Consider the following 144,179-nt stretch of genomic DNA (forward strand, 5'->3'; position numbering starts at 1 on the left):
CCTTTGCCTAACTTCCTTGTTTTTTTTAATAAACGTTTTATTGAGGTATTTCTTTGGCATGACAACAGCAACAAAATCAACAATATACATAACAAGGAAAATATAAACATAGTGCAAATTCCACCTCCTTCTCCCACAGGACTTGCCATTACTTACCCCCCTAACCTACTCTAACCTAACCACCCCCCCCCACCCCTTTCTGCTGACGATTAGTTCTCTGCGAGGAAGTCGACGAATGGTTGCCATCTCCGGGCGAACCCCAACAGAGATCCTCTGATGGTGAACTTAATTTTCTCCAGGTAGAGGAAGCCAGCCATGTCTGAAAGCCAGGTCTCCGATTTTGGGGGCTTGGAGTCCCTCCATGCCAGCAATATACGCCTCCGGGCTACCAGGGAAGCAGAGGCCAGAACATCCGCCTCTCTCTCCTCCTGGATACCCCAAAAATCACCACCTCCGGACTCATTGCCACCCTCATATTTAATACTGTGGACATGGCGTCAGCAAACCCCTGCCAAAATCCCCTCAGTTTAGGGCATGCCCAGAACATATGGACATGGTTCGCTGGCCCTCCCACACACTTCGCACACCTATCCTCCACCCCAAAGAATCTGCTCATCCGGGCCACTGTCATGTGCGCCCGGTGAACAACCTTAAATTGGATCAGGCTCAGCCTGGCACATGTTGTGGTCGCATTGACCCTTCCTAACGCGTCCGCCCAGAGGCCCTCATCTATCTCTCCCCCCAGCTCCTCCTCCCACTTTCGCTTCAGCTCCTCGGTCTGCGTCTCCTCCGAACCCATCTCTATATATGTCCGAGACGCTCCCCTCCCCTATCCATCCTCTAGAGACCACCCTATCCTGAATCCCCCTTAGCGGCAGCAGTGGGAAGGTTGGTACCTGTCTACGCAGAAAGTCCCGTACCTGTAAATATCGGAATTCATTTCCCCCCGCCAATGCAAACTACTCCTCCAGCGCCCTCAGACTCGGGAAGCTTCCTTCCAAGAACAAGTCCCCCATCCTCTCAATCCCCGCTCTCCGCCAAATTCGCAACCCCCCATCCATCCTCCCCGGGGCAAACCGATGGTTATCGCAGACTGGGGACCACACCAACACCCCCTCTGCCCCCACATGTTTCCTCCATTGCCCCAGACTCTCAGGGCCATAACTACCACTGGACTGGTGGAGTACCGCACCGTCGGGAACGGCAGGGGCGCTGTTACCAACGCCCCCAAACTTGTGCCCTGACAAGAAGCCGCCTCCATGCGCATCCACGCCGGCTCACCCCCCACCAGCCGCCTCCTAACCATGGCTATATTAGCCGCCCAGTAATAATTGCTGAAATTCGGCAGTGCCAGCCCTCCATCCCCCCGACTCCGCTCGAGCATTGCCCTCTTCACCCGCGGGGGCTTGCCCCCCACACAAAGCCCATGATAATCTTATTGATCCGCTCAAAAAAGGACCGCGGGATGAAGATGGAGAGGCATTGGAAGACGAATAAGAACGTTGGGAGGACCATCATTTTTACCGACTGCACTCTACCCGCCAGAGACAACGGGAGCGCATCCCGTCTCCGGAAATCCTCCTTCATCTGGTCCACCAACCGGGCCAAGTTCAATCTATGTAGCCTGTCCCAATCCATCGCCACTTGGATACCCAGGTACCTGAAACTGCCCCCTACCACTCTGAACAGCAATTCCCCCAGTCGCCTCTCCTGACCTCTCGCCTGAACCACAAATAACTCGCTCTTCCCCATATTGACTAACTTCCTTGTTACCTCCTCAAAGAACTCGAACAGATTTGTCAGACACGAGCTCCCTTTGACAAAGCCTTGCTGACTCAGTCCTATTTTAACATGCACTTCCAAGTCCTTTGCGCTCTCATCTTTAATAACTCTAAAATCTTACCAATGACTGAAGTCAGGCTAACCGGCCTATAATTTCCCGTCTTCTGCCTCCCTCCCTTCTTGAACAGCGGTGTTACATTAGCCACTTTCCAGTCCTCTGGGATCCTTCCTGCCTCCAGTGATTCCTGAAAGATCATCACCAATGCCTCCACAATCTCCTCAGCTATCTCTTTTAGGACCCTAGGGTGCAGACCATCCGGTCCAGGTGACTTATCCACCTTCAGACCTTTCAGTTTCCCCAGAACCTTCTCCTTAGTCATGGCCACTGCACTCACCTCTGCCCCCTGATTCTCCTGGAACTCTGGCATCCCCCTGGTGTCTTCCACCGTGAAGACTGATGCAAAATAACTATTCAGTTCGTCTGCCATTTCTTTGTTTCCTGTTATTACTTCTCCAGCCATGTTTTTCAGTGGTCCAATGTCTATTTTTGCCTCTATCTTACCTTTTATATATTGAAAGAAATTCTTCTTATCTTCTTTTATATTACTAGCTAACTTGCACTCATATTTCATCTTCTCTCCCCTTATTGCTTTTTTAGTTGCCCTCTGCTTGCTTTTAAATGATTTCCTAATCCTTGCCATTTTGTATGCTTTTTCTTTTGCTTTTATGCAGTCCTCCTCATCCCTCATCAACCATGGATGCCTTGTCCTGCCCTTAACAGGTTTCCTCCTTCTTGGGATGAATTTCTGCTGTGCCTCTCGAATAACCCCCAAAAACTCCTGCCATTGCTGTTCCACTGTCTTCCCTGCTAGTCTCCTTTTCCAATCAATTCTGGCCAGCTCCTCCCTCATGTCTTTGTAGTTACCCTTATTTAATTGTAATACCTTTACATCTGACTCCAGCTTCTCCCTCTCAAACTGCAGGGTAAATTCTATCATATTGTGGTCACTGTTCCCTAAGGGTTGCTTCACCTTAAGATCCCTAATCAAGTCTACCTCATTACACATCACTAAATCCAGAATTGGCTGTTCCCTAGTGGGCTCGACCACAAGCTGCTCCAAAAAAACATCTCTTTAACATTGCACAAATTCCTTTTCTTGGGATCCACTACCAACCTGATTTTCCCAGTCCACGTGCATATTGAAGTCGCCCAGGATTATTGTAATATTGCCTTTTTTACATGCCTTTTCTATCTCCTGATGTATTTTCTGCCTCACCTCCTGACTACTGCTAGGGGGCCTGTACATAACTCCCATCGGGGTCTTTTTACCTTTGCGATTCCTCAACTCTACCCACAGAGATTCTATGCCTTCTGATTCTATATTGCTTCTTGCTATCGATTTAACTTCATTCCTTACTGACAATGGAACCCCGCCCTCTTTGCCCCTCTGCCTGTCTTTTCGATAGGATACATATCCTTGTATATTTAGATCCCAGCCCTGATCCCCTTGCAGCCACGTCTCTTTGATGCCACAACATCGTACCGGCCAATTTCAATGGGCGCAACAAGCCCTGCTTATCATCTTCCCCCAACTCCCAGGTCCCCTCCCAAAAGGAAAAAGCAGTGAAACGGGAAAAGTAGAATACTGGTCTGAACTATTCCTTTCTCCTGGGCTCCTCTTTCCCTTCTCCGAGTCCTGATAGGTGGTGGCCAGGAATATTAAATATCTACCCTTTCCCTCTCTTGTCTTTCCCATTACAACCCCATCAATGCAAGTCTTTCTGGGCTGCTGTGAATTTGGTAATCACAACTCTGTGGGGAGTTTTGTAAACTCACCAAGTTATTGGGATATTGTAACACCCCCTGCCTGAGCTGTTGGGAGTTTCGCAAGTCGCAACACCATTGGGGATTTGTCAGTACTTCCCAATAAATAAACCTGCAGCATTGTGTTGGGACACTGTACATCTGCAGGATTGTCAGTGTGTGTAACACACCACAAGACCCACAAGACAATGAGAGGGTGCATCTTCCTGTTGCTGCTCTGTGCTGGAGCCTCTTGGGGTGAGTTTGACACCTTCAACGCAGAGTTGTGTTAATGTTCAGGGACTGCAATGTGAAACTAAACCGAGTGTTCAGGGTCAGACATCCCCTGAACTGCTGCTTATTTTCACTGTACCCATTGGAACATGTGTCTGCAAAGCTTTCATCACAGGTCCTCTCACTCAGGATCATTAATTTTGTGCCTCGGGTTTGCTGTCTGTCAACCCTGCTCGCTCACGTGGTTTTTTTGTTTCCTCTCAGTCCTTACCTTATTGGTGCTCTCACTCTCTCTCTCTCCTCCATTCACTGTCTCACACTCTCTCTCTCTCTCACACCCTCTCATTCTGTCTCACTCACTCTCTCGCTCTCTCCTCCACTCACTCTTGCCTCACACATTCTCTTTCACCCCCCACTCACTCTGTGGGCGGGATTCTCCGAGCCCCACGCCGGGCCGGAGAATCGGCGCAACTGCGCCATGCTGCCCCGACGCATGCATGTGGTTCTCCGAGGAGTGGAGAATCGGCGCGGCGCCGGTCGCGGGCCGCTGTCCGTGGCCGTGCCGCCGATTCTCCGACCTTGATTGGCCGAGCGGTCGCCGGTGCCATTCACACCTGCCTGCAGCCGGCAGGAACTCTGCACGCAGGGTTGGGGGACGGCCTATGGGGGGGGGGGGGGGGGGGCGGCGCCTCCTTCACCGGGGGGGCCACCGATCGGCGGGCCAGCCTCTCCAGCCCCGGCCCTGTTTTGTTAAGCGCCCAGCCCCTGAACCCCCGCGCCATGTTGCGTCGGGGCCGGCGTGTTGAGGAAGTCCCCCGCCCATGCGCGGGTTAGTGTGGCGCCACAATCCGTGGGCAGGGGCTTCATTCGGGGATGGGGCACTGTGGGTGGGCGGTCCAGGGCATGCGAGCGGCCGAAGGGGGGGATTATTTTGGGGGTCCTGGTCCGCGGCTGAGTCCGCCATGAAGCACGGCGTGGCTGCTGCAGGCCGCTGCCGTCCGCATGCGTGGCCATGGATCCGGAAATGCTCAGGGCCGTATTGGCAGCTAGAGCTGCGAGCTCTACGCTGCCTCCCTGCTCGCCCCCAGCAAAACGGGGAATCGGTGGCCATTTTGCACCAGGTTTCCTCGCGTTAAACACCACCATTTTCACACCGGAGTGGGGACTTAGCCTCCCAAATGGAGAATCCAGCCCCCTGTGTCTCACACACTCTCTCTCCCCCAACTCATTGTGTCTCACACTCTTTCTCGCTCTCTCCCACTCTGTCTTACACACTCTCACTTTCTTTCCCACTCAACCTGTGTCTCACCACATTCTCTCCCTCCACTCTGTGCCTCACACACTCTCTCTCACTCTATCTCTCGCACTCACCCTGTTCGGGATTCTCTGACCCTATGCCCCAGGGTGAGAATCGTGCCCCGCCCCGCCGGCTTCCTGATTCTCCCCCGCCGAATCTCAGGCGACCGCGGGATTTCCACCGTGCCGGACGGGGGCCGAGTGGCCACCGAGTTCAGCCGAGTCCTGCCGGCGTGGGTTACTCAGGTCCCACACAGCGGGACCTGGAAGGTGTGTCTGCGGGGCCTGTGGTGGAGGGGGGGCGGGGGAGGGGGGGGGGGGGGGTGATGAAAAAATGAAATGAAAATCGCTTATTGTCACGAGTAGGCTTCAAATGAAGTTACTGTGAAAAGCCCCTAGTCGCCACATTCCGGCGCCTGTTTGGGGAGGCTGTTATGGGAATTGAACCGTGCTGCTGGCCTGCCTTGGTCTGCTTTAAAAGCCAGCGATTTAGCCCTGTGCTAAAGCAGTCCCCGGTGGGGGTCCCTGGCCCGTGATCGGGGCCTACCAATTGGCGGGCAGGCTGGGTCCGCGGGGGCCCATGTCCCTCTGAGACAGGCACCTGTCGGGCTCTGCCATATTGCCCAGGGGCCGGCGTGGAGAAGAGAACGCCCGCGCATGCACGGAATCATGCCGGCCATTCCGCGCCGGCTGGAGCTGCGGGGACCACTCCGGCCTCGCCTCCAAGGAAGGGGAGCATTCCCCATTATCGGGGACCAGAGACGCTGGAGTAGTTGGCGCCGCTTTTCACGCCATGTGGGGACATAGCCCCATTATTGGAGAATCCAACCCCACGTGTCTCTCTCACGCTCTCCCACTCATTGGGAGGGATTCTCTCATCCCGCGGGAGAGAGTCCACGCTGTCGTAAATGCCGTCGCGATTTACGATGGCATGAACGGGCCACTCCCAGGACTAATTCTGGCCCCTACAGGGGGCCGGCATGGCACTGGAGCGGTTGACGCCACTCCAGCTGCTGATCCTGGTGCGAACTGGGCGCCGCGTGATCCGCGCATGCGCAGTGGCACTGGCGCCAACGCACGCATGCACAGTGGCACTGGCGCCAACGCACGCATGCACAGTGGCACTGGCGCCAACGCACGCATGCACAGTGGCTTCCTTCAATGTGCCGGCCCCGACGCAACATAGCGCAGGACTACAGGGGCTGGCGCGTAGAAAATGGGTCCCCCAGCCAGAGAGGATGGCCCGACCCTTCCACGCCGTGTTCCTGCCGGCAGAGAGCAGGTGTGGACGGCGCTGCCGGGACTCAGCCTTTCAACGACGGCCGTTCGGCCTGAGAATCGGCGGGGCAGCCGCATAGAGTGGCCCGCGACTGGCCAACCACGCCGGCGCCAAGAATCACGTGCCGGCTTCAGGGTGGCGTGGCCCGGTCGCGGGAATTCTCCGTCCCGGCCCAGGGCTGAGAGACTCCCACCCACTGTGTCTCACACTCTCTCTCTCTCTCCCACTGTGTCTCACACACTCTCTCTCTCTCTCCCACTGTGTCTCACACACTCTCTCTCTCTCTCCCACTGTGTCTCACACACTCTCTCTCTCCCACCCACTGTGTCTCACACACACTCTCTCTCTCCCACCCAGTGTCTCACACACTCTCTCTCTCTCTCTCCCACTGTGTCTCACACACTCTCTCTCTCTCTCCCACTGTGTCTCACACACTCTCTCTCTCCCACCCACTGTGACTCACACACTCTCTCTCTCTCCCACCCAGTGTCTCACACTCGCTCTCTCTCCCACCCACTGTGTCTCACACTCTCTCTCTCTCTCCCACCCACTGTGTCTCACACACTCTCTCTCTCCCACCCACTGTGTCTCACACTCTCTCTCTCTCCCACCCATTGTGTCTCACACACTCTCTCTCTCACACCCACTGTGTCTCACACACTCTCTCTCTCTCCCACCCACTGTGTCTCACACACTCTCTCTCTCTCCCACCCACTGTGTCTCACACTCTCTCTCTCTCTCCCACCCAGGGTCTCACACTCTCTCTCTCTCACACCCACTGTGTCTCACACACTCTCTCTCCCACCCACTGTGTCTCACACTCTCTCTCCCACCCACTGTGTCTCACACACTCTCTCTCTCTCCCACCCACTGTGTCTCACACTCTCTCTCTCTCTCCCACCCACTGTGTCTCACACTCTCTCTCTCCCCCACCCACTGTCTCACACACACTCTCTCTCCCACCCACTGTGTCTCACACTCTCTCGCTCTCTCCCACCCACTGTGTCTCACACACTCTCTCTCCCACCCACTGTGTCTCACACACTCTCTCTCTCCCACCAACTGTGTCTCACACACTCTCTTTCCCACCCACTGTGTCTCACACTCTCTCTCTCCCACCCACTGTGTCTCACACACTCTCTCTCTGCCACCCACTGTGTCTCACACACTCTCTCTCTCTCCCACCCACTGTGTCTCACACACTCTCTCTCTCCCACCCACTGTGTCTCACACTCTCTCTCTCTCCCACCCACGGTGTCTCACACACTCTCTCTCTCCCACCCACTGTGTCTCACACACTCTCTCTCTCCCACCCACTGTGTCTCACACACTCTCTCTCTCTCCCACCCACTGTGTCTCACACACTCTCTCTCTCTCCCACCCACTGTGTCTCACACACTCTCTCTCTCTCCCACCCACTGTGTCTCACACACTCTCTCTCCCACCCACTGTGTCTCATACACTCTCTCTCTCTCCCACCCACTGTGTCTCACACACTCTCTCTCTCTCCCACCCACTGTGTCTCACACACTCTCTCTCCCACCCACTGTGTCTCACACACTCTCTCTCTCCCACCCACTGTGTCTCACACACTCTCTCTCTCCCACCCACTGTGTCTCACACACTCTCTCTCTCCCACCCACTGTGTCTCACACTCTCTCTCTCTCTCCCACCCACTGTGTCTCACACACTCTCTCTCTCACACCCACTGTGTCTCACACACTCTCTCTCCCACCCACTGTGTCTCACACACTCTCTCTCTCTCCCACCCACTGTGTCTCACACTCTCTCTCTCTCCCACCCACTGTGTCTCACACTCTCTCTCCCACCCAGTGTCTCACACTCTCTCTCTCTCCCACCCAGTGTCTCACACTCTCTCTCTCTCTCCCACCCACTGTGTCTCACACTCTCTCTCTCTCACACCCACTGTGTCTCACACACTCTCTCTCTCCCACCCACTGTGTCTCACACTCTCTCTCCCACCCACTGTGTCTCACACACTCTCTCTCTCCCACCCACTGTGTCTCACACTCTCTCTCTCTCTCCCACCCACTGTGTCTCACAATCTCTCTCCCCCACCCACTGTCTCACACACACTCTCTCTCCCACCCACTGTGTCTCACACTCTCTCTCTCTCCCACCCACTGTGTCTCACACACACTCTCTCTCCCACCCACTGTGTCTCACACACTCTCTCTCCCACCCACTGTGTCTCACACTCTCTCGCTCTCTCCCACCCACTGTGTCTCACACACTCTCTCTCCCACCCACTGTGTCTCACACACTCTCTCTCTCTCCCACCAACTGTGTCTCACACACTCTCTTTCCCACCCACTGTGTCTCACACTCTCTCTCTCCCACCCACTGTGTCTCACACACTCTCTCTCTCCCACCCACTGTGTCTCACACACTCTCTCTCTCTCCCACCCACTGTGTCTCACACACTCTCTCTCCCACCCACTGTGTCTCACACACTCTCTCTCTCCCACCCACTGTGTCTCACACACTCTCTCTCTCCCACCCACTGTGTCTCACACACTCTCTCTCTCCCACCCACTGTGTCTCACACTCTCTCTCTCTCTCCCACCCACTGTGTCTCACACACTCTCTCCCCCACCCACTGTGTCTCACACACACTCTCTCTCCCACCCACTGTGTCTCACACACTCTCTCTCTCCCACCCACTGTGTCTCACACTCTCTCTCTCTCTCCCACCCACTGTGTCTCACACACTCTCTCTCTCTCCCACCCACTGTGTCTCACACTCTCTCTCTCTCTCCCACCCAGTGTCTCACACTCTCTCTCTCTCTCCCACCCAGTGTCTCACACTCTCTCTCTCTCTCCCACCCACTGTGTCTCACACTCCCTCTCTCTCACACCCACTGTGTCTCACACACTCTCTCTCTCCCACCCACTGTGTCTCACACTCTCTCTCCCACCCACTGTGTCTCACACACTCTCTCTCTCTCCCACCCACTGTGTCTCACACTCTCTCTCTCTCTCCCACCCACGGTGTCTCACACTCTCTCTCTCCCCCACCCACTGTCTCACACACACTCTCTCTCCCAGCCACTGTGTCTCACACTCTCTCTCTCTCCCACCCACTGTGTCTCACACACACTCTCTCTCCCACCCACTGTGTCTCACACACTCTCTCTCCCACCCACTGTGTCTCACACTCTCTCGCTCTCTCCCACCCACTGTGTCTCACACACTCTCTCTCCCACCCACTGTGTCTCACACACTCTCTCTCTCTCCCACCAACTGTGTCTCACACACTCTCTTTCCCACCCACTGTGTCTCACACTCTCTCTCTCCCAACCACTGTGTCTCACACACTCTCTCTCTCCCACCCACTGTGTCTCACACACACTCTCTCTCTCCCACCCACTGTGTCTCACACACTCTCTCTCTCCCACCCACTGTGTCTCACACACTCTCTCTGTCCCACCCACTGTGTCTCACACACTCTCTCTCTCTCCCACCCACTGTGTCTCACACTCTCTCTCCCACCCACTGTGTCTCACACACTCTCTCTCTCCCACCCACCGTGTCACACACTCTCTCTCTCCCACCCACTGTGTCTCACGCTCTCTCTCTCTCCCACCCACTGTCTCACACACACTGTCTCTCTCCCACCCACTGTGTCTCACACACTCTCTCTCTCCCACCCACTGTGTCTCACACACACTCTCTCTCTCCCACCCACTGTGTCTCACACACACTCTCTCTCTCCCACCCACTGTGTCTCACACACTCTCTCTCTCCCACCCACAGTGTCTCACACACTCTCACTCTCTCCCACCCACTGTCTCACACACTCTCTCTCTCCCACCCACTGTGTCTCACACACTCTCTCCCACCCACCGTGTCACACACTCTCTCTCTCCCACCCACTGTGTCTCACACACTCTCTCTCTCTCCCACCCACCGTGTCACACACTCTCACTCTCTCCCACCCACTGTCTCACACACACTCTCTCTCCCACCCACTGTGTCTCACACACTCTCACTCTCTCCCACCCACTGTGTCTCACACTCTCTCTCTCTCCCACCCACTGTGTCTCACACACTCTCTCTCCCACCCACTGTGTCTCACACTCTCTCTCTCTCCCACCCACTGTGTCTCACACACTCTCTCTCTCTCCCACCCGCTGTGTCTCACACACACTCTCTCTCGCCCACCCACTGTGTCACACACTCTCGCTCTCCCACCCACTGTGTCTCACACACTCTCTCTCTCTCCCACCCACTGTGTCTCACACACTCTCTCTCTTTCCCACCCACTGTGACTCACACACTCTCTCTCTCACCCACTGTGTCTCACACACACTTTCTCTCGCCCACCCACTGTGTCACACACTCTCTCTCTCCCACCCACTGTGTCTTACACACTCTCTCTCTCTCCCACCCACTGTGTCTCACACACTCTCTCTCTCCCACCCACTGTGTCTCACACACACTCTCTCTCACACCCACTGTGTCTCACACACACTCTCTCTCTCACACCCACTCTGTCTCACACACTCTCTCTCTCTCCCACCCACTGTGTCTCACACACTCTCTCTCTCTCCCACCCACTGTGTCTCACACTCTCTCTCTCTCTCCCACCCAGTGTCTCACACTCTCTCTCTCTCTCCCACCCAGTGTCTCACACTCTCTCTCTCTCTCCCACCCACTGTGTCTCACACTCTCTCTCTCTCACACCCACTGTGTCTCACACACTCTCTCTCTCCCACCCACTGTGTCTCACACTCTCTGTCCCACCCACTGTGTCTCACACACTTTCTCTGTCCCACCCACTGTGTCTCACACACTCTCTCTCTCTCCCACCCACTGTGTCTCACACTCTCTCTCCCACCCACTGTGTCTCACACACTCTCTCTCTCCCACCCACCGTGTCACACACTCTCTCTCTCCCACCCACTGTGTCTCACACACACTCTCTCTCCCACCCACTGTGTCTCACACACTCTCTCTCTCCCACCCACTGTGTCTCACACTCTCTCTCTCTCTCCCACCCACTGTGTCTCACACACTCTCTCTCTCTCCCACCCACTGTGTCTCACACTCTCTCTCTCTCTCCCACCCAGTGTCTCACACTCTCTCTCTCTCTCCCACCCAGTGTCTCACACTCTCTCTCTCTCTCCCACCCACTGTGTCTCACACTCCCTCTCTCTCACACCCACTGTGTCTCACACACTCTCTCTCCCACCCACTGTGTCTCACACTCTCTCTCCCACCCACTGTGTCTCACACACTCTCTCTCTCTCCCACCCACTGTGTCTCACACTCTCTCTCTCTCTCCCACCCACGGTGTCTCACACTCTCTCTCTCCCCCACCCACTGTCTCACACACACTCTCTCTCCCAGCCACTGTGTCTCACACTCTCTCTCTCTCCCACCCACTGTGTCTCACACACACTCTCTCTCCCACCCACTGTGTCTCACACACTCTCTCTCCCACCCACTGTGTCTCACACTCTCTCGCTCTCTCCCACCCACTGTGTCTCACACACTCTCTCTCCCACCCACTGTGTCTCACACACTCTCTCTCTCTCCCACCAACTGTGTCTCACACACTCTCTTTCCCACCCACTGTGTCTCACACTCTCTCTCTCCCACCCACTGTGTCTCACACACTCTCTCTCTCCCACCCACTGTGTCTCACACACTCGCTCTCTCTCCCACCCACTGTGTCTCACACACTCTCTCTCTCCCACCCACTGTGTCTCACACACTCTCTCTGTCCCACCCACTGTGTCTCACACACTGTCTCTCTCTCCCACCCACTGTGTCTCACACTCTCTCTCCCACCCACTGTGTCTCACACACTCTCTCTCTCCCACCCACCGTGTCACACACTCTCTCTCTCCCACCCACTGTGTCTCACGCTCTCTCTCTCTCCCACCCACTGTCTCACACACACTCTCTCTCTCCCACCCACTGTGTCTCACACACTCTCTCTCTCCCACCCACTGTGTCTCACACACACTCTCTCTCTCCCACCCACTGTGTCTCACACACACTCTCTCTCTCCCACCCACTGTGTCTCACACACTCTCTCTCTCCCACCCACAGTGTCTCACATACTCTCACTCTCTCCCACCCACTGTCTCACACACTCTCTCTCTCCCACCCACTGTGTCTCACACACTCTCTCCCACCCACCGTGTCACACACTCTCTCTCTCTCCCACCCACTGTGTCTCACACACTCTCTCTCTCTCCCACCCACCGTGTCACACACTCTCACTCTCTCCCACCCACTGTCTCACACACTCTCTCTCTCCCACCCACTGTGTCTCACACACTCTCACTCTCTCCCACCCACTGTGTCTCACACTCTCTCTCTCTCCCACCCACTGTGTCTCACACACTCTCTCTCCCACCCACTGTGTCTCACACTCTCTCTCTCTCCCACCCACTGTGTCTCACACACTCTCTCTCTCTCCCACCCGCTGTGTCTCACACACACTCTCTCTCGCCCACCCACTGTGTCACACACTCTCGCTCTCCCACCCACTGTGTCTCACACACTCTCTCTCTCTCCCACCCACTGTGTCTCACACACTCTCTCTCTCTCCCACCCACTGTGACTCACACACTCTCTCTCTCACCCACTGTGTCTCACACACACTCTCTCTCGCCCACCCACTGTGTCACACACTCTCTCTCTCCCACCCACTGTGTCTTACACACTCTCTCTCTCTCCCACCCACTGTGTCTCACACACTCTCTCTCTCCCACCCACTGTGTCTCACACACACTCTCTCTCACACCCACTGTGTCTCACACACACTCTCTCTCTCACACCCACTCTGTCTCACACACTCTCTCTCTCTCCCACCCACTGTGTCTCACACACTCTCTCTCTCTCCCACCCACTGTGTCTCACACTCTCTCTCTCTCTCCCACCCAGTGTCTCACACTCTCTCTCTCTCTCCCACCCAGTGTCTCACACTCTCTCTCTCTCTCCCACCCACTGTGTCTCACACTCTCTCTCTCTCACACCCACTGTGTCTCACACACTCTCTCTCTCCCACCCACTGTGTCTCACACTCTCTGTCCCACCCACTGTGTCTCACACACTCTCTCTGTCCCACCCACTGTGTCTCACACACTCTCTCTCTCTCCCACCCACTGTGTCTCACACTCTCTCTCCCACCCACTGTGTCTCACACACTCTCTCTCTCCCACCCACCGTGTCACACACTCTCTCTCTCCCACCCACTGTGTCTCACGCTCTCTCTCTCTCCCACCCACTGTCTCACACACACTCTCTCTCTCCCACCCACTGTGTCTCACACACTCTCTCTCTCCCACCCACTGTGTCTCACACACACTCTCTCTCTCCCACCCACTGTGTCTCACACACACTCTCTCTCTCCCACCCACTGTGTCTCACACACTCTCTCTCTCCCACCCACAGTGTCTCACACACTCTCACTCTCTCCCACCCACTGTCTCACACACTCTCTCTCTCCCACCCACTGTGTCTCACACTCTCTCTCCCACCCACCGTGTCACACACTCTCTCTCTCTCCCACCCACTGTGTCTCACACACTCTCTCTCTCTCCCACCCACCGTGTCACACACTCTCACTCTCTCCCACCCACTGTCTCACACACTCTCTCTCTCCCACCCACTGTGTCTCACACACTCTCACTCTCTCCCACCCACTGTGTCTCACACTCTCTCTCTCTCCCACCCACTGGGTCTCACACACTCTCTCTCCCACCCACTGTGTCTCACACTCTCTCTCTCTCCCACCCACTGTGTCTCACACACTCTCTCTCTCTCCCACCCGCTGTGTCTCACACACACTCTCTCTCGCCCACCCACTGTGTCACACACTCTCGCTCTCCCACCCACTGTGTCTCACACACTCTCTCTCTCTCCCACCCACTGTGTCTCACACACTCTCTCTCTCTCCCACCCACTGTGACTCACACACTCTCTCTCTCACCCACTGTGTCTCACACACACTCTCTCTCGCCCACCCACTGTGTCACACACTCTCTCTCTCCCACCCACTGTGTCTTACACACTCTCTCTCTCCCACCCACTGTGTCTCACACACTCTCTCTCTCCCACCCACTGTGTCTCACACACACTCTCTCTCACACCCACTGTGTCTCACACACACTCTCTCTCTCACACCCACTCTCTCTCACACCCACTGTGTCTCACACACACTCTCTCTCTCACACCCACTCTGTCTCACACACTCTCTCTCTCTCCCACCCACTGTGTCTCACACACTCTCTCTCTCTCCCACCCACTGTGTCTCACACTCTCTCTCTCTCTCCCACCCAGTGGCTCACACTCTCTCTGTCTCTCCCACCCAGTGTCTCACACTCTCTCTCTCTCTCCCACCCACTGTGTCTCACACTCTCTCTCTCTCACACCCACTGTGTCTCACACACTCTCTCTCTCCCACCCACTGTGTCTCACACTCTCTGTCCCACCCACTGTGTCTCACACACTCTCTCTCTCTCCCACCCACTGTGTCTCACACTCTCTCTCTCTCTCCCACCCACTGTGTCTCACACTCTCTCTCTCTCCCACCCACTGTCTCACACACACTCTCTCTCCCACCCACTGTGTCTCACACTCTCTCTCTCCCACCCACTCTGTCTCACACACACTCTCTCTCCCACCCACTGTATCTCACACACTCTCTCTCCCACCCACTGTGTCTCACACTCTCTCTCTCTCTCCCACCCACTGTGTCTCACACACTCTCTCTCCCACCCACTGTGTCTCACACACTCTCTCTCTCTCCCACCAACTGTGTCTCACACACTCTCTTTCCCACCCACTGTGTCTCACACTCTCTCTCTCCCACCCACTGTGTCTCACACACTCTCTCTCTCCCACCCACTGTGTCTCACACACTCTCTCTCTCTCCCACCCACTGTGTCTCACACACTCTCTCTCTCCCACCCTCTGTGTCTCACACACTCTCTCTCTCTCCCACCCACTGTGTCTCACACACTCTCTCTCTCCCACCCACTGTGTCTCACACACTCTCTCTCCCAGCCACTGTGTCTCATACACTCTCTCTCTCTCCCACCCACTGTGTCTCACACACTCTCTCTCTCTCCCACCCACTGTGTCTCACGCACTCTCTCTCTCCCACCCACTGTGTCTCACACACTCTCTCTCCCACCCACTGTGTCTCACACACACTCTCTCTCCCACCCACTGTGTCTCACACACTCTCTCTCTCCCACCCACTGTGTCTCACACACTCTCTCTCCCACCCACTGTGTCTCACACACTCTCTCTCTCCCACCCACTGTGTCTCACACACACTGTCTCTCTCCCACCCACTGTGTCTCACACACACTCTCTCTCTCCCACCCACTGTGTCTCACACACTCTCTCTCTCTCCCACCCACTGTGTCTCACATACTCTCTCTCTCTCCCACCCACTGTGTCTCACACACACTCTCTCTCCCACCCACTGTGTCTCACACACTCTCTCTCTCTCCCACCCAGTGTCTCACACACTCTCTCTCTCCCACCCACTGTGTCTCACACACTCTCTCTCTCCCACCCACTGTGTCTCACACACTCTCTCTCTCCCACCCACTGTGTCTCACACACTCTCTCTCTCTCCCACCCACTGTGTCTCACACACACTCTCTCTCTCCCACCCACTCTGTCTCACACACTCTCTCTCTCCCACCCACTGTGTCTCACACACTCTCTCTCTCTCCCACCCACTGTGTCTCACACACTCTCTCTCTCCCACCCACTGTGTCTCACACACTCTCTCTCTCTCCCACCCACTGTGTCTCACACACTCTCTCTCTCTCCCACCCACTGTGTCTCACACACTCTCTCTCTCCCACCCACTGTGTCTCACACACTCTCTCTCTCTCCCACCCACTGTGTCTCACACACTCTCTCTCCCACCCACTGTGTCTCACACTCTCTCTCTCTCCCACCCACTGTTTCACACACTCTCTCTCGCCCACCCACTGTGTCACACACTCTCTCTCTCCCACCCACTGTGTCTCACACACTCTCTCTCTCTCCCACCCACTGTGTCTCACACACTCTCTCTCTCTCCCACCCACTGTGTCTCACACACTCTCACTCTCTCCCACCCACTGTCTCACACACTCTCTCTCTCCCACCCACTGTGTCTCACACACTCTCTCTCCCACCCACCCACTGTGTCTCACACGCTCTCTCTCTCTCCCACCCACTGTGTCTCACACACTCTCTCTCCCACCCACCCACTGTGTCTCACACACTCTCTCTCTCCCACACACTGTGTCTCACACACTCTCTCTCTCTCCCACCCACTGTGTCTCACACACTCTCTCTCTCCCACCCACTGTGTCTCACACACTCTCTCTCTCTCCCACCCACTGTGTCTCACACACTCTCTCTCTCTCCCACCCACTGTGTCTCACACACTCTCTCTCTCCCACCCACTGTGTCTCACACACTCTCTCTCTCTCCCACCCACTGAGTCTCACACACTCTCTCTCTCCCACCCACTGTGTCTCACACACTCTCTCTCTCTCCCACCCACTGTGTCTCACACACTCTCTCTCTCCCACCCACTGTGTCTCACACACTCTCTCTCTCTCCCACCCACTGTGTCTCACACACTCTCTCTCTCTCCCACCCACTGTGTCTCACACACTCTCTCTCCCACCCACTGTGTCTCACACACTCTCTCTCTCTCCCACCCACTGTGTCTCACACACTCTCTCTCTCCCACCCACTGTGTCTCACACACTCTCTCTCTCTCCCACCCACTGTGTCTCACACACTCTCTCTCTCTCCCACCCACTGTGTCTCACACACTCTCTCTCTCCCACCCACTGTGTCTCACACACACTCTCTCTCGCCCACCCACTGTGTCACACACTCTCTCTCTCCCACCCACTGTGTCTCACACACTCTCTCTCTCTCCCACCCACTGTGTCTCACACACTCTCTCTCCCACCCACCCACTGTGTCTCACACACTCTCTCTCTCCCACCCACTGTGTCTCACACACTCTCTCTCTCTCCCACCCACTGTGTCTCACGCTCTCTCTCCCACCCACTGTGTCTCACACACTCTCTCTCTCCCACCCACTGTGTCTCACACACTCTCTCTCTCTCCCACCCACTGTGTCTCACACACTCTCTCTCTCTCCCACCCACTGTGTCTCACACGCTCTCTCTCTCCCACCCACTGTGTCTCACACACTCTCTCTCCCACCCACCCACTGTGTCTCACACACTCTCTCTCTCCCACCCACTGTGTCTCACACACTCTCTCTCTCTCCCACCCACTGTGTCTCACACACTCTCTCTCTCCCACCCACTGTGTCTCACACACTCTCTCTCTCCCACCCACTGTGTCTCACACACTCTCTCTCTCTCCCACCCACTGTGTCTCACACACTCTCTCTCTCTCCCACCCACTGTGTCTCACACACTCTCTCTCTCCCACCCACTGTGTCTCACACACTCTCTCTCTCTCCCACCCACTGTGTCTCACACACTCTCTCTCTCTCCCACCCACTGTGTCTCACACACTGTCTCTCTCTCCCAGCCACTGTCTCACACACTCTCTCTCTCCCACCCACTGTGTCTCACACACTCTCTCTCCCACCCACCGTGTCACACACTCTCTCTCTCCCACCCACTGTGTCTCACACTCTCTCTCTCTCCCACCCACTGTCTCACACACACTCTCTCTCTCCCACCCACTGTGTCTCACACACTCTCTCTCTCTCCCACCCACTGTGTCTCACACACACTCTCTCTCTCCCACCCACTGTGTCTCACACACTCTCTCTCCCACCCACCGTGTCACACACTCTCTCTCTCTCCCACCCACTGTGTCTCACACACTCTCTCTCCCACCCACTGTGTCTCACACACTCTCTCTCTCTCCCACCAACTGTGTCTCACACACTCTCTTTCCCACCCACTGTGTCTCACACTCTCTCTCTCCCACCCACTGTGTCTCACACACTCTCTCTCTCCCACCCACTGTGTCTCACACACTCTCTCTCTCTCCCACCCACTGTGTCTCACACACTCTCACTCTCTCCCACCCACTGTCTCACACACTCTCTCTCTCCCACCCACTGTGTCTCACACACTCTCTCTCCCACCCACCCACTGTGTCTCACACGCTCTCTCTCTCTCCCACCCACTGTGTCTCACACACTCTCTCTCCCACCCACCCACTGTGTCTCACACACTCTCTCTCTCCCACACACTGTGTCTCACACACTCTCTCTCTCTCCCACCCACTGTGTCTCACACACTCTCTCTCTCCCACCCACTGTGTCTCACACACTCTCTCTCTCTCCCACCCACTGTGTCTCACACACTCTCTCTCTCTCCCACCCACTGTGTCTCACACACTCTCTCTCTCCCACCCACTGTGTCTCACACACTCTCTCTCTCTCCCACCCACTGTGTCTCACACACTCTCTCTCTCCCACCCACTGTGTCTCACACACTCTCTCTCTCTCCCACTCTCTCTCTCTCCCACCCACTGTGTCTCACACACTCTCTCTCTCTCCCACCCACTGTGTCTCACACACTCTCTCTCCCACCCACTGTGTCTCACACACTCTCTCTCTCTCCCACCCACTGTGTCTCACACACTCTCTCTCTCCCACCCACTGTGTCTCACACACTCTCTCTCTCTCCCACCCACTGTGTCTCACACACTCTCTCTCTCTCCCACCCACTGTGTCTCACACACTCTCTCTCTCCCACCCACTGTGTCTCACACACACTCTCTCTCGCCCACCCACTGTGTCACACACTCTCTCTCTCCCACCCACTGTGTCTCACACACTCTCTCTCTCTCCCACCCACTGTGTCTCACACACTCTCTCTCCCACCCACCCACTGTGTCTCACACACTCTCTCTCTCCCACCCACTGTGTCTCACACACTCTCTCTCTCTCCCACCCACTGTGTCTCACGCTCTCTCTCCCACCCACTGTGTCTCACACACTCTCTCTCTCCCACCCACTGTGTCTCACACACTCTCTCTCTCTCCCACCCACTGTGTCTCACACACTCTCTCTCTCTCCCACCCACTGTGTCTCACACGCTCTCTCTCTCCCACCCACTGTGTCTCACACACTCTCTCTCCCACCCACCCACTGTGTCTCACACACTCTCTCTCTCCCACCCACTGTGTCTCACACACTCTCTCTCTCTCCCACCCACTGTGTCTCACACACTCTCTCTCTCCCACCCACTGTGTCTCACACACTCTCTCTCTCCCACCCACTGTGTCTCACACACTCTCTCTCTCTCCCACCCACTGTGTCTCACACACTCTCTCTCTCTCCCACCCACTGTGTCTCACACACTCTCTCTCTCCCACCCACTGTGTCTCACACACTCTCTCTCTCTCCCACCCACTGTGTCTCACACACTCTCTCTCTCTCCCACCCACTGTGTCTCACACACTGTCTCTCTCTCCCAGCCACTGTCTCACACACTCTCTCTCTCCCACCCACTGTGTCTCACACACTCTCTCTCCCACCCACCGTGTCACACACTCTCTCTCTCCCACCCACTGTGTCTCACACTCTCTCTCTCTCCCACCCACTGTCTCACACACACTCTCTCTCTCCCACCCACTGTGTCTCACACACTCTCTCTCTCTCCCACCCACTGTGTCTCACACACACTCTCTCTCTCCCACCCACTGTGTCTCACACACTCTCTCTCCCACCCACCGTGTCACACACTCTCTCTCTCTCCCACCCACTGTGTCTCACACACTCTCTCTCCCACCCACTGTGTCTCACACACTCTCTCTCTCTCCCACCAACTGTGACTCACACACTCTCTTTCCCACCCACTGTGTCTCACACTCTCTCTCTCCCACCCACTGTGTCTCACACACTCTCTCTCTCCCACCCACTGTGTCTCACACACTCTCTCTCTCTCCCACCCACTGTGTCTCACACACTCTCTCTATCCCACCCACTGTGTCTCACACTCTCTCTCTCTCCCACCCACTGTGTCTCACACACTCTCTCTCTCCCACCCACTGTGTCTCACACACTCTCTCTCTCCCACCCACTGTGTCTCACACACTCTCTCTCTCTCCCACCCTCTGTGTCTCACACACTCTCTCTCTCTCCCACCCACTGTGTCTCACACACTCTCTCTCTCTCCCACCCACTGTGTCTCACACACTCTCTCTCTCCCAGCCACTGTGTCTCATACACTCTCTCTCTCTACCACCCACTGTGTCTCACACACTCTCTCTCTCTCCCACCCACTGTGTCTCACGCACTCTCTCTCTCCCACCCACTGTGTCTCACACACTCTCTCTCCCACCCACTGTGTCTCACACACACTCTCTCTCCCACCCACTGTGTCTCACACACTCTCTCTCTCCCACCCACTGTGTCTCACACACTCTCTCTCCCACCCACTGTGTCTCACACACTCTCTCTCTCCCACCCACTGTGTCTCACACACACTGTCTCTCTCCCACCCACTGTGTCTCACACACACTCTCTCTCTCCCACCCACTGTGTCTCACACACTCTCTCTCTCTCCCACCCACTGTGTCTCACATACTCTCTCTCTCTCCCACCCACTATGTCTCACACACACTCTCTCTCCCACCCACTGTGTCTCACACACTCTCTCTCTCTCCCACCCAGTGTCTCACACACTCTCTCTCTCCCACCCACTGTGTCTCACACACTCTCTCTCTCTCCCACCCACTGTGTCTCACACACTCTCTCTCTCCCACCCACTGTGTCTCACACACTCTCTCTCTCTCCCACCCACTGTGTCTCACACACACTCTCTCTCTCCCACCCACTGTGTCTCACACACTCTCTCTCTCCCACCCACTGTGTCTCACACACTCTCTCTCTCTCCCACCCACTGTGTCTCACACACTCTCTCTCTCCCACCCACTGTGTCTCACACACTCTCTCTCTCTCCCACCCACTGTGTCTCACACACTCTCTCTCTCTCCCACCCACTGTGTCTCACACACTCTCTCTCTCCCACCCACTGTGTCTCACACACTCTCTCTCTCTCCCACCCACTGTGTCTCACACACTCTCTCTCCCACCCACTGTGTCTCACACTCTCTCTCTCTCCCACCCACTGTTGCACACACTCTCTCTCGCCCACCCACTGTGTCACACACTCTCTCTCTCCCACCCACTGTGTCTCACACACTCTCTCTCTCTCCCACCCACTGTGTCTCACACACTCTCTCTCTCTCCCACCCACTGTGTCTCACACACTCTCACTCTCTCCCACCCACTGTCTCACACACTCTCTCTCTCCCACCCACTGTGTCTCACACACTCTCTCTCCCACCCACCCACTGTGTCTCACACGCTCTCTCTCTCTCCCACCCACTGTGTCTCACACACTCTCTCTCCCACCCACCCACTGTGTCTCACACACTCTCTCTCTCCCACACACTGTGTCTCACACACTCTCTCTCTCTCCCACCCACTGTGTCTCACACACTCTCTCTCTCCCACCCACTGTGTCTCACACACTCTCTCTCTCTCCCACCCACTGTGTCTCACACACTCTCTCTCTCTCCCACCCACTGTGTCTCACACACTCTCTCTCTCCCACCCACTGTGTCTCACACACTCTCTCTCTCTCCCACCCACTGTGTCTCACACACTCTCTCTCTCCCACCCACTGTGTCTCACACACTCTCTCTCTCTCCCACCCACTGTGTCTCACACACTCTCTCTCTCCCACCCACTGTGTCTCACACACTCTCTCTCTCTCCCACCCACTGTGTCTCACACACTCTCTCTCTCTCCCACCCACTGTGTCTCACACACTCTCTCTCCCACCCACTGTGTCTCACACACTCTCTCTCTCTCCCACCCACTGTGTCTCACACACTCTCTCTCTCCCACCCACTGTGTCTCACACACTCTCTCTCTCTCCCACCCACTGTGTCTCACACACTCTCTCTCTCTCCCACCCACTGTGTCTCACACACTCTCTCTCTCCCACCCACTGTGTCTCACACACACTCTCTCTCGCCCACCCGCTGTGTCACACACTCTCTCTCTCCCACCCACTGTGTCTCACACACTCTCTCTCTCTCCCACCCACTGTGTCTCACACACTCTCTCTCCCACCCACCCACTGTGTCTCACACACTCTCTCTCTCCCACCCACTGTGTCTCACACACTCTCTCTCTCTCCCACCCACTGTGTCTCACGCTCTCTCTCCCACCCACTGTGTCTCACACACTCTCTCTCTCCCACCCACTGTGTCTCACACACTCTCTCTCTCTCCCACCCACTGTGTCTCACACACTCTCTCTCTCTCCCACTCACTGTGTCTCACACGCTCTCTCTCTCCCACCCACTGTGTCTCACACACTCTCTCTCCCACCCACCCACTGTGTCTCACACACTCTCTCTCTCCCACCCACTGTGTCTCACACACTCTCTCTCTCTCCCACCCACTGTGTCTCACACACTCTCTCTCTCCCACCCACTGTGTCTCACACACTCTCTCTCTCCCACCCACTGTGTCTCACACACTCTCTCTCTCTCCCACCCACTGTGTCTCACACACTCTCTCTCTCTCCCACCCACTGTGTCTCACACACTCTCTCTCTCCCACCCACTGTGTCTCACACACTCTCTCTCTCTCCCACCCACTGTGTCTCACACACTCTCTCTCTCTCCCACCCACTGTGTCTCACACACTGTCTCTCTCTCCCAGCCACTGTCTCACACACTCTCTCTCTCCCACCCACTGTGTCTCACACACTCTCTCTCCCACCCACCGTGTCACACACTCTCTCTCTCCCACCCAATGTGTCTCACACTCTCTCTCTCTCCCACCCACTGTCTCACAGACACTCTCTCTCTCCCACCCACTGTGTCTCACACACTCTCTCTCTCTCCCACCCACTGTGTCTCACACACACTCTCTCTCTCCCACCCACTGTGTCTCACACACTCTCTCTCCCACCCACCGTGTCACACACTCTCTCTCTCTCCCACCCACTGTGTCTCACACACTCTCTCTCTCCCACCCACCGTGTCACACACTCTCACTCTCTCCCACCCACTGTCTCACACACTCTCTCTCTCCCACCCACTGTGTCTCACACACTCTCACTCTCTCCCACCCACCGTGTCACACACTCTCACTCTCTCCCACCCACTGTCTCACACACTCTCTCTCTCCCACCCACTGTGTCTCACACACTCTCACTCTCTCCCACCCACTGTGTCTCACACTCTCTCTCTCTCCCACCCACTGTGTCTCACACACTCTCTCTCCCACCCACTGTGTCTCACACTCTCTCTCTCTCCCACCCACTGTGTCTCACACACTCTCTCTCTCTCCCACCCGCTGTGTCTCACACACACTCTCTCTCGCCCACCCACTGTGTCACACACTCTCGCTCTCCCACCCACTGTGTCTCACACACTCTCTCTCTCTCCCACCCACTGTGTCTCACACACTCTCTCTCTCTCCCACCCACTGTGACTCACACACTCTCTCTCTCACCCACTGTGTCTCACACACACTCTCTCTCGCCCACCCACTGTGTCACACACTCTCTCTCTCCCACCCACTGTGTCTTACACACTCTCTCTCTCTCCCACCCACTGTGTCTCACACACTCTCTCTCTCCCACCCACTGTGTCTCACACACACTCTCTCTCACACCCACTGTGTCTCACACACACTCTCTCTCTCACACCCACTCTGTCTCACACACTCTCTCTCTCTCCCACCCACTGTGTCTCACACACTCTCTCTCCCACCCACTGTGTCTCACACTCTCTCTCTCTCTCCCACCCAGTGTCTCACACTCTCTCTCTCTCTCCCACCCAGTGTCTCACACTCTCTCTCTCTCTCCCACCCACTGTGTCTCACACTCTCTCTCTCTCACACCCACTGTGTCTCACACACTCTCTCTCTCCCACCCACTGTGTCTCACACTCTCTGTCCCACCCACTGTGTCTCACACACTCTCTCTGTCCCACCCACTGTGTCTCACACACTCTCTCTCTCTCCCACCCACTGTGTCTCACACTCTCTCTCCCACCCACTGTGTCTCACACACTCTCTCTCTCCCACCCACCGTGTCACACACTCTCTCTCTCCCACCCACTGTGTCTCACGCTCTCTCTCTCTCCCACCCACTGTCTCACACACACTCTCTCTCTCCCACCCACTGTGTCTCACACACTCTCTCTCTCCCACCCACTGTGTCTCACACACACTCTCTCTCTCCCACCCACTGTGTCTCACATACACTCTCTCTCTCCCACCCACTGTGTCTCACACACTCTCTCTCTCCCACCCACAGTGTCTCACACACTCTCACTCTCTCCCACCCACTGTCTCACACACTCTCTCTCTCCCACCCACTGTGTCTCACACTCTCTCTCCCACCCACCGTGTCACACACTCTCTCTCTCTCCCACCCACTGTGTCTCACACACTCTCTCTCTCTCCCACCCACCGTGTCACACACTCTCACTCTCTCCCACCCACTGTCTCACACACTCTCTCTCTCCCACCCACTGTGTCTCACACACTCTCACTCTCTCCCACCCACTGTGTCTCACACTCTCTCTCTCTCCCACCCACTGTGTCTCACACACTCTCTCTCCCACCCACTGTGTCTCACACTCTCTCTCTCTCCCACCCACTGTGTCTCACACACTCTCTCTCTCACACCCACTGTGTCTCACACACACTCTCCCTCTCACACCCACTCTGTCTCACACACTCTCTCTCTCTCCCACCCACTGTGTCTCACACACTCTCTCTCTCTCCCACCCACTGTGTCTCACACTCTCTCTCTCTCTCCCACCCAGTGTCTCACACTCTCTCTCTCTCTCCCACCCAGTGTCTCACACACTCTCTCTCTCTCCCACCCACTGTGTCTCACACTCTCTCTCTCTCACACCCACTGTGTCTCACACACTCTCTCTCTCCCACCCACTGTGTCTCACACTCTCTGTCCCACCCACTGTGTCTCACACACTCTCTCTCTCTCCCACCCACTGTGTCTCACACTCTCTCTCTCTCTCCCACGCACTGTGTCTCACACTCTCTCTCTCTCCCACCCACTGTCTCACACACACTCTCTCTCCCACCCACTGTGTCTCACACTCTCTCTCTCTCCCACCCACTGTGTCTCACACACACTCTCTCTCCCACCCACTGTGTCTCACACACTCTCTCTCCCACCCACTGTGTCTCACACTCTCTCTCTCTCTCCCACCCACTGTGTCTCACACACTCTCTCTCCCACCCACTGTGTCTCACACACTCTCTCTCTCTCCCACCAACTGTGTCTCACACACTCTCTTTCCCACCCACTGTGTCTCACACTCTCTCTCTCCCACCCACTGTGTCTCACACACTCTCTCTCTCCCACCCACTGTGTCTCACACACTCTCTCTCTCTCCCACCCACTGTGTCTCACACACTCTCTCTCTCCCACCCACTGTGTCTCACACTCTCTCTCTCTCCCACCCACTGTGTCTCACACACTCTCTCTCTCCCACCCACTGTGTCTCCCACACTCTCTCTCTCCCACCCACTGTGTCTCACACACTCTCTCTCTCTCCCACCCTCTGTGTCTCACACACTCTCTCTCTCTCCCACCCACTGTGTCTCACACACTCTCTCTCTCTCCCACCCACTGTGTCTCACACACTCTCTCTCTCCCACCCACTGTGTCTCATACACTCTCTCTCCCACCCACTGTGTCTCACACACTCTCTCTCTCCCACCCACTGTGTCTCACGCACTCTCTCTCTCCCACCCACTGTGTCTCACACACTCTCTCTCCCACCCACTGTGTCTCACACACACTCTCTCTCCCACCCACTGTGTCTCACACACTCTCTCTCTCCCACCCACTGTGTCTCACACACTCTCTCTCCCACCCACTGTGTCTCACACACTCTCTCTCTCCCACCCACTGTGTCTCACACACACTGTCTCTCTCCCACCCACTGTGTCTCACACACACTCTCTCTCTCCCACCCACTGTGTCTCAAACACTCTCTCTCTCCCACCCACTGTGTCTCACATACTCTCTCTCTCTCCCACCCACTGTGTCTCACACACACTCTCTCTCCCACCCACTGTGTCTCACACACTCTCTCTCTCTCCCACCCAGTGTCTCACACACTCTCTCTCTCCCACCCACTGTGTCTCACACACTCTCTCTCTCTCCCACCCACTGTGTCTCACACACTCTCTCTCTCCCACCCACTGTGTCTCACACACTCTCTCTCTCTCCCACCCACTGTGTCTCACACACACTCTCTCTCTCCCACCCACTGTGTCTCACACACTCTCTCTCTCCCACCCACTGTGTCTCACACACTCTCTCTCTCTCCCACCCACTGTGTCTCACACACTCTCTCTCTCCCACCCACTGTGTCTCACACACTCTCTCTCTCTCCCACCCACTGTGTCTCACACACTCTCTCTCTCTCCCACCCACTGTGTCTCACACACTCTCTCTCTCCCACCCACTGTGTCTCACACACTCTCTCTCTCTCCCACCCACTGTGTCTCACACACTCTCTCTCCCACCCACTGTGTCTCACACTCTCTCTCTCTCCCACCCACTGTTTCACACACTCTCTCTCGCCCACCCACTGTGTCACACACTCTCTCTCTCCCACCCACTGTGTCTCACACACTCTCTCTCTCTCCCACCCACTGTGTCTCACACACTCTCTCTCTCTCTCCCACCCACTGTGTCTCACACACTCTCACTCTCTCCCACCCACTGTCTCACACACTCTCTCTCTCCCACCCACTGTGTCTCACACACTCTCTCTCCCACCCACCCACTGTGTCTCACACGCTCTCTCTCTCTCCCACCCACTGTGTCTCACACACTCTCTCTCCCACCCACCCACTGTGTCTCACACACTCTCTCTCTCCCACACACTGTGTCTCACACACTCTCTCTCTCTCCCACCCACTGTCTCACACACTCTCTCTCTCCCACCCACTGTGTCTCACACACTCTCTCTCTCTCCCACCCACTGTGTCTCACACACTCTCTCTCTCTCCCACCCACTGTGTCTCACACACTCTCTCTCTCCCACCCACTGTGTCTCACACACTCTCTCTCTCTCCCACCCACTGTGTCTCACACACTCTCTCTCTCCCACCCACTGTGTCTCACACACTCTCTCTCTCTCCCACCCACTGTGTCTCACACACTCTCTCTCTCCCACCCACTGTGTCTCACACACTCTCTCTCTCTCCCACCCACTGTGTCTCACACACTCTCTCTCTCTCCCACCCACTGTGTCTCACACACTCTCTCTCCCACCCACTGTGTCTCACACACTCTCTCTCTCTCCCACCCACTGTGTCTCACCCACTCTCTCTCTCCCACCCACTGTGTCTCACACACTCTCTCTCTCTCCCACCCACTGTGTCTCACACACTCTCTCTCTCTCCCACGCACTGTGTCTCACACTCTCTCTCTCTCCCACCCACTGTCTCACACACACTCTCTCTCCCACCCACTGTGTCTCACACTCTCTCTCTCTCCCACCCACTGTGTCTCACACACACTCTCTCTCCCACCCACTGTGTCTCACACACTCTCTCTCCCACCCACTGTGTCTCACACTCTCTCTCTCTCTCCCACCCACTGTGTCTCACACACTCTCTCTCCCACCCACTGTGTCTCACACACTCTCTCTCTCTCCCACCAACTGTGTCTCACACACTCTCTTTCCCACCCACTGTGTCTCACACTCTCTCTCTCCCACCCACTGTGTCTCACACACTCTCTCTCTCCCACCCACTGTGTCTCACACACTCTCTCTCTCTCCCACCCACTGTGTCTCACACACTCTCTCTCTCCCACCCACTGTGTCTCACACTCTCTCTCTCTCCCACCCACTGTGTCTCACACACTCTCTCTCTCCCACCCACTGTGTCTCCCACACTCTCTCTCTCCCACCCACTGTGTCTCACACACTCTCTCTCTCTCCCACCCTCTGTGTCTCACACACTCTCTCTCTCTCCCACCCACTGTGTCTCACACACTCTCTCTCTCTCCCACCCACTGTGTCTCACACACTCTCTCTCTCCCACCCACTGTGTCTCATACACTCTCTCTCCCACCCACTGTGTCTCACACACTCTCTCTCTCCCACCCACTGTGTCTCACGCACTCTCTCTCTCCCACCCACTGTGTCTCACACACTCTCTCTCCCACCCACTGTGTCTCACACACACTCTCTCTCCCACCCACTGTGTCTCACACACTCTCTCTCTCCCACCCACTGTGTCTCACACACTCTCTCTCCCACCCACTGTGTCTCACACACTCTCTCTCTCCCACCCACTGTGTCTCACACACACTGTCTCTCTCCCACCCACTGTGTCTCACACACACTCTCTCTCTCCCACCCACTGTGTCTCAAACACTCTCTCTCTCCCACCCACTGTGTCTCACATACTCTCTCTCTCTCCCACCCACTGTGTCTCACACACACTCTCTCTCCCACCCACTGTGTCTCACACACTCTCTCTCTCTCCCACCCAGTGTCTCACACACTCTCTCTCTCCCACCCACTGTGTCTCACACACTCTCTCTCTCTCCCACCCACTGTGTCTCACACACTCTCTCTCTCCCACCCACTGTGTCTCACACACTCTCTCTCTCTCCCACCCACTGTGTCTCACACACACTCTCTCTCTCCCACCCACTGTGTCTCACACACTCTCTCTCTCCCACCCACTGTGTCTCACACACTCTCTCTCTCTCCCACCCACTGTGTCTCACACACTCTCTCTCTCCCACCCACTGTGTCTCACACACTCTCTCTCTCTCCCACCCACTGTGTCTCACACACTCTCTCTCTCTCCCACCCACTGTGTCTCACACACTCTCTCTCTCCCACCCACTGTGTCTCACACACTCTCTCTCTCTCCCACCCACTGTGTCTCACACACTCTCTCTCCCACCCACTGTGTCTCACACTCTCTCTCTCTCCCACCCACTGTTTCACACACTCTCTCTCGCCCACCCACTGTGTCACACACTCTCTCTCTCCCACCCACTGTGTCTCACACACTCTCTCTCTCTCCCACCCACTGTGTCTCACACACTCTCTCTCTCTCTCCCACCCACTGTGTCTCACACACTCTCACTCTCTCCCACCCACTGTCTCACACACTCTCTCTCTCCCACCCACTGTGTCTCACACACTCTCTCTCCCACCCACCCACTGTGTCTCACACGCTCTCTCTCTCTCCCACCCACTGTGTCTCACACACTCTCTCTCCCACCCACCCACTGTGTCTCACACACTCTCTCTCTCCCACACACTGTGTCTCACACACTCTCTCTCTCTCCCACCCACTGTCTCACACACTCTCTCTCTCCCACCCACTGTGTCTCACACACTCTCTCTCTCTCCCACCCACTGTGTCTCACACACTCTCTCTCTCTCCCACCCACTGTGTCTCACACACTCTCTCTCTCCCACCCACTGTGTCTCACACACTCTCTCTCTCTCCCACCCACTGTGTCTCACACACTCTCTCTCTCCCACCCACTGTGTCTCACACACTCTCTCTCTCTCCCACCCACTGTGTCTCACACACTCTCTCTCTCCCACCCACTGTGTCTCACACACTCTCTCTCTCTCCCACCCACTGTGTCTCACACACTCTCTCTCTCTCCCACCCACTGTGTCTCACACACTCTCTCTCCCACCCACTGTGTCTCACACACTCTCTCTCTCTCCCACCCACTGTGTCTCACCCACTCTCTCTCTCCCACCCACTGTGTCTCACACACTCTCTCTCTCTCCCACCCACTGTGTCTCACACACTCTCTCTCTCTCCCACCCACTGTGTCTCACACACTCTCTCTCTCCCACCCACTGTGTCTCACACACACTCTCTCTCGCCCACCCACTGTGTCACACACTCTCTCTCTCCCACCCACTGTGTCTCACACACTCTCTCTCTCTCCCACCCACTGTGTCTCACACACTCTCTCTCCCACCCACCCACTGTGTCTCACACACTCTCTCTCTCCCACCCACTGTGTCTCACACACTCTCTCTCTCTCCCACCCACTGTGTCTCACGCTCTCTCTCCCACCCACTGTGTCTCACACACTCTCTCTCTCCCACCCACTGTGTCTCACACACTCTCTCTCTCTCCCACCCACTGTGTCTCACACACTCTCTCTCTCTCCCACCCACTGTGTCTCACACGCTCTCTCTCTCTCCCACCCACTGTGTCTCACACACTCTCTCTCCCACCCACCCACTGTGTCTCACACACTCTCTCTCCCACCCACTGTGTCTCACACACTCTCTCTCTCTCCCACCCACTGTGTCTCACACACTCTCTCTCTCCCACCCACTGTGTCTCACACACTCTCTCTCTCCCACCCACTGTGTCTCACACACTCTCTCTCTCTCCCACCCACTGTGTCTCACACACTCTCTCTCTCTCCCACCCACTGTGTCTCACACACTCTCTCTCTCCCACCCACTGTGTCTCACACACTCTCTCTCTCTCCCACCCACTGTGTCTCACACACTCTCTCTCTCTCCCACCCACTGTGTCTCACACACTGTCTCTCTCTCCCAGCCACTGTCTCACACACTCTCTCTCTCCCACCCACTGTGTCTCACACACTCTCTCTCCCACCCACCGTGTCACACACTCTCTCTCTCCCACCCACTGTGTCTCACACTCTCTCTCTCTCCCACCCACTGTCTCACACACACTCTCTCTCTCCCACCCACTGTGTCTCACACACTCTCTCTCTCTCCCACCCACTGTGTCTCACACACACTCTCTCTCTCCCACCCACTGTGTCTCACACACTCTCTCTCCCACCCACCGTGTCACACACACTCTCTCTCTCCCACCCACTGTGTATCACACACTCTCTCTCTCCCACCCACCGTGTCACACACTCTCACTCTCTCCCACCCACTGTCTCACACACTCTCTCTCTCCCACCCACTGTGTCTCACACACTCTCACTCTCTCCCACCCACTGTGTCTCACACTCTCTCTCTCTCCCACCCACTGTGTCTCACAGACTCTCTCTCCCACCCACTGTGTCTCACACTCTCTCTCTCTCCCACCCACTGTGTCTCACACACTCTCTCTCTCTCCCATCCGCTGTGTCTCACACACACTCTCTCTCGCCCACCCACTGTGTCACACACTCTCTCTCTCCCACCCACTGTGTCTCACACTCTCTCTCTCTCCCACCCACTGTGTCTCACACACACTCTCTCTCGCCCACCCACTGTGTCACACACTCTCTCTCTCCCACCCACTGTGTCTCACACACTCTCTCTCTCTCCCACCCACTGTGTCTCACACACTCTCTCTCTCTCCCACCCATTGTGTCACACACTCTCTCTCTCTCCCACCCACTGTGTCTCACACACGCACTCGATCTCATCCAACCACTGTGTCTCACACACTCTTTCTCTCCCACCCACTGTGTCTCACAAACTCTCTCTCTCTCCCACTCACTGTGTCTCACACACTCTCTCTCTCTCCCACCCGCTGTGTCTCACACACTCTCTCTATCCCACCCACTGTGTCTCACACACTCTCTCTCTCTCCCACCCACTGTGTCTCACACACTCTCTCTCTCTCCCACCCACTGCGTCGTACACTATCTCTCTCTCCCACCCACTGTGTCTCACACACTCTCTGTCTCCCACCCACTGTGTCTCACACACTCTCTCTCTCTCCCACCAGCTGTGTCACACACTCTCTCTCTCTCCCACCCACTGTGTCACACACACACTCTTTCTCTCCCACCCACTGTGTCTCACACACTCTCTCTCTCTCTCTCCCACCCACTGTGTCTCACACACTCTCTCTCTCTCCCACCCGCTGTGTCACACACTCTCTCTCTCTCCCACCCACTGTGTCACACACACACTCTCTCTCTCCCACCCACTGTGTCTCACACACTCTCTCTCTCTCTCGCCCACCCACTGTGTCACACACTCTCTCTCTCCCACCCACTGTGTCTCACACACTCTCTCTCTCTCCCACCCACTGTGTCTCACACACTCTCTCTCTCTCCCACCCACTGTGTCACACACTCTCTCTCTCTCCCACCCACTGTGTCTCACACACGCACTCGATCTCATCCAACCACTGTGTCTCACACACTCTCTCTCTCCCACCCACTGTGTCTCACAAACTCTCTCTCTCTCCCACTCACTGTGTCTCACACACTCTCTCTCTCTCCCACCCGCTGTGTCTCACACACTCTCTCTATCCCACCCACTGTGTCTCACACACACTCTCTCTCGCCCACCCACTGTGTCACACACTCTCTCTCTCCCACCCACTGTGTCTCACACACTCTCTCTCTCTCCCACCCACTGTGTCTCACACACTCTCTCTCTCTCCCACCCACTGTGTCACACACTCTCTCTCTCTCCCACCCACTGTGTCTCACACACGCACTCGATCTCATCCAACCACTGTGTCTCACACACTCTTTCTCTCCCACCCACTGTGTCTCACAAACTCTCTCTCTCTCCCACCCGCTGTGTCTCACACACTCTCTCTATCCCACCCACTGTGTCTCACACACTCTCTCTCTCTCCCACCCACTGTGTCTCACACACTCTCTCTCTCTCCCACCCACTGCGTCGTACACTATCTCTCTCTCCCACCCACTGTGTCTCACACACTCTCTGTCTCCCACCCACTGTGTCTCACACACTCTCTCTCTCTCCCACCAGCTGTGTCACACACTCTCTCTCTCTCCCACCCACTGTGTTACACACACACTCTTTCTCTCCCACCCACTGTGTCTCACACACTCTCTCTCTCTCTCTCCCACCCACTGTGTCTCACACTCTATCTCTCTCCCACCCACTGTGTCTCACACACTCTCTCTCTCTCCCATCCACTGTGTCTCACACACTCTCTCTCTCTCCCACCCACTGTGTCTGACATTCTCTCTCTCTCCCACCCACTGTGTCTCACACACTCTCTCTCCCACCCACTGTGTCTCACACACTCTCTCTCTCTCCCACCCACTGTGTCTCAAACACTCTCTCTCTCTCCCACCCACTGTGTCTCACATACTCTCTCTCTCTCCCACCCACTGTGTCTCACACACACTCTCTCTCCCACCCACTGTGTCTCACACAATCTCTCTCTCTCCCACCCAGTGTCTCACACACTCTCTCTCTCCCACCCACTGTGTCTCACACACTCTCTCTCTCTCCCACCCACTGTGTCTCACACACTCTCTCTCTCCCACCCACTGTGTCTCACACACTCTCTCTCTCTCCCACCCACTGTGTCTCACACACACTCTCTCTCTCCCACCCACTGTGTCTCACACACTCTCTCTCTCCCACCCACTGTGTCTCACACACTCTCTCTCTCTCCCACCCACTGTGTCTCACACACTCTCTCTCTCCCACCCACTGTGTCTCACACACTCTCTCTCTCTCCCACCCACTGTGTCTCACATACTCTCTCTCTCTCCCACCCACTGTGTCTCACACACACTCTCTCTCCCACCCACTGTGTCTCACACACTCTCTCTCTCTCCCACCCAGTGTCTCACACACTCTCTCTCTCCCACCCACTGTGTCTCACACACTCTCTCTCTCTCCCACCCACTGTGTCTCACACACTCTCTCTCTCCCACCCACTGTGTCTCACACACTCTCTCTCTCTCCCACCCACTGTGTCTCACACACACTCTCTCTCTCCCACCCACTGTGTCTCACACACTCTCTCTCTCCCACCCACTGTGTCTCACACACTCTCTCTCTCTCCCACCCACTGTGTCTCACACACTCTCTCTCTCCCACCCACTGTGTCTCACACACTCTCTCTCTCTCCCACCCACTGTGTCTCACACACTCTCTCTCTCTCCCACCCACTGTGTCTCACACACTCTCTCTCTCCCACCCACTGTGTCTCACACACTCTCTCTCTCTCCCACCCACTGTGTCTCACACACTCTCTCTCCCACCCACTGTGTCTCACACTCTCTCTCTCTCCCACCCACTGTTTCACACACTCTCTCTCGCCCACCCACTGTGTCACACACTCTCTCTCTCCCACCCACTGTGTCTCACACACTCTCTCTCTCTCCCACCCACTGTGTCTCACACACTCTCTCTCTCTCTCCCACCCACTGTGTCTCACACACTCTCACTCTCTCCCACCCACTGTCTCACACACACTCTCTCTCCCACCCACTGTGTCTCACACACTCTCTCTCTCTCCCACCCAGTGTCTCACACACTCTCTCTCTCCCACCCACTGTGTCTCACACACTCTCTCTCTCTCCCACCCACTGTGTCTCACACACTCTCTCTCTCCCACCCACTGTGTCTCACACACTCTCTCTCTCTCCCACCCACTGTGTCTCACACACACTCTCTCTCTCCCACCCACTGTGTCTCACACACTCTCTCTCTCCCACCCACTGTGTCTCACACACTCTCTCTCTCTCCCACCCACTGTGTCTCACACACTCTCTCTCTCCCACCCACTGTGTCTCACACACTCTCTCTCTCTCCCACCCACTGTGTCTCACATACTCTCTCTCTCTCCCACCCACTGTGTCTCACACACACTCTCTCTCCCACCCACTGTGTCTCACACACTCTCTCTCTCTCCCACCCAGTGTCTCACACACTCTCTCTCTCCCACCCACTGTGTCTCACACACTCTCTCTCTCTCCCACCCACTGTGTCTCACACACTCTCTCTCTCCCACCCACTGTGTCTCACACACTCTCTCTCTCTCCCACCCACTGTGTCTCACACACACTCTCTCTCTCCCACCCACTGTGTCTCACACACTCTCTCTCTCCCACCCACTGTGTCTCACACACTCTCTCTCTCTCCCACCCACTGTGTCTCACACACTCTCTCTCTCCCACCCACTGTGTCTCACACACTCTCTCTCTCTCCCACCCACTGTGTCTCACACACTCTCTCTCTCTCCCACCCACTGTGTCTCACACACTCTCTCTCTCCCACCCACTGTGTCTCACACACTCTCTCTCTCTCCCACCCACTGTGTCTCACACACTCTCTCTCCCACCCACTGTGTCTCACACTCTCTCTCTCTCCCACCCACTGTTTCACACACTCTCTCTCGCCCACCCACTGTGTCACACACTCTCTCTCTCCCACCCACTGTGTCTCACACACTCTCTCTCTCTCCCACCCACTGTGTCTCACACACTCTCTCTCTCTCTCCCACCCACTGTGTCTCACACACTCTCACTCTCTCCCACCCACTGTCTCACACACTCTCTCTCTCCCACCCACTGTGTCTCACACACTCTCTCTCCCACCCACCCACTGTGTCTCACACGCTCTCTCTCTCTCCCACCCACTGTGTCTCACACACTCTCTCTCCCACCCACCCACTGTGTCTCACACACTCTCTCTCTCCCACACACTGTGTCTCACACACTCTCTCTCTCTCCCACCCACTGTCTCACACACTCTCTCTCTCCCACCCACTGTGTCTCACACACTCTCTCTCTCTCCCACCCACTGTGTCTCACACACTCTCTCTCTCTCCCACCCACTGTGTCTCACACACTCTCTCTCTCCCACCCACTGTGTCTCACACACTCTCTCTCTCTCCCACCCACTGTGTCTCACACACTCTCTCTCTCCCACCCACTGTGTCTCACACACTCTCACTCTCTCCCACCCACTGTGTCTCACACACTCTCTCTCTCCCACCCACTGTGTCTCACACACTCTCTCTCTCTCCCACCCACTGTGTCTCACACACTCTCTCTCTCTCCCACCCACTGTGTCTCACACACTCTCTCTCCCACCCACTGTGTCTCACACACTCTCTCTCTCTCCCACCCACTGTGTCTCACCCACTCTCTCTCTCCCACCCACTGTGTCTCACACACTCTCTCTCTCTCCCACCCACTGTGTCTCACACACTCTCTCTCTCTCCCACCCACTGTGTCTCACACACTCTCTCTCTCCCACCCACTGTGTCTCACACACACTCTCTCTCGCCCACCCACTGTGTCACACACTCTCTCTCTCCCACCCACTGTGTCTCACACACTCTCTCTCTCTCCCACCCACTGTGTCTCACACACTCTCTCTCCCACCCACCCACTGTGTCTCACACACTCTCTCTCTCCCACCCACTGTGTCTCACACACTCTCTCTCTCTCCCACCCACTGTGTCTCACGCTCTCTCTCCCACCCACTGTGTCTCACACACTCTCTCTCTCCCACCCACTGTGTCTCACACACTCTCTCTCTCTCCCACCCACTGTGTCTCACACACTCTCTCTCTCTCCCACCCACTGTGTCTCACACGCTCTCTCTCTCTCCCACCCACTGTGTCTCACACACTCTCTCTCCCACCCACCCACTGTGTCTCACACACTCTCTCTCTCCCACCCACTGTGTCTCACACACTCTCTCTCTCTCCCACCCACTGTGTCTCACACACTCTCTCTCTCCCACCCACTGTGTCTCACACACTCTCTCTCTCCCACCCACTGTGTCTCACACACTCTCTCTCTCTCCCACCCACTGTGTCTCACACACTCTCTCTCTCTCCCACCCACTGTGTCTCACACACTCTCTCTCTCCCACCCACTGTGTCTCACACACTCTCTCTCTCTCCCACCCACTGTGTCTCACACACTCTCTCTCTCTCCCACCCACTGTGTCTCACACACTGTCTCTCTCTCCCAGCCACTGTCTCACACACTCTCTCTCTCCCACCCACTGTGTCTCACACACTCTCTCTCCCACCCACCGTGTCACACACTCTCTCTCTCCCACCCACTGTGTCTCACACTCTCTCTCTCTCCCACCCACTGTCTCACACACACTCTCTCTCTCCCACCCACTGTGTCTCACACACTCTCTCTCTCTCCCACCCACTGTGTCTCACACACACTCTCTCTCTCCCACCCACTGTGTCTCACACACTCTCTCTCCCACCCACCGTGTCACACACACTCTCTCTCTCCCACCCACTGTGTATCACACACTCTCTCTCTCCCACCCACCGTGTCACACACTCTCACTCTCTCCCACCCACTGTCTCACACACTCTCTCTCTCCCACCCACTGTGTCTCACACACTCTCACTCTCTCCCACCCACTGTGTCTCACACTCTCTCTCTCTCCCACCCACTGTGTCTCACACACTCTCTCTCCCACCCACTGTGTCTCACACTCTCTCTCTCTCCCACCCACTGTGTCTCACACACTCTCTCTCTCTCCCATCCGCTGTGTCTCACACACACTCTCTCTCGCCCACCCACTGTGTCACACACTCTCTCTCTCCCACCCACTGTGTCTCACACTCTCTCTCTCTCCCAACCACTGTGTCTCACACACACTCTCTCTCGCCCACCCACTGTGTCACACACTCTCTCTCTCCCACCCACTGTGTCTCACACACTCTCTCTCTCTCCCACCCACTGTGTCTCACACACTCTCTCTCTCTCCCACCCATTGTGTCACACACTCTCTCTCTCTCCCACCCACTGTGTCTCACACACGCACTCGATCTCATCCAACCACTGTGTCTCACACACTCTTTCTCTCCCACCCACTGTGTCTCACAAACTCTCTCTCTCTCCCACTCACTGTGTCTCACACACTCTCTCTCTCTCCCACCCGCTGTGTCTCACACACTCTCTCTATCCCACCCACTGTGTCTCACACACTCTCTCTCTCTCCCACCCACTGTGTCTCACACACTCTCTCTCTCTCCCACCCACTGCGTCGTACACTATCTCTCTCTCCCACCCACTGTGTCTCACACACTCTCTGTCTCCCACCCACTGTGTCTCACACACTCTCTCTCTCTCCCACCAGCTGTGTCACACACTCTCTCTCTCTCCCACCCACTGTGTCACACACACACTCTTTCTCTCCCACCCACTGTGTCTCACACACTCTCTCTCTCTCTCTCCCACCCACTGTGTCTCACACTCTATCTCTCTCCCACCCACTGTGTCTCACACACTCTCTCTCTCTCCCACCCGCTGTGTCACACACTCTCTCTCTCTCCCACCCACTGTGTCACACACACACTCTCTCTCTCCCACCCACTGTGTCTCACACACTCTCTCTCTCTCTCGCCCACCCACTGTGTCACACACTCTCTCTCTCCCACCCACTGTGTCTCACACACTCTCTCTCTCTCCCACCCACTGTGTCTCACACACTCTCTCTCTCTCCCACCCACTGTGTCACACACTCTCTCTCTCTCCCACCCACTGTGTCTCACACACGCACTCGATCTCATCCAACCACTGTGTCTCACACACTCTCTCTCTCCCACCCACTGTGTCTCACAAACTCTCTCTCTCTCCCACTCACTGTGTCTCACACACTCTCTCTCTCTCCCACCCGCTGTGTCTCACACACTCTCTCTATCCCACCCACTGTGTCTCACACACACTCTCTCTCGCCCACCCACTGTGTCACACACTCTCTCTCTCCCACCCACTGTGTCTCACACACTCTCTCTCTCTCCCACCCACTGTGTCTCACACACTCTCTCTCTCTCCCACCCACTGTGTCACACACTCTCTCTCTCTCCCACCCACTGTGTCTCACACACGCACTCGATCTCATCCAACCACTGTGTCTCACACACTCTTTCTCTCCCACCCACTGTGTCTCACAAACTCTCTCTCTCTCCCACCCGCTGTGTCTCACACACTCTCTCTATCCCACCCACTGTGTCTCACACACTCTCTCTCTCTCCCACCCACTGTGTCTCACACACTCTCTCTCTCTCCCACCCACTGCGTCGTACACTATCTCTCTCTCCCACCCACTGTGTCTCACACACTCTCTGTCTCCCACCCACTGTGTCTCACACACTCTCTCTCTCTCCCACCAGCTGTGTCACACACTCTCTCTCTCTCCCACCCACTGTGTTACACACACACTCTTTCTCTCCCACCCACTGTGTCTCACACACTCTCTCTCTCTCTCTCCCACCCACTGTGTCTCACACTCTATCTCTCTCCCACCCACTGTGTCTCACACACTCTCTCTCTCTCCCATCCACTGTGTCTCACACACTCTCTCTCTCTCCCACCCACTGTGTCTGACATTCTCTCTCTCTCCCACCCACTGTGTCTCACACACTCTCTCTCCCACCCACTGTGTCTCACACACTCTCTCTCTCTCCCACCCACTGTGTCTCACACTCTCTCTCTCTCCCACCCACTGTGTCTCACACACTCTCTCTCTCTCCCACCCACTGTGTCTCACATTCTCTCTCTCTCCCACCCACTGTGTCTCACACACTCTCTCTCTCTCTCTCCCACCCACTGTGTCTCACACTCTCTCTCTCTCCCACCCACTGTGTCTCACACACTCTCTCTCTCTCCCACCCACTGTGTCTGACATTCTCTCTCTCTCCCACCCACTGTGTCTCACACACTCTCTCTCTCTCTCTCTCCCACCCACTGTGTCTCACACTCTCTCTCTCTCCCACCCACTGTGTCTCACACACTCTCTCTCTCTCCCACCCACTGTGTCTCACATTCTCTCTCTCTCCCACCCACTGTGTCTCACACTCTCTCTCTCTCTCCCACCCACTGTGTCTCACACTCTCTCTCTCTCTCCCACCCACTGTGTCTCACATTCTCTCTCTCCCACCCACCCACTGTGTCTCACACACTCTCTCTCTCCCACCCACTGTGTCTCACACTCTCTCTCTCTCTCCCACCCACTGTGTCTCACACTCTCTCTCTCTCTCCCACCCACTGTGTCTCACATTCTCTCTCTCCCACCCACCCACTGTGTCTCACACACTCTCTCTCTCCCACCCACTGTGTCTCACACTCTCTCTCTCTCTCCCACCCACTGTGTCTCACATTCTCTCTCTCTCCCACCCAGGCCTTGTCGCCTGCGTAAAAGCGGCGCCGCATAGATGACGCGGCCGGCGCCCCATAACGGACGTCATCCGCGCATGCGTGGTTGCCGCCCTCTCTAAGACTGCCCCGCAAGAAGATGGCGGACGGATCTTGTGGGGCCGCGGAAGGAAGGAGGTCCTCCTTCAGAGGACGGCCCGGCGATCGGTGGGCACCGATCGCGGGTCACCCCACATTTAAGGTACACCCCGGTGCAGGATCCCCCTCGCCCCCCCACAGGCCGCCCCCCCAGCGTTCACACACCGCCCACGACTGCAGCGACCAGGTGTGGACGGCGCCGGGGGGAACCCGCCGTTTTGGCCTGGCCGCTCGGCCCATCCGGGCCTCAGAATAGCGGGAGTGCTGGAGAATCGTCATTTTGGGTATCTCCGGCGATTCTCCGGCCTGCGGCCCGTGAATTCGACCGGCCCGTTCCCGCCGCGGGAGGGCGTCGGACCGGCGTCCCCGGAAATTTTGGCTGCCCAGGCGATTCTCCCAACCGGCGTGCGAGTGGAGAATCGCGCCCCAGGTGTCTCACATACTCTCTCTCCCCCCCCACTCACCCTGTGTCTCACACACTCTCTCTCTCTCTCCACTCACCCTGGGTCTCACACACTCTCTCTCCCCCCCCACTCACCCTGTGTCTCACACACTCTCTCTCCCCCCCCCACTCACCCTGTGTCTCACATACTCTCTCTCCCCCCCCACTCACCCTGTGTCTCACATACTCTCTCTCCCCCCCCACTCACCCTGTGTCTCACACACTCTCTCTCTCTCTCCACTCACCCTGTGTCTCACACACTCTCTCTCTCTCTCCACTCACCCTGTGTCTCACACACTCTCTCTCTCTCTCCACTCACCCTGTGTCTCACACACTCTCTCTCTCTCTCCACTCACCCTGTGTCTCACACACTCTCTCTCTCTCTCCACTCACTCTGTGTCTCACACACTCTCTCTCCCCCCACTCACTCTGTGTATCACACACTCTCTCCCCCCCCCCCACACACACCCTGTGTCTCACACTCTCTCTCCCCCCCACACACACCCTGTGTATCACACACTCTCTCTCCCCCCCACACACACCCTGTGTCTCACACACAGTCTCTCTCCCCCCCCACTCACCCTGTGTATCACACACTCTCACTCCCCCCACACACACCCTGTGTATCACACACTCTCTCTCCCCCCCACACACACCCTGTGTCTCACACACACTCTCTCTCCCCCCCCACTCACCCTGTATCTCACACACTCTCTCTCTCTCTCCACTCACCCTGTGTCTCACACACTCTCTCTCCCCCCCCACTCACCCTGTGTCTCACACACTCTCTCTCTCTCTCCACTCACCCTCTGTCTCACACACTCTCTCTCTCTCTCCACTCACCCTGTGTCTCACACACTCTCTCTCCCCCCACTCACTCTGTGTATCACACACTCTCTCCCCCCCCCCCCACACACACCCTGTGTCTCACACTCTCTCTCCCCCCCACACACACCCTGTGTATCACACACTCTCTCTCCCCCCCACACACACCCTGTGTATCACACTCTCTCTCCCCCCCACACACACCCTGTGTATCACACACTCTCTCTCCCCCCCACACACACCCTGTGTATCACACACTCTCACTCCCCCCACACACACCCTGTGTCTCACACACTCTCTCTCCCCCCCACACACACCCTGTGTCTCACACACTCTCACTCCCCCCCACTCACCCTGTGTCTCACACACTCTCTCCACCCCCCCACACACACCGTGTCTCACACTCTCTCCCCCCCCCCCCACACACACCCTGTGTCTCACACACTCTCACTCCCCCCCACTCACTCTGTGTCTCACTCACTCTGTGTCCCCCACTCATTGTGGCTAACACACTCACCCTCTCTCTGTCTCCCACTCACTGTGTGTCTAACACACTCACTCTCTCTCTCTCCACTCACCCTGTGTCTCACACTCTCTCCCCCCCACTCACCCTGTGTCTCACACACTCTCTCTGCCCCCACACACACCCTGTGTCTCACACACTCTCTCTCCCCCCACACTCACCCTGTGTCTCACTCCCCCCCACTCACCCTGTGTCTCACACACTCTCTCTCTCTCTCCACTCACCCTGTGTCTCACACACTCTCACTCCCCCGACTCACTCTGTGTCCCACACACTCTCTCTCCCCCCCACTCACCCTGTGTCTCACACACTCCCTCTCCCCCCACACACACCCTGTGTATCACTCACTCTCTCTCTCTCTCCACTCACCCTGTGTCTCACACACTCTCTCTCCCCCCACTCACCCTGTGTCTCACACACTCTTTCTCCCCCCCCCCACTCACCCTGTGTCTCACACACTCTCTCTCCCCCCACACACACCCTGTGTCTCACACACTCTCTCTCCCCCCACACTCACCCTGTGTATCACTCACTCTCTCTCTCTCTCCACTCACCCTGTGTCTCACACACTCTCTCTCCCCCACACACACCCTGTGTCTCACACACTCTCTCTCCCCCCACACACACCCTGTGTCTCACTCACTCTCTCTCTCTCTCCACTCACCCTGTGTCTCACACACTCTCTCTCCCCCCACACACACCCTGTGTCTCACACACTCTCTCTCCCCCCACACACACCCTGTGTCTCACACACACTCTCTCTCTCCCCCCACACACACCCTGTGTCTCACTCACACTCTCTCTCCCCCTCACACACCCTGTGTCTCACACACTCTCACTCCCCACACACACCCTGTGTCTCACTCACTCTCTCTCTCTCTCCACTCACCCTGTGTCTCACACACTCTCTCTCTCCCCACACTCACCCTGTGTCTCACACACTCTCTCTCTCCCCACACTCACCCTGTGTCTCACACACTCTCTCTCCCCCCACACACACCCTGTGTCTCACACACTCTCTCTCTCTCCCACTCACACCCTGTGTCTCACACACACTCTCTCTCCCCCCACACACACCCTGTGTCTCACTCACTCTCTCTCTCTCTCCACTCACCCTGTGTCTCACACACTCTCTCTCTCCCCACACTCACCCTGTGTCTCACACACTCTCTCTCCCCCCCCCACTCACCCTGTGTCTCACACACTCTCTCCCCCCCCACACACACCCTGTGTCTCACACACACTCTCTCTACCCCCCACTCGCTCTGTGTCTCACACACTCTCTCTCTCCCCCACTCACCCTGTGTCTCACACACACTCTCACCCTCCCCCCCACACACACACTGTGTCTCACACACTCTCTCTCTCCCCCACTCACCCTGTGTCTCACACACTCTCACTCCCCCCCACACACCCTGTGTCTCACACACTCTCTCTCCCCCCCACACACACCCTGTGTCTCACACACTCTCTCTCCCCCCCACACACACCCTGTGTATCACACACTCTCTCTCCCCCCCACACACACCCTGTGTATCACACACTCTCACTCCCCCCACACACACACCCTGTGTCTCACACACTCTCTCTCCCCCCCACACACACCCTGTGTCTCACACACTCTCACTCCCCCCCACTCACCCTGTGTCTCACACACTCTCTCTCCCCCCACTCACTCTGTGTCTCACACATTCTCACCCCCCCACACACACCCTGTGTCTCACACTCTCTCCCCCCCCCACACACACCCTGTGTCTCACACACTCTCTCTCCCCCCCACTCACCCTGTGTCTCACACACTCTCTCTCTCCCCACACTCACCCTGTGTCTCACACACTCTCTCTCCCCCCACACACACCCTGTGTGTCACACACCCTCACTCTCCCCCCCACACACACCCTGTGTCTCACACACTCTTTCGCCCCCCCACTCACCCTGTGTCTCACACACTCTCACTCCCCCCCACTCACCCTGTGTCTCACACACTCTCACTCCCCACACACACCCTGTGTCTCACTCACTCTCTCTCTCTCTCCACTCACCCTGTGTCTCACACACTCTCTCTCTCCCCACACACACCCTGTGTCTCACACACTCTCTCCCCCCCCACACACACCCTGTGTCTCACACACACTATCTCTCCCCCCCACTCACTCTGTGTCTCACACACTCTCTCTCCCCCACTCACCCTGTGTCTCACACACTCTCTCTCCCCCCCCACACACACCCTGTGTCTCACACACTCTCTCTCTCCCCCACTCACCCTGTGTCTCACACTCTCTCTCTCCCCCCCCACTCGCTCTGTGTCTCACACACTCTCTCTCTCCCCCACTCACCCTGTGTCTCACACACTCTCTCTCCCCCCCACACACACACCCTGTGTCTCACACACTCTCACTCCCCCCACACACACCCTGTGTCTCACACACTCTCTCTCCCCCCCACACACACCCTGTGTCTCACACACTCTCACTCCCCCCACACACACCCTGTGTCTCACACACTCTCTCCCCCCCACACACACCCTGTGTATCACACACTCTCTCTCCCCCCCACACACACCCTGTGTATCACACACTCTCACTCACCCCACACACACCCTGTGTCTCACACACTCTCTCTCCCCCCCCACACACACCCTGTGTCTCACACACTCTCACTCCCCCCCACTCACCCTGTGTCTCACACACTCTCTCCACCCCCCCACACACACCGTGTCTCACACTCTCTCCCCCCCCCCACACACACCCTGTGTCTCACACACTCTCACTCCCCCCCACTCACTCTGTGTCTCACTCACTCTGTGTCCCCCACTCATTGTGGCTAACACACTCACCCTCTCTCTGTCTCCCACTCACTCTGTGTCTAACACACTCACTCTCTCTCTCTCCACTCACCCTGTGTCTTACACTCTCTCCCCCCCACTCACCCTGTGTCTCACACACTCTCTCTCCCCACACACACTCTGTGTCTCACACACTCTCTCTCCCCCCCACACACACCCTGTGTATCACACACTCTCTCTCTCCCCCACTCACCCTGTGTCTCACACACTCTCTCTCCCCCCCACACACACCCTGTGTCTCACACATTCTCACTCCCCACACACACACCCTGTGTCTCACACACTCTCTCTCCCCCCCACACACACCCTGTGTCTCACACACTCTCACTCCCCCCACACACAGCCTGTGTCTCACACACTCTCTCTCCCCCCCACACACACCCTGTGTATCACACACTCACTCCCCCCCCACACACACCATGTGTATCACACACTCTCACTCCCCCCACACACACCCTGTGTCTCACACACTCTCTCTCCCCCCACACACACCCTGTGTCTCACACACTCTCACTCCCCCCCACTCACCCTGTGTCTCACACACTCTCTCTCCCCCCACTCACTCTGTGTCTCACACACTCTCTCCACCCCCCCCCCCACACACACCCTGTGTCTCACACTCTCTCCCCCCCCCCCACACACACCCTGTGTCTCACACACTCTCACTCCCCCCCACTCACTCTGTGTCTCACTCACTCTGTGTCCCCCACTCATTGTGGCTAACACACTCACCCTCTCTCTGTCTCCCACGCACTCTGTGTCTAACACACTCACTCTCTCTCTCTCTCCACTCACCCTGTGTCTCACACTCTCTCCCCCCCCCACACACACCCTGTGTATCACACACTCTCTCTCTCACCCACTCACCCTGTGTCTCACACTCTCTCCCCCCCACTCACCCTGTGTCTCACACACTCTCTCTCCCCACACACACTCTGTGTCTCACACACTCTCTCTCCCCCCACACACACCCTGTGTCTCACACACTCTCTCTCCCCCCACACACACCCTGTGTCTCACACACTCTCTCTCCCCCCCCACTCACCCTGTGTCTCACACACTCTCTCTCCCCCCCCACTCACCCTGTGTCTCACACACTCTCACTCCCCACACACACCCTGTGTCTCACACACTCTCACTCCCCCCCACTCACTCTGTGTCTCACTCACTCTGTGTCCCCCACTCATTGTGGCTAACACACTCACCCTCTCTCTGTCTCCCACTCACTCTGTGTCAAACACACTCACTCTCTCTCTCTCTCCACTCACCCTGTGTCTCACACTCTCTCCCCCCCCCACTCACTCTGTGTCTCACACACACTCTCTCTCCCCCCCCCACTCACCCTGTGTCTCACACACTCTCTCTCCCCCCCACTCACCCTGTGTCTCACACACTCTCTCTCCCCCCACTCACTCTGTGTCTCACACACTCTCTCCCCCCCCACACACACCCTGTGTCTCACACTCTCTCCCCCCCCCACACACACCCTGTGTCTCACACACTCTCTCCCCCCCCCCACTCACCCTGTGTCTCACACACTCTCTCTCTCCCCACACTCACCCTGTGTCTCACACACTCTCTCTCCCCCCCACAAACACCCTGTGTCTCACACACTCTCACTCCCCCCACACACACCCTGTGTCTCACACACTCTCTCTCCCCCCCACACACACCCTGTGTCTCACACACTCTCACTCCCCCCCACTTACCCTGTGTCTCACACACTCTCTCTCCCCCCACTCACTCTGTGTCTCACACACTCTCACTCCCCCCCACTCACTCTGTGTCTCACTCACTCTGTGTCCCCCACTCATTGTGGCTAACACACTCACCCTCTCTCTGTCTCCCACTCACTCTGTGTCTAACACACTCACTCTCTCTCTCTCCACTCACCCTGTGTCTCACACTCTCTCCCCCCCACTCACCCTGTGTCTCACACACTCTCTCTCTCTCCCCCCACTCACTCTGTGTCTCACACACTCTCTCTCTCCCCCCACTCACTCTGTGTCCCACACGCTCTCTCTCCCCCCCACTCACCCTGTGTCTCACACACTCTCTCTCCCCCCACTCACTCTGTGTCTCACTCACTCTGTGTCCCCCACTTATTGTGGCTAACACACTCACCCTCTCTCTGTCTCCCACTCACTCTGTGTCTCACACTCTCTCTCTCTCTCTCTCTCCACTCACCCTGTGTCTCACACACACTCTCTCTCCCCCCACTCACCCTGTGTATCACACACTCTCTCCCCCCACTCACCCTGTGTATCACACACTCTCTCTCCCCCCACTCACTCTGTGTATCACACACTCTCACTCACTCTGTGTCTAACACGCTCATACTTTCTCTCCTGCTCACTCTGTGTATCACACACTCTCATTCTCTCCTCCACTCATTCTGTATCTCACACACTCACTCACTTGCTCTCACTGTCTCTCACTCAGTCTTCCAATCCCTCTCCAACCCTCTCACTCACTTTATCACCTCTGTCTCTCTCTTTCTCACATACAATCTCTCACACAATCGCTTTCTGCCTCAAATTCTCTTGCTCAATCTCTCACCTTCTCTCTCACTTTCTTTGTCTCTCACTCCCTTTCACCCCCTTTCTCTTTCTCACACATCCTCCCACTCATTCTCTCTCAAACTGTCTCACTCACTCATTCCCTTTCACCCTTTCTCTATCACTTTCTAATCTGTTTCTCCTTCTTGCTCACTCTCTCATCTCTCTCAATTTATCTCACTCATTCATTCATTCACTTATTCAATCTTTCACTCCCTCTCTCTCACCCTCTCTCCCACTCTTAGTCAGTCTCTCTCTCTCTCTTACCCTTCTCTCACTCCTCACTCTCTATCTCAAACTATCTTTCTCATCCTCTCTCTCACTTTCTCTCTGTCTTTCTCACCCCTCTCACTCAGTGCACTCTCTCTCACTCTCTTTTGTTCACTCGCCCACTCACTCACTTGCAAACTCCTCATTCACTCACTCATTCTCTGCCACACACTCTCATTCACTCATTCTCTCTCTCGCTCACTCACCCTCTCTCTCTCACTCACTTTCTCTCTCATTCACTCACTCTCTCTCACTCACTCGCTCTCTCTCACTCACTTTCTCTCTCATTCACTCACTCTCTCTCCCTCTCTCACTCTCTCTCACTCACTCTCTCCCTCTCCCTCTCCTGAAAGCTGCAAATTCTTCTCACTGTTGTATTCGCCTCTGGAATATCTTCCAGCCATGAACCAATTATCTGGGGTAATTGTTAGCGGTAAATGGATTGAGGTTTTAGTTCTGGAGCCTTTACACCCGACAGACTCCGCCTTCCCCCTTTTCTCAATCCTTTGGCGTTTAAAGGGATGTTTTATTTTCCATAACGATTACCCTGGTTTTGTCTATTATGCCTGAAAATTGCCTTGGGACAGATGGGAGTTTTTTCTCTAACATGGGGCGGGATTCTCCGATAATGGGGCTAAGTGTTGGCGCCGTCATAAACGTAGGAGGGTTTTGCGACGGCGCCGTCTGGCCACTAGGAGCAGCGCTTCTGCGCCGCAGTGGGAGCCAGCAGAGCACTGGAGCGCTTCACGCAGTTCCAGCTGCCGATATGGGCGGCGCGGGTCCGTGCATGCGCGTGGATTGCCGTCTCCATGACGGCCCCCGGGCAACATGGCAGAGCCCTACAGGGGCCCGTCGCGGGGGAACATAGGCCCCCTCGGAATTAACCCGCTCGCGGGATTCGCGCGCCCCCCCCGCCGATTCTCCGGAGAATCCCGCCCCTGGTGTCACCTCATGTGAGAGTTACATACTCTGGCTGGAGGCATTCCTGGAGGTTTTAATGTTATATAAACTCATAAAAGCAATTGAAGATTTTGGGGAAAATTGTTAAAAATGTTGAAGAACTTTGAATAAAAGTTTTTGCAGCAACGCTGCAAGAGTTTTGGAACTCACACCTTGTGGTGCTAACATCAAAGGGGACAAGGAAATGGTGCCTCTGTATCATGTCACTGCCTCTCATTGCCCCCATCACTGAAGGCTGCATTGTGTAGACAGGAAGAAAATCTCCAAAGGCCCTCCCACATAAAAGGGAAACTTGCAGTTTAAATCGAGGGTCAGCAGTGTCCGCCTTAATCTTTCCGCTGCCTGGAAAATCTGGCCCCATTTTTTTAATGCCTGGGTTGTTTTCCTCTTGTGCATTTACGCCCAAAACCATGGGCGAAATTCTCCCCCAACGGCGGGATGTCCGCCGACTGGCGCCAAAGCCGGCGCCAATCAGACGGGCATCGTGCCGGCCCAAAGGTGATAATGCTCCGCATCTTTGGGGGCCGAGCCCCAACATTGAGGGGTAGGCCGACGCCGGAGGGATTTCCGCCCCGCCAGTTGGCGGAAATGGCGTTTGTTTCCCTGCCAGCTGGCGCGGAAATGCGGCGCATGCGCGGGAGCGTCAGCGGCCGCTGTCAGTTTCCCGGCGCATGCGCGGGAGCGTCAGCGGCCGCTGTCAGTTTCCCGCGCATGCGCAGTGGGGAGAGTCTCTTCTGCCTCCGCCATGGTGGAGGCCGTGGTGGAGGCGGAAGGGAAAGAGTGCCCCCACGGCACAGGCCCGCCCGCGGATCGGTGGGCCCCGATCGCGGGCCAGGCCACCGTGGGGGCACCCCCCGGGGTCAGATCGCCCCGCGCCCCCCCCCAGGACCCCGGAGCCCGCCCACGCCGCCTGGTCCCGCCGGTAAATACCAGGTTTGATTTACGTCGTACTGAAGGAGGCTGGAGAGGAAATTGCTGAGGCCTTGACAGAAATCTTTGGATCCTCGCTGTCTTCAGGGGATGTCCCGGAGGACTGGAGAATAGCCAATGTTGTTCCTCTGTTTAAGAAGGGTGGCAGGGATAATCCCGGGAACTACAGGCCGGTGAGCCTTACTTCAGTGGTAGGGAAATTACTGGAGAGAATTCTTCGAGACAGGATCTACTCCCATTTGGAAGCAAATGGACGTATTAGTGAGAGGCAGCACGGTTTTGTGAAGGGGAGGTCGTGTCTCACTAACTTGATAGAGTTTTTCGAGGAGGTCACTAAGATGATTGATGCAGGTAGGGCAGTAGATGTTGTCTATATGGACTTCAGTAAGGCCTTTGACAAGGTCCCTCATGGTAGACTAGTACAAAAGGTGAAGTCACACGGGATCAGGGGTGAACTGGCAAGGTGGATACAGAACTGGCTAGGCCATAGAAGGCAGAGGGTAGCAATGGAGGGATGCTTTTCTAATTGGAGGGCTGTGACCAGTGGTGTTCCACAGGGATCAGTGCTGGGACCTTTGCTCTTTGTAGTATATATAAATGATTTGGAGGAAAATGTAACTGGTCTGATTAGTAAGTTTGCAGACGACACAAAGGTTGGTGGAATTGCGGATAGCGATGAGGACTGTCTGAGGATACAGCAGGATTTAGATTGTCTGGAGACTTGGGCGGAGAGATGGCAGATGGAGTTTAACCTGGACAAATGTGAGGTAATGCATTTTGGAAGGGCTAATGCAGGTAGGGAATATACAGTGAATGGTAGAACCCTCAAGAGTATTGAAAGTCAAAGAGATCTAGGAGTACAGGTCCACAGATCACTGAAAGGGGCTACACAGGTGGAGAAGGTAGTCAAGAAGGCATACGGCATGCTTGCCTTCATTGGCCGGGGCATTGAGTATAAGAATTGGCAAGTCATGTTGCAGCTGTATAGAACCTTAGTTAGGCCACACTTGGAGTATAGTGTTCAATTCTGGTCGCCACACTACCAGAAGGATGTGGAGGCTTTAGAGAGGGTGCAGAAGAGATTTACCAGAATGTTGCCTGGTATGGAGGGCATAAGCTATGAGGAGCGGTTGAATAAACTCGGTTTGTTCTCACTGGAACGAAGGAGGTTGAGGGGCGACCTGATAGAGGTATACAAAATTATGAGGGGCATTGACAGAGTGGATAGTCAGAGGCTTTTCCCCAGGGTAGAGGGGTCAATTACTAGGGGGCATAGGTTTAAGGTGAGAGGGGCAAAGTTTAGAGTAGATGTACGAGGCAAGTTTTTTACGCAGAGGGTAGTGGGTGCCTGGAACTCACTACCGGAGGAGGTAGTGGAGGCAGGGACGATAGGGACATTTAAGGGGCATCTTGACAAATATATGAATAGGATGGGAATAGAAGGATACGGACCCAGGAAGTGTAGAAGATTGTAGTTTAGTCGGGCAGTATGGTCGGCACGGGCTTGGAGGGCCGAAGGGCCTGTTCCTGTGCTGTACATTTCTTTGTTCTTTGTTCTTGTTTGACAGGCAATTTCTGGGCGGGACTTCGGCCCATCCGGGCCGGAGAATCCAGCGGGGGGTCCCGCCAACCGGCGCGGCCCGATTCCCGCCCCTGCCCAATCTCCGGGAGCAGAGACTTCGGCGGGGGCGGGGGCGGGATTCACGGCGGCCAACGGCCATTCTCCGACCTGGCGGGGGGTCGAAGAATGACGCCCCATGTCCTGGAGGTCAGTGGCCCAGTGGTCACTAGACTAGTAACCCAGAGACCCAGGGTTATGCTCTGGGGACCCAGTTTTGAATCCCGCCATCCCAAATGTTTAAATTTGATAAAAATAAAAATCTGAAATTAAAATTAAAATGATGGCCAGGAAACCTATTGTCGTAGAAACCCATCTGGTTCATTAAGGTCCTTTGATTAGATCCTAGCAGATCAGCCACCTAACTCCATCTACCTGCCTTGTCCCCATGCCCCTTAATCCCTTCTGGCTAACAAGAAACTCCCAATCTCAGATAAGAGCTTATCCATTGATACGGCATCAATTGCCATTTATGGAAGGAGAGTACCTCTCTTTTGTGTGTTTACATCATATTACACAGGAGAGACGGCCCAGAAACAGGCCATTCGGTCCATCCAGACCATGGCAATGTGTATGATCCACTCGAGCCTCTACACATCTTTTCTTACCTAAATCTTCCACGTAACTCGGCATTCCCATCTTCCTCATCTGCCTGTTCAGCTTCCTCTAAAATTGAGCAATACTATTTCCTTCCTAATTTCCCCCCGGAAAAGCCTGACTCTAAGGACGGGATTCTCCGAGCCCCCACGCCGAAATCGCGCTAGGCGCAGAATGGGGCCTCAGACCCGCGATCGGATCTGACGCCGGGGTGTGATTCTCCGTGGGCCGGAGAATCGCCACCAGCCATACGCGTGCAGTCATTGCGGTGCCGGTCGGGGGCCGTTTAAAGAGGCCCCCGCGGCGATTCTCCACGGTCGAACGGCCGAGTTGCGGCGGTGTGATTCCAACATGGTTCCACCCAGAGGGAGCTCGGACACGCGGCTGCGGCGGCCATCCTGGTGGGGGGGGGGCGGGGGATCAGACTCCGGGGGGGGCCTCCACGACGGCCAGGCCTGCGATCGGGGGCTACCGATCGGCGGGCGCGCGCGATCCGGGGGGGGCCTATCTTCTTCCGCGCCGGCCTGCTGGGTGGCTCTGCCATGTTGCACAGGCCTGGCGCGGAAGCGGCCGCTGCGCGCATGCGAGGACCATGGGCCGGATGTGCAGGGCCCCCAATCGGCAGCAGGAGCTGCATGGCGTATGCCAGGGCCCTGCTATCCCTCTTAAAATCGGAGAATCACTCCGGACTTTTTGAAAAAAGTCTGGAGTGATTCACGCCCGGGGGACATAGCCCATTGGGGCTGGTTTAGCACAGTGGGCTAAATAGCTGGCTTGTAATGAAGAACAAGGCCAGCAGCGCGGGTTCAATTCCCGTACCGGCCTCCCCGAACAGGCGCCGGAATGTGGCGACTAGGAGCTTTTCGCAGTAACTTCATTGAAGCCTACTTGTGACAATAAGCGATTATTATTTTTTTAAAAATTATTATAGCCCCATTATTGGAGAATCCCGGCCCAAATGTTCGACTCAGCTCCTTGGACTCCACAAGCTGTGGAAATATTTTCCCATTTTCCCCCATCACTTGTGGTTTTTATGGGAAACTTCAATCAATTCATCCCCCTCCCCCCCGCCGCCGCCCCACGCCCCACGCCCCACCCACACCCCAAACTGGCCCTCCCCGGTCCTCTCAATCTTCTAGATTCTGAGGAATTGGAAATAAACAAGACCATTCTTGGGATGAGGGGCTTACCTTATGAAGATTTAACAGGTTGGGCCTATTGGAATGTAGAAGATTGATGGGTCATCTTAATGAAGCCTATACGATCCTGTGGGGCTTTAATGGGGTAGGTACCAAGAGGGTGTTTTCACTTGTTGGAGAGATGAGAACCAGGGGGACACAGTTTAAGAATAAGAGGAATCCCATTTAAAACAGAAACAAGGAGGAATTGATTTCCCTCAAAGGGTCATTTGTCTGTGGAATTCTATTCCCTAGAAAGCCTGGAGGCTGCGGGGTCATTGAATTTATTCAAGGCAGAATTGGAAGGGTTTTTGATTGACAAGGGAGTCAATGGTTAAGGGAGGGGCGGATATGGGTCAAAGGGAAAGAGCAGTTGAGGCCACGACCAGATCAGTCATGATATAAGGGTGATGGAGCAGGCTCAAGGGGTCAAATGGCCTACTCCTGCTCCTAGGTCCTAGAGAAGACAACATAGTTTGTACAACGCCGCCCTTTATGTTCTTGTTGGATAGCCTGATTTATATTACAAGAACACTTGTAGCTAAAGCCATGAACGATTTATTTAACATTAACTCTGGGCAACCATGTACAAAACAACAGATGAATTACAGTATCATCATGCACAAGCGACCTCCCTCTTCCAGCTCTCCAGTCAGTCTGAGGTCACCTGACTCTAACATTCACTTATATACTAATGAGACTCCTAGTGGTCAATCAGTGAATTTCAATACAACAATGATATCACTACATCCCCTTTCCTATGAAGGAATAAATGATTACATTATAATCAGTATATTTACATATGATATCATTAGCCTGTGTGTCTAACAGTATTATTTTTTCTTTTAAAATTAAAAACTAGTTTAACAAATATACATATATCTATATAAGAACAGCAAACATAGTATGTACAAATAGTCCAAATCTACAAATTGAGTTGATCAGGTTTTCTTCTGACTCTGGTTGATCTTCTCAAAGTTTGACCTTGCTGCTCAGAACATGTAGATTCAATGTTCTCCATGACATTCTCATGCTCAGGAACAGCTGAACTATCTGGCACTGCAGCTGACGTTGATTCTGACGTAGATCCGTCATCCATCACATTGTTGTGACAGTCTTCTCTGGTTTTCAAGAGTACGCGACCATTTCTTTTTAAAACCAACCCCTCCTCTGTCTGTACATTGTAGGAACGAGGTGCTACTTCTTCAAGTACAATGGCTTTTCTCAACCAATTGCCTGAATCTTCTATTCTCACAATGTCATCTGCGCTGTTATGTTCTATGTACTCAGAGGTGGTAACGTTCTGGACACTCTATCGTAGAACTGTTTTTGTTTTGCTTTAATGTTTTGCATTACCTGCAATACCACTGCATTCTCCTCCTTCTTTTCCAAGTTTGCAAGTGTGGTGCGCAACCTTCTATTCATGACGAACTCTGCTGGTGATCTACCATGTGACAATGGTGATGCTCTGTAACTCAATAGTGCGAGGTATGGATCAGACTGGCTGTCCATTGCTTTCTTCAACAATTGCTTGACAATATGTACACCTTTTTTGGCTTTTCCATTGGCTTGTGGGTACAAATTGACATGACGTGACGTGATTGAAATCAAACATGACTGCGAAGTGTTGCCACACTTTATAGCTAAAGCAAGGACCATTGTCACTTGAGGAATTCCGTGTCAAGCAAAAAAATTTACTTGGTATGCAGTGTTACACGGCTTGCCGCTACAGTTGACAGTAGAGCCATTTCGGGATAGTTTGAAAAATTGTCTATAATCATTAAATAATCTTTCCCTCATAGGTGAAAGAAATTAATAGCTACTTTCTGCATAGGTAAATCAGATACTTGCATAGATTCTCTTGTTTGCTTGCAACAATGCGTCTCGCATATGTAACAACAACTGACCATCCTGTCAATATCCTGGTTTATACCTGGCCAGTAAACAGAGTCACAAGCTCTCTGTTTACACTTCTCAATCTCGAGATGTCCTTCATGTATCCTCTTAAGTACACTCTTGCGACAAGATTGAGGTATAACTAGAGTGTTCAAACAAAGTACCACTCCATTAACAATACTGAGTTCAGATTTTATATTGTAGAACTCCATACATAGACCTCTGGGCCAGTGTGAGTTGATGTTCCTCATCATCTCTTGAAGTGTTTGATCCTTCCTGGTCTCTTCTTGGATCTCACAGAATTTTGTATCTGATACTGGTAGTAGTGGGGAAATAAGATTGACATGCAGACCTTCTGCAATTTCACTACTAATATTTTGTAATGGCATTCTCGATAATGCATCTGCTAAGAACAAATATTTGCCTGGCGTGTAGATGAGATTGAAGTCATAGTGTTGTAGCTTCATCATCAACCCCTGAATGCGCGGAGACATGCGGTTGAGATTCTCGTTGATGATGTTATCCAAAGGACGATTACCTGTCTCAATTGTGAAAGTTGGAAGCCATGCAGGTAGCCGTGGAATTTCTCCAAGCCTACAACTAAACCTAGGCATTCTTTTTCTATTTGAGCATACCTCTGCTCTGTTGTCGTCATGGATCGTGATGCATACGCGATTGGTTTCTAATCGTCATGCTCTAGTTGCAGAAGAACTGCTCCTAGACCATCTTTCGACGTGTCCATTGACACTTCAATCTGCTCAGATGGGTCACAAAATGTGGGAACTAGCGTGGTGGTTAGTGAAGTCTTGAGCTTCTCCCACTCTTGCTCATGTTGCACAGTCCAAGTGAAATCCGTTGTCTTGTTCAGGAGATCACGTAGATGTGCTGTTTTTGCTGACAGGTTTGGAATTAATTTCCCTCTAAAATTGATCATACCCATCACTCTTAACATGGCTTTCTTGTTGTGTGGTTTTGGATGTTGAAAATTGCTTGGATTTTGTCCTTGTCAGGTTCAATGCCATGCAATGAGAGCTTGTCACCGAGGAATGTGACCTCAGTTACTCCAAATTGGCACTTTTGCTTGATGAGCTTCAGCCCATTTCTCCTGATGCTCATTAGAACTTTAAGCAACTTTGTATTGTGCTCTTCGGTGGTTGAGCCCCAAACAATGTCAGCCACGTACACACAAAAGTGGTGATATGCCTGTGCAGTTGTCCATCAATGTATATAGCTTATTAAAAAATAAATTTAGAGTACCCAATTATTTTTTTTCCAATTAAGGGGCAATTTAGCGTGGCCAATCCACCGAACCTGCACATCTTTGGGTTGTGGGGGTGAAACCCACGCAGACATGGGGAGAATGTGCAAACTCCACACGGACAATGACCTGGGTCCTCAGCGCCGATCAATGTATATAGTTCTCCATCAATGTATATAGTTATCAATGCCCCTCCAACCAGCTGGTGGCAATATAAAGCTACCGTGAGTCGAACAATTGGTAGTAAGTCATACATGAGGATAGGCACACTCAAAGTAGCTCCAGGAGAATTCACTGAATTCATTTATTCATTACTGTGTGTTTCACAATTCATTAGTTATTTTTCCACGTGTTAATCCTGTTAATAAATTATCTTACTAGTCAATGCATATGTTCTGTGGCCATAACACAGAGTATAACATCGTACCATGAGTGTAGAACAATTAAAGATAATGACGGAGAAGACGGGATGAAACAGAGAAGACCAGCCAGAAAATCGGTCTTCTGAAAGTTGAAGCGAAATCAAGCATCCGGGACAATGTCATTCAGAACGCGTAATAAGCTGTTCACAAGGGACATGTTTAAAATTATCAGGCATATCATGTTGTGTAAAGCACAGTTACATTTGTACATGTAAACATTAACACTTCCAAAGGAAGGGGGCCTGTGCACAGGTTTGTATATAGTTGTCCATCAATGTGTATAGTTATCGATGCGACCTCCAACCAGCTGGTGGTAAAAAGATCTACCATGTAACTCGAGATACCCGGCAGTTGGTAGTGAGTCATACAAGAGGATGGTTGCACTAGAAGTAGCTCCAGAAGAATTCACTGAATTCATTTATTTGTTACTGTCTGTATCACAATTCGTTAGTTATCTTTCCATGTGTTAATCTTGTTAATCATCTGACTAGTTAAAGAACGAGATGTTCTGTGTGTACCTATACTACAACCATAATGCAGAACACAACGTACACCTTCGATGCCTTTGATTATGTGCTCCATGGCACGGTGAGAAATTTCTGATGCCAAAATTATGCCTAACGGCATTCTCAGAAAACAGTACTGTCCAAATGGCATATTCAAATTGCAGCACTTTGTACTTTGTTCCTCTAACGTTAGTTGCTGGAAACCTTGAGAAGTGTCACGTTTCGTAAAGAATTGTGCACTAGCCATTTCAGATGTGATTTCCTCACGCTTTGGGATGTGGTGATGTTCTCTTCTGATATCCTTGTTAAGATCTTTGGGATCCATACAGATGTGAATTTCGCCATTCTGTTTCCTTCTTTTAAAATATTTTTATTGAAGTATTTACAACATTTTTATACAACAATAACAAACAGAATAATAATAACATAAACATCAACATGGTAAACTAAATATTTACCACCCAACCCCTTCTGGACATCCCTTAACCATATTGCACCTACCCGCACCCCCCTTCAGAATGCTGCATCTGCTGACATTTTCATTTTCCCCGAGAAAGTCGACGAGCGGCTGCCACCTCCGAGAGAACCCCAGCATTGACCCCCTCAAGGCAAACTTTATTTTCTCCAGCTTGAGAAACCCAGCAATGTCACTGACTCAAGTCTCCACACTGGGGGGGCTTCGAGTCCCCTCCACATTAAAAGGATGCGTCTCCGGGCTATCAGGGAGGCAAAGGCCAAAACGGCGGCCTCTTTCACTCCCTGAACACCCGGATCTTCTGACACTCCAAAGATCGCTATCTCTGGACTCGGCACCACCCGCGTACCTAGCACCTTGGACATTGCCTTGGCAAACCCCTGCCAGAATCCTACAAACTTCGGGCATTCCCAAAACATGTGGACATGGTTTGCTGGGCTTCCCGCACACCTCGCACATCTATCTTCTCCCCCGAAAAACTTGCTCATCCTCGCCGCCGTCATGTGTGCCCGGTGTAGCACTTTAAATTGTATTAGACTGAGCCTGGCACATGAAGAGGAGGAATTAACCCTGCTTAGGGCATCCGCCCACAGACCCGCCTCTAACTCCCCACCTAGCTCCTCCTCCCATTTGCCCTTCAGTTCCTCCACTGGGGTCTCCTCCGCCTCCAGTAACTCCTGATAGATATCCAACACTTTCCCCTCCCCCACCCAGGTACCGGACACTACTCTGTCCTGTATCCCCCGTGGTGGCAACAGCGGGAAAGCCAACACCTGTTTCCTCAGACAATCCCGCACTTGCAGATATCTGAAACCATTCCCCGGCGGCAGCTTGAACTTGTCCTCCAGCGCTTTCAGATTGGGAAATCTCCCGTCGAGGAATAGATCTCCCATCCGTCTAATTCCTGCTCTCTGCCAGCTCCGGAACCCTCCATCTATCCTGCCCGGTGCGAACTTGTGGTTATTGCAAATCGGGATCCAGACCAACGCACTTTCCACCTTCTTATACCTCCTCTATTGCCCCCAAACCCTCAGTGCCGCCACTACCACCGGACCTGTGGAGTAATGGGCCAGCGAGAACGGCAGAGGTGCCGTTACCAGTGCTCCCAAACTGGTGCCTTTGCATGATGCCGCCTCCATCTGCTCCCATGTCGACCCCTCTCCCAACACCCACTTCCTCATCATCGCTATATTCGCCACCCAGTAGTAGTTGCAGACGTTCGGCAGCGCCAACCCACCCTCCCCCCCGACTGCGCTGCAACAACATTTTCTTCACACGCGGGGTTTTATTCGCCCATACAAAGCCCAAAATAATCTTGTTTACCCGCTTGAAAAAGGCCTTAGGGATGAAGATGGGAAGGCACTGGAAGACAAACAAAAATCTGGGGAGGACTGTCATTTTCACGGTCTGTATCCTCCCCGCCAGTGAAAGCGGGAGCATATCCCATCTTTTAAAGTCCCCCTCCATTTGCTCCACTAGCCGGGTGAGGTTGAGCCTCTGTAATGCCTCCCATTTCCGAGCCACCTGTATTCCTAGGTAGCGAAAGCTCCTCTCTACCATCCTGAGGGCCATTCTGTTTCTTTACACATACCATTGAATTTACCCAATCGGTAGGTTTTTCTATCTTTCTGATTACTTTTAATTTTGTCATTCTGTCTAGCTCCTTTTAGAGGTGATCCTGGACAGGTGCAGATATTCTTCTTGGTGACTGTATCAGAGGTTTTTCATCCTCTTTGAATTGTATCTTGTAGGTGAATGGTAGTGCACCAAAACCTGTGAACACATCGCTGAATTTACTGATAATGTTCTCAGAATCATTGGAGTGTTGGTCCAATCCTTTGTGGTTCATTCATGCAGCCTGCAAAATCTTCAAAAATCTGTGGATCTCGTGGCAGGTTTCACCGATGATGTGATAGTTTTTATATCAGTGTTTAATATCTAACTCTGGTACCATGTTATGTTCTTGTTGGGTGGCCTGATGTATATTACAAAAACACTTGTAGCTAAAGCTATAAATGATTTATTACCATTAACTGTGGGTCAACTATATACAAAACAACAGATGAATAACAGTATGATTGATCACGTACAAGCAACGTCTCTCTTCCAGCTCTCCAGTCAGTCTGAGGTTACCTAACTCTAACACTCACTTATATACTTGGGACTCCAAGTGGTCAATCGCCGAATTACAACACAACCATGATATCACTACACCCCTCAAGATGATGTGTCATCCATTATTCATATGCCATCCTTCCCTGCATAGGTGGAAGATGGGCTTTGACAAATTACCTTTCTTTCTCTCTCTCCAGCTCTTGTCTGCAAGCAGATCGCGGGGCGCATGAAACAAATCGACGCCAGCAATGGCCTGGTATTTGCGGTGGATTTCAATGGTAACGTCTTCACCAGAAGGGGTGGATTTTGGGCCAGAGTACCAGGAAATCTTGGCCATGTCACCGTGGGTGCGGCTGGAGTCTGGGGCGTCGGCAGGGACCAGAAGCTTTACAGACTGGTTGAAGGATCCTGGGCTATACTGGCAGGTCAGCTATTCAACACCTGTAAAAGCACTGATCTCATTAATTTCTGACTTGCATTTCTCAATAGGTTCTCTGCATCATCCTTGATTGTGCTTGCCCTTCATGAGATTGAGCTGCAGTACTGAAGACCTGTTCAAATATTTCCAATTCCCTATCGTTTACCTCATTTAATTTTGCTCGGCACAAACTGGGCGACTGCCTTTCCAACTTTTCAACATTGGTTACATATCAACAGTGCTTAATTGACTGCAAAAGGCCTTGGGATGCGTAGGGTTCTACATAAATGCATGCTCGATTTTTTTCCTTCCTTGAGCGAAAGCACACCACACCCATCAAAGGACTTTACAAAGTGTAGAGTCATCGGTATAATCATAAAAAATATGAGCCGCACATCGCGGCCATAATTTGTACCGTATAACTATCTCACTCCGTTTTGCTGGAGAAATCGCCCTGCTTCAATTGGGAAGCTTTGCTGTAGTTTCAGACAGAGGCTCTATTCGCTGTTGCTCAGAGAAACTCTTTTTCAACAGACCCTGCAGGCATTTTGCTCTGACGTGCTGTTTGGATAAACTTTGTATTCTGTTGTAATTATGTTGCAATGCATGAAACCAGGTATTTTCAAAGTCGGGATCGTGGCCCGCGGGTGGGTCGCGGGCGGGTGACGGAGCCATCCGTCGCAGCGCTCCCGATTGCGCAAATTCACGCTCAACAACCGGCTTTTAACAATGACGGCTGCAAGCAGCCTTCAAAATGACGGCCGCGACCATATTAAAAAATGCGGGCACACTGCGCATGTGTGCCCGCTCACAGGTGCGCACGCGCAGAACCACCGTGTTTATGTGCATGCGCACCAATTAGCGGGCACGCATGCGCAGTACGCCTGGCATTTTTTTATATGGTTGCGACCGTCATTTTGAAGGCCACTCGCAGCTGGCATTGTTAAAAGCCGGTTGTTGCGCACAAATCTGCGCAATTGGAGACGCAGCAGACGACTTTAAAAAAAAGTTTATGTAATGTTCCAGCCTGAAGGGAGGCAAAGAGCAGGTCACGCCCCCCAAAGTCGACGTCACGTGCTTTGGGCGCGATTGCGATTGCTCCATTTTGTCAGCAGCAAACCAGGTAAGAGGAAATGGTGGGTCGCAAAGGTCGGCCGGCGTGGGTCATGAAGATCGGCTGGCGGGGGTCGCGAACGTCGGCCGGCATGGGTCCCAAAGGTTGGCCAGCAGGGGTCGCAAAGTTCAGCTGGCGTGGGCCCCGAAGGTCGGCCAGCGGGGGTCACAAAGGTTGGCCGGTTGGTAAAAATGGGTCCCCGGATAAAAGTTTGAAAAACACTGCATTAAACAAATAAACTGCAGGCTATTTGTTGTCATGCACTGTTTAAACAGACTGCTGTGGTGTACTGTTTATAGAGACTCAGTAGACTGTTTGCTGTGGGTGTGCTGATTAAGTCAGATCCTGCAGACTGTTTGCTGTGCTGGGCCAATTAAGTAGACTTCTACATTACTTGTGCTGCAGTGATTAAAAAGACTCTGCAAACTGTTTGCTGTGCTTTGCTGTTTAAATAGACACTGTAGACTGTTTGCTGGATTGCGCTGTTTATACTGACTCTTTAATGATCAAATAGTCTCTGTTCTCGCCCCAGCCTCAATTCACTGATGTGACAACAGTAGGTCAATAGAATGTAATTCCCTCACCCTAATGTGCTCCCTCCTGACAGGACTGCTGATGCAGATCGATGCTGGTGGGGATCAGATTGTGGCTGGAGTTAACAGAGGCAACATTGTCTTTTGTTCCAACAAGCAAGCCACAGTCACAGCAGCCAACTATTTTACCCCAACTTACAGGAGAATTGCTGGTAAGATGAAGTATTATTCATGCGGACCCGGGACCTGCTGGGGCGTCAACGCTGCCGGCTACATCTACTGCCGATTGAAGGTCAAGTCGGAGTCCTGTGTTGGGTCAGACTGGCTGAGGGTACCTGGTCTATTCCAGATGGTTGAGGTTGGAACGAATGGGGCTGTCTATGCAATTAGCCGCGGAGGTGTGGTCTATCACAGGTACGGAACTCGTGTCACGCGTGAAACCGGTTGCACCATTTCAAAAATAAACGTGCAATAAGATATTTATTTCCCAGTTCATATAATCATGGAAATGACAGCAGCTTTGCAGAATGAAAGAAGGCCATTCAGTCCATCTTGTTGGTTCCTAGTCACCAGCCTAATCCCACTTTCCGGCACTTGGTCCATTCCCTTGTACATTATACCACTTCAAGTTCATATCCAAGAACTTCTTAAATGTGATGGTGGCTTCTGGCTCCCTCTTCCCCTTCAGGCAGTAAGTTCCAGATCCTCACAACACTATGGATGAAAAAATATCCTTGAATCTCCGACCTCTAACATAAAATTTAAATTGCCCCTGATTAGAGGCACCTTAACCATGAGGTATTGGGCCTTCTTATCTGTTCTATCTGCAGTTCTCATAATTTTAAACTCTTCAATTAAGTCTGCCCTCAGCAAAAGTACTGAGGGAGTGCTGCACTGTCAGAGGGGCAGCACTGAGGGAGCGCTGCACTGTCAGAGGGTCAGCACTGAGGGAGTGCTGCACTGTCAGAGGGTCAGTACTGAGGGAGTGCTGCACTGTCAGAGGGTCAGCACTGAGGGAGTGCTGCACTGTCAGAGGGTCAGTACTGAGGGAGTGCTGCACTGTCAGAGGGTCAGTACTGAGGGAGTGCTGCACTGTCAAGGGGTCAGTATTAAGGGAGGTTGGCAAAGGAACTAAATGATTATTTGTGATAGTAAAAGTCGAGAGGCTGAGTGTGTGCCTGGGGGTGACTACGAGAGACACAATGAGCATGAGGAGTGAGTTTGAGAGACTGAGTGAGTGCCAGGAGAATGAGAGAGACTGAGTGAATGAGGGTGAGTGTGCGAGACTGACTGAGTGAGGAGGGCTGAATGTGAGAGAGGTTGTGGGGTGAGTACAAGAGAATGCATGAGTGTGTGAGGGAGTGCAACACTGTCAGAGGGTGGTCAGTACTGAGGGAGCACAGCACTGTCGGAGGGTCAGTATGGAGGGAGATTGGTGAAGGAACCAAATGATTATTTGTGATTGTAAGAGTCTTGTTCTGCCTTCATTCTGCAGAGTTGGAATCAGTGCTCATAAACCCCAAGGGTTAAAATGGGCCCGTATTCACTTCCTCGGGAGAAAGTTCCGGCACGTGACTGCCGATCTGGGAACTCTGTGGCTGGTCGAGACCAATGGCAACATCGTTCGCTGTCATTGAAATATTGAGAGTGGCACCAAAGTGGAGGAACTGCATTTGGCAGAATATTTCAGTCTGATTAAAGAGAAGTCCTCTCTAGCTATATGTGCCTCTGTATCTGCTGGATTTTGAATTAAATGCTGGCTTTAATCCTGTCCCAGTGAAAGTGATTTCAACAATGGTCGAAGTGACAAACAGCTGTTTCCAATACACTCTATCCATAATAGAATTCTCTGCCTCTATCCATGTAAACACGTCAGATTGTGATCACACTCGAACCACAAGGGAGGTTTCGAGTCGCTATCTTCTCCCATCACATGTCCGGGACCTGTGTGAAGGGGGTGGGCAGGAGGATCTAGATGGGTCAGCATTCTCAGTGTTTAGATGGTGATTGGTCGATTATTGATACCTTGATGTTTGATTCTGCCAATCGTTAATTCATTAAGAATTGGAGATGATTGAATTTTGTTCCATTCCTAACCCCGTAATGCACCTGTCCTGGGAGTGTTTGATGGGGACAGTGTATAGGGAGCTTTACTCTGTATCTAACCCCGTAATGCACCTGTCCTGGGAGTGTTTGATGGGGACAGTGTATAGGGAGCTTTACTCTGTATCTAACCCCATGCTGTACCTGCCCTGGGAGTGTTTGATGGGGACAGCGTGGAGGGAGATTTACTCTGTATCTAACCCCGTGCTGTACCTGTCCTGGGAGTGTTTGATGGGGACAGTGTGGAGGGAGCTTTACTCTGTATCTAACCCCGCGCTGTACCTGCCCTGGGAGTGTTTGATGGGGACAGTGTGGAGGGAGCTTTACTCTGTATCTAACCCCGCGCTGTACCTGCCCTGGGAGTGTTTGATGGGGACAGCGTGGAGGGAGATTTACTCTGTATCTAACCCCGTGCTGTACCTGTCCTGGGAGTGTTTGATGGGGACAGTGTGGAGGGAGCTTTACTCTGTATCTAACCCCGCGCTGTACCTGTCCTGGGAGTGTTTGATGGGGACAGTGTAGAGGGAGCTTTACTCTGTATCTAACCCTGTGCTGTACCTGTCCTGGGAGTGTTTGATGGGGACAGTGCAGAGGGAGCTTTACTCTGTATATAATCCCGTGCTGTACCTGTCCTGGGAGTGTTAGATGGGGTCAGCGTGGAGGGAGCTTTACTCTGTATGTAACCCCATGCTGTACTGTTGAAGTCAATAATTTCCTGCTTCTGGACTGTAGTAGAAAGATTCAACAACGCTCGTTAAGGCAAAATAACAAGGCTTTATTTACGAAAAGACTGCATGCAGTAATGGCTGAAGTTTGAGGTCAGAGAGCAGTTAGTACCACTGCTGATTCCTTCCCAAGTCCACGCTTTTACAGACAATCAGTTCAGTATTTATACATTATCATTATCTTTTTAAAAATTAAAAAAAAAAATTCTCCTCCTTTTCACATTTTCTCCCACATTTACATCCATCAACAATAAACAATAATCAGCAAGATATGTCAGTCCCCATAGTAACAACGATCCCATCTACCCACCAACCCCCAAACCTCAACCCGCATGTTTACATAAACAAATGGCAAAAAGGAATCAGGGATTACCCGTAGTCACCCTTAATCTTACACAGCTCTCTTTCCTCTCTTTCCTTCCTCCCTTCCCTCCCCCCCCCGCCGCAGGTCTCCAGCTCCTGTCCCCTGCCTCTTGTAAAACTCCTCCTCCCAACCTCGGTTCCTTCCCCCCAACTTTCCACCCCGGCTAGACTACTCGGACCCTGTTCTGCCAGGCTCCGATGGCCGCAGCCCCTCCCCCCACCTCACTCCCGTTCACTGGCCGGCTTAAACCGGCCAGCGTGGAGGCCCCCGCCCGGGTCCCTTTCCCACTTGCCAGGCCCTAGGAAAGCCCAAAGATTCCCTTTTAGCACACAAACCCCGCATACTCACCTACACCCCAAAGAACTCTCATTTCGAGTGAAAGTCCCGTCCCCTCCCTTGTCCAAATATATACCACATTGGCTCCTTTAATCTCTACACCCGCCGCAGTGATACAAAAAAGAAAATACAGTCATGAGGTTACATCGGCACATGGCCATTCCTCAATTTGTCAGTTCTGCCACAGTCCTTCTGCTTTCGCAAACTCCTCCGCTGCTTCCGCCGTTCCAAAATAAAAGTCCCTGAGCTTGTAAGTCACCCTTAGCTTTGCTGGATATACAATGCCGCACCGCACCTTGCTAATGTACAGTGCCCTCTTCACCCGGTTGAAGGCAGCCCGCCTCCTCGCCAGCTCCACCGTAAAGTCCTGGTATACACGTATACCAGCTCCAGCCCACTGCACCACTCGCTTCTGCTTGGCCCAGCTCAGGACCTTCTCCTTCACCCTGTACCTACGGAAGCACAGAGTCACTGCCCTTGGCGGCTCACACGCCTTTGGTATAGGCCTCCACGACCGATGAGCCCGATCCAGTTCATATCGGGAGGGATCCTCCCCCTCCCCCAATAATTTTACCAGCATCGCGGCAAAGTACTCAGTTGGCTTCGGTCCTTCAACTCCTTCGGGCAGCCCCACAATCCTCAAATTCTGTCACCTGGATCTGTTTTCCAGGTCTTCCATTTTTCCTCGCAGATCCTTGTTAGTATCCATCACCTTCCGTATCTCTTTCCCCATTGAGGCAAGTTGATCACCGTGCTGCAATAACGTCTCCTCCACTTCCTTCAGCGCCTCCCCTTGCTCTCGCACCTCCGTCACTGCGCTCGCCACGTCCTCACCGGGGAAACCGCCTCCTCCACCAGCACACTCAAAACCTCCCTCATCTCCTTCCTCACCATCTCCATGCATTTTGCAATCTGCGCCAACTGCTTTTCAAATTCCGCAGCCATCACCTTAGTTATTTCTTCAGCTGTAGGCAGTGCGGCCTTCCCTGGTGCTCCAGCCTCCATTTTTCCTGGTGACCCTGCGGTGACCTTTCCACTCCCCGACGGACCTCCAGCTGTTTTTTTTCCGGCCGTTTTCTTGCTCACCCTCGACATTTTTCTTTGTTCCTTTTTTCCTCCTGTGCCTTCACTGTGCCTCCTCCGTGCCTTCTCCCTTCTTCTGCCGCCTCCGTGGACCCTGGGACCGGGCTTAAAGCCCCGAAAATGCCGTTGCCGACCGGGAGCCCTCCATTGTGCGGCCGCCTCACGCCCGCCGTCAGCGGAAGTCTTACATTATCATGATCAAGATTGCATGACTACAGCTTAGTCAGGAATTCGATCGGAAGTAGAAACGGTAGCAAAGTCATGAACCTGCTGACCTCCAAGGACTCTTTGTCTCATCACTCATACCATTATCTTATCCTTTGATAGAACATTAAAAGGTCGGAGGAGACTCATCCATTACTTATCTTGTCTTATTCATACCGCCCTGGGTTATGACGAGTTAGCCTTATCAGAATTTACAGAGGTCAGGCATTTTGGAATGGCTAGATCAGCATTCCTTACAAAGGGCTCTGGTACATTGAAGTGGCTAGGTCAGCTTTTCTTACATTGTACCGAATAGTTGACCAGTTTTCCCATTGTGCCATTACTTAATTCGTACAACATCACATACCTGGCTTGGGAGTGTTTGATGGCGACAGTGTAGAGCGAGCTTTGCTCTGCATGTAACCCCGTGCTGTACCTGTCATGGGAGTGTTTGATGGGGACAGTGTTGAGGGAGCTTGACTCTTTTTCTAACCCAGTGCTGTACTTTCGTGGGAGTGTTTGATGGGACAGTGTAGAGGGAGCTTTGCTCTGTATCTATCCCCATGCTGTACCTGTCTTGGGAGTGTTCGATGGGGACAATGTAGAGGGAGCTTTACTCTGTATCTAACCCCTGGCTGTACCTGTCTTGGGAGTGTTTGATGGGGACAGTGTAGAGGGAGCTTTGCTCTGTATCTAACCCCGTGCTGTATTTGTCCTGGGAGTGTTTGACGGGATAGTGTAGAGGGAGCTTTACTCCGTATCTAACCTCATGCTGCTCCTGTCCGAGGAGTGTTTGATGGGCACAGTGTAGAGGGATCTTTATTATGTATCTAATCCTAGCAGAGGGTTGAGTCAAATGGAGAATGCTTAACTTCCCTGCTGTAATTCACTCTGAATTGTACAAAAATCTCAAAAGTGAAATGTTGGAATGAGTGGAATTCTGTTGAAGTTTTGTACAATTTTCCATCTTCAAGAGAATTGCCAATGCAATGAGATTGAAGAGAATGGGACTATGGAGTCGAGAAGGATGAGAGGTGATCTTGTGGGAATGCATCAAATCTCACTCGCATTTCACATGGGGATCAATGGTGTGAGATTGTTCAGTTCACCCCATCCCCCCCTCCCCGGTTGGAGAGTCCTGAACTCAGGGGTCACAGTAAGGGGTCGGCCATTTTGAGCTGAGATGTGGAGAAATGTCTTTAGTCAGAGGGAGGTGAATCTCTGGAATTCTCTTCCCCAGAGTGTTTGCTTGGTCACTGAGTATACTTAAGACTGAGATTGATAGTTGTTGGGCTATTATGAGAGGTGAAGGGAACAGAGAGGGGGAGTTTGTCATGATATTCAAACACACACATCATGATAGACACACCAACAGACAAATCAGAACACACAACACCACAACCAATGACAGAAAGATATAAAAGCACAGACACGACCCCTGGTGGTCAGTAAGAGCTGCAGAGGAGAACCAGGACACAGCTATTGCCAAAGACACTCAGGGAGACAGCACGTGCAGAGTATCCAGAACGAACTGTATTATAAGAGTTATAATAAAATAGAGTTGTACCACATACAACTGTGTTGGCTCATCTGTGCACCAGAGCACCCAACACCACATGGTACAGGAGTGGATCGATACCTGCCGGCATACCTCAGTGTACAGAGACAACCAGCAGTGCCCAGGCATGATGTACAAGCTCCCGGTTCCGCAGGCGCTCCAGTGCGACGGCGACCTCCACGAAAACTGGCGGCGATTCCGGCAAATGTTCGAGTTGTTCCTGGCGGCAGCTGAACTCAAGGACCTGGATGATAAGGAAAAAATTGAATTTCTCCTCACCGTCGCCGGTGCAAGGGCAAGAGCAATGTTCAGAAGGTTCAGGTTCTTCAGGAGGCAGCAAAGGCACGATTACCAGGCAGTCATGGGCAAATTCGCCAAGTACTGTGAAGAATACGCAATCCAATGGGGACTTAAAGGTAAGAAAAGCTGCAGTACTCACCTCGTGGCTGGGATCCCGGAGCCCGAAATCCCGGGCCTGAGAAAAGGCTGGGTCGAGGTCGGCGGCCATCTTGCTAAAGGTATAACGCTAGCACAGTTGCGCGAGAAGTGCGCAGAACCGGAAGTTTTGTTTGCGCATGCGCGAGATGCTGCGCATGCGCAGTCAAGAAAACGGCCATCGGTAAAGGAACAGCGATCTGAGCATGCGCAGTCGCTTCCTACGTGCTACATACCGAGCGTCAGGATGTCAGAGGCCCAAGACTGGATCAATTTAAAAAGGAAATGTCCCAAATCCAATTTAAAAGGGAAACGTCCCAAATCAAAAAAACAAAAATCTGTTAAAGCTGTAAAACAACCTTCCTTCACCTGGAATGACAGCACAGTGCCGCAAATTGACCCAGGAGATGAATTTAACCTCCGAAGAACCCTCCGACAAGCAGTTACCTACGCACAAGCCGATGATTCCGACCTTGAATACTTCGATGACGATTTTTACAGTGTTTCCGGACCTCGCGAGCCCAATGATAGCTCCGTGGTCCTATATGACTATGACTCGGACGAACCTTTCGTGTTGCACATTGGCGGCCCCCACATTGAATCCGACGCAGATGCGGATTCATTTTTCGGATTTGAGGATCTTCAATCCAGCAGATATGACGTTCCAACTTATCAGTACCGGATGATGCTGCAGCCTGACATGAACAGACAGGGAGCGGTGCAAGCACACGGAGAGTGCCCTGCTGCCACACAGAGCGTGGTCCACGTCCCGCTCAACGTTCCCGACTCTATGAAAGAAGACATGCAAGACTCCAGAGTGCAGTCCTCGCATGAACCAGAAGCGACTCCAGTGTCACAAGCTTCCACAGCAAGCTCGTGGACAGACTCCACAATTGCAGAAATGCAAGACTCCAGAGCGCAGTCCTTGCACGAACAAGAAGTGACTCCAGTGTCACAAGCCTCCACAGAGAGCTCGTGGACAGCCTCCACGATAGAAGCAACGCAAGACTCCAGAGCGCAGTCCTTGCACGAACAAGAAGTGACTCCAGTGTCACAAGCCTCCACAGAGAGCTCGTGGACGGACTCCACGATGGAAGGAACGCAAGACTCCAGAGCGCAGTCCTTGCAGGAACAAGACCATGAGGGTCTAGCAACCTCTCCTGACCAACCAGCGGCAGACGATGCAAGTCTGCCATGCTCCCGTGAACAGCAAGAAGGCTATAACAGCCTACCATGCTCCACTACACAGCAGCATGACCATGACGGTCTCTCATGCTACGATAAAGGGCACAGCGCTGAAGACTGTTCAAGCCCAACTGAAGACAAGCCAAAGGAATCGCCTCGTCCAAGCCCGAAGAAAAAAGGTTTATGCGCTGACCTTCAGGATCATTGTAGCCGAACAGAGATTAATAATGCTGCACGGCCACAGAAGGATGCTGAGGATTTGCTAACGAAATTAATTGAATGTTTAACTTGCAAGGAGCAGACTGAGAATTGCCAGTGTTTTAGTACGGATCGAAAAAATGGACAAGACATTGATCCTCAGGTAATGGAAATAACACAACCTGAATCATATCTACAGCAGGGACAAATGTCTCCCTTCAACACAATATCGCAAAATCCCAACTTCGGAGACCAGCAGTTAGTCAGTAATGACTCTTCAAACCTGGAGGGGAACATTAATTGCATTGAACCTATACACACTCCACTGATTATTGAGCAGAACATTGGAGCAAGAATCCTGAGGACACCGACATCGAGTAGCCAGATAACGAATTTAAAACCCACAGCAGTTTCAAGTGAACCAAGTGTGCTTTCCACTAATGGTGAAGATGCAGATGAGGTCAACCCGATTGTCCATTGTACCACACTAACCCCAGTGATTAAGCAGTTATGTATGGGGAGTATAATGTGGGCAATTGAGAACAGTAAAAGAGAGACCGTGACCATGCCAGTCCCAGCAAAATCAGACCCAGAGACCATGAAGGCATGTACATTAAACAAAGTTACATATGAGGTACCGGAGAAGAAAAGTGAAACGGAATGTTCTTTGGAAAATGGTACAATGTCGATAGAAACAGTGGATCCTATATTCGAGACCATACATATGGGAGAATTTGGGGGTAATAAACAAGGTTCTGCAATGTCTGGGGGAAGATTTAAAGTTCCAAAGAAGAAAAGCCCAAATGAAGGACAATGGCAAGACAATGACAGTCCACCGACATGGTGTGCACCACCAGATGAAAACTCTGACAATTTACCCAACCCTAGTGAACAGCAAGCTGCTAATGACGATCTATCCACGGGATGTGAGACGAGTGACGACAGCATCCCACTTCCCATGCAAAAGGTGCAAGGTGACAGACCTCGCCTAGTGCGTACCGAGGCACTCAACGATCACGGTGGGACCACTGACGACTGCGGTGGCGGCGCACCGCTTCCACCCTCGATGGCTCGAGCCTCTCCACTGGTTGGTGCATTCCTGCATGTTCCGACTCCAGAAGTGCAGCTTCAGGGAATCTCGGCTGCCTCCAGTGAACCTGTTGGGACTCCGGACGGGGGGCATCGGCGGAAGGCAGACCGGACTCCAGATGGGGAGCAGCCAAGCGCCGACTCTGATTTGCGCACGCCAGACCTTGCTCCGGACGGGCGGTGTCGCGGCCTCGGTGATGGCACGCTCAGGGTGACGGCAGATGCCACGGCGACAGGGAATGGATCGCGTGGCAGTCCCACTGGGTCGGCAGTGGCAACCAGCACCGGCGGTCCAAGATGGACACACCAATTCGCGCCATCGCCAGACGTTGATGCGAGCAACAATTCTCTCTCCAAGGCGACATGCTTCGACGTTTCTCTGCGGAGTCGCCCTTCCGGCACAGCAGAAGGCCGGAACCAGCGTACACGGTCTTGGCCAACTTCCACATCTGGCACAGCCATCGCCTTGCATGATATTAGTGATGGTGCTACTTCGATGGCAACGACCCATCGGCTACAAGATGCCGTCCACCACAAACATAAAAAGAAAACAGACTCCACCTTGTTCCTGGCATGCAGGGCGGATGGATTGGTGCGTAGGCGCAATCAGCGGGCTTTGTGCCGCCTTCCACGCTCGCAACTGCACCGTACGCACACGCCGGATCCTCCACTGGTTCCCAAGGATGACTTCGTGGAGATGCCACGGATCATGCCCCTTCCATCGCCACCAGAACCAAACCACAGCCAGGGCACCACTAACAAAGATGTTGAATGTTATATTTGCAAGAATGAAAAAAACCAAGCACTGCATGAAGTACAACAAATGGTAAAGTAGAGACTTCGGCAACAGCATCACCTCCAACAGTCCAAGGTGAACCAGTGTGACCCCAAATCTCCACAGCTGAACCGGCTTGAGGACCAGCCCATTCTTGAGGCGGTCACCCATTAGACTGGACTTATAACGCTGTTAATACGTTCAAAAAGTCAAACACTTCTGTATTATAACCTGTTGTTGTTTATTGTTCCAGATATCGTCTGACCGGACCAATGTTCAAGTTTTTTTTTCTCTCGCATCCAAGTTTTGTTATGGTACAACCTTGTTAGTGTGACGCACCCGACATCGCCCCATGTAAATAGTTACGTCATAAACACACACTGTACACAACACAAACGCACACTCTTAGATGCACTCATGACACAATTATATTTATAACCACGTAGGCACTTGTCTTTGTAAAAAGGGGGGATGTCATGATATTCAAACACACACATCATGATAGACACACCAACAGACAAATCAGAACACACAACACCACAACCAATGACAGAAAGATATAAAAGCACAGACACGACCCCTGGTGGTCAGTAAGAGCTGCAGAGGAGAACCAGGACACAGCTATTGCCAAAGACACTCAGGGAGACAGCACGTGCAGAGTATCCAGAACGAACTGTATTATAAGAGTTATAATAAAATAGAGTTGTACCACATACAACTGTGTTGGCTCATCTGTGCACCAGAGCACCCAACACCACAGAGTTGAGGCAGAAAACAAGCGATTGAATGAGGGAGCAGGACCAAGGGGCCAAATGGCCTCCTGCTCTATTTCTGATTTTTATATGCGCGAACAACGCCTCCCCACTGCAAACTGAGATCAGAGAGCTTGGTATAAAATGAGATTTAACACGGAAACTCCATGGTCTGTCCACTTCAATCCAACACACCTAGCAGTACAATATAGTTCCTCGCTGACAATGGTTTCTGTGCCTGGAATTCGGTGGAGTTCAGACTTCCGGACCTGCCGTGGATGCACTCCCGATAACGTGACAACTGGTGCCAGTTAGTGGCAAGGACAGGTTACAGACTGTCATAGGAACACACAAAATTTAGCCCCTTGAGGCTGTTATCCCCCACCCCCCCCAAATTCAATAAGATCATGGCTGATCTTTATGTGATTCTAATTCCCATCAACTCCCTGCCGATAACCTTTGATTCTATCTACCTCTACCTTAAACATATTCAGTGACATGGGCCTCCACCGCATTCTGAGGCAAAGACTTCCAAAGTCACAATCCTCAGAGAGAAAAGGATTCCCTTAATCTCTGACCTAAAAGGGTACTCCCTAATTTTTAAACAGTGTCCCCCAGTTTGAACTCACCCACAAGAAACATCTTTTTCATGTCCACCTTGTCGTGACCGTTCAGAATACTACAATCAAGTCTCCCCTCACTCTTCTAAACTCCAGTGGAAATAAGCTCAGCCTATCTAACATTTCCTCATCAGACAACCTGCTCATTCCAGTTATCAATCTGGTCAACAACGCCTGACATATTTAAATGCTTGTGGTAGTCAGTATTCGAGATATTACAAAGAACAAACAAAGAACAAAGAAATGTACAGCACAGGAACAGGCCCTTCGGCCCTCCAAGCCTGTGCCGACCATGCTGCCCGACTAAACTACAATCTTCTACACTTCCTGGGTCCGTAGGCCTCTATTCCCATCCTATTCATGTATTTGTCAAGATGCCCCTTAAATGTCACTATCGTCCCTGCTTCCACCACCTCCTCCGGTAGCGAGTTCCAGGCACCCGCTACCCTCTGTGTAAAAAACTTGCCTTGTACATCTACTCTAAACCTTGCCCCTCTCACCTTAAACCTATGCCCCCTAGTAATTGACCCCTCTACCCTGGGGAAAAGCCTCTGACTATCCACTCTGTCTATGCCCCTCATAATTTTGTAGACCTCTATCAGGTCTCCCCTCAACCTCCTTCGTTCCAGGTGAGACCTGTGGACCTGTACACCTAGATCTCGCTGACTTTCAATACTCTTGAGGGTTCTACCATTCACTGTATATTCCCTACCTGCATTAGACCTTCCAAAATGCATTACCTCACATTTGTCCGGATTAAACTCCATCTGCCATCTCTCCGCCCAAGTCTCCAAACAATCTAAGTCCTCATCGCTATCCGCAATTCCACCAACCTTTGGGTCGTCTGCAAACTTACTAATCAAACTTACTAATTACGGTACACTGTAATGCTGTAAGACCATTGGTGTAGAAGGTACTGTTTTTATTGGTTAAGCCTGCCTGCTGGTTCCGCCCAGTAAGGCGGAGTATAAGAGCCCGTGTCGCCCCAGCAGCTGTCTTCTGTACCTGCGCTGCTAGGGGAAACATCTAGTTTAATGAAGTGTAATAGTGTAATAAAGCCTTCTATTGATCCAATCTCGCTTCTGGAGTTATTGATCGAGCATCATTTCTTCCTTCAATAAGGAGACCAAAACTGCACACTGTTGCCACACACTCACTCAGTGTCTCACACTCACCCCACACACTCACTCAGTGTCTCACACTCACTCAGAGTGACCCCCCAACACTTACTCAGTGTCTCACACACCCACACACACTCACTCAGTGTCTGACACCCCCCCACACACACTCACTCAGTCTCCCCCCCACACACTCACTCAGTGTGTGTCCCCCAACACTCACTCAGTGTCTCAAACAACCCCCACACACTCGCTCAGTGTCTCACACACCCACACACACTCATTGTCTCACCCCCCCTGCCCCCACATTCACTCAATGTCACACCCCCCACACACACACTCACTGTCTCACACTCACTCAGTGTCTCAAACACCCACACACTCACTCAGTGTCTCACTCACTCCCACACACTCGCTCAGTGTCACAAACACCGCCACACACTCACTCAGTGTCTCACACCCCCCCACACACACTCGCTCAGTGTCCCACACACTCACTCAGTGTCTCACACACACTCAATCAGTGTCTCACACACCCACACACACCCACTCAGTGTCTCACACTCATCCCACACACTCACTCAATTTCACCCCCACCCCCACACACACTCACTCAGTCTCCCCCCCCCACACACTCACTCAGTGCCCCCCCACAACACTCACGTGTCTCAAACAACAACCACACACTCGCTCAGTGTCTCCCACACTCCCACACACTCGCTCAGTGTCTCACACTCACTCCCACACACTCACTCAGTGTCTCACCCCCCCCACACACACTCACTCAGTGTCACACACACACACTCACTCAGTCCCTCTCACTCACCCCCACACTCACTCAGTTTTGTAAGGGCCACGAAGAATCCAGCACGAGTTTTAAGGATACAAAGTAATAACATTTATTTACTGTAACAATATATACATAACAGTAGCAGTAACTTCCCTTGCTACCTTCTCCTTCCTGCTGGTTCCTGAACTGGCCAGCTTATTTATACTCGGAGTTTCTCTGCCCCCCTCATTGGGGAAGTTTATACTCCCACAGGATTGTGGGATAGTCATTAGTCCCCAGCCAATCGTAAGTAGGCAGGTTATAACATCCCTCCCCCCCAAAGTCCAAGGAATCCACCGAAGACCCTGGCGAAGGAAGGCGTCGGACTCGTTTGGCCGCAGGCCGGACGCCATTTGCACGCGGCGCTAGATCAGGCGGCGTGTAATGAGACGGAGACCGGCGCTTCCGTGATGAACGGCGCTGCTGTACATCCACGGCCCGTGGACCCGAGGATTCCCCCTCTGATCCTGTGTCTCCATCTCGGAGTCAGAGTCTGCTGCCTCCGTCGTGTCAGCGTCTCTATCTCCATTTGGTCCCGTAACGACCTGCGCAGGCTTCGAGTGAGGCACCAGTGGAAGATTTTGAGGACTACCTTCCCTTGTCTCTGGTATCTGCGGCTGTTGAAATGAGGTCCGGGGTCGGGGAATCTTTTGAGGGGATGATCTTCTGGACCGGACGTAGTCTACATGTTTTCGCTGGAGACAACCCTGGGCTTGCACTTGGTAAGATATAGGGCCCGTTCGGCGAAAGATTATGCCAGGAACCCACTGGGCACCACCAGCAAAATTCCGCACGAATACTGGGTCACCGGGCGCAAACTGCCGAATCGGACGATGCCGAGACAATCCCTGTCCCTGCCTTTCATGTGCGGCGTACTTTTGCGCCAATGTCCGGGAAAACCATACTAAGGCGGGTGCGGAGTCTCCGGCCCATTAGGAGTTCTGCGGGAGCTACCCCAGTCACTGCATGGGGGGTGGTCCTGTACGTAAACAAAAAGCGAGCCAGTCTCGGGTCCATTGATCCGGAAGACTGCTTCTTTAGGCCTCTTTTGAATGTCTGCACTGCGCGCTCTGCCAACCCATTTGAAGCCGGGTGGCAAGGGGCAGTGCGGATATGGCGGATGCCGTTCATCTTTGTAAACCTAGAAAACTCCTCACTCGTGAATGGAGTGCCATTATCCGTGACCAGCACCTCGGGGAGGCCATGCGTACTAAACGATAAACGCATCTTTTCAATTGTTGCGCAGGACGTTGTCCCCTGCATCTTATGCACCTCCAGCCATTTGGACTGGGCGTCAATTAGTAGAAGGAACATGGATCCCTGAAAAGGGCCTGCGAAATCTGCATGCAAGCGTGCCCAAGGCCGCCCTGGCCATTCCCAGTGATGTAGGGGCGCGGCCGGCGGAAGCTTCTGATGCTCCTGGCAAAATGGAGCAGTTTTGGGCCACCTTCTCAATGTCGGTGTCGAAGCCTGGCCACCAGACATAACTCCGGGCCAACATTTTCATCTTGGTCACGCCCGGATGCCCATTGTGCAAGTCTGATAATATCAGCTCCTGGCCTTTTTCCTGGACAATCACACGCGTCCCCCACAAGAGGATGCCGTCTTCCACGCTGAACTCTGACAGCTTGGAGGAAAATGCCCGCAACTCGCCTGGGAGCTGTCTATGCTGCCCACCATACAGGACTATGTGCCGAACCTTTGACAGGACTGGCTCCGTCTGGGTCCACTCACGGATCTGTGATGCCGTGACAGGCAAGGTGTCCATAAAATTTAGGGTTGCAACCACCTCACCGGTCGTGGGGGTCGACATGGGGCCGGTCGATAAAGGCAATCGGCTCAGTGCGTCGGCATTTGCTATCTGCGTACCTGGTTTGTGCTCCAGAGAATACTCATATGCAGCAAGCAACAAAGCCCAGCGCTGGATCCGTGCAGAAGCAATGGGCGGTATTGGCTTATCCTCTCAGAAGAGTCCCAGCAGGGGCTTATGATCAGTCACGATAGTGAAATGGCGGCCGTACACATACTGGTGGAAGCCCAGGCCCTCCTTCTCGATCTGCGCGTACTTTTTCTCCGCTGCAGTCAATGTGCGGGAGGCGAAAGCTATCGGTCGCTCGGCCCCGTTCTCCATCTTGTGGGACAGGACGGCCCCAATACCATACGGGGATGCATCACATGTGACGAGCAAAGGCTTTCCCGGATCATAGTGGGTTAGTAACCCAGATGACGACAATTGTTGCTATCCCGCCGGAAAGCGGTTTCTTGCGGCTGACCCCAAACCCAGGTGTGATTTTTCTTTAGCAGCAGGTGCAAAGGGGCCAGCGTAGTTGCCAGATTGGGGAGGAACTTCCCGTAATAGTTTACGAGACCGAGAAAAGAACGAAGATGCAAAGTGTCAGTCGGGGTGGGGGCATGTTGAATTGCACGCACCTTCTCTGCGACGGGGTACAGACCCTCGCGGTCCACCCGATAACCTAGGTAGACTACTTCTTTTGCCTGAAATACGCACTTTGTGCGACGTAAACGGACTCCAGCCTCCGAAAAGCGTCTAAGGACAGCCTCCAGATTTTCCAAATGCTCTTGCTCCGACGTCCCTGTAATCAACACGTCATCTAGGTAGACAGCCACACGTGGTAAACCTCTCAAAATGCCCTCCATAACACGTTGAAAAATTGCACAGGCAGAGGATACTCCAAAGGGCAACCATGTATATTCATACAGGCCCCGGTGTGTATTAATTGTTACATATGGTCGGGAGGCAGGGTCCAGCTCCAACTGCAGGTAGGCGTGACTCATATCTAATTTTGTGAATGAGAGTCCACCTGCAAGTTTCGCGTAGAGATCCTCTATGCGAGGCATTGGATATCGGTCGAGTCGGGAAACTGTATTCACTGTACGTTTATAGTCGCCACACAAGCGAACTGTGGCATCTGGCTTCATTACTGGTACAATTGGTGCTGCCCAGTCAGCAAAACGGACGGGCCTGATAATACCCAAACTCTCCAAACGAGTGAGCTCCCCTTCTACCTTCTCGAGCAAGGCGTAAGGCACTGGGCGCGCCTGGAAATAGCGCGGCGTGGCTCCTGGTTCAACTTGGATATGGGCTACGGCCCCTTTTATTTTCCCCAAACCAGGCTGGAATACCTCTGGGTATCGTCCTAGCACCTCAGTCAACCCTCCAGAAACTGTTTGGAGGATGTGCTGCCATTGCAACCGCAAATGGCGCAACCAGTCCCGACCTAACAGGCTGGGCCCATGGCCACGCACTACGATAAGTGGGAAACGCCCCTCCTGGCGTCCATAGACAACAGGGGTCATTGTAGTTCCTGCAATGTCCAGTGGTTCCCCCGTGTAGGTGGCCAACCTGGCCTGTGAGTCAGTTAATGTAAGGGTCTGTATACCCTGCTTGATGCGGTCGAATATCCTCTGGGCAATCACGGAGACCGCTGCGCCAGTATCCAACTCCATCTCCAGCGGGTGGCCATTGACCCGTACTGTCACCTTAATGGGGGCCACACGGGGAGCTGCCACACAATGCAGCTGCAGGCAGTCGTCCTCTGTCTCCACGTCCTCAGGAGTGGTCGCCGCAGGTTCATCCACATGGAAGGTACAGCCTCTGGGCTGGTCCCAGTTACGGCCCCTGGGCTGGTCCCAGTTTCGGTCGGAACGACGGCGCCTCTGGCGTCCCCAGGACTGCCGTCCGCGACGGGGTCGGCGCCTACAAGTCTGACACGGACATGGCTCCTCATCCATTGGCTCTGGAGAAGGCTCCCTTCGGGGAGGAATGTCCGATGGCCACTGGCGTCGGTCCGGACGTTGCCTCGCCCAAGGTACCACAGGAGTGCGGGGGGACGTTTTTGGGCGGAAAGGGTTGCGCCCCAAGGCATGCACTTCCATTCCCTGTAGCTCCTGTACCCCTTGCTCTGCGCTCTCTCGGGACAAGACTATTTGTATTTCCTGTTGAAAAGTCAATGTTGGCTCCGCTAACAACTTTCTCTGGGTTGCTGCATTGTTAATACTGCAAACCAAACGGTCGCGTAACATTTCTGACAAGGTCTCACCATAGTCACAGTATTCCGCAATCCCACGTAGCCTGGATAAAAAAAAACAAAAATCGGCAAGGGATTCTCCAGGGGTCCTCTCAGTGGTATTAAACCGGTAACGCTGGACTATCGTGGACAGGGTTGGGTTAAAGTGTTGCCCCACTATATTCACAAGTTCGTCAAACGTTTTGGTGTCCGGCGCAGCTGGGTACGTAAGGCTCCTAATCACCCCAAACGTACGCGGGCCGCAGGCGGTGAGCAATATGACCACCTGGCGCTCGTTTTCAGTAATATTGTTTGCCCGGAAATAGTAACGCATCCGTTGTGTGTACTGGTTCCAGCTTTCCAGCGCAGCATCAAAAACATCCAAACGTCCGTACAGAGGCATGGTATAATAGAAAACAACTTCCAACCTGTATCCAACAAAAATCCAGGGAGGTGGCTTCAGCAGTGTAGACAGCTATTCACTTTTACCTTCGTCGCCAGTTTTGTAAGGGCCACGAAGAATCCAGCACGAGTTTTAAGGATACAAAGTAATAACATTTATTTACTATAACAATATATACATAACAGTAGCAGTAACTTCCCTTGCTACCTTCTCCTTCCTGCTGGTTCCTCAACTGGCCAGCTTATTTATACGAGGAGTTTCTCCGCCCCCCTCATTGGGGAAGTTCATACTCCCACAAGATTGTGGGATAGTCATTAGTCCCCAGCCAATCGTAAGTAGGCAGGTTATAACACTCAGTCTCTTGCACACCCCTACACATTCACTCAGTCTCTCACACTCACCACACACACTTACTCAGTCTCTCACACTCACCCCCACACTCACTCAGTCTCTCACACTCACCCCACATACTCACTCAGTCTCTCACACTCACCCCCACACACTCACTCAGTCTCTCACACTCATCCCCACACTGACTCAGTCTCTCACACTGACCCCCACACACTCACTCAGTCTCTCACACTCACCACACACACTCACTCAGGCTCTCACACTCACTCCACACACTCACCTCCATACATTCACTCAGTCTCTCACTCACCCCACACACTCACTCAGTCTCTCACACTCACCCCCACACTCACTCAGTCTCTCACACTTACCCCCACACATTCACTCAGTGTCTCGCACTCACCCCCACACATTCACTCAGCCTCTCACACTCACTCCACACACTCACTCCCTCAAACTCACCCCACACTCACTCAGTCTCTCACACTCACCCCCTCACATTCACTCAGTCTCTCGCATTCTTACCCACACACTCACTCAGTCTCTCACACTCACTCCACACACTCACTCAGTCTCTCACACTCACCCCACACACTCACTCAGACTCTCACTCACCCCCACACACTCACTCAGTCTCTCACACTGACCCCCACACTCACTCAGTCTCTCACACTCACCACGCACACTTACTCAGTCTCTCACACTCACCCCACACACTCGCTCAGTCTCTCACACTTACACCACACACTCACTCAGTCTCTCACACTCACCACACACACTCACTCAAGCTCTCACACTCACTCCACACACTCACCTCCATACATTCACTCAGTCTCTCACTCACCCCACACACTCACTCAGTCTCTCACACTCACCCCCACACTCACTCAGTCTCTCGCACTCACCCCCACACATTCACTCAGTGTCACACACACCCCCACACACTCACTCAGTTTCTCACACACACTCATTCAGTGTCTCACACTCACTCCCACACACTCACTCAGTGTCTCACACCCACCACACATACTCATTCAGTGTCTCAAACAACCCCCACACACTCACTCAGTGTCTCACACACTCACACACACTCGCTCAGTGTCTCACACTCACTCCCGGACACTCACTCAGTGTCTCACCACCCCCCCACACACACTCACTCAGTTTCTCACACACATCTCACTCAGTGTCTCACACTCCTACCCACACTCACTCGGTGTCTCACCACCCCCACACACTCACTAAGTGTCTCACACACTCACGCAGTGTCTCACCACCCCACACACACTCACTCAGTATCTCACACACTCACTCAGTGTCACACACACGCACTCAGTGTCTCACACTCACCCCCACACACTCACTCAGTGTCTCACACTCACTCCCACACACTCACTCAGCGTCTCACCCCCCCACACACTCACTCAGTGTCTCACACACACTCACTCAGTGTCTCACACTCACCCCCACACACTCACTCAGTGTCTCACACTCACCCCCTCCACATTCGCTCAGTGTCTCACCCCCCCACACACTCACTCAGTGTCTCACACACTCATTCAGTGTCTCAAACAACCCCCACACGCTCACTCAGTGTCTCACACACTCACTCAGTGTCTCACACCCACTCGCACACACACTCACTCAGTGTCTCACACTCACTCCCACACACACTCATTCAGTGTCTCAAACAACCCCCACACACTCACTCAGTGTCTCACACCCACACACACTCACTCAGTGTCTCACACACCCCACACACTCACTCAGTGTCTCACCCCCCTGCCCCCACACTCGCTCAGTCTCTCACACATACTCACACACACTCACTCAGTGTCTCACACTCGCTCAGTGTCTCACACACCCACACACACTCACTCAGTGTCTCGCACTCGCTTAGTGTCTCACCCCCCCCACACTCACTCAGTGTCTCACACTCACCCCCACACACTCACTCTCTCACACTCACCCCACACACTCACTCAGTCTCTCACACTCACCCCACACACTCACTCAGACTCTCACACTCACCCCACACACTCACTCAGTCTCTCGCACTGACCCCCACACACTCACTCAGTCTCTCGCACTCCTGCCCACACACTTACTCAGTCCCTTGCATGGACCCCCCTACACTCTCTGTCTCTCACACTCACCACCACACATTCACTCAGCCTCTCACACTCACAGTCTCCCACACCCCCACACACTCAATCAGTCTCTCACACTGACCCCCACACATTCACTTAGTCTCTCACACTCACCCCCACACACTCACTCAGTCGCACACTTACACCACACACTCACTCAGTCTCTTGCATGGACCCCCACACACTCACTCTGCCTTTCACACTCACCCCACACACTCGCTCAGTCTCTCACACTTACCCCACACACTCACTCAGTCTCTTGCATGGACTCCCAGAAACTCACTCAGTCTCTCACACTCACCCCACACACTCACTCAGTCTCTTGCATGGAACCCCACACACTCACTGTCTCTCACACTCCTGCCCACGCACTTATTCAGTCTCTCACACTCACCCCACACACTCACTCAGTCTCTCACACTCACCCCACACACTTACCCAGTCTCTCACACTCACCCCCACACACTCACTCAGTCTCTCACACTCACCCCCACACACTCACTCAGTCTCTCACACTCACTGAGTCTCTCACACTCACTTAACGCACTCGCTCTCTCACACTCAACTCCATACATTCACTCAGTCTCTCAACTCACTCAGTCTCTCAGTCACCAACCCCACACTCATCCAGTCTGTCACTCACCCCCACACACTCACTCAGTCTCTTGCATGGACCCCACACACTCACTCAGTCTCTCACACTCACCACACACACTCACTCAGTCTTCACACTCACTCCACACACACACTCTCTCACACTCACCCCCACACACTCACTCAGTCTCTCACTCAGCCACACAGACTCACTCTCTCACACTCACCCCCAGACACTCACTCAGTCTCTCACACTCATCCCCACACTCACCCAGTCTCTTGTATGGACCCCCACGCACTCACGCAGTCTCTCACAATCACCCCACACACTTACTCAGTCTCTCACACTCACTCCCATACACTCGCTCAGTGACTCACACACTCCCACACTCGCTCAGTGTCTCACACTCACTCCCACACACTCACTCAGTGTCTCACACACCCACACACACTCACTCGGTGTCTCACACACACTCACTCAGTGTCTCACACCCTACACACACACTCATTCAGTGTCTCACACTCACTCCCACACACTCACACAGTGTCTCACACTCACCCCCACACACTCACTCTGTGACACCCCCCCCCACATACTCAGTGTCTCACACACACTCATTCAGTGTCTCACACTCACTCCCAAACACTCACTCAGTGTCTCACACCCACCACACTTACTCATTCAGTGTCTCAAACAACCCCCACACACTCACTCAGTGTCTCACACACTCACACACACTCGCTCAGAGTCTCACACTCACTTCCGGACACTCACTCAGTGTCTCACCACCCCCCCACACACACTCACTCAGTGTCTCACACACATCTCACTCAGTGTCTCACACTCCCACCCACACTCACTCAGTGCCTCACCACCCCCACACACACTCACTCAGTGTCTCACACACTCACTCAGTGTCACACACACACTCACTCAGTGTCTCACACTCACCCCCACACACTCACTCAGTCTCTCACACTAACCCCACACACTCACTCAGTCTCTTGCATGGAACCCCACACACTCACTGTCTCTCACACTCCTGCCCACGCACTCACTCAGTCTCTCATACTCACCCCACACACTCAATCAGTCTCTCACACTCACCCCACACACTCACCCAGTCTCTCACACTGACCCCCACACACTCACTCAGTCTCTCACACTCACCCCCACACACTCAGTCTCTCACACTCACTGAGTCTCTCACACTCACTCCACGCACTCGCTCTCTCACACTCACCTCCATACATTCACTCAGTCTCTTACTCACCAACCCCACACTCATCCAGTCTGTCACTCACCCCCACACACTCACTCAGTCTCTTGCATGGACCCCACACACTCACTCAGTCTCTCACACTCACCACACACACTCACTCAGTCTCTCACTCAGCCACACACACTCACTCTCTCACACTCACCCCACACACTCACTCAGTCTCTTGTATGGAGTCCCACGCACTCACTCAGTCTCTCACACACACCCCACACACTCACTCAGTCTCTCACACTCACTCCCACACACTCTCTCAGTGTCACACACACTCCCACACTCGCTCAGTGTCTCACACTCACTCCCACACACTCACTCAGTGTCTCACACACCCACACACACTCACTCGGTGTCTCACACACACTCACTCAGTGTCTCACACGCTACACACACACTCATTCAGTGTCTCACACTCACTCCCACACACTTACTCAGTCTCTCACACTCACCACACACACTCACTCAGGCTCTCACACTCACTCCACACACTCACCTCCATACATTCACTCAGTCTCTCACTCACCCCACACACTCACTCAGTCTCTCACACTCACCCCCACACTCACTCAGTCTCTCACACTTACCCCCACACATTCACTCAGTGTCTCGCACTCACCCCCACACATTCACTCAGCCTCTCACACTCACTCCACACACTCACTCCCTCAAACTCACCCCACACTCACTCAGTCTCTCACACTCACCCCCTCACATTCACTCAGTCTCTCGCATTCTTACCCACACACTCACTCAGTCTCTCACACTCACTCCACACACTCACTCAGTCTCTCACACTCACCCCACACACTCACTCAGACTCTCACTCACCCCCACACACTCACTCAGTCTCTCACACTGACCCCCACACTCACTCAGTCTCTCACACTCACCACGCACACTTACTCAGTCTCTCACACTCACCCCGCACACTCGCTCAGTCTCTCACACTCACCCCACACACTCACTCAGACTCTCACTCACCCCCACACACTCACTCAGTCTCTCACACTGACCCCCACACTCACTCAGTCTCTCACACTCACCACACACACTCACTCAGGCTCTCACACTCACTCCACACACTCACCTCCATACATTCACTCAGTCTCTCACTCACCCCACACACTCACTCAGTCTCTCACACTCACCCCCACACTCACTCAGTCTCTCGCACTCACCCCCACACATTCACTCAGTGTCACACACACACCCACACACTCACTCAGTTTCTCACACACACTCATTCAGTGTCTCACACTCACTCCCACACACTCACTCAGTGTCTCACACCCACCACACATACTCATTCAGTGTCTCAAACAACCCCCACACACTCACTCAGTGTCTCACACACTCACACACACTCGCTCAGTGTCTCACACTCACTCCCGGACACTCACTCAGTGTCTCACCACCCCCCCACACACACTCAATCAGTTTCTCACACACATCTCACTCAGTGTATCACACTCCTACCCACACTCACTCGGTGTCTCACCACCCCCACACACTCACTAAGTGTCTCACACACTCACTCAGTGTCTCACCACCCCACACACACTCACTCAGTATCTCACACACTCACTCAGTGTCACACACACACGCACTCAGTGTCTCACACTCACCCCCACACACTCACTCAGTGTCTCACACTCACTCCCACACACTCACTCAGCGTCTCACCCCCCCACACACTCACTCAGTGTCTCACACACACTCACTCAGTGTCTCACACTCACCCCCACACACTCACTCAGTGTCTCACACTCACCCCCTCCACATTCGCTCAGTGTCTCAACCCCCCACACACTCACTCAGTGTCTCACACACACTCATTCAGTGTCTCAAACAACCCCCACACGCTCACTCAGTGTCTCACACACTCACTCAGTGTCTCACACCCACTCGCACACACACTCACTCAGTGTCTCACACTCACTCCCACACACACTCATTCAGTGTCTCAAACAACCCCCACACACTCACTCAGTGTCTCACACCCACACACACTCACTCAGTGTCTCACACACCCCACACACTCACTCAGTGTCTCACCCCCCTGCCCCCACACTCGCTCAGTCTCTCACACATACTCACACACACTCACTCAGTGTCTCACACTCGCTCAGTGTCTCACACACCCACACACACTCACTCAGTGTCTCACACTCGCTTAGTGTCTCACCCCCCCCACACTCACTCAGTGTCTCACACTCACCCCCACACACTCACTCTCTCACACTCACCCCACACACTCACTCAGTCTCTCACACTCACCCCACACACTCACTCAGACTCTCACACTCACCCCACACACTCACTCAGTCTCTCGCACTGACCCCCACACACTCACTCAGTCTCTCGCACTCCTGCCCACACACTTACTCAGTCCCTTGCATGGACCCCCCTACACTCTCTGTCTCTCACACTCACCACCACACATTCACTCAGCCTCTCACACTCACAGTCTCCCACACCCCCACACACTCAATCAGTCTCTCACACTGACCCCCACACATTCACTTAGTCTCTCACACTCACCCCCACACACTCACTCAGTCGCACACTTACCCCACACACTCACTCAGTCTCTTGCATGGACCCCCACACACTCACTCTGCCTTTCACACTCACCCCACACACTCGCTCAGTCTCTCACACTTACCCCACACACTCACTCAGTCTCTTGCATGGACCACCAGAAACTCACTCAGTCTCTCACACTCACCCCACACACTCACTCAGTCTCTTGCATGGAACCCCACACACTCACTGTCTCTCACACTCCTGCCCACGCACTTATTCAGTCTCTCACACTCACCCCACACACTCACTCAGTCTCTCACACTCACCCCACACACTTACCCAGTCTCTCACACTCACCCCCACACACTCACTCAGTCTCTCACACTCACCCCCACACACTCACTCAGTCTCTCACACTCACTGAGTCTCTCACACTCACTTAACGCACTCGCTCTCTCACACTCAACTCCATACATTCACTCAGTCTCTCAACTCACTCAGTCTCTCAGTCACCAACCCCACACTCATCCAGTCTGTCACTCACCCCCACACACTCACTCAGTCTCTTGCATGGACCCCACACACTCACTCAGTCTCTCACACTCACCACACACACTCACTCAGTCTCTCACTCAGCCACACACACTCACTCTCTCACACTCACCCCACACACTCACTCAGTCTCTTGTATGGACCCCCACGCACTCACTCAGTCTCTCACACGCACCCCACACACTCACTCAGTCTCTCACACTCACTCCCACACACTCTCTCAGTGTCTCACACACTCCCACACTCGCTCAGTGTCTCACACTCACTCCCACACACTCACTCAGTGTCTCACACACCCACACACACTCACTCGGTGTCTCACACACACTCACTCAGTGTCTCACACGCTACACACACACTCATTCAGTGTCTCACACTCACTCCCACACACTTACTCAGTGTCTCACACTCACCCCCACACACTCACTCAGTGTCACACACACCCCCAAACACTCACTCAGTGTCTCACACACACTCATTCAGTGTCTCACACTCACTCCCACACACACACTCAGTGTCTCACACCCACCACACATACTCATTCAGTGTCTCAAACAACCCCCACACACTCACTCACCCTCTCACACTCACCCCCACACACTCACAGTCTCCCACACCCCCACACATTCACTCAGTCTCTCACACTCACCCCCATACACTCACTCAGTCTCTCACACTCACCCCACACACTCGCTCAGACTCTTACACTTACCCCACACTCACTCAGTCTCTTGCATGGAACCCCACACACTCACTGTCTCTCACACTCACCCCCACACATTCACTCAGTCACTCACACTCACCCCCACACATTCACTCAGTCTCTCACACTCACCACACACACTCACTCAGTCTCTCACACTCACCTCCACACACTCACTCAGTCTCTCACTCACCCCCACACACTCACTCAGTCTCTCAAACTGACCCCCACACTCACTCAGTCTCTCACACTCTTCACGCACACTTACTCAGTCTCTCACACTCACCCCACACACTCGCTCAGTCTCTCACTCACCCCCACACACTCACTCAGTCTCTCACACTGACCCCCACACTCACTCAGTCTCTCACACTCACCTCCACACACTCACTCAGTCTCTCACTCACCCCCACACACTCACTCAGTTTCTCACAATGACCCCCACACTCACTCAGTCTCTCACACTCACCACGCACACTTACTCAGTCTCTCACACTCACCACACACACTCACTCAGGCTCTCACACTCACTCCACACACTCACCTCCATACATTCACTCAGTCTCTCACTCACCCCACACACTCACTCAGTCTCTCACACTCACCCCCACACTCACTCAGTCTTTCGCACTCACCCCCACACATTCACTCAGTGTCTCGCACTCACCCCCACACATTCACTCAGTCTCTCACACTCACTCCACACACTCACTCTCTCAAACTCACCCCACACTCACTTAGTCTCTCACACTCACCCCCACACATTCACTCAGTCTCTCGCATTCTTACCCACACACTCACTCAGTCTCTCACACTCACTCCACACACTCACTCAGTCTCTCACACTCACCCCACACACTCACTCAGACTCTCACACTCACCACCACACACTCACTCAGTCTTTCGCACTCCTGCCCACACACTCACTCAGTCTCTCACACTTACCCCACACACTCACTCAGACTCTCACACTCACCACCACACACTCACTCTGTCTCTCACACTCACCCCCACACATTCATTCAGCCTCTCACACTCACCCCCACACACTCAGTCTGCCACACCCCCACACACTCAGTCAGTCTCTCACACTGACCCCCACACATTCACTCAGTCTCTCACACTCACCCCCACACACTCACTCAGTCTCTCACACTTACCCCACACACTCACTCAGTCTCTTGCATGGACCTCCACACACTCACTCAGTCTCTCACACTCACCCCACACACTCGCTCAGTCTCTCACACTGACCCCACACACTCACTCAGTCTCTTGCATGGACCCCCTCACACTCTCTGTCTCTCACACTCACCCCCACACACTCACTCAGTCTGTCACACTCACCCCACACTCACACTCAGTCTCTCACACTCACAATCACACACTCACCCCCACACACTCGCCCAGTCTCTCACACTGACCCCCACACACTCACTCAGTCTCTCACACTCACCCCCACACACTCACTCAGTCTCTCACACTCACTGAGTCTCTCACACTCACTCCACGCACTTGCTCTCTCACACTCACCTCCATACATTCACTGAGTCTCTCACACTCACTCAGTCTCTCACTCACCAACCCCACACTCATCCAGTCTGTCACTCACCCCCACACACTCACTCAGTCTCTTGCATGGACCCCACACACTCACTCAGTCTCTCACACTCACTCCACACACTCACTCTCTGACACTCACCCCCACACACTCACTCAGTCTCTCACTCAGCCACACACACTCACTCTCACACTCACCCCCACACACTCACTCAGTCTCTCACACTCATCCCCACACTCACTCAGTCTCTTGTATGGACCCCCACGCACTCACTCAGTCTCTCACACTCACCCCACACACTCATTCAGTCTCTCACACTCACTCCCACACACTCGCTCAGTGTCTCACACACTCCCACACTCGCTCAGTGTCTCACACTCACTACCACACACTCACTCAGTGTCTCGCACACCCACATACACTCACTCGGTGTCTCACACACACTCACTCAGTGTCTCACACCCTACACACACACTCATTCAGTGTCTCACACTCACTCCCACACACTCACTCAGTGTCTCACACTCACCCCCACACACTCACTCAGTGTCACACACAGCCCCACACACTCACTCAGTGTCTCACACACACTCATTCAGTGTCTCACACTCACTCCCACACACTCACTCAGTGTCTCACACCCACCACACATACTCATTCAGTGTCTCAAACAACCCCCACACACTCACTCAGTGTCTCACACACTCACACACACTCGCTCAGTGTCTCACACTCACTCCCGGACACTCACTCAGTGTCTCACCACCCCCCCACACACACTCACTCAGTGTCTCACACACATCTCACTCAGTGTCTCACACTCCCACCCACACTCACTCAGTGTCTCACCACCCCCACACACTCACTAAGTGTCTCAAACACTCACTCAGTCTCACACTCACCTCCACACACTCACTCAGTCTCTCACTCACCCCCACACACTCACTCAGTTTCTCACAATGACCCCCACACTCACTCAGTCTCTCACACTCACCACGCACACTTACTCAGCCTCTCACACTCACCACACACACTCACTCAGGCTCTCACACTCACTCCACACACTCACCTCCATACATTCACTCAGTCTCTCACTCACCCCACACACTCACTCAGTCTCTCACACTCACCCCCACACTCACTCAGTCTCTCGCACTCACCCCCACACATTCACTCAGTGTCTCGCACTCACCCCCACACATTCACTCAGTCTCTCACACTCACTCCACACACTCACTCTCTCAAACTCACCCCACACTCACTTAGTCTCTCACACTCACCCCCACACATTCACTCAGTCTCTCGCATTCTTACCCACACACTCACTCAGTCTCTCACACTCACTCCACACACTCACTCAGTCTCTCACACTCATCCCACACACTCACTCAGACTCTCACACTCACCCCCACACACTCAATCAGTCTTTCGCGCTCCTGCCCACACACTCACTCAGTCTCTCACACTTACCCCACACACTCACTCAGACTCTCACACTCACCACCACACACTCACTCTGTCACTCACACTCACCCCCACACATTCATTCAGCCTCTCACACTCACCCACACACACTCACTCAGTCTCTCACACTTACCCCACACACTCACTCAGTCTCTTGCATGGACCTCCACACACTCACCCAGTCTCTCACACTCACCCCACACACTCGCTCAGTCTCTCACACTCACCCCCACACACTCACAGTCTCCCACACCCCCACACATTCACTCAGTCTCTCACACTCACCCCCATACGCTCACTCAGTCTCTCACACTCACCCCACACACTCGCTCAGACTCTCACACTTACCCCACACTCACTCAGTCTCTTGCATGGAACCCCACACACTCACTGTCTCTCACACTCACCCCCACACATTCACTCAGTCACTCACACTCACCCCCACACATTCACTCAGTCTCTCACACTCACCACACACACTCACTCAGTCTCTCACACTCACCTCCACACACTCACTCAGTCTCTCACTCACCCCCACACACTCACTCAGTCTCTCAAACTGACCCCCACACTCACTCAGTCTCTCACACTCATCACGCACACTTACTCAGTCTCTCACACTCACCCCACACACTCGCTCAGTCTCTCACTCACCCCCACACACTCACTCAGTCTCTCACACTGACCCCCACACTCACTCAGTCTCTCACACTCACCTCCACACACTCACTCAGTCTCTCACTCACCCCCACACACTCACTCAGTTTCTCACAATGACCCCCACACTCACTCAGTCTCTCACACTCACCACGCACACTTACTCAGTCTCTCACACTCACCACACACACTCACTCAGGCTCTCACACTCACTCCACACACTCACATCCATACATTCACTCAGTCTCTCACTCACCCCACACACTCACTCAGTCTCTCACACTCACCCCCACACTCACTCAGTCTTTCGCACTCACCCCCACACATTCACTCAGTGTCTCGCACTCACCCCCACACATTCACTCAGTCTCTCACACTCACTCCACACACTCACTCTCTCAAACTCACCCCACACTCACTTAGTCTCTCACACTCACCCCCACACATTCACTCAGTCTCTCGCAATCTTACCCACACACTCACTCAGTCTCTCACACTCACTCCACACACTCACTCAGTCTCTCACACTCACCCCACACACTCACTCAGACTCTCACACTCACCACCACACACTCACTCAGTCTCTCGCACAGACCCCCACACACTCACTCAGTCTTTCGCACTCCTGCCCACACACTCACTCAGTCTCTCGCACTTACCCCACACACTCACTCAGACTCTCACACTCACCACCACACACTCACTCTGTCTCTCACACTCACCCCCACACATTCATTCAGCCTCTCACACTCACCCCCACACACTCAGTCTGCCACACCCCCACACACTCAGTCAGTCTCTCACACTGACCCCCACACATTCACTCAGTCTCTCACACTCACCCCCACACACTCACTCAGTCTCTCCCACTTACCCCACACACTCACTCAGTCTCTTGCATGGACCTCCACACACTCACTCAGTCTCTCACACTCACCCCACACACTCGCTCAGTCTCTCACACTGACCCCACACACTCACTCAGTCTCTTGCATGGACCCCCTCACACTCTCTGTCTCTCACACTCACCCCCACACACTCACTCAGTCTTTCACACTCACCCCACACTCACACTCAGTCTCTCACACTCACAATCACACACTCACCCCCACACACTCGCCCAGTCTCTCACACTGACCCCCACACACTCACTCAGTCTCTCACACTCACCCCCACACACTCACTCAGTCTCTCACACTCACTGAGTCTCTCACACTCACTCCACGCACTTGCTCTCTCACACTCACCTCCATACATTCACTGAGTCTCTCACACTCACTCAGTCTCTCACTCACCAACCCCACACTCATCCAGTCTGTCACTCACCCCCACACACTCACTCAGTCTCTTGCATGGACCCCACACACTCACTCAGTCTCTCACACTCACTCCACACACTCACTCTCTGACACTCACCCCCACACACTCACTCAGTCTCTCACTCAGCCACACACACTCACTCTCACACTCACCCCCACACACTCACTCAGTCTCTCACACTCATCCCCACACTCACTTGTATGGACCCCCACGCACTCACTCAGTCTCTCACACTCACCCCACACACTCACTCAGTCTCTCACACTCACTCCCACACACTCGCTCAGTGTCTCACACACTCCCACACTCGCTCAGTGTCTCACACTCACTACCACACACTCACTCAGTGTCTCGCACACCCACATACACTCACTCGGTGTCTCACACACACTCACTCAGTGTCTCACACCCTACACACACACTCATTCAGTGTCTCACACTCACTCCCACACACTCACTCAGTGTCTCACACTCACCCCCACACACTCACTCAGTGTCACACACAGCCCCACACACTCACTCAGTGTCTCACACACACTCATTCAGTGTCTCACACTCACTCCCACACACTCACTCAGTGTCTCACACCCACCACACATACTCATTCAGTGTCTCAAACAACCCCCACACACTCACTCAGTGTCTCACACACTCACACACACTCGCTCAGTGTCTCACACTCACACCCGGACACTCACTCAGTGTCTCACCACCCCCCCACACACACTCACTCAGTGTCTCACACACATCTCACTCAGTGTCTCACACTCCCACCCACACTCACTCAGTGTCTCACCACCCCCACACACTCACTAAGTGTCTCAAACACTCACTCAGTCTCACACTCACCTCCACACACTCACTCAGTCTCTCACTCACCCCCACACACTCACTCAGTTTCTCACAATGACCCCCACACTCACTCAGTCTCTCACACTCACCACGCACACTTACTCAGCCTCTCACACTCACCACACACACTCACTCAGGCTCTCACACTCACTCCACACACTCACCTCCATACATTCACTCAGTCTCTCACTCACCCCACACACTCACTCAGTCTCTCACACTCACCCCCACACTCACTCAGTCTCTCGCACTCACCCCCACACATTCACTCAGTGTCTCGCACTCACCCCCACACATTCACTCAGTCTCTCACACTCACTCCACACACTCACTCTCTCAAACTCACCCCACACTCACTTAGTCTCTCACACTCACCCCCACACATTCACTCAGTCTCTCGCATTCTTACCACACACTCACTCAGTCTCTCACACTCACTCCACACACTCACTCAGTCTCTCACACTCATCCCACACACTCACTCAGACTCTCACACTCACCCCCACACACTCAATCAGTCTTTCGCGCTCCTGCCCACACACTCACTCAGTCTCTCACACTTACCCCACACACTCACTCAGACTCTCACACTCACCACCACACACTCACTCTGTCTCTCACACTCACCCCCACACATTCATTCAGCCTCTCACACTCACCCCCACACACTCACTCAGTCTCTCACACTTACCCCACACACTCACTCAGTCTCTTGCATGGACCTCCACACACTCACCCAGTCTCTCACACTCACCCCACACACTCGCTCAGTCTCTCACACTGACCCCACACACTCACTCACTCTCTTGCATGGACCCCCTCACACTCTCTGTCTCTCACACTCACCCCCACACATTCTCTCAGTCTCTCACTAACCCCCACAAACTCCTAAGTCTCTCACAATCACCCCCACACGCTCACTCAGTCTCTCACACTCACCCCCACTCACTCTGTCTCTCACATTCTCCCCCACACATTCACTCAGCCTCTCACACTCACCCCACACATTCACTCACCCCACACACTCACTCAGTCTCTCACTCACCCCACACACTCACTCAGTGTCTCACACTCACCACCACACACTCACTCAGTCTCTCACTCACCCACCCACACTCACTCAGACTCTCACACTGACCCCCACACTCACTCAGTCTCTCACACTCACCCCACACTCACACTCAGTCTCTCACACTCACAATCACACACTCACCCCCACACACTCACCCAGTCTCTCACACTGACCCCCACACACTCACTCAGTCTCTCACACTCACCCCCACACACTCACTCAGTCTCTCACACTCACTGAGTCTCTCACACTCACTCCACGCACTTGCTCTCTCACACTCACCTCCATACATTCACTGAGTCTCTCACACTCACTCAGTCTCTCACTCACCAACCCCACACTCATCCAGTCTGTCACTCACCCCCACACACTCACTCAGTCTCTTGCATGGACCCCACACACTCACTCAGCCTCTCACACTCACTCCACACACTCACTCTCTGACACTCACCCCCACACACTCACTCAGTCTCTCACTCAGCCACACACACTCACTCTCTCACACTCACCCCCACACACTCACTCAGTCTCTCACACTCATCCCCACACTCACTCAGTCTCTTGTATGGACCCCCACGCACTCACTCAGTCTCTCACACTCACACCACACACTCACTCAGTCTCTCACACTCACTCCCACACACTCGCTCAGTGTCTCACACACTCCCACACTCGCTCAGTGTCTCACACTCACTCCCACACACTCACTCAGTGTCTCGCACACCCACATACACTCACTCGGGGTCTCACACACACTCACTCAGTGTCTCACACCCTACACACACACTCTTTCAGTGTCTCACACTCACTCCCACACACTCACTCAGTGTCTCACACTCACCCCCACACACTCACTCAGTGTCACACACAGCCCCACATACTCACTCAGTGTCTCACACACACTCATTCAGTGTCTCACACTCACTCCCACACACTCACTCAGTGTCTCACACCCACCACACATACTCATTCAGTGTCTCAAACAACCCCCACACACTCACTCAGTGTCTCACACACTCACACACACTTGCTCAGTGTCTCACACTCACTCCCGGACACTCACTCAGTGTCTCACCACCCCCCCACACACACTCACTCAGTGTCTCACACACATCTCACTCAGTGTCTCACACTCACCCCACACACTCGCTCAGTCTCTCACACTGACCCCACACACTCACTCAGTCTCTTGCATGGACCCCCTCACACTCTCTGTCTCTCACACTCACCCCCACACATTCTCTCAGTCTCTCACTAACCCCCACAAACTCCTAAGTCTCTCACAATCACCCCCACACGCTCACTCAGTCTCTCACACTCACCCCCACTCACTCTGTCTCTCACATTCTCCCCCACACATTCACTCAGCCTCTCACACTCACCCCACACATTCACTCACCCCACACACTCACTCAGTCTCTCACTCACCCCACACACTCACTCAGTGTCTCACACTCACCACCACACACTCACTCAGTCTCTCACTCACCCACCCACACTCACTCAGACTCTCACACTGACCCCCACACTCACTCAGTCTTTCACACTCACCACACACATTTACTCAGTCTCTCACACTCACCTCCACACACTCACTCCGTCTCTCACTCACCTCCACACACTCACTCAGTCTCTTGCTCACCCCCACACACTCACTCAGTCTCTCACACTCACCCCCACACACTCACTCAGTCTCTCACACTCACCACACACTTACTCAGTCTCTCACACTCACCCCCACACACTCACTCAGTCTCTCACACTCACACTCAGTCTCTCACACTCACAATCACACACTCACCCCCACACACTCACCCAGTCTCTCACACTGACCCCCACACACTCACTCAGTCTCTCACACTCACCCCCACACACTCACTCAGTCTCTCACACTCACTGAGTCTCTCACACTCACTCCACGCACTTGCTCTCTCACACTCACCTCCATACATTCACTGAGTCTCTCACACTCACTCAGTCTCTCACTCACCAACCCCACACTCATCCAGTCTGTCACTCACCCCCACACACTCACTCAGTCTCTTGCAATTGACCCCACACACTCACTCAGCCTCTCACACTCACTCCACACACTCACTCTCTGACACTCACCCCCACACACTCACTCAGTCTCTCACTCAGCCACACACACTCACTCTCTCACACTCACCCCCACACACTCACTCAGTCTCTCACACTCATCCCCACACTCACTCAGTTTCTTGTATGGACCCCCACGCACTCACTTAGTCTCTCACACTCACCCCACACACTCACTCAGTCTCTCACACTCACTCCCACACACTCGCTCAGTGTCTCACACACTCCCACACTCGCTCAGTGTCTCACACTCACTCCCGCACACTCACTCAGTGTCTCGCACACCCACATACACTCACTCGGTGTCTCACACACACTCACTCAGTGTCTCACACCCTACACACACACTCATTCAGTGTCTCACACTCACTCCCAAACACTCACTCAGTGTCTCACACTCACCCCCACACACTCACTCAGTGTCACACACAGCCCCACACACTCACTCAGTGTCTCACACACACTCATTCAGTGTCTCACACTCACTCCCACACACTCACTCAGTGTCTCACACCCACCACACATACTCATTCAGTGTCTCAAACAACCCCCACACACTCACTCAGTGTCTCACACACTCACACACACTCGCTCAGTGTCTCACACTCACTCCCGGACACTCACTCAGTGTCTCACCACCCCCCCACACACACTCACTCAGTGTCTCACACACATCTCACTCAGTGTCTCACACTCACCCCACACACTCGCTCAGTCTCTCACACTGACCCCACACACTCACTCAGTCTCTTGCATGGACCCCCTCACACTCTCTGTCTCTCACACTCACCCCCACACATTCTCTCAGTCTCTCACTAACCCCCACAAACTCCTAAGTCTCTCACAATCACCCCCACACGCTCACTCAGTCTCTCACACTCACCCCCACTCACTCTGTCTCTCACATTCTCCCCCACACATTCACTCAGCCTCTCACACTCACCCCACACATTCACTCACCCCACACACTCACTCAGTCTCTCACTCACCCCACACACTCACTCAGTGTCTCACACTCACCACCACACACTCACTCAGTCTCTCACTCACCCACCCACACTCACTCAGACTCTCACACTGACCCCCACACTCACTCAGTCTTTCACACTCACCACACACATTTACTCAGTCTCTCACACTCACCTCCACACACTCACTCCGTCTCTCACTCACCTCCACACACTCACTCAGTCTCTTGCTCACCCCCACACACTCACTCAGTCTCTCACACTCACCCCCACACACTCACTCAGTCTCTCACACTCACCACACACTTACTCAGTCTCTCACACTCACCCCCACACACTCACTCAGTCTCTCACACTCACACTCAGTCTCTCACACTCACAATCACACACTCACCCCCACACACTCACCCAGTCTCTCACACTGACCCCCACACACTCACTCAGTCTCTCACACTCACCCCCACACACTCACTCAGTCTCTCACACTCACTGAGTCTCTCACACTCACTCCACGCACTTGCTCTCTCACACTCACCTCCATACATTCACTGAGTCTCTCACACTCACTCAGTCTCTCACTCACCAACCCCACACTCATCCAGTCTGTCACTCACCCCCACACACTCACTCAGTCTCTTGCATGGACCCCACACACTCACTCAGCCTCTCACACTCACTCCACACACTCACTCTCTGACACTCACCCCCACACACTCACTCAGTCTCTCACTCAGCCACACACACTCACTCTCTCACACTCACCCCCACACACTCACTCAGTCTCTCACACTCATCCCCACACTCACTCAGTTTCTTGTATGGACCCCCACGCACTCACTTAGTCTCTCACACTCACCCCACACACTCACTCAGTCTCTCACACTCACTCCCACACACTCGCTCAGTGTCTCACACACTCCCACACTCGCTCAGTGTCTCACACTCACTCCCGCACACTCACTCAGTGTCTCGCACACCCACATACACTCACTCGGTGTCTCACACACACTCACTCAGTGTCTCACACCCTACACACACACTCATTCAGTGTCTCACACTCACTCCCACACACTCACTCAGTGTCTCACACTCACCCCCACACACTCACTCAGTGTCACACACAGCCCCACACACTCACTCAGTGTCTCACACACACTCATTCAGTGTCTCACACTCACTCCCACACACTCACTCAGTGTCTCACACCCACCACACATACTCATTCAGTGTCTCAAACAACCCCCACACACTCACTCAGTGTCTCACACACTCACACACACTCGCTCAGTGTCTCACACTCACTCCCGGACACTCACTCAGTGTCTCACCACCCCCCCACACACACTCACTCAGTGTCTCACACACATCTCACTCAGTGTCTCACACTCACCCCACACACTCGCTCAGTCTCTCACACTGACCCCACACACTCACTCAGTCTCTTGCATGGACCCCCTCACACTCTCTGTCTCTCACACTCACCCCCACACATTCTCTCAGTCTCTCACTAACCCCCACAAACTCCTAAGTCTCTCACAATCACCCCCACACGCTCACTCAGTCTCTCACACTCACCCCCACTCACTCTGTCTCTCACATTCTCCCCCACACATTCACTCAGCCTCTCACACTCACCCCACACATTCACTCACCCCACACACTCACTCAGTCTCTCACTCACCCCACACACTCACTCAGTGTCTCACACTCACCACCACACACTCACTCAGTCTCTCACTCACCCACCCACACTCACTCAGACTCTCACACTGACCCCCACACTCACTCAGTCTTTCACACTCACCACACACATTTACTCAGTCTCTCACACTCACCTCCACACACTCACTCCGTCTCTCACTCACCTCCACACACTCACTCAGTCTCTTGCTCACCCCCACACACTCACTCAGTCTCTCACACTCACCCCCACACACTCACTCAGTCTCTCACACTCACCACACACTTACTCAGTCTCTCACACTCACCCCCACACACTCACTCAGTCTCTCACACTCACCCCACACTCACACTCAGTCTCTCACACTCACAATCACACACTCACCCCCACACACTCGCCCAGTCTCTCACACTGACCCCCACACACTCACTCAGTCTCTCACACTCACCCCCACACACTCACTCAGTCTCTCACACTCACTGAGTCTCTCACACTCACTCCACGCACTTGCTCTCTCACACTCACCTCCATACATTCACTGAGTCTCTCACACTCACTCAGTCGCTCACTCACCAACCCCACACTCATCCAGTCTGTCACTCACCCCCACACACTCACTCAGTCTCTTGCATGGACCCCACACACTCACTCAGTCTCTCACACTCACTCCACACACTCACTCTCTGACACTCACCCCCACACACTCACTCAGTCTCTCACTCAGCCACACACACTCACTCTCACACTCACCCCCACACACTCACTCAGTCTCTCACACTCATCCCCACACTCACTCAGTCTCTTGTATGGACCCCCACGCACTCACTCAGTCTCTCACACTCACCCCACACACTCACTCAGTCTCTCACACTCACTCCAACACACTCGCTCAGTGTCTCACACACTCCCACACTCGCTCAGTGTCTCACACTCACTCCCACACACTCACTCAGTGTCTCGCACACCCACATACACTCACTCGGTGTCTCACACACACTCACTCAGTGTCTCACACCCTACACACACACTCATTCAGTGTCTCACACTCACTCCCACACACTCACTCAGTGTCTCACACTCACCCCCACACACTCACTCAGTGTCACACACAGCCCCACACACTCACTCAGTGTCTCACACACACTCATTCAGTGTCTCACACTCACTCCCACACACTCACTCAGTGTCTCCCACCCACCACACATACTCATTCAGTGTCTCAAACAACCCCCACACACTCACTCAGTGTCTCACACACTCACACACACTCGCTCAGTGTCTCACACTCACTCCCGGACACTCACTCAGTGTCTCACCACCCCCCCACACACACTCACTCAGTGTCTCACACACATCTCACTCAGTGTCTCACACTCCCACCCACACTCACTCAGTGTCTCACCACCCCCACACACTCACTAAGTGTGTCAAACACTCACTCAGTCTCTCACTCACCCCCACACACTCACTCAGTCTCTCACACTGACCCCCACACTCACTCAGTCTCTCACACTCACCTCCACACACTCACTCAGTCTCTCACTCACCCCCACACACTCACTCAGTTTCTCACAATGACCCCCACACTCACTCAGTCTCTCACACTCACCACGCACACTTACTCAGTCTCTCACACTCACCACACACACTCACTCAGGCTCTCACACTCACTCCACACACTCACCTCCATACATTCACTCAGTCTCTCACTCACCCCACACACTCACTCAGTCTCTCACACTCACCCCCACACTCACTCAGTCTCTCGCACTCACCCCCACACATTCACTCAGTGTCTCGCACTCACCCCCACACATTCACTCAGTCTCTCACACTCACTCCACACACTCACTCTCTCAAATTCACCCCACACTCACTTAGTCTCTCACACTCACCCCCACACATTCACTCAGTCTCTCGCATTCTTACCCACACACTCACTCAGTCTTTCGCGCTCCTGCCCACACACTCACTCAGTCTCTCACACTTACCCCACACACTCACTCAGACTCTCACACTCACCACCACACACTCACTCTGTCTCTCACACTCACCCCCACACATTCATTCAGCCTCTCACACTCACCCCCACACACTCAGTCTGCCACACCCCCACACACTCAGTCAGTCTCTCACACTGACCCCCACACATTCACTCAGTCTCTCACACTCACCCCCACACACTCACTCAGTCTCTCACACTTACCCCACACACTCACTCAGTCTCTTGCATGGACCTCCACACACTCACTCAGTCTCTCACACTCACCCCACACACTCGCTCAGTCTCTCACACTGACCCCACACACTCACTCAGTCTCTTGCATGGACCCCCTCACACTCTCTGTCTCTCACACTCACCCCCACACATTCTCTCAGTCTCTCACTAACCCCCACAAACTCCTAAGTCTCTCACAATCACCCCCACACGCTCACTCAGTCTCTCACACTCACCCCCACTCACTCTGTCTCTCACATTCTCCCCCACACATTCACTCAGCCTCTCACACTCACCCCACACATTCACTCACCCCACACACTCACTCAGTCTCTCACTCACCCCACACACTCACTCAGTGTCTCACACTCACCACCACACACTCACTCAGTCTCTCACTCACCCACCCACACTCACTCAGACTCTCACACTGACCCCCACACTCACTCAGTCTTTCACACTCACCACACACATTTAGTCAGTCTCTCACACTCACCTCCACACACTCACTCCGTCTCTCACTCACCTCCACACACTCACTCAGTCTCTTGCTCACCCCCACACACTCACTCAGTCTCTCACACTCACCACCACACACTCACTCAGTCTCTCACACTCACCACACACTTACTCAGTCTCTCACACTCACCCCCACACACTCACTCAGTCTCTCACACTCACCCCACACTCACACTCAGTCTCTCACACTCACAATCACACACTCACCCCCACACACTCACCCAGTCTCTCACACTGACCCCCACACACTCACTCAGTCTCTCACACTCACCCCCACACACTCACTCAGTCTCTCACACTCACTGAGTCTCTCACACTCACTCCACGCACTTGCTCTCTCACACTCACCTCCATACATTCACTGAGTCTCTCACACTCACTCAGTCTCTCACTCACCAACCCCACACTCATCCAGTCTGTCACTCACCCCCACACACTCACTCAGTCTCTTGCATGGACCCCACACACTCACTCAGCCTCTCACACTCACTCCACACACTCACTCTCTGACACTCACCCCCACACACTCACTCAGTCTCTCACTCAGCCACACACACTCACTCTCTCACACTCACCCCCACACACTCACTTAGTCTCTCACACTCATCCCCACACTCACTCAGTCTCTTGTATGGACCCCCACGCACTCACTCAGTCTCTCACACTCACCCCACACACTCACTCAGTCTCTCACACTCACTCCCACACACTCGCTCAGTGTCTCACACACTCCCACACTCGCTCAGTGTCTCACACTCACTCCCACACACTCACTCAGTGTCTCGCACACCCACATACACTCACTCGGTGTCTCACACACACTCACTCAGTGTCTCACACCCTACACACACACTCATTCAGTGTCTCACACTCACTCCCACACACTCACTCAGTGTCTCACACTCACCCCCACACACTCACTCAGTGTCACACACAGCCCCACACACTCACTCAGTGTCTCACACACACTCATTCAGTGTCTCACACTCACTCCCACACACTCACTCAGTGTCTCACACCCACCACACATACTCATTCAGTGTCTCAAACAACCCCCACACACTCACTCAGTGTCTCACACACTCACACACACTCGCTCAGTGTCTCACACTCACTCCCGGACACTCACTCAGTGTCTCACCACCCCCCACACACACTCACTCAGTGTCTCACACACATCTCACTCAGTGTCTCACACTCCCACCCACACTCACTCAGTGCCTCACCACCCCCACACACACTCACTCAGTGTCTCACACACTCACTCAGTGTCACACACACACTCACTCAGTGTCTCACACTCACCCCCACACACTCACTCAGTCGTACACTTACCCCACACACTCACTCAGTCTCTTGCATGGACCCCCACACACTCACTCAGTCTCTCACACTTACCCCACACACTCACTCAGTCCCTTGCATGGACCCCCAGAAACTCACTCAGTCTCTCACACTCACCCCACACACTCACTCAGTCTCTTGCATGGAACCCCACACACTCACTGTCTCTCACACTCCTGCCCACGCACTCACTCAGTCTCTCACACTCACCCCACACACTCAATCAGTCTCTCACACTCACCCCACACACTCACCCAGTCTCTCACACTGACCCCCACACACTCACTCAGTCTCTCACACTCACCCCCACACACTCAGTCTCTCACACTCACTGAGTCTCTCACACTCACTCCACGCACTCGCTCTCTCACACTCACCTCCATACATTCACTCAGTCTCTCACTCACCAACCCCACACTCATCCAGTCTGTCACTCACCCCCACACACTCACTCAGTCTCTTGCATGGACCCCACACACTCACTCAGTCTCTCACACTCACCACACACACTCACTCAGTCTCTCACACTCACTCCACACACTCACTCTCTCACACTCACCCCCACACACTCACTCAGTCTCTCACTCAGCCACACACACTCACTCTCTCACACTCACCCCACACACTCACTCAGTCTCTCACACTCACTCCCACACACTCTCTCAGTGTCTCACACACTCCCACACTCGCTCAGTGTCTCACACTCACTCCCACACACTCACTCAGTGTCTCACACACCCACACACACTCACTCGGTGTCTCACACACACTCACTCAGTGTCTCACACGCTACACACGCACTCATTCAGTGTCTCACACTCACTCCCACACACTTTCTCAGTGTCTCACACTCACCCCCACACACTCACTCAGTGTCACACACACCCCCAAACACTCACTCAGTGTCTCACACACACTCATTCAGTGTCTCACACTCACTCCCACACACACACTCAGTGTCTCACACCCACCACACATACTCATTCAGTGTCTCAAACAACCCCCACACACTCACTCACCCTCTCACACTCACCCCCACACACTCACAGTCTCCCACACCCCCACACATTCACTCAGTCTCTCACACTCACCCCCATACACTCACTCAGTCTCTCACACTCACCCCACACACTCGCTCAGACTCTCACACTTACCCCACACTCACTCAGTCTCTTGCATGGAACCCCACACACTCACTGTCTCTCACACTCACCCCCACACATTCACTCAGTCACTCACACTCACCACCACACACTCACTCAGTCTCTCGCACTGACCCCCACACACTCACTCAGTCTTTTGCACTCCTGCCCACACACTCACTCAGTCTCTCACACTTACCCCACACTCACTCAGACTCTCACACTCACCACCACACACTCACTCTGTCTCTCACACTCACCCCCACACATTCATTCAGCCTCTCACACTCACCCCCACACACTCAGTCTACCACACCCCCACACACTCAGTCAGTCTCTCACACTCACCCCCACACACTCACTCAGTCTCTCACACTTACCCCACACACTCACTCAGTCTCTTGCATGGACCTCCACACACTCACTCAGTCTCTCACACTCACCCCACACACTCGCTCAGTCTCTCACACTGACCCCACACACACACTCAGTCTCTTGCATGGACCCCCTCACACTCTCTGTCTCTCACACTCACCCCCACACATTCTCTCAGTCTCTCACTAACCCCCACAAACTCCTAAGTCTCTCACAATCACCCCCACACGCTCACTCAGTCTCTCACTCACCCCCACTCACTCTGTCTCTCACATTCTCCCCCACACATTCACTCAGCCTCTCACACTCACCCCACACATTCACTCACCCCACACACTCACTCAGTCTCTCACTCACCCCACACACTCACTCAGACTCTCACACTGACCCCCACACTCACTCAGTCTTTCACACTCACCACACACATTTACTCAGTCTCTCACACTCACCTCCACACACTCACTCCGTCTCTCACTCACCTCCACACACTCACTCAGTCTCTCACTCACCCCCACACACTCACTCAGTCTCTCACACTGACCCCCACACTCACTCAGTCTCTCACACTCACCACGCACACTTACTCAGTCTCTCACACTCACCCCACACACTCGCTCAGTCTCTCACTCACCCCCACACACTCACTCAGTCTCTCACACTGACCCCCACACTCACTCAGTCTCTCACACTCACCTCCACACACTCACTCAGTCTCTCACTCACCCCCACACACTCACTCAGTTTCTCACAATGACCCCCACACTCACTCAGTCTCTCACACTCACCACGCACCCTTACTCAGTCTCTCACACTCACCACACACACTCACTCAGGCTCTCACACTCACTCCACACACTCAACTCCATACATTCACTCAGTCTCTCACTCACCTCACACACTCACTCAGTCTCTCACACTCACCCCCACACTCACTCAGTCTCTCGCACTCACCCCCACACATTCACTCAGTGCCTCGCACTCACCCCCACACATTCACTCAGTCTCTCACACTCACTCCACACACTCACTCTCTCAAACTCACCCCACACTCACTTAGTCTCTCACACTCACCCCCACACATTCACTCAGTCTCTCGCATTCTTACCCACACACTCACTCAGTCTCTCACACTCACTCCACACACTCACTCAGTCTCTCACACTCACCCCACACACTCACTCAGACTCTCACACTCACCACCACACACTCACTCAGTCTCTCGCACTGATCCCCACACACTCACTCAGTCTTTCGCACTCCTGCCCACACACTCACTCAGTCTCTCACACTCATTCCACACACTCACTCAGTCTCTCACACTCACCCCACACACTCACTCAGACTCTTACACTCACCACCACACACTCACTCTGTCTCTCACACTCACCCCCACACATTCATTCAGCCTCTCACACTCACCCCCACACACTCAGTCTACCACACCCCCACACACTCAGTCAGTCTCTCACACTGACCCCCACACATTCACTCAGTCTCTCACACTCACCCCCACACACTCACTCAGTCTCTCACACTTACCCCACACACTCACTCAGTCTCTTGCATGGACCTCCACACACTCACTCAGTCTCTCACACTCACCCCACACACTCGCTCAGTCTCTCACACTGACCCCACACACTCACTCAGTCTCTTGCATGGACCCCCTCACACTCTCTGTCTCTCACACTCACCCCCACACATTCTCTCAGTCTCTCACTAACCCCCACAAACTCCTAAGTCTCTCACAATCACCCCCACACGCTCACTCAGTCTCTCACTCTCACCCCCACTCACTCTGTCTCTCACATTCTCCCCCACACATTCACTCAGCCTCTCACACTCACCCCACACATTCACTCACCCCACACACTCACTCAGTCTCTCACTCACCCCACACACTCACTCAGTGTCTCACACTCACCACCACACACTCACTCAGTCTCTCACTCACCCACCCACACTCACTCAGACTCTCACACTGACCCCCACACTCACTCAGTCTTTCACACTCACCACACACATTTACTCAGTCTCTCACACTCACCTCCACACACTCACTCCATCTCTCACTCACCTCCACACACTCACTCAGTCTCTTGCTCACCCCCACACACTCACTCAGTCTCTCACACTCACCCCCACACACTCACTCAGTCTCTCACACTCACCACACACTTACTCAGTCTCTCACACTCACCCCCACACACTCACTCAGTCTCTCACACTCACACTCAGTCTCTCACACTCACAATCACACTCTCACCCCCACACACTCACCCAGTCTCTCACACTGACCCCCACACACTCACTCAGTCTCTCACACTCACCCCCACACACTCACTCAGTCTCTCACACTCACTGAGTCTCTCACACTCACTCCACGCACTTGCTCTCTCACACTCACCTCCATACATTCACTGAGTCTCTCACACTCACTCAGTCTCTCACTCACCAACCCCACACTCATCCAGTCTGTCACTCACCCCCACACACTCACTCAGTCTCTTGCATGGACCCCACACACTCACTCAGCCTCTCATACTCACTCCACACACTCACTCTCTGACACTCACCCCCACACACTCACTCAGTCTCTCACTCAGCCACACACACTCACTCTCTCACACTCACCCCCACACACTCACTCAGTCTCTCACACTCATCCCCACACTCACTCAGTCTCTTGTATGGACCCCCACGCACTCACTCAGTCTCTCACACTCACCCCACACACTCACTCAGTCTCTCACACTCACTCCCACACACTTGCTCAGTGTCTCACACACTCCCACACTCGCTCAGTGTCTCACACTCACTCCCACACACTCACTCAGTGTCTCGCACACCCACACTCACTCACTCGGTGTCTCACACACACTCACTCAGTGTCTCACACCCTACACACACACTCATTCAGTGTCTCACACTCACTCCCACACACTCACTCAGTGTCTCACACTCACCCCCACACACTCACTCAGTGTCACACACTGCCCCACACACTCAGTGTCTCACACACTCTCATTCAGTGTCTCACACTCACTCCCACACACTCACTCAGTGTCTCACACCCACCACACATACTCATTCAGTGTCTCAAACAACCCCCACACACTCACTCAGTGTCTCACACACTCACACACACTCGCTCAGTGTCTCACACTCACTCCCGGACACTCACTCAGTGTCTCACCACCCCCCCACACACACTCACTCAGTGTCTCACACACATCTCACTCAGTGTCTCACACACTCACTCAGTGTCACACACACACACTCACTCAGGGTCTCACACTCACTCCCACACACTCACTCAGCGTCTCACCCCCCCACACACTCACTCAGTGTCTCACACACACTCACTCAGTGTCTCACACTCACCCCCACACACTCACTCAGTATCTCACACTCACCCCCTCCACATTCGCTCAGTGTCTCACCCCCCACACACTCACTCAGTGTCTCACACACTCACACACACTCATTCAGTGTCTCAAACAACCCCCACACACTCACTCAATGGCTCACACACTCACTCAGTGTCTCACACTCACTCGCACACACACTCACTCAGTGTCTCACACTCACTCCCACACACACTCATTCAGTGTCTCAAACAACCCCCACACACTCACTCAGTGTCTCACACCCACACACACTCACTCAGTGTCTCACACACCCCACACACTCACTCAGTGTCTCACCCCCCTGCCCCCACACTCGCTCAGTCTCTCACACATACTCACACACTAACTCAGTGTCTCACACTCGCTCAGTATCTCACACACCCACACACACTCACTCAGTGTCTCACACTCGCTCAGTGTCTCACTCCCCCACACTCACTCAGTGTCTCACACTCACCCCCACACATTCACTCAGTCTCTCACACTCACTCCACGCCCTCACTCTCTCACACTAACCCCACACACTCACTCAGTCTCTCACAGTCACCCCACACACTCACTCAGACTCTCACACTCATCCCACACACTCACTCAGTCTCTCGCACTGACCCCCACACACTCACTCAGTCTCTCGCACTCCTGCCCACACACTTACTCAGTCCCTTGCATGGACCCCCCTACACTCTCTGTCTCTCACACTCAACCCCACACATTCACTCAGCCTCTCACACTCACCCCCACACACTCACAGTCTCCCACACCCCCACACACTCAATCAGTCTCTCACACTGACCCCCACACATTCACTCAGTCTCTCACACTCACCCCCACACATTCTCTCAGTCTCTCACTAACCCCCACAAACTCCTAAGTCTCTCACAATCACCCCCACACGCTCACTCAGTCTCTCACACTCACCCCCACTCACTCTGTCTCTCACATTCACCCCCACACATTCACTCAGCCTCTCACACTCACCCAACACATTCACTCACCCCACACACTCACTCAGTCTCTCACTCACCCCACGCACTCACTCAGTGTCTCACACTCACCACCACACACTCACTCAGTCTCTCACTCAACCAGCCACACTCACTCAGACTCTCACACTGACCCCCACACTCACTCAGTCTCTCACACTCACCACACACATTTACTCAGTCTCTCACACTCACCTCCACACACTCACTCCGTCGCTCACTCACCTCCACACACCCACTCAGTCTCTTGCTCACCCCCCACACTCTCACTCAGTCTCTCACACTCACCCCCACACACTCACTCAGTCTCTCACACTCACCACACACTTACTCAGTCTCTCACACTCACCCCCACACACTCACGCAGTCTCTCACACTCACCCCACACTCACACTCAGTCTCTCACACTCACAATCACACACTCACCCCCACACACTCACCCAGTCTCTCACACTGACCCCCACACACTCACTCAGTCTCTCACACTCACCCCCACACACTCACTCAGTCTCTCACACTCACTGAGTCTCTCACACTCACTCCACGCACTCGCTCTCTCACACTCACCTCCATACATTCACTCAGTCTCTCACACTCACTCAGTCTCTCACTCACCAACCCCACACTCATCCAGTCTGTCACTCACCCCCACACACTCACTCAGTCTCTTGCATGGACCCCACACACTCACTCAGTCTCTCACACTCACTCCACACACTCACTCTCTGACACTCACCCCCACACACTCACTCAGTCTCTCACTCAGCCACACACACTCACTCTCTCACACTCACCCCCACACACTCACTCAGTCTCTCACACTCATCCCCACACTCACTCAGTCTCTTGTATGGACCCCCACGCGCTCACTCAGTCTCTCACACTCACCCCACACACTCACTCAGTCTCTCACACTCACTCCCACACACTCGCTCAGTGTCTCACACACTCCCACACTCGCTCAGTGTCTCACACTCACTCCCACACACTCACTCAGTGTCTCGCACACCCACATACACTCACTCGGTGTCTCACACACACTCACTCAGTGTCTCACACCCTACACACACACTCATTCAGTGTCTCACACTCACTCCCACACACTCACTCAGTGTCTCACACTCACCCCCACACACTCACTCAGTGTCACACACAGCCCCACACACTCACTCAGTATCTCACACACACTCATTCAGTGTCTCACACTCACTCCCACACACTCACTCAGTGTCTCACACCCACCACACATACTCATTCAGTGTCTCAAACAACCCCCACACACTCACTCAGTGTCTCACATACTCACACACACTCGCTCAGTGTCTCACACTCACTCCCGGACACTCACTCGGTGTCTCACCACCCCCCCACACACACTCACTCAGTGTCTCACATACATCTCACTCAGTGTCTCACACTCCCACCCACACTCACTCAGTGTCTCACCACCCCCACACACTCACTCAGTGTCTCACACACTCACTCAGTGTCACACACACACACTCACTCAGTGTCTCACACTCACCCCCACACACTCACTCAGGGTCTCACACTCACTCCCACACACTCACTCAGCGTCTCACACCCCCACACACTCACTCAGTGTCTCATTCACACTCACTCAGTGTCTCACACTCACCCCCACACACTCACTCAGTATCTCACACTCACCCCCTCCACATTCGCTCAGTGTCTCACCCCCCACACACTCACTCAGTGTTTCACACACTCACACACACTCATTCAGTGTCTCAAACAACCCCCACACACTCACTCAGTGTCTCACACACTCACTCAGTGTCTCACACTCACTCGCACACACACTCACTCAGTGTCTCACACTCACTCCCACACACACTCATTCAGTGTCTCAAACAACCCCCACACACTCACTCAGTGTCTCACACCCACACACACTCACTCAGTGTCTCACACACCCCACACACACACTCAGTGTCTCACCCCCCTGCCCCCACACTCGCTCAGTCTCTCACACATACTCACACACACTCACTCAGTGTCTCACACTCGCTCAGTATCTCACACACCCACACACACTCACTCAGTGTCTCACACCCACACACACTCACTCAGTGTCTCACACCCACACATACTCACTCAGTGTCTCACACACCACACACACTCACTCAGTGTCTCACCCCCCTGCCCCCACACTCGCTCAGTCTCTCACACATACTCACACACACTCACTCAGTGTCTCACACTCGCTCAGTATCTCACCCACCCACACACACTCAGTGTCTCACACTTGCTCAGTGTCTCACTCCCCCACACTCACTCAGTGTCTCACACTCACCCCCACACATTCACTCAGTCTCTCACACTCACTCCACGCACTCACTCTCTCACACTAACCCCACACACTCACTCAGTCTCTCACAGTCACCCCACACACTCACTCAGACTCTCACACTCACCCCACACACTCACTCAGTCTCTCGCACTGATCCCCACACATTCACTCAGTCTCTCGCACTCCTGCCCACACACTTACTCAGTCCCTTGCATGGACCCCCCTACACTCTCTGTCTCTCACACTCAACCCCACACATTCACTCAGCCTCTCACACTCACCCCCACACACTCACAGTCTCCCACACCCCCACACACTCAATCAGTCTCTCACACTGACCCCCACACATTCACTCAGTCTCTCACACTCACCCCACACACTCGCTCAGTCTCTCACACTTACCCCACACACTCACTCAGTCTCTTGCATGGAACCCCACACACTCACTGTCTCTCACACTCCTGCCCACGCACTCACTCAGTCTCTCACACTCACCCCACACACTCACTCAGTCTCTCACACTCACCCCACACACTCTAAGTCTCTCACACTCATCCCCACACATTGACTCAGTCTCTCACACACCCCACACACTCACTGAGTCTCTCACACTCATCCCCACTCATTCACTGAGAGTCTCTCGCCCTACTTCCCACACACTCACTCAGTCTCTCACATTCACCCCGCACACTCACTCAGTCTCTCGCACTGATCCCCACACATTCACTCAGTCTCTCACACTCCTGCCCACACACTCACTCAGTCTCTTGTATGGACCCTGTCACACTCTCTCAGTCTCTCACACTCATCCCCCACACATTCACTCAGTCTCTCACTCACCCCCACACACTCGTAAGTCTCTCACAATCACCCCCACACGCTCACTCAGTCTCTCACACTCACCCCCACTCACTCTCTGTCTCTCACACTCACCTCCACACACTCACTCAGTCTCTCACTCACCCCCACACACTCACTCAGTCTCTCACACTCACCACGCACACTTACTCAGTCTCTCACACTCACACCACACACTCACTCAGTCTCTCACACTTACCCCACACACTCACTCAGTCTCTTGCATGGACCCCCACACACTCACTCAGTCTCTCACACTCACCACACACACTCACTCAGGCTGTCACACTCACTCCACACACTCACCTCCATACATTCACTCAGTCTCTCACTCACCCCACACACTCACTCAGTCTCTCACACTCACCCCCACACTCACTCAGTGCCTCGCACTCACCCCCACACATTTCACTCAGTCTCTCACACTCACTCCACACACTCACTCTCTCAAACTCACCCCACACTCACTCAGTCTCTCACACTCACCCCCACACATTCACTCAGTCTCTCGCATTCTTACCCACACACTCACTCAGTCTCTCACACTCACTCCACACACTCACTCACCCCACACACTCACTCAGACTCTCACACTCACCCCACACACTCACTCTGTCTCTCGCACTGACCCCCACACACTCACTCAGTCTCTCCCACTCCTGCCCACACACTCACTCAGTCCCTTGCATTGACCCCCCTACACTCTCTGTCTCTCACACTCACCCCCACACATTCATTCAGCCTCTCACACTCACCCCCATACACTCAGTCTGCCACACCCCCACACACTCAATCAGTCTCTCACATTGACCCCCACACACTCACTCAGTCTCTCACACTTAACCCACACACTCACTCAGTCTCTTGCATGGACCTCCACACACTCACTCAGTCTCTCACACTCACCACACACACTCGCTCAGTCTCTCACACTTAGCCCACACACTCCCTCTGTCTCTTGCATGGAGCCCCAGACATTCACTCAGTCTCTCACACTCACCCCACACACTCACTCAGTCTCTTGCATGGACCCCCTCACACTCTCTGTCTCTCACACTCACCCCCACACATTCACTCAGTCTCTCACTCACCCCCACAAACTCCTATGTCTCTCACGTTCACCCCCACACACTCACTCAGTCTCTCACACTCACCCCCACTCACTCTCTGTCTCTCACATTCACCCCCACACATTCACTCAGCCTCTCACACTCACCCCCACTCACTCTCTGTCTCTCACACTCACCCCACACACTCACTCAGTCTCTTGCATGGACCCCCCTACACTCTCTGTCTCTCACACTCACCCCCACACACTCACTCAGTCTCTCACTCACCCCACACACTCACTCAGTGTCTCACACTCAGCACCAGACACTCACTCAGTCTCTCACTCACCCCCACACACTCACTCAGTCTCTCACACTGACCCCCACACTCACTCAGTCTCTCACACTCACCACACACATTTACTCAATCTCTCCTCCACACACTCACTCCGTCTCTCACTCACCTCCACACACTCACTCAGTCTCTTGCTCACCCCCACACACTCACTCAGTCTCTGACACTCACCACACACTTACTCAGTCTCTCACACTCACCCCACACACTCGCTCAGTCTCTCACACTTACCCCACACACTCACTCACTCTCTTGCATGGACCCCCAGAAACTCACTCAGTCTCTCACACTCACCCCACACACTCACTCAGTCTCTTGCATGGAACCCCACACACTCACTGTCTCTCACAACCCTGCCCACGCACTCACTCAGTCTCTCACACTCACCCCACACACTCACTCAGTCTCTCACACTCACCCCACACACTCACTCAGTCTCTCACACTCATCCCCACACATTGACTCAGTCTCTCACACCAACCCCACACTCACTCAGTCTCTCACACTCACCCCACACACTCACTGAGTCTCTCACACTCATCCCCACTCATTCACTGAGAGTCTCTCGCCCTACTGCCCACACACTCACTCAGTCTCTCACACTCACCCCACACACTCACTCAGTCTCTCGCACTGACCTCCACACATTCACTCAGTCTCTCACACTCCTGCCCACACACAAACTCAGTCTCTCGCACTGACCCCCACACATTCACTCAGTCTCTCACTCACCCCCACACACTCCTAAGTCTCTCACAATCACCCCCACACGCTCACTCAGTCTCTCACACTCACCCCCACTCACTCTCTGTCTCTCACATTCACCCCCACACATTCACTCAGCCTCTCACACTCACCCCACACATTCACTCAGCCTCTCACACTCACCCCACACACTCACTCAGTCTCTTGCATGGACCCCCCTACACTCTCTGTCTCTCACACTCACCCCCACACATTCACTCAGCCTCTCACACTCACCCCTACACACTCACAGTCTCCCACACCCCCACACACTCAATCAGTCTCTCACACTGACCCCCACACATTCACTCAGTCTCTCACACTCACCCCACACACTCGCTCAGTCTCTCACACTTACCCCACACACTCACTCAGTCTCTCACACTCACCCCACACACTCTCAGTCTCTCACACTCATCCCCACACATTGACTCAGTCTCTCGCACTGACCCCCACACATTCACTTAGTCTCTCACACTCCTGCCCACACACAAACTCAGTCTCTCGCACTGACCCCACACATTCACTAAGTCTCTCACACTACTTCCCACACACTCTCTCAGTCTCTCACACTCACCCCCACACATTCACTCAGTCTCTCACTCACCCCCACACACTCGTAAGTCTCTCACAATCACCCCCACACGCTCACTCAGTCTCTCACACTCACCCCCACTCACTCTCTGTCTCTCACATTCACCCCCACACATTCACTCAGCCTCTCACACTCACCCCACTCATTCACTCAGCCTCTCACACTCACCCCACACACTCACTCAGTCTCTCACACTCACCCCACACACTCACTCAGTGCCTCACACTCACCCCCACACACTCAGTGTGTGTGAGAGCGTGTGTGTGTGTGAGAGCGGGTATGTGTGTGAAAGAGAGAGTGTGTGTGGGAGCGGGTGTGTGAGAGAGAGAGAGTGTGTGTGTCTCAGACACTCACAAACACTCGCTCAGTGTCTCATACTCAGTCCCACACACTCACTCAGTGTCTCACACACACTCAGTGTCTCAAACCCCCACACATTCGCTCAGTGTCTCACACTCACCCCCAGATACTCACTGTGTCTCACACTCACCCCACACACTCACTCAGACTCTCACACTCACCCCACACACTCACTCAGTCTCTCGCACAGACCCCCACACACTCACTCAGTCTCTCACACTCACCCCCACACATTCACTCAGTCTCTCACACTCACCCCCACACACTCACTCAGTCTCTCACACTCACTCCACACACTCGCTCAGACTCTCACACTTACCCCACACTCACTCATGCTCTTGCATGGAACCCCACACACTCACTGTCTCTCACACTCACCCCCACAAATTCACTCAGTCTCTCAAACTCACCCCACACACTCACTCAGTCTCTCACACTCACCTCCACACACTCACTCAGTCTCTCACTCACCCCCACACACTCACTCAGTCTCTCACACTGACCCCCACACTCACTCAGTCTCTCACACTCACCACGCACACTTACTCAGTCTCTCACACTCACCACACACTCACTCAGTCTCTCACACTTACCCCACACACTCACTCAGTCTCTTGCATGGACCCCCACACACTCACTCAGTCTCTCACACTCACCACACACACTCACTCAGGCTGTCACACTCACTCCACACACTCACCTCCATACATTCACTCAGTCTCTCACTCACCCCACACACTCACTCAGTCTCTCACACTCACCCCCACACTCACTCAGTGTCTCGCACTCACCCCCACACATTTCACTCAGTCTCTCGCATTCTTACCCACACACTCACTCAGTCTCTCACACTCACTCCACACACTCACTCACCCCACACACTCACTCAGACTCTCACACTCACCCCACACACTCACTCTGTCTCTCGCACTGACCCCCACACACTCACTCAGTCTCTCCCACTCCTGCCCACACACTCACTCAGTCCCTTGCATGGACCCCCCTACACTCTCTGTCTCTCACACTCACCCCCACACATTCATTCAGCCTCTCACACTCACCCCCATACACTCAGTCTGCCACACCCCCACACACTCAATCAGTCTCTTACATTGACACCCACACACTCACTCAGTCTCTCACACTTAACCCACACACTCACTCAGTCTCTCACAGTCACCCCACACACTCGCTCAGTCTCTCACACTCACCCCACACACTCGCTCAGTCTCTCACACTTAGCCCACACACTCACTCAGTCTCTTGCATGGAGCCCCAGACACTCACTCAGTCTCTCACACTCACCCCACACACTCACACAGTCTCTTGCATGGACCCCCTCACACTCTCTGTCTCTCACACTCACCCCCACACATTCACTCAGTCTCTCACTCACCCCCACAAACTCCTATGTCTCTCACGTTCACCCCCACACACTCACTCAGTCTCTCACACTCACCCCCACTCACTCTCTGTCTCTCACATTCACCCCCACACATTCACTCAGCCTCTCACACTCACCCCACACATTCACTCACACCACACACTCACTCAGTCTCTCACTCACCCCACACACTCACTCAGTGTCTCACACTCAGCACCAGACACTCACTCAGTCTCTCACTCACCCCCACACACTCACTCAGTCTCTCACACTGACCCCCACACTCACTCAGTCTCTCACACTCACCACACACATTTACTCAGTCTCTCACACTCACCTCCACACACTCACTCCGTCTCTCACTCACCTCCACACACTCATTCAGTCTCTTGCTCACCCCCACACACTCACTCAGTCTCTGACACTCACCACACACTTACTCAGTCTCTCACACTCACCCCACACACTCGCTCAGTCTCTCACACTTACCCCACACACTCACTCACTCTCTTGCATTAACCCCCAGAAACTCACTCAGTCTCTCACACTCACCCCACACACTCACTCAGTCTCTTGCATGGAACCCCACTCACTGTCTCTCACACCCCTGCCCACGCACTCACTCAGTCTATCACACTCACCCCACACACTCGCTCAGTCTCTCACACTTAGCCCACACACTCACTCAGTCTATTGCATGGAGCCCCAGACACTCACTCAGTCTCTCACACTCACCCCACACACTCACTCAGTCTCTTGCATGGACCCCCTCACACTCTCTGTCTCTCACACTCACCCCCACACATTCACTCAGTCTCTCACTCACCCCCACAAACTCCTATGTCTCTCACGTTCACCCCCACACACTCACTCAGTCTCTCACACTCACCCCCACTCACTCTCTGTCTCTCACATTCACCCCCACACATTCACTCAGCCTCTCACACTCACCCCACACATTCAATCACACCACACACTCACTCAGTCTCTCACTCACCCCACACACTCACTCAGTGTCTCACACTCAGCACCAGACACTCACTCAGTCTCTCACTCACCCCCACACACTCACTCAGTCTCTCACACTGACCCCCACACTCACTCAGTCTCTCACACTCACCACACACATTTACTCAGTCTCTCACACTCACCCCACACACTCGCTCAGTCTCTCACACTTACCCCATACACTCACTCACTCTCTTGCATGGACCCCCAGAAACTCACTCAGTCTCTCACACTCACCCCACACACTCACTCAGTCTCTTGCATGGAACCCCACTCACTGTCTCTCACACCCCTGCCCACGCACTCACTCAGTCTCTCACACTCACCCCACACACTCACTCAGTCTCTCACACTCACCCCACACACTCACTCAGTCTCTCACACTCATCCCCACACATTGACTCAGTCTCTCACACCAACCCCACACTCACTCAGTCTCTCACACTCACCCCACACACTCACTGAGTCTCTCACACTCATCCCCACTCATTCACTGAGAGTCTCTCGCCCTACTGCCCACACACTCACTCAGTCTCTCACACTCACCCCACACATTCACTCAGTCTCTCGCACTGACCTCCACACATTCACTCAGTCTCTCACACTCCTGCCCACACACAAACTCAGTCTCTCGCACTGACCCCCACACATTCACTCAGTCTCCCACACTCACCCCCACACACTCACTCAGTCTCTCACACTTACCCCACACACTCACTCAGTCTCTTGCATGGACCTCCACACACTCACTCAGTCTCTCACATTCACCCCACACACTCGCTCAGTCTCTCACACTTACCCCACACACTCACTCAGTCTCTTGCATGGAGCCCCAGACACTCACTCAGTTTCTCACACTCACCCCACACACTCACTCAGTCTCTTGCATGGACCCCCTCACACTCTCTGTCTCTCACACACCCCCACAAACTCCTAAGTCTCTCACAATCGCCCCCACACGCTCACTCAGTCTCTCACAGTCACCCCCACTCACTCCCTGTCTCTCACATTCACCCCCACACATTCACTCAGCCTCTCACACTCACCCCACACATTCACTCACCCCACACACTCACTCAGTCTCTCACTCACCCCCACACACTCACTCAGTCTCTCACACTGACCCCCACACTCACTCAGTCTCTCACGCTCACCACACACATTTACTCAGTCTCTCACACTCACCTCCACACACTCACTCCGTCTTTCACTCACCTCCACACGCTCACTCAGTCTCTTGCTCACCCCCACACACTCACTCAGTCTCTCACACTCACCACACACTTACTCAGTCTCTCACACTCACCCTCATACACTCACTCAGTCTCTCACACTCACCCCACACTCACACTCAGTCTTTCACACTCACAATTACACACTCAGTCTCTCACACTCACCCCCACACACTCACCCAGTCTCTCACACGGACCCCCACACACTCACTCAGTCTCTCACACTCACCCCCACACACTCACTCAGTCTCTCAACTCACTCAGTCTCTCACTCACCAACCCCACACTCATCCAGTCTGTCACTCACCCCCACACATTCACTCAGTCTCTTGCATGGACCCCACACACTCACTCAGTCTCTGACACTCACCACACACAATCACTCAGTCTCTCACACTCACTCCACACACTCAATCTCTCACACTCACCCCCACACACTCACTCAGTCTCTCACTCAGCCACACACACTCACTCTCTCACACTCACCCCCACACACTCACTCAGTCTCTCAGACTCATCCCCACACTCACTCAGTCTCTTGTATGAACCCCCACGCACTCACTCAGTCTCTCACACTCACCCCACACACTCACTCAGTCTCTCACACTCACTCCCACACACTCGCTCAGTGTCTCACACACTCCCACACTCGCTCAGTGTCTCACACTCACTCCCACACACTCACTCAGTGTCTCACACACCCACACAAACTCAATCGGTGTCTCACACACACTCACTCAGTGTCTGACACCCTACACACACACTCATTCAGTGTCTCACACTCACTCCCACACACTCACTCAGTGTCTCACACTCACCCCCACACACTCACGCAGTGTCACACAAACCCCCACGCACTCACTCAGTGTCTCACACACACTCATTCAGTGTCTCACACTCACTCCCACACACTCACTCAGTGTCTCACACCCACCACACATACTCATTCCGTGTCTCAAACAACCCCCACACACTCACTCAGTGTCTCACACTCAGCACCAGACACTCACTCAGTCTCTCACTCACCCCCACACACTCACTCAGTCTCTCACACTGACCCCCACACTCACTCAGTCTCTCACACTCACCACACACATTTACTCAGTCTCTCACACTCACCCCACACACTCGCTCAGTCTCTCACACTTACCCCATACACTCACTCACTCTCTTGCATGGACCCCCAGAAACTCACTCAGTCTCTCACACTCACCCCACACACTCACTCAGTCTCTTGCATGGAACCCCACTCACTGTCTCTCACACCCCTGCCCACGCACTCACTCAGTCTCTCACACTCACCCCACACACTCACTCAGTCTCTCACACTCACCCCACACACTCACTCAGTCTCTCACACTCATCCCCACACATTGACTCAGTCTCTCACACCAACCCCACACTCACTCAGTCTCTCACACTCACCCCACACACTCACTGAGTCTCTCACACTCATCCCCACTCATTCACTGAGAGTCTCTCGCCCTACTGCCCACACACTCACTCAGTCTCTCACACTCACCCCACACATTCACTCAGTCTCTCGCACTGACCTCCACACATTCACTCAGTCTCTCACACTCCTGCCCACACACAAACTCAGTCTCTCGCACTGACCCCCACACATTCACTCAGTCTCCCACACTCACCCCCACACACTCACTCAGTCTCTCACACTTACCCCACACACTCACTCAGTCTCTTGCATGGACCTCCACACACTCACTCAGTCTCTCACATTCACCCCACACACTCGCTCAGTCTCTCACACTTACCCCACACACTCACTCAGTCTCTTGCATGGAGCCCCAGACACTCACTCAGTTTCTCACACTCACCCCACACACTCACTCAGTCTCTTGCATGGACCCCCTCACACTCTCTGTCTCTCACACACCCCCACAAACTCCTAAGTCTCTCACAATCGCCCCCACACGCTCACTCAGTCTCTCACAGTCACCCCCACTCACTCCCTGTCTCTCACATTCACCCCCACACATTCACTCAGCCTCTCACACTCACCCCACACATTCACTCACCCCACACACTCACTCAGTCTCTCACTCACCCCCACACACTCACTCAGTCTCTCACACTGACCCCCACACTCACTCAGTCTCTCACGCTCACCACACACATTTACTCAGTCTCTCACACTCACCTCCACACACTCACTCCGTCTTTCACTCACCTCCACACGCTCACTCAGTCTCTTGCTCACCCCCACACACTCACTCAGTCTCTCACACTCACCACACACTTACTCAGTCTCTCACACTCACCCTCATACACTCACTCAGTCTCTCACACTCACCCCACACTCACACTCAGTCTTTCACACTCACAATTACACACTCAGTCTCTCACACTCACCCCCACACACTCACCCAGTCTCTCACACGGACCCCCACACACTCACTCAGTCTCTCACACTCACCCCCACACACTCACTCAGTCTCTCAACTCACTCAGTCTCTCACTCACCAACCCCACACTCATCCAGTCTGTCACTCACCCCCACACATTCACTCAGTCTCTTGCATGGACCCCACACACTCACTCAGTCTCTGACACTCACCACACACAATCACTCAGTCTCTCACACTCACTCCACACACTCAATCTCTCACACTCACCCCCACACACTCACTCAGTCTCTCACTCAGCCACACACACTCACTCTCTCACACTCACCCCCACACACTCACTCAGTCTCTCAGACTCATCCCCACACTCACTCAGTCTCTTGTATGAACCCCCACGCACTCACTCAGTCTCTCACACTCACCCCACACACTCACTCAGTCTCTCACACTCACTCCCACACACTCGCTCAGTGTCTCACACACTCCCACACTCGCTCAGTGTCTCACACTCACTCCCACACACTCACTCAGTGTCTCACACACCCACACAAACTCAATCGGTGTCTCACACACACTCACTCAGTGTCTGACACCCTACACACACACTCATTCAGTGTCTCACACTCACTCCCACACACTCACTCAGTGTCTCACACTCACCCCCACACACTCACGCAGTGTCACACAAACCCCCACGCACTCACTCAGTGTCTCACACACACTCATTCAGTGTCTCACACTCACTCCCACACACTCACTCAGTGTCTCACACCCACCACACATACTCATTCCGTGTCTCAAACAACCCCCACACACTCACTCAGTGTCTCACACACTCACACACACTCGCTCAGTGTCTCACACTCACTCCCGGACACTCACTCAGTGTCTCACCACCCCCCCACACACACTCACTCAGTTTCTCACACACATCTCACTCAGTGTCTCACACTCCCACCCACACTCACTCAGTGTCTCACACACTCACTCAGTGTCTCACCCCCCCACACACACTCACTCAGTGTCTCACACACTCACTCAGTGTCACACACACACTCACTCAGTGTCTCACACTCACCCCCACACACTCACTCAGTGTCTCACACTCACTCCCACACACTCACTCAGCGTCTCACCCCCCCCACACACTCACTCAGTCTCTCACACACACTCACTCAGTGTCTCACACTCACCCCCACACACTCACTCAGTGTCTCACTCTCACCCCCTCCACATTCGCTCAGTGTCTCACCCCCCGACACACTCATTCAGTGTCTCACACACACTCATTCAGTGTCTCAAACAACCCCCACACACTCACTCAGTGTCTCACACACTCAGTGTCTCACACTCACTCCCACACACACTCATTCAGTGTCTCAAACAACCCCCACACACTCACTCAGTGTCTCACACCCACACACACTCACTCAGTGTCTCACACACCCCACACACTCACTCAGTGTCTCACCCCCCTGCCCCCACACTCGCTCAGTCTCTCACACATACTCACACACACTCACTCAGTGTCTCACACTCGCTCAGTGTCTCACACACCCACACACACTCACTCAGTGTCTCACACTCGCTCAGTGTCTCACCCCCCCACACTCACTCAGTGTCTCACACTCACCCCCACACATTCACTCAGTCTCTCACACTCACTCCACACACTCACTCTCTCACACTCACCCAACACACTCACTCAGTCTCTCACACTCACCCCACACACTCACTCAGACTCTCACACTCACCCCACACACTCACTCAGTCTCTCGCACTCCTGCCCAAACACTTACTCAGTCCCTTGCATGGACCCCCCTACACTCTCTGTCTCTCACACCCACCCCCACACATTCACTCAGCCTCTCACACTCACAGTCACCCACACCCCCACACACTCAATCAGTCTCTCACACTCACCCCCACACATTCACTCAGCCTCTCACACTCACAGTCTCCCACACCCCCACACACTCAATCAGTCTCTCACACTGACCCCCACTCACTCACTCAGTCGCACACTTAACCCACACACTCACTCAGTCTCTTGCACGGACCCCCACACACTCACTCTATCTCTCACACTCACCCTACACGCTCGCTCAGTCTCTCACACTTACCCCACACACTCACTCAGTCTCTTGCATAGACCCCCAGAAACTCACTCAGTCTCTCGCACTCACCCCACACACTCACTCAGTCTCTTGCATGGAACCCCACACACTCACTGTCTCTCACACTCCTGCCCACGCACTCACTCAGTCTCTCACACTCACCCCACGCACTCACTCAGTCTCTCACACTCACCCCACACACTCACCCAGTCTCTCACACGGACCCCCACACACTCACTCAGTCTCTCACACTCACCCCCACACACTCACTCAGTCTCTCACACTCACTGAGTCTCTCACACTCACTCCACGCACTCGCTCTCTCACACTCACCTCCATACATTCACTCAGTCTCTCAACTCACTCAGTCTCTCACTCACCAACCCCACACTCATCCAGTCTGTCACTCACCCCCACACACTCACTCAGTCTCTTGCATGGACCCCACACACTCAATCAGTCTCTCACACTCACCACACACACTCACTCAGTCTCTCACACTCACTCCACACACTCACTCTCTCACACTCACCCCCACACACTCACTCAGTCTCTCACTCAGCCACACACACTCACTCTCTCACACTCACCCCCACACACTCACTCAGTCTCTCACACTCATCCCCACACTCACTCAGTCTCTTGTATGGACCCCCACGCACTCACTCAGTCTCTCACACTCACCCCACACACTCACTCAGTCTCTCACACTCACTCCCACACACTCGCTCAGTGTCTCACACACTCGCTCAGTGTCTCACACTCACTCCCACACACTCACTCAGTGTCTCACACACTCCCACACTCGCTCAGTGTCTCACACTCACTCCCACACACTCACTCAGTGTCTCACACACCCACACACACTCACTCGATGTCTCACACACACTCACTCAGTGTCTCACACCCTACACACACACTCATTCAGCGTCTCACACTCACTCCCACACACTCACTCCGTGTCTCACACTCACCCCCACACACTCACTCAGTGTCACACACACCCCCACACACTCACTCATTGTCTCACACACACTCATTCAGTGTCTCACACCCACCACACATACTCATTCAGTGTCTCAAACAACCCCCACACACTCACTCAGTGTCTCACACACTGACACACACTCGCTCAGTGTCTCACACTCACTCCCGGACACTCACTCAATGTCTCATCACCCCCCACACACACTCACTCAGTTTCTCACACACATCTCACTCAGTGTCTCACAACCCGTACACACTCACTAAGTGTCTCACACACTCACTCAGTGTCTCACCCCCCCACACACACTCACTCAGTGTCTCACACACTCACTCAGTGTCACACACACACTCACTCAGTGTCTCACACTCACCCCCACACACTCACTCAGCGTCTCACCCCCCCACACACTCACTCAATGTCTCACACACACTCACTCAGTGTCTCACACTCACCCCCACACACTCACTCAGTGTCTCACACTCACCCCCTCTACATTCGCTCAGTGTCTCACCCCCCCCACACACTCACTCAGTGTCTCACACACACTCATTCAGTGTCTCAAACAACCCCCACACACTCACTCAGTGTCTCACACACTCACTCAGTGTCTCACACTCACTCGCACACACACTCACTCAGTGTCTCAAACAACCTCCACACACTCACTCAGTGTCTCACACTCGCTCAGTGTCTCACCCCCCCACACACACTCAGTGTCTCACACTCACCCCCACACATTCACTCAGTCTCTCACACTCACTCCACACACTCACTCTCTCACACTCACCCCACACACTCACTCAGTCTCTCACACTCACCCCACACACTCACTCAGACTCTCACACTCACCCCACACACTCACTCAGTCTCTCGCACTGACCCCCACACACTCACTCAGTCTCTCGCACTCCTGCCCACACACTTACCCATTCCCTTGCATGGACCCCCCTACACTCTCTGTCTCTCACACTCACCCCCACACATTCACTCAGCCTCTCACACTCACAGTCTCCCACAACCCCACACACTCAATCAGTCTCTCACACTGACCCCCACACATTCACCCAGTCTCACACACTCACCCCCACACACTCACTCAGTCGCACACTTACCCCACACACTCACTCAGTCTCTTGCATGGACCCCCACACTCTCACTCAGTCTCTCACACTCACCCCACACACTCGCTCAGTCTCTCACACTTACCCCACACACTCACTCAGTCTCTTGCATGGACCCCCAGAAACTCACTCAGTCTCTCACACTCACCCCACACACTCACTGACTCTCACACTCCTGCCCACGCACTCACTCAGTCTCTCACACTCACCCCACACTCACTCAGTCTCTCACACTCACCCCACACACTCACCCAGTCTCTCACACTGACCCTCACACACTCACTCAGTCTCTCACACTCACCCCCACACACTCACTCAGTCTCTCACACTCACTGAGTCTCTCACACTCACTCCACGCACTCGCTCTCTCACACTCACCTCCATACATTCACTCAGTCTCTCAACTCACTCAGTCTCTCACTCACCAACCCCACACTCATCCAGTCTGTCACTCACCCCCACACACTCACTCAGTCTCTTGCATGGACCCCACACACTCACTCAGTCTCTCACACTCACCACACACACTCACTCTCTCACACTCACCCCCACACACTCACTCAGTGCCTCACTCAGCCACACGCACTCACTCTCTCACACTCACCCCCACACACTCACTCAGTCTCTCACACTCATCCCCACACTCACTCAGTCTCTTGTATGGACACCCACGCACTCACTCAGTCTCTCACACTCACCCCACAAACTCACTCAGTCTCTCACACTCACTCCCACACACTCGCTCAGTGTCACACACACTCCCACACTCGCTCAGTATCTCACACTCACTCCCACACACTCACTCGGTGTCTCACACACACTCATTCAATGTCTCACACCCTACACACACACTCATTCAGTGTCTCACACTCTCTCCCACACACTCACTCAGTGTCTCACACTCGCTCAGTGTCTCACCCCCCCACACACACTCAGTGTCTCACACTCACCCCCACACATTCACTCAGTCTCTCACACTCACTCCACACACTCACTCTCTCACACTCACCCCACACACTCACTCAGTCTCTCACACTCACCCCACACACTCACTCAGACTCTCACACTCACCCCACACACTCACTCAGTCTCTCGCACTGACCCCCACACACTCACTCAGTCTCTCGCACTCCTGCCCACACACTTACCCATTCCCTTGCATGGACCCCCCTACACTCTCTGTCTCTCACACTCACCCCCACACATTCACTCAGCCTCTCACACTCACAGTCTCCCACAACCCCACACACTCAATCAGTCTCTCACACTGACCCCCACACATTCACCCAGTCTCACACACTCACCCCCACACACTCACTCAGTCGCACACTTACCCCACACACTCACTCAGTCTCTTGCATGGACCCCCACACACTCACTCAGTCTCTCACACTCACCCCACACACTCGCTCAGTCTCTCACACTTACCCCACACACTCACTCAGTCTCTTGCATGGAGCCCCAGAAACTCACTCAGTCTCTCACACTCACCCCACACACTCACTGGCTCTCACACTCCTGCCCACGCACTCACTCAGTCTCTCACACTCACCCCACACTCACTCAGTCTCTCACACTCACCCCACACACTCACCCAGTCTCTCACACTGACCCCCACACACTCACTCAGTCTCTCACACTCACCCCACACACTCACTCAGTCTCTCACACTCACCGAGTCTCTCACACTCACTCCACGCACTCGCTCTCTCACACTCACCTCCATACATTCACTCAGTCTCTCAACTCACTCAGTCTCTCACTCACCAACCCCACACTCATCCAGTCTGTCACTCACCCCCACACACTCACTCAGTCTCTTGCATGGACCCCACACACTCACTCAGTCTCTCACACTCACCACACACACTCACTCTCTCACACTCACCCCCACACACTCACTCAGTGCCTCACTCAGCCACACACACTCACTCTCTCGCACTCACCCCCACACACTCACTCAGTCTCTCACACTCATCCCCACACTCACTCAGTCTCTTGTATGGACACCCACGCACTCACTCAGTCTCTCACACTCACCCCACAAACTCACTCAGTCTCTCACACTCACTCCCACACACTCGCTCAGTGTCACACACACTCCCACACTCGCTCAGTATCTCACACTCACTCCCACACACTCACTCGGTGTCTCACACACACTCATTCAATGTCTCACACCCTACACACACACTCATTCAGTGTCTCACACTCTCTCCCACACACTCACTCAGTGTCTCACACTCACCCCCACACACTCACTCAGTGTCACACACACCCCCACATACTCACTCAGTGTCTCACACACTCATTCAGTGGCTCACACTCACTCCCACACACTCACTCAGTGTCTCACATCCACCACACATACTCATTCAGTGTCTCAAACAACCCCCACACACTCACTCAGTGTCTCCCACACTCACACACACTCGCTCAGTGTCTCACACTCACCCCACACACTCGCTCAGTGTCTCACACTCAGTCCCACACACTCACTCAGTGTCTCACACACACTCAGTGTCTCACCCCCCTCCACACATTCGCTCAGTGTCACACACACCCACACACACTCGCTCAGTGTCTCACACTCACTCCCGGACACTCACTCAGTGTCTCACCACCCCCCCACACACACTCACTCAGTGTCTCACACACATCTCACTCAGTGTCTCACCACCCCCACACACTCACTAAGTGTCTCACACACTCACTCAGTGTCTCACCCCCCCCACACACACTCACTCAGTGTCTCACACACTCACTCAGTGTCACACACACACTCACTCAGTGTCTCACACTCACCCCCACACACTCACTCAGCGTCTCACCCCCCCCACACACTCACTCAGTGTCTCACACACACTTACTCAGTGTCTCACACTCACCCCCACACACTCACTCAGTGTCTCACACTCACCCCCTCCACATTCGCTCAGTGTCTCACCACCCCACACACTCACTCAGTGCCTCACACACACTCATTCAGTGTCTCAAACAACCCCCACACACTCACTCAGTGTCTCACACACTCAATCAGTGTCTCACACTCACTCGCACAGACACTCACTCAGTGTCTCACACTCACTCCCACACACACTCATTCAGTGCCTCAAACAACCCCCACACACTCACTCAGTGTCTCACACCCACACACACTCACTCAGTGTCTCACACACCCCACACACTCACTCAGTGTCTCACACACCCAGACACACTCACTCGGTGTCTCACACACACTCACTCAGTGTCTCACACCCTACACACACACTCATTCAGCGTCTCACACTCACTCCCACACACTCACTCCGTGTCTCACACTGACCCCCACACACTCACTCAGTGTCACACACACCCCCACACACTCACTCATTGTCTCACACACACTCATTCAGTGTCTCACACCCACCACACATACTCATTCAGTGTCTCAAACAACCCCCACACACTCACTCAGTGTCTCACACACTGACACACACTCGCTCAGTGTCTCACACTCACTCCCGGACACTCACTCAATGTCTCATCACCCCCCACACACACTCACTCAGTTTCTCACACACATCTCACTCAGTGTCTCACCACCCGTACACACTCACTAAGTGTCTCACACACTCACTCAGTGTCTCACCCCCCCACACACACTCACTCAGTGTCTCACACACTCACTCAGTGTCACACACACACTCACTCAGTGTCTCACACTCACCCCCACACACTCACTCAGTGTCTCACACTCACTCCCACACACTCACTCAGCGTCTCACCCCCCCACACACTCACTCAATGTCTCACACACACTCACTCAGTGTCTCACACTCACCCCCACACACTCACTCAGTGTCTCACACTCACCCCCTCTACATTCGCTCAGTGTCTCACCCCCCCCACACACTCACTCAGTGTCTCACACACACTCATTCAGTGTCTCAAACAACCCCCACACACTCACTCAGTGTCTCACACACTCACTCAGTGTCTCACACTCACTCGCACACACACTCACTCAGTGTCTCAAACAACCTCCACACACTCACTCAGTGTCTCACACCCACACACACTCATTCAGTGTCTCACACACCACACACACTCACTCAGTGTCTCATCCCCTGCCCCCACACTCGCTCAGTCTCTCACACATACTCACACACACTCACTCAGTGTCTCACACTCGCTCAGTGTCTCACACACCCACACACACTCACTCAGTGTCTCACACTCGCTCAGTGTCTCACCACCCCACACACACTCAGTGTCTCACACTCACCCCCACACATTCACTCAGTCTCTCACACTCACTCCACACACTCACTCTCTCACACTCACCCCACACACTCACTCAGTCTCTCACACTCACCCCACACACTCACTCAGACTCTCACACTCACCCCACACACTCACTCAGTCTCTCGCACTGACCCCCACACACTCACTCAGTCTCTCGCACTCCTGCCCACACACTTACCCATTCCCTTGCATGGACCCCCCTACACTCTCTGTCTCTCACACTCACCCCCACACATTCACTCAGCCTCTCACACTCACAGTCTCCCACAACCCCACACACTCAATCAGTCTCTCACACTGACCCCCACACATTCACCCAGTCTCACACACTCACCCCCACACACTCACTCAGTCGCACACTTACCCCACACACTCACTCAGTCTCTTGCATGGACCCCCACACACTCACTCAGTCTCTCACACTCACCCCACACACTCGCTCAGTCTCTCACACTTACCCCACACACTCACTCAGTCTCTTGCATGGACCCCCAGAAACTCACTCAGTCTCTCACACTCACCCCACACACTCACTGGCTCTCACACTCCTGCCCACGCACTCACTCAGTCTCTCACACTCACCCCACACTCACTCAGTCTCTCACACTCACCCCACACACTCACCCAGTCTCTCACACTGACCCTCACACACTCACTCAGTCTCTCACACTCACCCCCACACACTCACTCAGTCTCTCACACTCACTGAGTCTCTCACACTCACTCCACGCACTCGCTCTCTCACACTCACCTCCATACATTCACTCAGTCTCTCAACTCACTCAGTCTCTCACTCACCAACCCCACACTCATCCAGTCTGTCACTCACCCCCACACACTCACTCAGTCTCTTGCATGGACCCCACACGCTCACTCAGTCTCTCACACTCACCACACACACTCACTCTCTCACACTCACCCCCACACACTCACTCAGTGCCTCACTCAGCCACACACACTCACTCTCTCACACTCACCCCCACACACTCACTCAGTCTCTCACACTCATCCCCACACTCACTCAGTCTCTTGTATGGACACCCACGCACTCACTCAGTCTCTCACACTCACCCCACAACTCACTCAGTCACTCACACTCACTCCCACACACTCGCTCAGTGTCACACACACTCCCACACTCGCTCAGTATCTCACACTCACTCCCACACACTCACTCGGTGTCTCACACACACTCATTCAATGTCTCACACCCTATACACACACTCATTCAGTGTCTCACACTCACCCCCACACATTCACTCAGTCTCTCACACTCACTCCACACACTCACTCTCTCACACTCACCCCACACACTCACTCAGTCTCACACTCACCCCACACACTCACTCAGACTCTCACACTCACCCCACACACTCACTCAGTCTCTCGCACTGACCCCCACACACTCACTCAGTCTCTCGCACTCCTGCCCACACACTTACCCATTCCCTTGCATGGACCCCCCTACACTCTCTGTCTCTCACACTCACCCCCACACATTCACTCAGCCTCTCACACTCACAGTCTCCCACAACCCCACACACTCAATCAGTCTCTCACACTGACCCCCACACATTCACCCAGTCTCACACACTCACCCCCACACACTCACTCAGTCGCACACTTACCCCACACACTCACTCAGTCTCTTGCATGGACCCCCACACACTCACTCAGTCTCTCACACTCACCCCACACACTCGCTCAGTCTCTCACACTTACCCCACACACTCACTCAGTCTCTTGCATGGACCCCCAGAAACTCACTCAGTCTCTCACACTCACCCCACACACTCACTGGCTCTCACACTCCTGCCCACGCACTCACTCAGTTTCTCACACTCACCCCACACTCACTCAGTCTCTCACACTCACCCCACAGACTCACCCAGTCTCTCACACTGACTCTCACACACTCACTCAGTCTCTCACACTCACCCCCACACACTCACTCAGTCTCTCACACTCACTGAGTCTCTCACACTCACTCCACGCACTCGCTCTCTCACATTCACCTCCATACATTCACTCAGTCTCTCAACTCACTCAGTCTCTCACTCACCAACCCCACACTCATCCAGTCTGTCACTCACCCCCACACACTCACTCAGTCTCTTGCATGGACCCCACACACTCACTCAGTCTCTCACACTCACCACACACACTCACTCTCTCACACTCACCCCCACACACTCACTCAGTGCCTCATTCAGCCACACACACTCACTCTCTCACACTCACCCCCACACACTCACTCAGTCTCTCACACTCATCCCCACACTCACTCAGTCTCTTGTATGGACACCCACGCACTCACTCAGTCTCTCACACTCACCCCACAAACTCACTCAGTCACTCACACTCACTCCCACACACTCGCTCAGTGTCACACACACTCCCACACTCGCTCAGTATCTCACACTCACTCCCACACACTCACTCGGTGTCTCACACACACTCATTCAATGTTTCACACCTTATACACACACTCATTCAGTGTCTCACACTCACCCCCACACATTCACTCAGTCTCTCACACTCACTCCACACACTCACTCTCTCACACTCACCCCACACACTCACTCAGTCTCACACTCACCCCACACACTCACTCAGACTCTCACACTCACCCCACACACTCACTCAGTCTCTCGCACTGACCCCCACACACTCACTCAGTCTCTCGCACTCCTGCCCACACACTTACCAATTCCCTTGCATGGACCCCCCTACACTCTCTGTCTCTCACACTCACCCCCACACATTCACTCAGCCTCTCACACTCACAGTCTCCCACAACCCCACACACTCAATCAGTCTCTCACACTGACCCCCACACATTCACCCAGTCTCACACACTCACCCCCACACACTCACTCAGTCGCACACTTACCCCACACACTCACTCAGTCTCTTGCATGGACCCCCACACACTCACTCAGTCTCTCACACTCACCCCACACACTCGCTCAGTCTCTCACACTTACCCCACACACTCACTCAGTCTCTTGCATGGACCCCCAGAAACTCACCCAGTCTCTCACACTCACCCCACACACTCACTGGCTCTCACACTCCTGCCCACGCACTCACTCAGTCTCTCACACTCACCCCACACTCACTCAGTCTCTCACACTCACCCCACACACTCACCCAGTCTCGCACACTGACCCCCACACACTCACTCAGTCTCTCACACTCACCCCCACACACTCACTCAGTCTCTCACACTCACTGAGTCTCTCACACTCACTCCACGCACTCGCTCTCTCACACTCACCTCCATACATTCACTCAGTCTCTCAACTCACTCAGTCTCTCACTCACCAACCCCACACTCATCCAGTCTGTCACTCACCCCCACACACTCACTCAGTCTCTTGCATGGACCCCACACACTCACTCAGTCTCTCACACTCACCACACACACTCACTCTCTCACACTCACCCCCACACACTCACTCAGTGCCTCACTCAGCCACACACACTCACTCTCTCGCACTCACCCCCACACACTCACTCAGTCTCTCACACTCATCCCCACATTCACTCAGTCTCTTGTATGGACACCCACGCACTCACTCAGTCTCTCACACTCACTCCCACACACTCGCTCAGTGTCACACACACTCCCACACTCGCTCAGTATCTCACACTCACTCCCACAAACTCACTCGGTGTCTCACACACACTCATTCAATGTCTCACACCCTACACACACACTCATTCAGTGTCTCACACTCTCTCCCACACACTCACTCAGTGTCTCACACTCACCCCCACACACTCACTCAGTGTCACACACACCCCCACACACTCACTCAGTGTCTCACACACACTCATTCAGTGGCTCACACTCACTCCCACACACTCACTCAGTGTCTCACATCCACCACACATACTCATTCAGTGTCTCAAACAACCCCCACACACTCACTCAGTGTCTCCCACACTCACACACACTCGCTCAGTGTCTCACACTCACCCCACACACTCGCTCAGTGTCTCACACTCAGTCCCACACACTCACTCAGTGTCTCACACACACTCAGTGTCTCACCCCCCTCCACACATTCGCTCAGTGTCACACACACCCACACACACTCGCTCAGTGTCTCACACTCACTCCCGGACACTCACTCAGTGTCTCACCCCCCCCCCCCACACACACTCACTCAGTGTCTCACACACATCTCACTCAGTGTCTCACCACCCCCACACACTCACTAAGTGTCTCACACACTCACTCAGTGTCACACACACACTTACTCAGTGTCTCACACTCACCCCCACACACTCACTCAGTGTCTCACACTCACCCCCTCCACATTCGCTCAGTGTCTCACCACCCCACACACTCACTCAGTGTCTCACACACACTCATTCAGTGTCTCAAACAACCCCCACACACTCACTCAGTGTCTCACACACTCAATCAGTGTCTCACACTCACTCGCACAGACACTCACTCAGTGTCTCACACTCACTCCCACACACACTCATTCAGTGCCTCAAACAACCCCCACACACTCACTCAGTGTCTCACACCCACACACACTCACTCAGTGTCTCACACACCCCACACACTCACTCAGTGTCTCACCCCCCTGCCCCCACACTCGCTCAGTCTCTCACACATACTCACACACACTCACTCAGTGTCTCACACTCGCTCAGTGTCTCACACACCCACACACTCACTCAGTGTCTCACACTCGCTCAGTGTCTCACCCCCCCCACACTCACTCAGTGTCTCACACTCACCCCCACACATTCACTCAGTCTCTCACACTCACTCCACACACTCACTCAGACTCTCACACTCACCCTACACACTCACTCAGTCTCTCGCACTGACCCCCACACACTCACTCAGTCTCTCGCACTCCTGCCCACACACTTACTCAGTCCCTTGCATGGACCCCCCTACACTCTCTGTCTCTCACACTCACCCCCACACATTCACTCAGCCTCTCACACTCACAGTCTCCCACACCCCCACACACTCAATCAGTCTCTCACACTGACTCCCACACATTCACTCAGTCTCTCACACTCACCCCCACACACTCACTCAGTCGCACACTAACCCCACACACTCACTCAGTCTCTTGCATGGACCCCCACACACTCACTCAGTCTCTCACACTCACCCCACACACTCGCTCAGTCTCTCACACTTACCCCACACACTCACTCAGTCTCTTGCATGGACCCCCAGAAACTCACTCAGTCTCTCACACTCACCCCACACACTCACTCAGTCTCTTGCATGGAACCCCACACACTCACTGTCTCTCACACTCCTGCCCACGCACTCACTCAGCCTCTCACACTCACCCCACACACTCACTCAGTCTCTCACACTCACCCCACACACTCACCCAGTCTCTCACACTGACCCCCACACACTCACTCAGTCTCTCACACTCACCCCCACACTCACTCAGTCTCTCATACTCACTGAGTCTCTCACACTCACTCCACGCACTCGCTCTCTCACACTCACCTCCATACATTCACTCAGTCTCTCAACACACTCAGTCTCTCACTCACCAACCCCACACTCATCCAGTCTGTCACTCACCCCCACACACTCATTCAGTCTCTTGCATGGACCCCATACACTCACTCAATCTCTCACACTCACCACACACACTCACTCAGTCTCTCACACTCACTCCACACACTCACTCTCTCACACTCACCCCCACACACTCACTCAGTCTCTCACTCAGCCACACACACTCACTCTCTCACACTCACCCCCACACACTCACTTAGTCTCTCACACTCATCCCCACACTCACTCAGTCTCTTGTATGGACCCCCACGCACTCACTCAGTCTCTCACACTCACCCCACACACTCACTCAGTCTCTCACACTCACTCCCACACACTCGCTCAGTGTCTCACACACTCCCACACTCGCTCAGTGTCTCACACTCACTCCCACACACTCACTCAGTGCCTCACACACCCACACACACTCACTCGGTGTCTCACACACAGTCACTCAGTGTCTCACACCCGACACACAGGCTCATTCAGTGTCTCACACTCACTCCCACACACTCACTCAGTGTCACACACACCCCCACACACTCACTCAGTGTCTCACACACACTCATTCAGTGTCTCACACTCACCCCACACACTCACTCAGTCTCTCACACTCACCCCCACACACTCACTCAGTCTCTCACACTCACTGAGTCTCTCACACTCACTCCACGCACTCGCTCTCTCACACTCACCTCCATACATTCACTCAGTCTCTCAACTCACTCAGTCTCTCACTCACCAACCCCACACTCATCCAGTCTGTCACTCACCCCCACACACTCACTCAGTCTCTTGCATGGACCCCACACACTCACTCAGTCTCTCACACTCACCACACACACTCACTCTCTCACACTCACCCCCACACACTCACTCAGTGCCTCACTCAGCCACACACACTCACTCTCTCGCACTCACCCCCACACACTCACTCAGTCTCTCACACTCATCCCCACATTCACTCAGTCTCTTGTATGGACACCCACGCACTCACTCAGTCTCTCACACTCACTCCCACACACTCGCTCAGTGTCACACACACTCCCACACTCGCTCAGTATCTCACACTCACTCCCACAAACTCACTCGGTGTCTCACACACACTCATTCAATGTCTCACACCCTACACACACACTCATTCAGTGTCTCACACTCTCTCCCACACACTCACTCAGTGTCTCACACTCACCCCCACACACTCACTCAGTGTCACACACACCCCCACACACTCACTCAGTGTCTCACACACACTCATTCAGTGGCTCACACTCACTCCCACACACTCACTCAGTGTCTCACATCCACCACACATACTCATTCAGTGTCTCAAACAACCCCCACACACTCACTCAGTATCTCCCACACTCACACACACTCGCTCAGTGTCTCACACTCACCCCACACACTCGCTCAGTGTCTCACACTCAGTCCCACACACTCACTCAGTGTCTCACACACACTCAGTGTCTCACCCCCCTCCACACATTCGCTCAGTGTCACACACACCCACACACACTCGCTCAGTGTCTCACACTCACTCCCGGACACTCACTCAGTGTCTCACCCCCCCCCCCACACACACTCACTCAGTGTCTCACACACATCTCACTCAGTGTCTCACCACCCCCACACACTCACTAAGTGTCTCACACACTCACTCAGTGTCACACACACACTTACTCAGTGTCTCACACTCACTCCCACACACTCACTCAGTGTCTCACACTCACCCCCTCCACATTCGCTCAGTGTCTCACCACCCCACACACTCACTCAGTGTCTCACACACACTCATTCAGTGTCTCAAACAACCCCCACACACTCACTCAGTGTCTCACACACTCAATCAGTGTCTCACACTCACTCGCACAGACACTCACTCAGTGTCTCACACTCACTCCCACACACACTCATTCAGTGCCTCAAACAACCCCCACACACTCACTCAGTGTCTCACACCCACACACACTCACTCAGTGTCTCACACACCCCACACACTCACTCAGTGTCTCACCCCCCTGCCCCCACACTCGCTCAGTCTCTCACACATACTCACACACACTCACTCAGTGTCTCACACTCGCTCAGTGTCTCACACACCCACACACTCACTCAGTGTCTCACACTCGCTCAGTGTCTCACCCCCCCCACACTCACTCAGTGTCTCACACTCACCCCCACACATTCACTCAGTCTCTCACACTCACTCCACACACTCACTCAGACTCTCACACTCACCCTACACACTCACTCAGTCTCTCGCACTGACCCCCACACACTCACTCAGTCTCTCGCACTCCTGCCCACACACTTACTCAGTCCCTTGCATGGACCCCCCTACACTCTCTGTCTCTCACACTCACCCCCACACATTCACTCAGCCTCTCACACTCACAGTCTCCCACACCCCCACACACTCAATCAGTCTCTCACACTGACTCCCACACATTCACTCAGTCTCTCACACTCACCCCCACACACTCACTCAGTCGCACACTAACCCCACACACTCACTCAGTCTCTTGCATGGACCCCCACACACTCACTCAGTCTCTCACACTCACCCCACACACTCGCTCAGTCTCTCACACTTACCCCACACACTCACTCAGTCTCTTGCATGGACCCCCAGAAACTCACTCAGTCTCTCACACTCACCCCACACACTCACTCAGTCTCTTGCATGGAACCCCACACACTCACTGTCTCTCACACTCCTGCCCACGCACTCACTCAGCCTCTCACACTCACCCCACACACTCACTCAGTCTCTCACACTCACCCCACACACTCACCCAGTCTCTCACACTGACCCCCACACACTCACTCAGTCTCTCACACTCACCCCCACACTCACTCAGTCTCTCATACTCACTGAGTCTCTCACACTCACTCCACGCACTCGCTCTCTCACACTCACCTCCATACATTCACTCAGTCTCTCAACACACTCAGTCTCTCACTCACCAACCCCACACTCATCCAGTCTGTCACTCACCCCCACACACTCATTCAGTCTCTTGCATGGACCCCATACACTCACTCAATCTCTCACACTCACCACACACACTCACTCAGTCTCTCACACTCACTCCACACACTCACTCTCTCACACTCACCCCCACACACTCACTCAGTCTCTCACTCAGCCACACACACTCACTCTCTCACACTCACCCCCACACACTCACTTAGTCTCTCACACTCATCCCCACACTCACTCAGTCTCTTGTATGGACCCCCACGCACTCACTCAGTCTCTCACACTCACCCCACACACTCACTCAGTCTCTCACACTCACTCCCACACACTCGCTCAGTGTCTCACACACTCCCACACTCGCTCAGTGTCTCACACTCACTCCCACACACTCACTCAGTGCCTCACACACCCACACACACTCACTCGGTGTCTCACACACAGTCACTCAGTGTCTCACACCCGACACACAGGCTCATTCAGTGTCTCACACTCACTCCCACACACTCACTCAGTGTCACACACACCCCCACACACTCACTCAGTGTCTCACACACACTCATTCAGTGTCTCACACTCACCCCACACACTCACTCAGTCTCTCACACTCACCCCACACACTCACTCAGTCTCTCACACTCATCCCCACACATTGACTCAGTCTCTCACACCAACCCCACACTCACTCAGTCTCTCACACACCCCACACACTCACTGAGTCTCTCACACTCATCCCCGCTCATTCACTGAGAGTCTCTCGCCCTACTGCGCACACACTCACTCAGTCTCTCACATTCACCCCACACACTCACTCAGTCTCTCGCACTGACCCCCACACACTCACTAAGTCTCTCGCACTCCTGCCCACACACTCACTCAGTCTCTCACACCAACCCCACACTCACTCAGTCTCTCACATTCACGCCACACACTCACTCAGTCTCTCACACTCACCCCACACACTCACTCAGTCTCTCACATTCACCCCACACACTCACTCAGTCTCTCACACTCACCCCACACACTCACTCAATCTCTCGCACTGACCCCCACACGTTCACTCAGTCTCTCACACTCCTGCCCATACACAAACTCAGTCTCTCGCACTGACCCCCACACATTCACTCAGTCTCTCACACTCCTGCCCACACACTCACTCAGTCTCTTGTATGGATCCCGTCACACTCTCTCAGTCTCTCAGACTCACCCCCACACATTCACTCAGTCTCTCACTCACCCCCACACACTCCTAAGTCTCTCACAATCACCCCCACCCACTCACTCAGTCTCTCACACTCACCCCCACTCACTCTCTGTCTCTCACATTCACCCCCACACATTCACTCAGCCTCTCACACTAACCCCACACATTCACTCAGCCTCTCACACTCACCCCACACACTCACTCAGTCTCTCACACTCACCCCACACACTCGCTCAGTGTCTCACACTCAGTCCCACACACTCACTCAGTGTCTCACACACACTCAGTGTCTCACCCCCCTCCACACATTCGCTCAGTGTCACACACACCCACACACACTCACTCAGTGTCTCACACTCACCCCCAGATACTCACTGTGTCTCACACTCACCCCACACACTCACTCAGTCTCTCACACTGACCCCCACACACTCACTCAGTCTCTCGCACTCCTGCCCACACACTCACTCAGTCCCTTGCATGGACCCCCCTACACTCTCAGTCTCTCACACTCACCCCCACACATTCACTCAGGCTCTCACACTCACCCCCACACACTCACAGTCTCCCACACCCCCACACATTCACTCAATCTCTCACACTCACCCCCACACACTCACTCAGTCTCACACACTCACCCCACACACTCTCTCAGACTCTCACACTTACCCCACACTCACTCAGTCTCTTGCATGGAACCCCACACACTCACTGTCTCTCACACTCACCCCCACACATTCACTCAGTCTCTCACACTCACCCCACACACTCACTCAGTCTCTCACACTCACTCAGTCTCTCACTCACCCCCACACACTCACTGAGTCTCTCACACTGACCCCCACACTCACTCAGTCTCTCACACTCACAACGCACACTTACTCAGTCTCTCACACTCACCCCACACATTCGCTCAGTCTCTCACACTTCTTCCCCACACACTCACTCAGTCCCTTGCATGGACCCCCCCACACTCACTCAGTCTCTCACACTCATCCCCACACACTCACTCAGTCTCTCACACTCACCCCACACACTCGCTCAGTCTCTCACACTCACCCTGTTGCTAACTTTCCGGTTAGTTCAATTGCTCTGTTTTATTTCCTTTGCTCTCGAGTCTGCAGGTATCTTTATGATACCGCACGAGGTTCAAGTCCAAGTCATGATCAATAACTCAATACACCGATTAGTAAGATTCAAATCAAAGCACATTTATTATACACAGTAATCGCTACTCATGCACAATTTCTACGTCTAAGCTACTTCTACAACTAACAGGCCTTTACTTAACTTCGGACTGGCCCACCAGGTCAGGGGAACAAATGGCCAATACTGGAGAGGTTCCCTGATCGATGGGCGGTCTTGAGGTGTTCGTTCACCTCCTTTGTGTTGGCTCCTGCTGGCGCCGCTTTGTGTGTCCCAGATGTTACTTATTGTTCCCGGGGATTGCTCATCAGTACGTAGATGGCTGCTACATTGTTATGCTGATGGTCGCTGGTATCGATGTTGTCTGGCCTTTTGCAGAGTTAAATACACAGCAAACCTGCACCTGCTGGTTTCTGTCTGTGTTGGCTGACTTTCCCATCAGCCTTTGCCACTTGCCATTTTAAATCGGGAGTTGGTCAATTGAGGTGGCTACAGATCCTCCTTGTGATCCTAACGTGAAGCGTGATGGATCACATAACTACGTTGCTTTCATTCCCTGACCCAGTGAGCACTTCTTTCATGGCCTCTACACTGACCATAACTATGCAAAATCTTTTTACCTGACAATTCTAAGGGGCGCTATGTCAAACAGGGACATGCATTACAAAACAAAACAAAATGGGAACCTCTAACTATCCTTAATACACGACTCTCACTTAAACATTTCATCACTCTAACTCCCTCAACCATACAAACAAAATCATAGCAGTTTATACACATGTTTCCTGGCTTGGCAGTCAAGCTCAGGATCGTACAATTGCTCATGAACATTTCTTTATTTACAACAAAAAACATTTTCCATTTTCTCAGACGTATAGTCTGCACGATGCAGCAGAGTATCGCCAATACAAGTAAGGATTCTATTACATAGGACAGGGAGTACCAGGTTATAAACCAAGATGGTATGGTGTCGCTGTGACTGGGCTCTGGGTACTGTGGGGAAGTGAATCATTAACAGCTGGGGGGGTTGAGGTCAGGGGGTTCGTGTTCGCGCGCAACCAAATGTCTATTAGGGGGATGAGCCACCCGGAGGATGGCCTCATGGTTCTTCTTCTTTCACTTCTCTTCTCTTCTCGTCTCTGGTCCTGGAGCTTCTGGAGTTCTGTGGGATCAAGCATAGTGTCTGTAACTATCTTGGTTTAACATCTCGTACGATAGTCTGTCTGTCCTTTAGAGCCAATTACTCCCTTTATAATTGGTCACTATTTGTGACTCCCTCATTTTTTTTTTCAAAACCGAATTTCAGGACAAGACACACTTTCAAATAATGAACCAGTGCGAGCCGTCTCGCAGGCTGTGCGATTTACCATCCCAATGTTTGAGGATGTAAATAGCATATGGTTGGCAACCTAAGGGTCACCTGAAACAAACCAAAACTTTTTGAACTAAAACTTTCCAAAATGAGGTGCGTATGTGCCGCGACGGGTAAGAGTTGGATGGAGGCTTCGGGTAGGACGGCGACCGATGCCGTGTTTCCCCTACCCGAGCGTAGCTGACCAGAGGGAGGGTTCCCAGGCAGGGCGGGTCCCAAGCCGTTTCTCCACTGCCTGAGCAACCGACAAGAACGGGCAAGAAATGTAGTCATCGTGGGGGGTTGCCGTGGTGTTCTTCCCTCGAACCAGAAGGGCAGTTACGAACGGGCGTGTGGTATCTGTCGATAGATGCGTTCCGCTGAACTGGCGTCTGGGACCTTAACAAGTCTCTGTGGGCAAGTCCTCAGAGGTTTCTGCTGAAAAGGCGTGGGGCCGTGGAAAAAAAATGTTCCGGTCTGACATACAACATTTAACAAACACTACAAACAACATAAAACATGCTGCAGGTTCCATCAGAAAGGACACCGTTTCTCCCAAGCGGTTCCTTTTAAAACATCATCTGGACACCTCAGTTATCGGTTGCGAACAGGGTCGCAAAGGGGTTCTCGTTTTGGGAGTCAGACTCAAGGTCGTCCTCTTCTCCCAGATGCCAAACACTTGAGTGTATCAAGGCTGAAAGGGCTGCTTGGTATGATGTTGGATCGCTCTCGTCATTCCGGACGAGTCTGTACGAGTTATCTCTGTGCCAATAGGTGGTGTCTAGTTGTGTGGGGACGGAATCGGGGTCGTCATTGTAGGTCGGTGGTCGGTGGTGGGGTTTGTTCAGGAAAGTGATCATGAAGGGATCACTCGAATCGTGGTCGGATTCGCTGGGTGTGGGTCCTGTTGCATGGGGATAGTAGGGAGGCGTGCTGTGGCTATCGTCCGAGTCACAGTCGCTGTCTCTGCTGCTGCAGTCTGTGGGCGTTCCGGGGCGGAGTGTATATTTCGGGGGTGGAGTCGAGGTCGAGTCCGTGTTGGGGGATGGTAGGGTTACGTTGGCTGTGGGCGGGGTGTGGTGTGCTGCATCGAGCATGACGTGGTGTGAGTGGTTAGACTGTGTTCCATATGCCTTCAGCTGGTTGATTTGGAACCACGCAGTCTTATCATTGGGGTACTTTATTTTGTAGACGGAGGGGCTTACTTTGTCCGCAATGGAGTACGGACCCGAGTACTTTGGTGACAGGAATGTGCTGGGGTTGTATACTGAGAGCATGACTTGCTGTTCTACACTGAACTCAGTCGCATGCACTGTCTTATCGAAACAGGCCTTGCTCTGTTTCTTTCTTGTGCCCAATTTCACTGCGGCTGCTAGCTGAGCCGTTTTAACATTATCCACTAATTGCTCTACTGCTTTCTCGTGTGTGAGGGCCGTCACTTCGGGGCTGGTCAAGTCTAAACCTAATAAAAATTCTGTGCCTTTCATGGGGCGTCTGGTCATGAGAGTGTGTGGGGTGTAACCTGTGGAAGTTGAAACTGTATTGTGCAAAAACATCAGCGCAAAAGGGAGGACTGAGTCCCAAGT

The 144,179-nt window shown here is 53.6% G+C and overlaps 1 protein-coding gene across 1 annotated transcript; it reads left to right on the forward strand.

Annotated features, from left to right (window-relative positions):
- Nucleotides 1-3,714: 3,714 nt before the first annotated feature.
- On the forward strand, nt 3,715-63,710 carry LOC140387209 (fish-egg lectin-like). Its single transcript, XM_072470190.1, has 4 exons — nt 3,715-3,844; nt 60,077-60,304; nt 62,019-62,358; nt 63,440-63,710. Exons 1-4 carry the CDS (start codon nt 3,796-3,798, stop codon nt 63,579-63,581), a joined length of 759 nt encoding a protein of 252 aa, XP_072326291.1. The 5' UTR covers nt 3,715-3,795; the 3' UTR covers nt 63,582-63,710.
- The last annotated feature ends 80,469 nt before the right edge of the window (nt 63,711-144,179 follow it).

This window comes from Scyliorhinus torazame, chromosome 12, assembly GCF_047496885.1.
Source record: "Scyliorhinus torazame isolate Kashiwa2021f chromosome 12, sScyTor2.1, whole genome shotgun sequence".
Taxonomy (NCBI): domain Eukaryota; kingdom Metazoa; phylum Chordata; class Chondrichthyes; order Carcharhiniformes; family Scyliorhinidae; genus Scyliorhinus; species Scyliorhinus torazame.

Excerpts from the sequence above, each read along its gene's own strand:
- LOC140387209 (XM_072470190.1), top strand. The coding sequence starts at position 3,796 with ATGAGAGGGTGCATCTTCCTGTTGCTGCTCTGTGCTGGAGCCTCTTGG. Across the intron at positions 3,845-60,076 it reads CTGTGCTGGAGCCTCTTGGG|CTCTTGTCTGCAAGCAGATC; the intron begins GTGAGTTTGACA and ends CTCTCTCTCCAG. Across the intron at positions 60,305-62,018 it reads ATCCTGGGCTATACTGGCAG|GACTGCTGATGCAGATCGAT; the intron begins GTCAGCTATTCA and ends CCCTCCTGACAG.